At 58.4% G+C, this 140,205-nt stretch overlaps 2 protein-coding genes across 6 annotated transcripts; both read right to left on the bottom strand.

The window, feature by feature from the left end:
• Positions 1–19,058: 19,058 nt before the first annotated feature.
• On the bottom strand, positions 19,059–96,471 carry NACC2 (NACC family member 2). Of its 3 annotated transcripts, none has more exons than XM_058524503.1 (6): positions 96,396–96,471; positions 53,693–54,648; positions 28,541–28,705; positions 26,207–26,312; positions 25,612–25,709; positions 19,059–24,108 (listed from the first exon to the last, which is right to left on the bottom strand). In XM_058524503.1, exons 2-6 carry the CDS (start codon positions 54,582–54,584, stop codon positions 23,609–23,611), a joined length of 1,761 nt encoding a protein of 586 aa, XP_058380486.1. In that variant the 5' UTR covers positions 54,585–54,648; positions 96,396–96,471; the 3' UTR covers positions 19,059–23,608. The 3 variants fall into 3 exon arrangements, with proteins under 3 accessions (XP_058380486.1, XP_058380487.1, XP_058380488.1); XM_058524504.1 differs by lacking the exon at positions 96,396–96,471 and adding an exon at positions 95,764–96,091; XM_058524505.1 differs by lacking the exon at positions 96,396–96,471 and adding an exon at positions 55,896–56,406.
• Positions 96,472–114,606: 18,135 nt separating this feature from the next.
• TMEM250 (transmembrane protein 250) lies at positions 114,607–118,858 on the bottom strand. 3 transcript variants are annotated; one of them, XR_009215938.1, is made up of 3 exons: positions 118,189–118,457; positions 116,478–117,071; positions 114,607–115,005 (listed from the first exon to the last, which is right to left on the bottom strand). XR_009215938.1 is itself a non-coding variant. In XM_058524502.1 (2 exons), the coding sequence occupies exon 2, from the start codon at positions 116,976–116,978 to the stop codon at positions 116,559–116,561; it is 420 nt and encodes a 139-aa protein (XP_058380485.1). In that variant the 5' UTR covers positions 116,979–117,071; positions 118,488–118,858; the 3' UTR covers positions 114,607–116,558. The 3 variants fall into 3 exon arrangements, 2 of the variants coding, with proteins under 2 accessions (XP_058380485.1, XP_058380484.1); XM_058524502.1 differs by lacking the exon at positions 118,189–118,457 and adding an exon at positions 118,488–118,858 and having other exon boundaries at positions 114,607–117,071; XM_058524501.1 differs by having other exon boundaries at positions 114,607–117,071.
• Between the last annotated feature and the right edge of the window lie 21,347 nt (positions 118,859–140,205).

Below are 140,205 nucleotides of genomic sequence, written 5' to 3'. Positions count from 1 at the left end.
GATGCCCCCACAAGTGCGTCGTCTTCTGCGTTGATGCGGCCAGCAGGGCCGCTTCCTTTAAAGCTGACCAAGAGATGCTCACTCATGCCCTCCTCCCCTGTCACCTTAGACCGCTCCTTGGGGACGGCTGGCACAGAGCCTGCAGAAGGGAACGACACTGGGGCGATGGCCAGGGCTGGGGAAAGTCAGGTGGGGCCCGACCTCCAGGGCCCTCTGAGCTGTGGTTGGAGCAGCGTTTCCAGCCCTAGCAGCAGGTAAGGGTGGGAGAGGACCCGAGAGATACCTGGCCCAGCCAGTTGCTCCCAAGTGGGGAGACCGGGGCCCACGGAGAGGCAGGAGTGGTGGCCTCAGGGTCAGACCGGACTGGAGCAAACGCTGGCCCTGCCCGCTGTGCCTTTGAGTCCAGCACAGCACCCTGACTTTCAAGTCCTGCCGTGGAAAGTGGGGCTGTTGGGAGGAAGCACTTGACCTGCCGTGCCCAGCGGACACAAGCTGAGCGGGGTCCCAGGGCCTGGAGCCGGGGCAGAGGGGCGGCCATCAGCCGCCAGCCCTCGAGCGCGCCCCATGCTGGCTTTGGGACAGCCAGGGCTCTCAGGGCTCCGGGTAATCGACCAGGCCTTGAAAGAGGCCCCAGCCCCATTTCTGACCTTTGACCCCAGCTCCAGACAGCCTTGACCTCTGACGCCACCCCAGACTTAGCCCCACATTCCACAGGACCCTCCCCAGCGTCTACCGAGCTGCTGGACAAGCAGTCGCCGGAGGGTCTGTGCAGCCCATGCTCACGCCGTCCCTTTCTGGGAGGACGCCGCCCTCCACCCCCCAGGGCTTGGGTACCACCCCTGCTGGGCTGGACGAGGGCGAGCCCCTCTGCCAGGCCATCCTGGGTGGGTCCCGAGAGTGTCGCAGCTGTGTTTGCCAAGCACATGAAGGTTAATGTCACCACCTTGTTAATGGCTCACTGGGTTGTAATGTGCAACATAAACTTAAAAATTAATTGCCTCACCTTCCGAAGTGTCTTTAACTGCTCCTGAAAGGAAATATGGCTAATAATCATAATTTTAAAGTCAATTCTTGTTAGAAGATTATGTTTGACCAAATTCTTTTGTTAGCTCATTATTTCACATTTTCTCCTCCCTCAAAAAAATCTCTTTTATGTATGTTTTGGCCTAATTTTTAAAATGCTCTAAGGAAAGTGGATTAGCCCTCTGCCCAGGGCTGCTTCTGCAGGTGTGGGAATCGGCCCCCCGCCCGGAACAGCTCCTGCCCGGGGTGGTGTGGGTGACCATGGGCCCCGAGCCGAGCCCCGGTGCGGCCCCGGCAGGCTCAGACCCTGCCGGCCTCAGGCAGCTCCATCCTCGTCCCACCCACTGCACCACCTCACCGCGTCCCTCTTACCCAGGAGACGGGGGGACCATCACCCACGGTCTGATGGTGGAGAGACTGAGGCACAAGTGGGGCTCCTAACGGAAGAGCCGAGACTAATCAGGCCCAAGGACCCCCAGCTAAGGCTCTTGCCCAGCCCTGGGGAGCCGCCATTGAGTCTAATACGCCACGTTCACATCTGTGCATGTGTGCATGCGTGCGTGTGTGTGTGCGCGCGCGTGTGCGTGCGAGCGCACTGGGACCCAGCACCCTGGGAGCCGTCCACTTTCTCTCCCTGAGCCCCCGAGCCCGAGGCCACCTGGGGTCCAGGCTGCCTGCAGCCTCCCCGCCCCCCAACTCTGCCTGGAAGACCCCAAATGCAGTGAGAAAGTCCAGGGCCACCTCCAAGCCCCCCGGGCTGTCTGAAGAGAAAGCCAAGGCTGAGGGTTGCCCAACCCAAGAGACCGGAGCCGGGCCCTTTCTTGGGGCTCCCGCTGCAGGAGGAGGGGTCTGAGCTGCTCCTGGGCCCTGCCTCCAGCAGCTTGGTTTTTCTTGCCCGGAGAACAACAAATCTCTCTCTGACAATAATCGGGATGAACAGACACTTAATTACGAGGCCACGAGACAGCATGATTACTGATTTTAAATCGTGCCATCCAGTCCTGAAGGCTCAGCCTGGAGAGCTATGTGGGGGCTCCAGGGGGGCCTGGGGGACTTCCGGGTGGCCCCAGACCCCTCCCTCCCATCAGCAGAGGGCCCTGGGAGAGGGGTCTGCAGAGCCTGGTGTGGTCTGGGCTGCAGGGGAGCCAGTGGGGCCGGGCTGGGTGTGTCTCACTGGGGTGTGACCGAGCCAGCCCTGCATGCCCACAGGGCCAATCCTCTGTGCCGACACCCTTCCCGAAGGGACAAGGGGCCTTCACCCAGGGACTGGTCGGCCTGGGTGGGGGGGGCTCAGGCTGAGAAGTGTCCTGGCCTGTGGCCCCTCCTCCAGCCAGAGCGGGTGTTGGTGCCAGCGTCTGCAGGAGGGAAGAGGACATCCAGAAACTGCAGGTACTTGTGACCTGATTAGCCACCAAGGGCCAGCAGAGGGGACCCCAAGGGCAGATCAGGTCAGGGCTCAGTGGAGGGACTCAAGCACTGGCACAGGGCTGACTTCAAGTGGTGGCCTGTCCCCAAGGCTCCGGGACACTTGCTCCCTCCTAGTGCTCCTCGACCCTTCCCAAATGTACCTCCTCCCCAGAGTTCTGTAATTCCTCCTAACGTGTGTCCGAGCCACAGGGGTTCTGGATTCCTCTGGGTGTGTGGGACTGTAGAGGCCACCGGGTCAGGGGACAAGGCTGGGGGACACCGCGGGGGCTGGAGCCCTGTCATGAGGCAGCGGGGGACAGCCCTCTCCAGCCCGCTCCCGAGGGAGGCTGGCGAGAAGGCCCGTGCCAGGCCGGGCAGCTTGCTCGAGCCTTGTGTGAGCCAAGCTGTCGGCGGGCGGCGCTTGGCAGGCGGCGCAGCGGAGCGGGAAGGGTGTTTGCAGACTGCCGCCGACAGTTTCCCAGCTGAAAGCACGCTGGTTAAACAGAACAAGTGAGCAGTGCCTGCAGGCGGATCCCAGCGAGGCAGAGATTCGGCAGAGAGATGCGGAGGGCCCAGCTCCCCTCCCGCCCAGCCCCTGCAGCGTGCCCTGGGCCCTGGGGCCAGGCGGGCGTCCAGACCCCCTCCGGGCTTTCCCTCTTCCCGTCTCTGGGGAGGGTCAGCATGGCTGCCCTCAGGCTGCATCCTGGGAGAGTCTGGGTGGGGGCCATGGATCCCTCTGATAGGGACCCTTCTCTCCCTGTCCTCCTGGTGGGCTGCCAGGCTGGGCTGGGCTGGGCTGACCGACCTCGCTGGGGAAGGCGTTGAGAGCAAATCTGTCTTGGCCTCCCAGCACCGCTCTCTATGGAAGCCCCCCAACACACTGAGCATGGGTAGGTGCCCGCTGCCCACCTGTCTCCTGCAGAGGGGAGGGCCTGGGGGCCTCAGTCTCTAGGAGTGTTCGAGCTGACATTTGTGTGTGTATCCAGCCATGCAGTGGATCTGTCACTCCCAGCCTGTCTGAGACCCAGGGAGCCCGTCTGGGCACAGGCCTTAGCGTGCATCAGGGCTCTCTATGTGTGGGAAGGATGGGGGGCATCTCAGGGACAACCCTGTGACACTTGCGGCAGGACTCGTGGGGGTTGGAGTGGGGCAGAGGAGGAGGGGGAGAAAGACAGGAAAGGGTGGGGGCCCTGGCTTCCCCTCCCGGCCTCAGTCCCCTAATCCGTAAGCTGGGTCAGCACAGCCCCTCCCAGACAGGTTTCCCCTGTGACCCAAAGTCCCCATTCTTGTAAGGGACAGTCCACAGGTTTGCAGTTCTTAAAGGGCTGTGTTGTCCCCCACCTCGCCAGACCTTACCATGCCCTGCCCCAGATCCCTATACACCTGGAGGAAACCTGAACCCCCAGAGTTCGGAGACACCAGGGAACTGTCACCTCAGGAGGACGTGCAGAGCTCCGGGGAGGTGGCCACTTCGGGAGAGCTGAGGAGCCCTGGGGGGCGGGAGCCCCTACAAGCAAAGACAGGTGCTATGGGTTCCCAGGAGGATTTATGAGTTTGAGCACCTGCTCCCCTCCAGGCACACAGCAAGCGCTCAAGAAATGACCACTGTTATTGTTAGTTGTCGTTATTATGATTGTGTTCCCTTTTTTTTTTTAATTTTTATTTATTTATTTATTTTTCCCCCCAAAGCCCCAGTAGATAGTCGTATGTCATAGTTGTACATCCTTCTAGTTGCTGTATGTGGGACGCGGCCTCAGCATGGCCGGAGAAGCGGTGCGTCAGTGCGCACCCGGGATCCGAACCCGGGCCGCCAGCAGCAGAGCGCGCGCACTTAACCATCAAGCCACGGGGCCGGGCCTGATTGTGTTCTAATTTAGGAAAAACACAATAAAATCAAAGACACAGGAGCTGCTTTGTAGAGTAAATAGCATCACCTTGTACACACATCTTGGCCTTGGAGGAGGGCCTTCTCTGATGCAGGCAGGCAGCCTTGGCAGAGGACTGGCCTGGGCAAAGGCCCTGTGGCAGACATGGAGGGACGGGCAGGAGGCCAGAGTGCAGGGAGTGAGGGACCGGAGCAGGGAACAGACGGGGCGGGGGGGGGGCTCTGCACAGTGGGAGGGAGGGCTTCCACATAAAACACAGACCTCCAGTTTAGCTTGAATTTCAAATAAACAATGATTTTTAAAGTATAAGTACGTCCCCAAATTGCATGGATATACTTATACTAAAAATTCCTTCTTGTTCCAGATTTAATCAGGCATCATGTATTTTTAGTTGAGAAATCCAGCCGCCTTAGCTGGGGATGACAGACTCTTGGGGGCGCCCACCTGGCTGCAGGGTGGACCCCGCCCACATTTTGCCCCTGCCCGGGGGTCCTGCTTGGTAGACACCAAGGGCAGCAGCCCCCCGCGGACTCTCGGGCTCCTTCACACTGAGGCCCCTCCTTGGAGGTGACAAAGAGGGCGGGAGGCAAGTGCTTTCACAGGGGAAACTCTTGCCCCCACTGTGTCCCCGGAGGCCTGGCTCCAGGTATCAGGTGGGTGGCCCCGCCAGATGCGTCACAGCCCGCGTAGATCTGCGGCCCCGGCCCCGGCCCAGCCTTGCTGGGCGCCTGCAGGACTGCGGCCACACATGGACCCACAGCCCCCACCCGGCCAGGTCGCCCACAGAGGTCCCTCTGCTCCCCCTGAGGCGGGTGATAAATGTCCGCTTTTAGGGCCAAATGGATTGATTATTAATAGCACGGCCGCCAGTTACAGGAACTACAGCGAGGGGCGCTGATCCGCGGAGGCTGGGAGAGCTAGTTTCTTCTTCCCAGGCTGGAGACCGGAGGGCCCTCCCCTGCTGTCTCGGGAGGGACAGAGTGACCAGATTTATTGCGGCCACAAGAGGTCATCGTGCCCTCAGTAGCTTCCAGCCCCTGGTTTGAGGGGAAGTGGGGGGCGCTGGGGGCTGAGGTGGGCTGGCCTGGGGGGGCCTTGGGGGCGGGCCTGCTCCAGGAATCGCCCCTTCCCAGAGCTCCTCTAGCCCCCACCGGGTGGGTAGCTCCGTGGGGGAGGGGAGAGGCGGAGGGGAGAGCTGGGGAGGCCGGTGCCGGGAGGGAGGGGCCGAGGCTGGGAAGCACTGCCTGCCCCCCCCCAGCCCTCCGCCCCCTCCCCCCAGCTCAGTACAGCTTTTATCACCAGGTCGGATGTCCAGGGGCAGTCCCACCCCAGCAGCTCCCCCCAGGCCCGGCCTCCTCCCTGCCACTGCATCTCTCTCACTCCTCTTCTCTGCCCCTCCCCAAGCCCCAGCCATCTACACCACGCAACTCCCAGAGTGGTCCTGTGAGTCCCTTCTCCTCCTGAGCCTCAGTGTCCTTTCCTGCAAAATGGACAAAGCAAGAGAGGCTTCTGGAGGATTCCATGACATCCGCAGGGCCAGCCCTAGGAGGCACCTGGCCTGTGTTGGGCTCAAACAGGGGAGCTGCGGTGGGCCCTGCAGTGAGGCTCAGAGGGACGGGGCTTTGGAAACTGAATGTCCCTGCAAGGTGGGCAGCCCTTGAGCTGGGATGGAGAAGCAGCCGCCCCCCACACCCACGCACGCTCATGCGTAGTCCGGGCGATTAATGCGATAAGGGATTAGACCTCAATATTCAGAGAATAATCAATGGGTCTTTAATTTCCGTACAATAATTGTCTTATTAAATCTAAATTTAATGTGCTTTTGCAATCCTACTGTGAGGTGTTACTGCGCCCACCACCTGCTCTGCTCTCTAAACACAAATGCGGGAGCACACGGCTCGGCGGCCTCGGGAAGCCAAAGTACTGGGATTAACACGCACGACTGCCACTCCCGGGGCCGGCCCCTCTGCCCAACCAGGCTGGCTCTCCCTGAGCAGCACAACCACAGAGCCAGCAGGGAGCCTGACAGGACAGAGGGACATAGTAGGTCTGGCGTTCAGGGCCGCAGGAGCTCCCCGTCTCCAGGGCTGAGCCCTCTGGCCGCGGCCCCAGCTCACAGCAGCGTTGTCTCCACGCACCCCATCCTTCAGAGCCCGTTGTGGGCACCTCCAGCAGGAAGCCTTTCCAGACCCCTGAGTGTCCACAGATCCTTTGCCGCCTCCCTCTGTTGACACGTGCCAGGGTGTTCCCGTGAACTCATCTTGGGTCCCTGTGTGCCCTCGGCCTCCGCTGGTGACCCCACAGCGCTCCCACCCCAGACCCGGGACTCAGAGCCCTGGGTCAGCATTCGTGGGGCTTGGGGCCGCTCACGGACCTCTCTGTAAAGGGGCCAAGACACTCACCTCTGGGTGGTCAGGGGCTTGTGGGGGATGGGAGCACCATCCTCTCACAGTCTGGAGGGGTTGGGGTCCACGAGTGGACGACTGACCCTGGGGGATGAGGAGGCTCGTGGGGACATCAGGATGGGGCGTCTGCTGGCTCTGTGGTTTCTTCTTCCCCTTCACCTGCTGGCTGGCTGCCTTGCCCTCCTCTTCTGTGGCTTTGCCCCCCCACCCCCACAGTTTTCTAGAAGTTGTCGCGGAAGCCCCCTCCTGGCCCCCGTCACCTCCGGTCTGGAACAGGGGGGTCAGGCAGCCCCTCCTGGGACCGGAGTGCCCTGGGCTGGCTCCGTGCTCCACCACTGTCTCCTTCCGTCTCCCTGGTCCACCTGGCTCCTCCCTGTGACTAACGACGTCCCTTGTCCCCCGCGTGGGCCGGGCTTACCCCTCCCGGCCGCCTGCTGGATGAAAAGGCCAGTCACCTTCAGCGGTTGGTTTCGATGCTGGAGCTCCGGCTGGGTGGACTTCACACCCCGGACCCTCCACACGGCCTCGGGCTCGATCAGTGCATACCCACGTCTCACTCTGCGGGGGGCCCATCCGCCTGTCCCCCTGCTCACGGTGCACAGACCCCACCTACAAGCCCGCAACAGCCAGGGCACCCCGCCTGCGAGGTGGGCCCCTCCAGCACCAAGCCACTGTTCGGGACAGTGTCGGACGGAGGGCAACGCCTGGGCGGGCCCAACTCAGTTTCCCACCTTATCTCTACCACCCACTGCCCATGAGGCTTGTCTTCTTAATTGTGGTAAAACACGCAAAACATCAAAGTTACCATTGTAACCACTGTGAACTGCACAATTCAGTAGCGTTAAGTACAACCTTTATGATCTTGAGCAACCAACACCACTATCTAGTTTCAGAACTTTTCCCCCCAAAAGCAGACCCTGTACCCATCAGTACTCACTCCCCACTCCTCCCCCTACACCCAGCCCCTGGCAACCACTGATGTGCTTTCTGTCTCTGTAGATCTGCCTCTTACGGACACTTCATATAAAGGGAATCGTACAATATGTATCCTCTCATGTCTGGCTTCTTTCACTCAGCATCACGTCCTGCAGGTTCATCCACATTGCGGTGTGTGTCAGGGCTTCCTTCCTTTCTATGGCTGAGTAATATTCCACTGTGTGGATGGACCACGTGTTGTTTACCCATCACCTGCTGATGGACACTGGGCTGTTTCTACCTTTCGGTGATTGTGAATATGTTGCTATGAACGTGGGCACACAAGTTTTTGTGTAAACATCTGTCTTCCACTCTTCGGGTGCATGCCTGGGAGGGGAATGGCTGGGTCATAGGGTAATTCTGTGTCTGGCTTTTTGAGGACCTGCCAGACTGCTTTCCTCGCGACTGCATCACTTCCCATTCTCACCAGCAGGGAGATTTGAGCAAGCTTCTCACAGCCTCGGATGTTCCCGTCTGTTAAACGGAAAACATCACCTCTCTCGCACGCACGCACGCACGCACATGAGGAAGAGGGAGGGCGGGGATGGCATCGGCACCATGGCGCACCTGCCACACACCAGCCTGTGCCGGGCCTCACATCTTCCCCTTCTTGCAGGGCGGGGCCGGGCTGGGGATCCTGGTGACGCTGCGTTCTCGGGTCGGCCAATGAAACCAGGAAAGTCAGAGGTCCTGTTTGGGGCACACGCTGTGCACTGTCCCTTGAGCTTGGTGCACGTGGTGGGCGCTCTATAAATACTGACAGCCCAGCAAGGGGGAAAGTGTTATCTCTGTTTTACAAAATCTCGCACAGGTTAAGTGACTCTGAAAGTCCCCAGCCAGGGGTGGAGCTGGGACCCTGTCACAGGTCGGTCTGGCTCCTGAGGGCAGGGCTGCAGTGCACAGGCTTGCAGGTTGTTCACTGCACAAGGGTGCCCGGCTGAGGGGATGAAAGGGGCGAATCTCCAGTCCCCATCCTGTCCTCCCCCGCTGTGTGCTGGGCACCGCCTCTGCCGGGGACGCCTGGTTGTGATCAGCACACAGGCACTGAGCCTTCTGGTGGAGGCCTGAGCAAGTCCTGCTGGGGGCCCACACAGTTCCAGGCCCACCCAGGGAGCTCTGGGACCACCCCCCACTTATTGGTAATAAGGGCACAGCTTGCCTCTGTTACAGGAGTAGGGCCAGGCCTGCCTCCCTGACCAGGGCCCGTGGGGCCTGGACCCTGTCAGAGTGATCCAGCCCCAGCCCCTGCTGGATGGATCTCCAGGCAGTGCAGAGTGGCACCAGCCTCCGTATGGGGGTGAAGGCTGAGGGTCCAGACCCTGCACATTCCCCCGCTCAGCAGAAGAGGACCAGCGGGGAGGCCTCTGCGACCAGGCTCCCGCAACATGCCACACACCTGACACACATCATCCCTCCTCCCTTGACAGCCATGAGGTGGGAGTTACCGCTCCATTTATAGAGGAGGAGACTGAGGTTCAGAGTAGCCAGGCCAAGGCTCACAGGACATAAGCCCAGGGCCCTTCCCTTCACAGGGCTTGTCTCCACTGGACCTCCCTCGTTTCTCGGGTAACGGGTTGCAGCTGCTGGACCCGGCTTTCCCTAGATTCTTGGTACAGAATCATCTCCTAAAATCCTTCTGGGGTCCAGTGTGTGTGTGCTGGGGAGCCTGCCCAAGCCGAACCCCCTGGCCAGCATTCACTGAGCGTATACTGTGCACCATGCACCAACGTGTACTTCGTAGACACGGCCTCATGGAGGCCCCCACACTCCGAGGGGTGGCGTCAGCATGATCCCATTCTACAGAGGAGAAACTGAGGCCCAGGGGCGCTAAGCACCAAGGCCAAGTGGGGAGTAGGCAGCAGCGACCGGGCGCTGTGGGCTGGGGGATCTCTGGGATCCGCAGCCCCTCCCTCGTGGAGCCTCCTCCACCGTAGGCGTCTCCTAGGAAAGTTCCACGTGCTCTGCGGAGCTGGCTTCCGCCTGGATCGCAGCCTCGGTGCTCACGGTAATTGACTGCTCTCTAATCAAATTGATTTCCATTCCAACGAGTCCTGCCGGCCGCCTCCATTCCAGGAACGTATTTTGAGCACAGATGTATAATCCAGCAGCAAAAACCAGAGGGCACGTCAGGCCTCCCTGCCAATCGAATAAAAGCTTAACGGCCAGGGCTCTTAGGCCGACTCACTTATGCATTCCCACTTGGGTAGGTCTCCAGCAAGGCTGTCTGATCATGCGCCCAGCTGATCCGTGCGTTTGGGCACTGGGTGGGAGTGACCACCTTTCCCTCGCAGCCAGGCCGCCCTGCCGAGGCCAATCCCACTCTGCTCTGCTCGGCCAGTCATCCCCTTCCACACCCACATCCAGCTTCTCCTCCAGGAGGGGGCTCTGCCACTCTGGGCCCAGCACGGTACAGTCCACGTCCCTCCACATGCCCCCTGGGACCCGGGTAGAGGCAAACCTGGAGCCCCCACGGGGCTGAGTCCGCTCAGGCTGCTCCAGGTCTGTGCAGAGCCCCAGCCTGGGGTAGCTCTGCCAGGGGCAGGGTGGGGGGGCCTGGTGGAGAGACAGACCCCCCCCAGTGCCTAGCCCCATTCCCATCTGCAGCACCCAGGACCCCTGCAGCCGGTCCCTGAGCCCAGAGGGACTCTTATCAGCCCCCGAAGTGCCTCTGGGGCGGGAGGCCCAGCTTCACACTCCTCCTCTGCCCTCCACTCGCCTCTTCCCCCATCCGCTCCCTCCCCCACATCCTATGTCCCTCTGGGTGGAGAGCGGCTGTCATTTTCACCCCCACTTAGGTGGGCAAGCAGAGAGGCAGCCAATCCAAGGCCTGGAGCCCCCCACAGGGGCAGAGTCCATCCTGGCCCAGAGGCCACCCCTCCTGCCCAGCCCCCCGCCTGGGCCCCTCACCTCCCGTCAGCTCCCCACCTGGCACCCGGTCCTTGTTGTGCTGGTGCCCTGCAGGCAGAGAGAGCTAGCGCATTGGCCCCTCTCGACAGCTTGCCCACCCTGCCCAGCAGCCTTCGGGGCTGGACACCTGCTTACGGCGGGCAGGGGTTGGTGGGCTTCTATGAGGGCAGGCAGGCATCAAGGGTGTGGGCCTCCCTCCCAGTCCTTCTGTATGCTGACTGGCTGTGTGGCGGCCACGCCCCTCCGTAGGCCTGGGCTCCGCATCTACATGGTGTAATGAGAGTGACCACAGGTGATCACTTCCTCCTGAGGGACCCGGGAGACTTGAGGAGTTCCAGACCCCTGGAACTGATGAGGGGCCTTGGGGTTGAATGGCAGGGGTCTCTGGCCTCCTCGTGCCCCTGCCCACCAGAGGTAGCCCTTGGGGTCCCTGTAGTTTTGTAATGGATGCTGTGTCCCCCTCAAAGCATCACTGCTGACCCCACTATCCCCGGCTAAGCCTCGGCTGAGCCCCCAGGCTCCACTCTGGGCACGTCCCTTTGGCCCTCAGCCCTGACCCGGCTTGTCTCATCTGGCCTGTCCTGGGGTATGCAGATGGCTCATGCCCCCCAAGAGCTCTGCAGCGCTCCCCTGGTGACTCGGCCTGCGGTGACACTTCCATGGGTCTGGACCCGCTGGCCCTCCCCTCTCGGGCAGGCAGCTCGGGGTCTATCGCAAACAGCTCCAGGGCGGAGCTGCGGCTCCAGCGCCACAGAAAATCCTGCTCCCAAGTCAGCAGCTGGGTGGGGAGACCCTTCCCCAGAGGAGGGGCCTGGGCTGCCTGGTCTTCCCTCCCATCCGAAGGGGTCCGCAGCTCAGCAGACGGAGACGGCTGGAGTCTGAATCCAAACGACACAGTGGGCAGGGGGCAGGCCAGCAGGCCTTTGCACAGAGGGCTCCTCGGTGAGTAAGGACGGGACAACACTCGTCAGAGAGCGGCGAAGACGCATCCCTAGAGAAGAGGACCAAGGCCGCAGACGTGAAGGGTGGCAGCAGCCAGTGATTTTTAAAACACGGATCAGAATGTGTCTTTTGGCCTACCAACTTGCGGACAGTTGAGACCATTCCTACACCCCCGCATTGGTAAAAGGGGTGGGCACCTCCGCCGGGTCCTCCCAGGAGCCCAGCTGAGAGGAGCGGGGGGGCGGAGACCTGTGGCCTGAAGCAAGTCTGCACGAGGCCCCCGACCATCGCTGGGGACACACGAGTGATGGTGCACCATGCTGGGCTGCTACCCACGGGGGTGTGGACGTGTGGGCTGGTGCAGAGAGGTGTCTGGGACACGTCGAAAATGCACGTGGCATTCATGCAGGCTGCCGTCGGTGTGTCTAGACCCATGTGTTCTCTGACAAGAAGTCTGAGTCTCCACCGGACAACACGGCTGTACTCTCAGGGCTGGACGTCATTCAAAGTGAGATCCGATGGCAGGGGAGTCGGTGCCCTGGGGCAGTGTTAGAATGCAGAGTCTCAGGCCAGCCCCGACCTGCAGAGCCAGAGCCTGCATGTTATCCAGATGCCCAGGGGATCTGAGGCCCAGCAGAGTCTGAGAAGCATGATCTAGTCCGCCTCACCTTGCTGAATAAGTGGGGAAACCGAGGCACAAAAGGGTGGCATGGGACAGGTGCTCCAGTGCTCGGTTTGGGGTGCCTCCCACTGCGCCGGGCTGTCTCTCACAGAGGAAGGGGGGCTGCAGGGGGAGCGAAGCTGCGGTGAGGGGGGCACTGGAGAAGGGTACCAGGGAGGCCCAGCGGGGAGGGCAGGACTCCAGGGAGCCAACTGGGCAGGGCTGGCGTGTGGTCCTGCTAGGAAAATGCCTAGGCCTCCGGGCTGTGGGGCTCGTGGCCTGGGGTGGGGCACGGGGGTTGCCCTCCTCCCAGTCTCACCCACCCAGCCTGCCTGGAAGGACCCCAGCAGAGAGGCCTCCAGAAAGGGAGGAGCCACCGCCTACAGCAAGGAGCCTCCCTGCCCTCAGGCACCTGACGGACACCAGGTTGGTGGCTCGGCCTGGTCGTGCCAGGCCCAGCCAGGCTGCCCTGCCCACCCAGCCCACCCAGCAGGAATCATGGTCTGCTTCTAAAACAGTGTTCAAGGCCAACCGACTTGGCCTGTTTGGGTGGACGCCCCATCCCAGCCGCCCGTATGGGTGTGAGTCTCTCTTCGCTGTTTCTCTGGAATTGTGGGTTGTGGGTTGTGGTCAGGTGGGCTCAGCTGAGAGTGCCTCTGTTTAACACCCTCCCATCCCGCCTCCGTGTAGACCCTGAGTGAATCCGACTCACTGTTGAAAAACACAGGAAACAGTGGGGCCGCCTCCTTGGTGCCTTGGGGAGCACAGTGCTCAACAAGCCCCAATCATCCAATCCCCTAGGTGGCCCTGCAGGGTGGTCTCTACCCCCAGTCACAGGTGAGTGAGGAGCCCCAGCCAGGGCCTGACTCCTGAGCCCCTCTTTCACACATACATTTTCTTTTTTTTTTTCTATTTTTTTTGTGAGGAAGATCAGCTCTGAGCTAACATCCCATGCCAATCCCCCTTTTTTTTTTGCTGAGGAAGACTGGCCCTAAGCTAACATCCATGCCCATCTTCCTCTACTTTATATGGGACGCCACCACAGCATGGCTCGACAAGCGGTGTGTCGGTGTGCGCCCGGGATCCGAATCCGCGAACCCCAGGCCCCCGCAGCGGAGCGCGGGCACTTAACTGCTTGTGCCACCGGGCCAGCCCCGACACACACATTTTCTTATAGTAAAAACACATGATATAAAATCCACCGTTTTAACCATTTTTAAGTGCACAGCTCAGCGGCATTCAGCACATTCTCATCGTTGTGCAGCCATCCCCACCATCCGTCTCCGGGACTCTCATCTTCCCAAACTGAAGCTCTGTCCCCATTAAACACTCACTCCCACCCCCCCCGCCCAGCCCGACACCACCGTCCACTTCCTGTCTCTGTGTTGACTCCTCTCGTCCCTCACAGGAGGGAGTCCCACAGGGTCTGTCCTTTGGTGTCTGGCTTATTCCACCGAGCACACCGTCCTCCAGGTTCATCCAGGTTGTATCGAGGGTCAGGATTTCCTTCCCTTTAGGGCCGAATATTCCACGGTGAGTACCGAGCACATCTTGTTCATCCCTTCATCTGTCGATGGACACTAGGGTCGTGTCCACTCTTTGGTTGCCGGGAATGTGCTGCCGTGACGTGGGCACGATCCTGGCTCTGCGGGGCCACACCTGCCTTCTCTCTGGGGATTCCGACCAGGAAAAACTCTGCTGCCCTGTTGGGGCTGGTTTGTCTGAAAGAGCCCCTGCATGGCCCTTGTCACCAGCACCCAGCCTCGGGATGCTTGGAGCCCTTCGGGGTGAGGGCTAGGCTGAGCCAGGCTACCTGATTCCCCCCCGCCAACCCTAGGTGGGCGCCCAGGGCAGGTGACTTCAGCTCGGGGCCCCTCATTCTCCTCACAGGTGTCCCGAGGTGAGACTGCCCGTGAGCTGGCTCTCATCTCTGCTGCTCTCCCTTTCTCAAAGAGCCCCTTGGGTCACCCTGCGGGACCAACCAGGCGCCTCATTCTTTCCCTCTGCAGACGGAGGGCCGATGACACCCCTTGTGGTGGGGCGAGGCGCGGGCAGTCCACGCCCTGGTCCGACCAACGAGGCAGGTGGACAGGTGGCTCCTGGCGGGATGAGGAGCCGGACCACTCCTCTGCTGCACCTGGCTGAGCCCATCCAACCTGCCAACCTGGGGATGCTCATTTCCCGGAGCCGGGGCGCTGCCCAGGGCTGGGGTCGGTGAGGTCAGTGCTGAGCAGGGACCCAGCTCAAATCTTGGCTCTGTCACATTCTAACTGTGACCGGGACACTTCTGAAATTCCTCTGAGCCTCAGTTTCCCAATCTGAAAAATGGGGCTACAATCGGTTCCCCTCGCAGGGTTGTGGTGGACTTCAGTGAGGCCCTCCCTAGACAGTAGGCCAGAGAGGTCAGCCGGGGTCGAGCTCACCCCAACCCTGTGAGGCCCCAGGTAATGCCGCCTCCAGCACAGGGACCAGGAGGCCCATGGACAGGGGGTCAAAGGCAGGGCCATCCTTAAATGCTCTCCTGTCCCCACCCTCCCCGGGTCCCTGATGTGGGCTCCTGGCGGTCTCTGCGTTCCATGATTCTGTCGGTGTCATTGTTAGTGTGATTCCCACGTGGCCAGAGCAGTTCCCCACCAGAGGCCTGAGCCCAGCGGCCTTCACCTTTCAGGCAAATGATGAGGGCCGGGGGTCTCAGGGTTCAAAGGCTCAAGACACTGCAGTCGGAGGGGGAAGCCGAGGTCCAGGGACGGGCAGGTGCCTGCCTCTCTCTCCCAGCTCACAGCACCAAGTCAGACCTCAAACCCGGGTCTCGTCCAGTCTGCAGCCCCTTCAATGCCACGTCAGCGGGGGTCGAGGACCTGGGCTCCGGGGAGGGGCCTGGATGGATGAAGGAAGGAGGCAGTTGAGCCACCAGGTCCCAGTCTGCCAAGATGGCCGTGAGTGTGAACTCCTGGGTGTTTCGGGGTCCGCCGGCTGCTCGACCCGGCAGGTCAGGAAGTGCTCTCCCAGCCCCAAGCTGCACCCTGGCCTCCGTGCGCCGAGGGGAAGGAGCAGGCTCCGGATAGAGACAGCTCAGGATGGAGACCCAGACTTCCAGGCCTCTGCAGGCCAAGTTCTCCATCCTCCCCCATGGACTGTCCCCAGGGGGGTGCCCAGCGATCCTGCCCAGCAGCCTGTTTCGAGCATCTTGTGCTAGGAGTGACCTCCCTGTCCTCCCTCCTGAGTGCAGGCCCCAAGCTGGGGGCCACACTGCTTCTCCGAGGGGGAACCTCTGCCCTCTGCCCCCACTCCCGGATAAAGGCTGGCCAAGGGCCCAAGCAGGTGAGGCCACAGAGCTGGATGCCCAGATGGGTGGCTTGTAGCCTGGTGTGGCCCATCTAGGGCACCAGTGTGGGGCATCCTGGAAATTCCTCTGCCAAGGAGAGTTGCCTCCTGGTGTCCATGGAGCCCAGCGCCTTCCAGAACCTGCCCAACCACAGGAGGCCAGAGGGACAAATGTGGCTGGCTCCTCCCCAGGGTCACTCTGTCCTTACCTGACGGAACCAGGATAGAGCCACATGCCCGGGCCAGCCCCTCCCTCATGCATGAGGGAAAACTGAGGCCCGAAGTCAGCTCGGGGCACATGGGCTCTGCCCCAGCCTGGCTGGCCCTGGTCAAGGCCTCACTCCTCCCTGTACCTCATGGGCAGCCCTGGAGAACCAGCCTGCCTTTCCTGGAAACTGGGGCCTCCGCAACCCTCCCCACGAGGCAGCGCCATCCATCTCCCAGCCCTGCGCGTCTGTCTGGAGCTGTTAGTCAATTACCGGTCCCAGGAGGCTGGGACCAGCTTCCCCTGAGGCCAAGGCCACTTCTCTCCTCAGCGAGGCCTGCGTCCCATCCGAGGTGGGGTGGGGGTAAGGTGTGGACTAGACCCCCAGAGCCTTTGCTGCCTGGGCCAGAGTGTTGCTTACTGTGAGTCCCCCACCTCACCCACACTCCTCTCTCTCTCTAGGCCCCAAATCCCAACCCTGCAGCTGAGCCCCGCCCAGGCAAGGGGGCCTGGGCAGGCCGTGTGGGACCTGGGATCACAGGGAGCCTCCCTCTCCCTGGCCCACCCAGAACGGCCTCCCTCAGACTGTCGGAGGCCCCCTCCATGGTGGCTCTATCTCTCCCTCTAGGCCGGCCCAGGGGATGGACAGACCTGGGTTGGATGTCTCTGTCCAGTCCCGCTCTTGGGGCCGCATTTCCACCAGGGCCACCTGGAGGGTTCCCCGCCCTGACCCCGACAGGCTCCTCGGCCCCCTCCTGCCTCCAGCCCTCGCTGCTGGCCACAGACACCCCAGGGGAGCCTGAGAAGCTGGGCCCAATGGGGGAGATGGCTTTATGCTCCCCCGTGGGTGGAAGGATGGAGCCCCGGCTGGACCTCTGATGCCTCCACTCTGTCACAGCAGGAGTCCTGTTGACACACTGTCACCAAATCTACCTCCTGCCTGTCCCCGCCCCAACCTGGTATGCCCAGACCTGGGTGGGGGCCTGGAGCTGGGTGCCTCCAGCAGCGCAGATGGGTGGACCCATCTGGCCTCCCACACCTCCCTTCCTGACCCAGGGCCCTAACCTGCTGCCCCCTGCCAGCCACTCTCCTTCCTTTCGCTGATGAAGACCCCCCAGCGGTGCCTTGACAAGTGCCTGTGTCCACTTCCGAGTGGACACCCCGGCCTGGCCCTCCTGAGGCCACCTGACGGATGGACGGATGTAACGCAGAGCCGTGACTGACCTGTCCCAAGCCTCCTTGGCAACAGCGGACAGGCTAGGACCGCCTTCTGGCCAGGCTGTTGCCGGCATGGCACAGGGTGCTCAGCGTGGGCCAGGGGACAGCTGGCGATTCCCTTCCCCGCAGAGCCTCAGTCTCCCCCCTGGGGAGCGGGGGTGCCTGTCCAATGCGGGTCATGAAGAACACTCGACTCAGAGCTTGTCAATCGTGGGCTGCTGGGAATGTGGCCAGTGCGCCCCCAGCCCCCGACCCCCCGCCTCCCGCTCACCCCAGTGCTGGCCAGGCCCTCACCCGGCCTTCACACGGGGGACCACAGGCTCCCTTCCCCCGCAGGCTCTGGGCCCACCCCCACCCCCACCCCAGGGTCTCCGACCCTTTGTGCCGGACGACAAAGGGCTCCCGGCAGAGCCTCCGGGTCCTGCTGACGCTGCACCATCCTCCCAGAGCAGGACAAAGCGGGAGAGGAGGCCACGGGCTCAGAACGAACGGCTGATGCAGAGGTTCTGATGCCTCCGCCGGTTTCTGTCGGAGGCCACAAGGGCAGGGAGCCAGCTGAAGGACAGAGGCCGGAGGGGCAGAGCACAGGCCGGCAGGTGCCCGGCTCCCCCTCCTCCTGGAGAGCCGGAAGGGGGCTGGGCTGGGCCGCCATCCCAGAGGAACTGGCAGGACCTTCCTCCCAGTCATGTCCTCCCCATGGGCCCCAGCTGTCCCGGCTGCAGGGGGTGCTTGGGGCCCTCGGGGGGGGGGGCATTTGGAGGCTGTGATGGGGCTTTGGGGCCTTCAGGTGTGCGGCCCATGGCCCGGAGGTTGGATGTCTCCACCGGCCCGGGAGAGTGACATGGGAATACATCCCGTCCAGCAGCCTTGAGGCCCTGGGGGGAAGGGGCTCGCACAGGGTGGAGGTCACTGGTGAGCTGGGCTGGGGGCGGCAGGGAACAGCTCTGAAAACAAGACCCGAAGCAGGAAGCTGACCCATGCACTCACCCTGGTGGCTGGAGCTGGGCTTGGTAGTGGGAAGGGGACAGGCATGCCCAGGGCTCCTAGCCGTGTCCAGGGCCAGGCTCCTTGGGCATTACTGGGCGGAGAGTGTGAAGTGGGCCCTGCAGGAGAGGACAGCTCAGGCGACCCTAAACCAGGTACCCACTGCTGCGGGGGTCCCCAGTGCAGAGGGCCCCTTTAGAAACCATGTCTACCCATTTTAGACTTGGCGCCTGCTCCGTGCTGGCCGTGGCTGCAGGGGACCCCTTCTGGGGATGTCCCACAAAGTATACCTACAGACCCTGCCCTGGAGCGGAGGTGCCATAAACAGTGAGCAAATAAACCCATCTCCCAGCTTGAGCAGAGGGGAGAGACCAGGGATGGGGCGCTTTTAGAAGCAGGTCAGAGGTGGCCCCTCTAGATGAGAACCTAGCAGGAAGTGAGGAGCCCACGACGCAGGCGGCTGGCTGTGGGAAACGCATATGAGGGCCCAAGACCTGACCCACATCCGAGGGACACATGGATGCAAAGCCTTGCCTACCCACCAGGGTCCAGGGGGAGCTCAGAAAGGTCCTTGTGGATACAGCAGAGGAGCAAAGCAGGGAGATGGCTGCCAGGTCTGCATCCGAGAACCCCAGTCCGAGGCTGGCCTGGCGGTCGGCTCCAGAGATGGTTGGGAGATGGAAGAGATAGGCCTGGTCCCCAGGGGCTCTCAGTCTGCCCTGGTGACCTGCCCCACCCATTGCAATTCCCCCTCCGTCCACCTGGGGGCGGACCTGGCCCAGGAGGAGGTTGGTGGGGGAGGCAGCCGCACACCTGGCAGGTGGCAGGCAGGTGAACCAGGCGAGGCATCTCCCAGTTTACAGACAATATAAAGAACCCTCCCCCCACTCAGGTAGCCCAGAACTCAGGGCAGTGCCCCCCCCACCCAGGCATGTGAACCCCAGGATGTCCTGCCCACCAGCCCCTTCCCTTGTGAGGCCCTGGGGGGAGGGGGAGGAAAGTGGGCCAGGAACCTGGGGATGGACCCTTCTCCCACCTGGGGCTCCTGGGTCCTGAGGGTGTCCCTGGACAAATACCACCCCCTGACCCAGCTTCTCAATGTCCTCCCCCGACTCCACCAGCCCAGCAAAGTGCAGGCAACTTGGGTTTGAACTGACTTTATTATTCTGTAAATGTGAATTTTACAAAGCGCTTTACAATTAACGATCACATCCTTTTGTTTGTGTATAACGGATTTCCACCTTATAAGTCGGCTCTGAGCACGCTAGAAGCCCTCGGTTTCCCGGTTGCTGGCGGATGTTTCTGTTGTTGGAGTTATTGATGCGGTGTCAGCCGTGGCTGAAAAGCAACAGTCTTGACTCTGCCACGTAGCAGCATGAAGGAGCGTGAGGAGGCAGGAAGAACAAAGCTTTCCTCCTTCTCTAAAAAAAAAAAAAAAAGCGAGCATCTTCTGTGGCTGAAATGGAACTCAGTGGTATGTGAGACAAATCTCCTTTATACAGCACAGGAACAATTTGTTTATTTTTTAACAGTCGTGAGTTACAGTACTACCGAACCGCTCAGCAGACTTTTACAACAACCGTCTCCTTTTAAAAAGTCTCTTTTCCCCAAACATTCCGTCCAAAGGATGAATGGTCTGTTTGCACCCAGTGCCATCCAAATGTTCAAGTCAAAAATATTTATACATTTTATACTCAGTTCTTTTTTTTGTCTGCTAAAAATAGTATTGCAAGTTTGGCTTCTTTTGACATAAAAATTACAATCATGTGCAAAACGCTACAATGAAGCGATTGATCAGAATTCAAGCAGGTTGTCCAATCTGAATGTGTTAGATTCTGCATAATTTTCCTTTTCTTTTTTTTTTTTTTTTCCAAAGAAACAAAACAAACAAACAAAAACCAAAAACCTTTGCTGTGTTGAAACATCTTGTGCCTCCGGCGGGTGAGACCCTAGGAGCGGCTGGCTGACACAAGACGGATGGGCGCAGCAGCCGCGTTCTCAAACAGTAGTTACAGCTCAAGACAGCTATGAACCCTCACTATATAGGATTTACTGCTGCAGAGGCAGACAGAGGTTTTCTCTGAGTTTTCAGGTGGTTAATGGGCCATAGGCCTTTTTCCACTTGCAGCAAGGTATTTCCATAAAAATAACCCATCTGAGGGGAATTGAAGCAGTAAGCGGCTGGGGCCGGCCGTGAATATGGGGAGCGGTCAGGCTCCATGGCCTCCCTGCCCTCCCAGGCCCCACCCCTGCCTGCCTCCCAGCTCTAAACACAGCCGCCGGAGAACGAGTTTTCACGGGGGAGAGATGAACCCAGGCTCCTGGAGCCCCCACCCGCTGTCATCCAGCACCAGGACAGCCAGGCGGGGGCTGCAGGCTGTGCCCCCGGAGGTCTCTCCCCTCGGCCTCTCGTCCACAGCTGCGTCCACATTCGGGGCAAGGTAAGACAATCAAATCAGATGCAAAGTGAAGCGACCACAGAGAACTCTGGGTGACACCAGACACAGTGCAGAACACAAGACAGAATTCAAGTACCGAGGCACGCCGGCCGGGCGGGCGGGGCCGCCCCAGCTCACAGTATCTGTCACATCTCCCGGTCCCTTCTCCTGGACCTTTCACACTCCGTCCCAGCTGCCTCCTGTGGCACATCCCGTCCCGCTAGGGAGGGCAGGAGAGGGCAGAGCGGCGGCCGGATGCCAAGCCAGCCACCCGCCACATCAGCTCCGACGTGGTCCAGTCCCTTCTCTCCTCCTGGAAAAGGCGCTGCTATAACTTAGCTCTCTAACAGACTCTATGTAGTATATGCGTATTGCTAATAGTCAAGCTTAGGAATAAAGGTGCAGACATCTCATAAATACTGAGTGGCTCGTCTCTCGGTCTACGGGGTCTGGGTGAGTCGGGATCACGCACATGGGACAGGAATTAGTCGTCTTGTAAACAGAGGAGGGGGAGGGTCCGGTTTTCTTAATTGGTTTTCCTTGGGAAAAATGATCAAAAGATGCTAAGGCACTCTGGAAGGCCCCTCCGAGCCCAGGCCTGCCGCCGCCCGCCCCGCGGAACATTCTGGACGCGGAGGGAGCGCCCCGGCAGATACAATCATCAGCCATGCCCGTCTGCAAACGCTCCAACCACGTCCACCGCGGGACATTAGTGCAAAACACTCGGCCCAGCCCGCCCGGGGTGCAGGCAGAGCTCAGAACCCATTCACATTGAATTATTATTAAAGTTTCACCTACAGCTCTTGCCTTCCTTACCCAGGACAACGAAACAGACGGCGATTATAAACAATCAAGGGACAGAGGTCACGGGACATTGTGCTAGCCTGAGCGGTGGTCAGGCGTTCGCTGTGCAGCCACCGCCTCCTCCACAGGGCAAGCAGCACCCCTGGTCCTGGCCAAGGGTGGGGGCGCCGTGCCCACTTTGGAGTGGAGGAGACAGAGGGAGAGAGAGCCAGCCCTTCTGTCCAAACCCAGGACGGGCAGCCGTCTCTCGAAGGTCCCCAGGGATGGTCAAATTAAAGTGCAAATTTGGGGGTGTGGTAGATGAAGGGAAACTCCAGAGGAGATGGGTGGGGTCAGCCTCCCCACCAGCACCTCCCCCACCCCGTGGCCTCCTCCCAATTCCAGGAGGACTTGGTCCTGGTCCCTAGTGGGCTGTGGGCCCCAGCCTGTGTAAGCTCCAACCCCACCTAGGCGGAGACGGGGAGGAGGAAGTGGGGAGAGAGGCCAGCCTCGGGCCAGGTGGTGGGTTGGAGCCCCAGCAGGAGCTGCAGCCCTTCAGGCCCACGACCCCAGGGCTTGGCCCTCCCACTGGGGCAGGGAGGGGCCGGTACAGGGGCCAAGATTAGCTCCTGCAGGCCCACCTAGGGTCCCCCCACCCCTTCCCAGAAGCCATCAGATCTTTCTAGAGGGCAGGCACAGGCCTGGCCTGCCTGGAGGAGGCCCAGGAGGCTGAGTGTAATCTGGGAAGGAGCCCCCACCCCACCCGAGGTCTCCCGGGCACAGGGAGGGGCGGCGGTCAGCAGGAATGGGGAGCCCGAGTGGGAAGGCGCCTAAGCCTCCTGGCCCAGGTTGCCCCACATGGGGACCCTGCAGGAGGCCCTGCAGCCAGGGAAGGCTCAGCTCTGTGGGATCTGGGCAGGGCTGAGCCACACCTGTCCAGTCCTGTGTGCACCCACAGGTGGAGGGGCTTGCTCCGCACCCGGGATGAGACGAAGGGAAGCAGCAAGAGCCCCCTCCACGTCTAGGGGTGAGGGAGTGTCCCTGGCCATGCGTGGGGCTGCCTGGGACTCGAGAGGAAGGTGGCCCCTGGACAAGCGGCCACATGAGTACTTTGGACAATCTGTGCCCCACCCCACAAGAACAAGCAATGAAACTTCAAAGTGAGCATTTCAGCCTCAAACAAACCATCAACCCTGTGGGCCCTTCCTTCCCGCCCCTCCAGTGCATTCCAGAGCCTCGGAACCTGCTGCAGCTCCAGGGTGCCCGCCCCGCCCCGCCCGCAAGCTGCCCTAGCTCAGGCCTGCACCCACTGCCCAGCCACCCACAGCCTCAGAGGTGCACCCCGAAGGCTTGGAGCACAGTACGGGGTAGCCCGCACCGAGGGGACCCCGCTCCAGCCCCAGCCTGGGCCCCTGCCTCCTGTGCGGCCTCTGCCTCCTCCGTCAGACACCCTGCTGCACTCCCCTGGGACCCTCGCCCCCAATGGGAGGTGAGTGGGACCTGGTGGGGGTGGGGGGCTTGGTATACAGATGACTCACGCCCAAGCCACAGTGGGTTGGGGGAGTGACACCCCATCCTCCCTAATTTTTTGCTCTTTTGGGTCTGAAAGTTTCCAAACCATATATGAAATAGATCTGAATTAAGACAAAAACATAGACAGAATCCCAGCATGGCTGAGGGCTCCACTGGGGCGGCCCCACCCCACAGATGGCCAGCCGCCAGGCAGAGCCAGCAGGTGCTCAGAGCCAGTGGCCCAAGGGGCCATGGAGCTGTGGGCAGTGGGCAGACCCCGAGAGTGCGGGGTGGAGATAGAACAGATACAGCCAAGAACAGTTCTGCAGCCACAGTGACCAGCAAGGCCCCTCGCTGGGCCCTCACACTGTTCCCAGCACACACATGCACTCACACACTCCCCACACACACCCACACCCCACACGATGGTGGACCCGGCAGGTCTGACCCCCGAGTCTCAGGAAGAAGGAAAAACAAGAGAAGTTTGGCCCCTGGGGGCCCAGCCCTAGCCTGTGGCCCCACAGGGGCAGGCGGGGTCCCTCTGGGTAAGGAACGGGTGTCTGGGACCCATGCCCCCACTCTGCCGGCCTCTGGCTTTGTCCCCGGGGCAGAGGGAACAGGAAGGGGGGGAAGTGGGCAGAGGGGGCACCGGGGCCTCTTGCCCTCCCTCCCCCCCAAGAAGGGGCAGGGGGCTAACCTCGAGAGTATCAAAAGGAGCCCTGGGACCTCTCTCGCCACAGGGTCGCAGGGGCCTAACCGTTTACAGTATAATAAATGCATTTGTTTCCTTCATAAACTTTAAATACAAGCAGAATAAAAATCACATTTTTTTCAGGCAACAGTAGCAGTTCAGTAGGTAAGTGGCTTGATCACATTGTCGTATTAGTAACGCATGCAAGCAGCTTTAGTACCCGGTCCCTCGCGCGTCTCCCCATCCTCTACAAGGTCCCCGTGTAGGAGCCCTCCTGTCTCCTTGCCGCCGGCGTCGGGGGCCGGCTGGAGCTGGCGCTGCCCTGCTCGAAGGGCTGCCCGGGGCTCTGGCCATCGGCGGGCAGCGGCTCGGGTGCAGCCACCTCCTGGATGACCGAGCCGGCCCCGTCCGCCACTTCACTGGCCTCAAAGGCGGGGTTGGCGGCGCCCAGGTCGACATTCACGGCGTCAGTTCTCAGAGCCACGATGGTGGCGGCGTCGCCGCGCCGCTCGGCGTAGATGCGCTGCTCGAACACCTGCGCCGCGGCGGGCGGGAACTCGGGGTCGAGGGGCACACCGGCGGCCGAGGAGCCCATGACCGTGCGGTACATCTCCACACCCTCGGGCAGCATGGACTTGATCTTGGGCAGCCAGCGCTTCCGGACCCGGCGGGCATTGGTGCACATGTCCGCGGCAATCACGTTCATCTCGCTCTCCTTGAAGCTGGGCGCGAAGTTCTGACAGTACACTGCAAGGACAGGGCGCGCGGAGGCGGGCGTGAGGGTGGCCGCCCCCGCCCCCCCGGGAATTCCACCACTGCTGACCCTGCACCTCCTGAGGGGCCACAGAACCCAGACGCCCCGGACGAGCCTGCGGTCAGAGCGCTATGAGCCAGAGCAGCCACTCCCAGGCCAGTGGGGACGGCCTCCGTCCTGCTCCCCACTGGCACGGGAGACCACGCGGCCACCCAGGCCTCTCCCGGCCTCAGCTTGAAGACCAGCGGCCACCCTCTCACCACTTGGGCGTGGAGGCACTGCCACACTCCTCTGGGACAGTCCCTGGCTGGAGCGTTCAGGGCAGGGGGACATCAGCGCGAAGGGCGCCAGGCTGTGGCTCCAGTGTGAGCACAGGACCAGGGACTTGGCCTCCTCCCTGAGAACTGGCTGGCTGTGTGGTCTTGGGCAGGCCCTTTAGCATCTCTGGGCCTCACTTTCCCCCTCTGTCCCACCCACCCTGGATCTGAGGGCCTGGTCAGACAAGCCTGATAGCTACCCCCACCCTGGCCAGAAGGGGTGTCAGGCCAGGGCTCTGAGGTCAAGCAGCCCTGGACAGCTGCCCACTGTGAGGCTTGGGCCTCTCTAGGCCTGACAAAGGTTCCTCCTCACAGGCTGGACAAGGAGAGAGAAGGGAGCCAGTCGACACCTGTCCTCGGCCCCGTCCCCAGCCCCAAGAAAGTGAGCAGCAATGAGCATCAGCATCACCATCATTAATAATAAAAACTCTCTCCTTTCTCCACCGGGAGCCACAAGACCCAGCTCTCCGAGCAGCAGGGAACCTGGAGGCAGGTCCCCCAGGGCGAGCCCTCGGTACCACGAGCCCTGCTATGGGGCAGCATCAGCCACCTCCCTCCCAGCATCTTCCCAGAGCCCCTGCCAGCATCCCAGGCTTTGGGACTGTAATTACCCACTGCAGAAGCCCCTCTTTGCTCTAAAACACAATCAGCCTCACAAGAAATGTTTCTTAAGAAAGGAAATAAGAGAGAGTTCCGTGTGCTGATGGCTACACAAGGACGTGCTCTTGGGCAATCTGGCCCATGCTGGGCACTAGCCGGCTTCTTCCGAGTCTGGGGGTGCGAGGATGGGGGTGGCGGTCTGCCACGAAGATGGACCGGGCTCCACCCCCACGCGCCCAGGAGCGGGAGGCAGAAGCCAGTGGAGCAGATGGCAAAGGCTCAAAATAACCTCAAAATGTAAATAAGGGGTTTTGTTCAAAAAGGAAAATTAGATCTATTTCACATATTAAAATAGTTTCACAGCTGAATTCATCATGCTTGGAAACCTACCAAGAACGTTAGCACCTCGAGACCTGGCTTCTGAGAGCTGCTCTTTTCTCTCTGCCCCTCGGCCCCGAGGGCCCAGCTTGGCGCCAGGGGGAGAAGCCGGCTTTCTCAGGCCAAGATCTGGAGGGGCAGGTTCTGGAGCTCCTCGAGACACCCCGCGCCCCCCGCCCTGGAGACCCCAGGCCCTCTTACATTTCACAGCGTTCAGGACTCGGCTGTCCAGCGGCTTGCGGCTGGGGTCACTGGTGGATGAACGGATGCCCGTGCCACAGCTGTTGGCCAGTGTGTTCCTGGCGGAGGGATGGGAAGGAGGCAGAGTGAGACTGCCGGCTGGAGGTGACCCTCGGGAGTAGGCCCTCCCCGCCCGCAGACCGGGACAGAGGAGCCGAAAGCCCGCTGGGTGGGGATGTCACCTGGCTTCACCCTTGGACCAGTGTTTACTTCCCAGGAGTCGGGGTGCAGTGGTGGGCAGCAGGCCCCACCGCCCTCTGAGCGGCCGGAGGAAGGAAAGCCTGGGTGGCCTGGGTGGGGTGCCTCCCCCCCGGGGAAGGGGCTCCTCTGATCCACCCACAGAGTGGAGCAAGTGCGCGTCTTCATTCCACGGGGGGTGGTCCACAAGCCCTCCCCAGACCCAGCTCCTGTCCAGGTGGACTTGCTCCTTCCCGGAGCCTGGAAGGTCCTCGGGCCGACACAGTGGTGTGAAGTCAGGAAGGTGTGGGGCCTTACGACCAAAGGGCTCGCCGCTGAAGGAGACTCTAGAAGCTTCTGTGCCCGCTGAGGGACGTACCTGTCAAAGAAGGTGGCGAGGAGCCGCCGCAGCAGGACCTTGTGCTTCACCCCTGCACACAGGTGGCAGTTCATCAGCTGGCCGCGTGTGATGCAGACCCCGGAGCCTGCAGCCGCCAGACATGACAGAGTGTGGCCCTTCGCCTCGCCCCCCAAAACCCAGGGCCATGACCTTCCCGGGGGCTGTAGGGCCAGAACGGGCGTACGGTGGGGTGAGGGGGGCCAGAAAGGGCGGGGAGCAGTGGAAGGCCTTCCTGACTTAGAGCAGGACCCGGGACATGCCACGGCCGTCCCCGAGGCCCCCATCCAGGCCAGGGACCCTGCAGGGCCGGGGACTGTCACTCTAGGGGGCCCCATCACCAGGAGGAGGCAGCCTCGGTCACACGCTTCAAAGGGCTGTCCCCAAACTACCCTTCCAGCCTCAAGGGAATTCCCTGGCGCGGTCTTGGAAACACTCCTTCTTGCCTCTTGGTCCCGTCCCCAAATACCAAGGGATGGGGAGCTGGAATTACGGAGGTCCAGCTGGGGCTTCACTTGGCCAGCACGCACCTCCTCCGGGTGCACTGCAGGGTAAGAGCCAGCCCAGGGCAGAGGTGTGACCAGCGAGCCCACCAGAAGCAAGGCCCGGGTGCTCCACCAGGCCCGGGTGAACAAGGACTGAGCCGGCAGCAGGATCAGACCCGCCAGGAGCAGGGGAGGCCTCCTTACACTGAAGGTTGCCTGTGGAAAAGGAGCTTACGCAAGAGTCAGACGGTGCCCTGACTTTGGAGAAAAACCGGTGTGAAAGCCACTGATGGGCACACGCCAACACCCCGGGGCCCCAAGGGCTCTCGGCAACTTCCACGGCTCATCTGGGCCTTGCTCCGAGATCTGTTTCTACAGAGTGTGCACTGTACCTTCTCATCGGAAAATAGACAAGGGCGGGGCCAGGCTCCTTTCCTGGGGGCAGGGCTCCTGTCTGAGGGGCCCCTGGCTCGGCGGCCTTGGGGGCCTCCCTGCTGGCAGCTTTGGTTAAACAAGTGCATGGCCCATGCTGGATGGAGACCGCCGTCTCGACCCAAGAGCAGAGCAGGCCGCCCTGAGCCACATGGCTGGACAGCCCCTCATTGTGGGGAGATCTGTAAAGGGGTGCTGGGGCCCTGTGGGGCCCGGCAACCTGACGTCCAGCTGTGGGCCAGGCCAGGGAGGGCGGCTTAGCCCTCGCTCCCTCTCAAGCCCAAACACTAACAGGCCGCCCCTGAAAGGCGCGGCCCTTCCTCTGAGGTCTCCCCTGGGACCGAGGCCATCTGGTGAGCCCCTTGGACCGGGAACCCACCCCCAGGGCCCGGGCCTGGCTCTCACAATCCAACACAGGCCAACAGTGACCCTCCCTGAACAGAGCTGCCCAGAACAACGACGGCCGGCAAGGGTCTCAGGGCATGGCCTGGAGTGCCCCGACCCCACTCGCCCTGGCCAGACCGGCCACCACCGCCCAGCTGTTGTCCTGTCAGCTGAAAGGCGAAGCCACCTGTCTGCACCTGGTTCTGAAGCCGCCCTTTGCGGCAGGGGTTCCCAACAGAGGGGACAGCTCGGGCTGAACCCGAGATGCTGCCCAAGGTATGGTCGTCGGGGGTACCAGACAGGAGGGGGGCACCCAGCAGCTCACAGAGAAATCACTCGGAGCGCTGGGGGGGCGGGAGGGGGGGCGGGGGCCCTGGCCAGCCCGTGTTTGGGACTCCCTTGGTGAACCAAGGAAGAGGTTCCCAGAAAATGGCTCGAGGTCCACCCGCCAGGTTGACGGCACTGTCACTTTTCATCTTCCCGATGAACAGCCTTACAAATCAGACCCACAAGGAGCCGTGAGGCCAAATGAACCCCAACACCGAGAAGATCAGTATTTCTGACAAAGGCACCCAGCCCTAATGGGCTTTGGGACTCAATCATGCCGTTTATTTTCACAGAAAAATTCCATTTCTGACTGTGAGCTGCCGTTTGGAACCTCTGGTCATTACCCCGAAGACGCTGCAACTGGAGACTCTGGGAGCTGGGGTGGGCTAAGGGAGACTAGTAAACTATATTCAACTTGGTTTTATCCGCGACTTAAATTAAAACACAATCATGCTCACAGCCCCTGCCAATCAGGAGCGCGGCCAGCCCAGGGGATTCAATTAAAATGCTAAATTAATTCAATTGAATAACTCCTCTTAATGACACATTCTTCTAAAAGGAAATTAGAGGAAATTTAAGATGTTCTATCTTTTTTTTGACTGATTGGTGATGAGTACATTGTTCACAGCTCTAAAGAAAAAATAAACGCCAGGCATCTGCATACAATAGATGGGGTGGGGGGGCTCACCTGCCACCAGCTCCAGCTTCTCACCCGGGTCCCCCTCCGAGTACAGCTTGGGGTGGCAGCGGTACCCGATCTGGCTGATGAGGCTGGCGGGCAGGGCCACCAGGTCGCGGCGGATGAGGACGCAGGAGCGGCTCTCCAGCGGCACTGGTTCCGGCTTCTCTTGCACTGCGGGCACAGAACCCAGCAGTTAGGGGCGTCCTCTGGGAGCCCGGGGCAAGGATGGAGAAGGACATCCTTCCTGCCCAGCCAGGCCAGGGTCAGACCCGCTGCGCCTGCCCTCCGTGTCTTCCCTACCCACCTGGTCCTGCCCTCTGCAGGGAGGACAGAGTGAACGAGTGAGCGGAGGGAGGCAGACAAAGGGACACCCACCCGGGCCTAGAACAGGTCGCTCAGGGCTGAGGGGTGGGCAGGAAAGAGGGCAGGCTGGCGGGGGGCCGGGGGAGCGGCCCCCTCTGCCGATGGAGTGGAGGCTGGGAGCAGAAAGGGCCCCAGACTGTCCCCCCAGCCTGCTTCCTCATGGCACCACCTCTGCAGGTGGGGGGACACAACCCCTCCACGAGTGGACACCTCCCCAGAGGCCGCACCATGTACGCCCGGCCGAGTGGCAGCTCCATAAATATTTGCCGGCAGTGAAGCCAGGCGGTAGCAGAGCCGGGCAGGGCAGACGCGGCGTCGCCGGGGGCTGGCTCCAGCCCTCCGGGCCGTCTGGGAATGTTCCTGACACACCATCGCTGAGGGGACGGTCAGGGACCCCTGAGCATGCCAGACCTGCAGCTACAATGGGGACGGGGGTGGAGGGGGAAGGTGAGGCCCCCTCTGATGTCCCCAACTTGCACCGCAGGCCAGACATCAAGCAGACGACCGCCCTGCCCTCCCAACCACCCACCCTGGCCTGGCCTGGCCACAGGCCCTCGGGCGGGTCTCTTGCAGCCGGGATGGGGTTCCCCTCCAGGGCTCACCGAGGCCCCAAGTCTGTGGGGCACTTGCTGGGCACCCACCATGCCCACATGCTGAGCCAGGTGTCTGGAGGCTGAGGCGGAGCCGTGGGCCTGCCCGTTGCCGTCGGGAGTGCCCTGTCCAGGGACAGGCAAGCAGGGGTGGGGGCAGATGCCACGCGGAGGCTCCCACGGTGGAGAGCACCCAGCCACACCAGGCTGTGCACCCCAAGACCCCTCAAGCAGGTGCCCCCAAGTCCTGCCCCACCCCCTCCTCCATTTCCCCACCACCCTCTCCTCATTCCCTCACAGCCCCCTCCTCATCTTCCTGCCAGTGCATCAACAGCTCCTGCCCCTGAAGCCTCACGCCCCGCCTATCCCAGGGTCAGGATGAGGCCTGCGCAGAGGCAGAGCCGAGCTTCAGGGCGCAGCCGGCTCCCCTACCAGCCTCCCCATTCAGGGCACACATGGCCACCAGTCTAGCACTCTTTGCCCTGCCCAGACAGAGGGCAGAGGCCCTGCCTCCCCGATCCCTGTGCCCCTGGGCAATTCCGGGTCACTTCCCGGAGGGCCCTCTGCTCCCAGCCAGCTGTCGTCATTGAGAAATCACAGATGCTCCGGGCGGGCTCCCCCTGCACACCTGGCTGAGCTGCAGGTAAAGACCCGAGGGCCCGTCCCTCCCTCACCCACCCACCCGGTCAAACGGGCAGGGTCTGCCTGTCGGAAAGGCCCTCGGGCTGCGCAGATGGCCACTCAGGGTTGGGTCTTCCTGGCCAAGGAGAGTAGTTTCCCTCAGCAGCCTTAGTGGACACTGCGGGAGCGGCAGCTCATAGAACCTTCAGGATTCAGATGCCCAGAGGGCAGGGCTGGGCTGGAACCTACTCCTCCACCTGGCTAGCGCCCCTGTCCCCTCTGCACTGTGACACCCCTCAGGGGTCACAGGAAAAGTCAGCAGAGGCACTTGAGCCTGAGGAAGACCAGGATGGGCCAGGAGAAGGAGCCGGGGAAGCCACGTGGGGTGGGGCTGCTGTAAAGGAACTTCAGCAGGGAGGGGGGCAAAGAAGGGTCCCGGGCGGACATCCCCTCACTCCCGCCCAGACCCCCAGAACCTGTAGTGTGAGCATGAAGTAACCCCAAGTTATCTTTGCACCAAGCTCCCGTGGGGGAGGGAGAGGGGCCGTCCAGTCCCTGGAGGACCAGCATCCGAAAACCACAGGCGAGTCCTTCGGGAAAAGGCAAGACGGTGGGTCCCAGTCCTGAGGTCAGGGTGGGGGGGTCTCAGCACCCAGCTACTCTGGACCTCCCCCCTACCAGGTCTGGAATCACGGGCTCTGGAGTCACCCAAATCCCCATCAAGGACCCCCAGTCCACCCCTCTACCCTGTCCCCTTGGTGCTCAGTCCCTTCCCAAGGAGGCACCACCAGTGTGCACAGGACGAGGACCAGCACACTGTGCCTTCAGTCCAGCTGCTGCCGAATTCCAGGGTGAGGGAGGGAGTTTTCCCAAATTGGCAGACCCCCGGTGGAGGCTGCAGCACAGACCAGGCAGAAGTCAGGGGGCGGCCACTGCGGGGGGCATTTCCCAGCAGGCGTGTTTGGGGAACGTGGGCAGGGCCAGATCAGCAGAGAGTAAGGAGAATCTTCCAAACCTGGAATACCCAGGGGCTCGGGAGCACAGGAAAAACAAGCCGGATGATATTTTAAAACATAATTACCCGCCCCCGCCCCCCAGCCTGCTGTGATTACACACGCAGACTCGGGGAGCGCCAACGCTGGCGCCGTGGCATTTACATAAAGAGTGCTCATCCCCATCCACAACTCCTCGTCCCGCAATGTTTCTCCAAACAGCAGAAGTTGTTTGCTCTCTGCACACCGCCCCCCCCACCCCAGCCCGGCTCCCCAAGAGCCAGAAACTGTCAGATCCAGAGCAACCAGAGGAGCCTCTTCTATTTCTGCTTTGCCATGTGCCGGATACTGCGCCAGCTAAAAATACCCTAACCCGAGTGGTGGCTCATCTGGAAAGGTGCCCCAAATTTCTTCACGCACCCCTACCCCTTCCCTGGGCCCCAAGTCACCCACCATGGCCTGGAGCTGAGCTTCAGGGGCTCCTCCTTCCAGGGGGGAGGAGGGGGCCGAGGTACAACTAGGCTCTGGAAACCCAGAAGAGCTTGTGCACAGGGGCACAGAGTGGGGCTGCCTGCGTGTCCCTGGTGGCCCTCTGGATGGGTCATTCCAGCGCCTGATCTAAAGGGTGGTGGGAGGCCCCTTGCGGGCTGTGGGCAGGGGCGTGCAACCTGCAGAGACCCCTCAGGTCACACCTAGGTCCCCTGAGCACCAGGGACGCAGTGGCCTCCTGTCACCCCAGGACCGGCCGCCGTGACGGCGCTGCCACCTTCACCATCAACAGCACGCTTGTAACCTGCAGCAACTGTGGTTTCCAGGATTGCGGGCTCCGTGAAATTTGCGGAGAAGCACGTGCAAGAGCAATTAGCTGTTGTTTCAGGAGGTGCGTAATCGCCCTCCCTGTAGGTGAGGTGAGTCACGGTCATAAAGGTCACGATGGAAAGATCCGGAACAGGAACTAATCTGGGCATGGGGCCGCAGCAACCAAAGGCAGGCAAGGTTTCCCTCAGGTCACACCGGCCTAAGAAAACCCAGCGGTGGACAGTCCAGGGGCTCCGAATGGGGGTCCAGAAGGGCCCCTTGTGCCTTCAAGGCCCTGCTGCTCCCTGCCTGGGTCGCCCAGCACGAATCCAACCAATGAAGAAGGAACAGGACCCGGAGGACGCCATGCTGAGTGAGATGAGCCAGACACAGAGCCACAAATCCTGTGGGACTCCACTCATGTGAGGGACGAGAGGAGTCAGCCCACAGAGACAGGAAGTGGATGGTGGTGTCGGGCTGGGGGAGGGGGTGGGGGTGAGTGTTTAATGGGGATGGAGCTTCAGTTTGGGAAGATGGAAAGTTCTGGAGATGGATGGTATCTAACACCACCAAACTATGCACTTAAACATGGTTATAAAGGTAAATCTTATATTATGTACATTCTACCACAATAAAGAAATTTTTTTAAAAGAATGAAGGGAAGGAGGAGCGGGTGATGCGGGTCTGGAGGGAAAGGGGGAGGGTGGCACTGGCCTCAGCCCCTGAACTTTTCTCCCCCTCCCGGGTTCACTGACTCAGAATCTGGATCCTCTCCCCCAGCAGAACACACCAAGCCCCCAGCCCACAGGACGCACGCAGCCAGGGGCCCCAAACCACAAACCCTGTTGCCGGCCCCAGATGTACGGTCTCCCTGGGGAATCACCCAGGTGAGACCTCGAGCAGTCCCCGCCCCCGGGAGCCCCCCCAATGTGAGGGGCCGCCGGCAGGCAATGGAGCCACCCTCGTCAAGCCACAGCGGAGCCCTGCTGAGGTTGGGCAGGGAGGGGTGGGGGACAGAGAAAGTGATATCCACGCCACAAAAGTGTGTGCCATTTGTTAAACGGCAGAACAAGAAAACAAACCCTGGTTCTTAATTATATAGAAGAAGACAACTTAAAACCAAATGGAGGGGCTGGCCTGGTGGCGTATCGGTTAGGTGCACGTGCTCCGCTGCGGCAGCCCGGGGTTCACGGGTTCGGATCCCAGGCGCGCATTGACGCATCGCTTGTCAAGCCATGCTGTGGCAGCGTCCCATATAAAGTGGAGGAGGATGGGCACGGATGTTAGCCCAGGGCCAATCCTTCTTAGCAAAAAGAGGAGGATTGGCAACAGATGTTAGCTCAGGACTGATCTTCCTCACAAAAAAAAAAACAACAAACAACAAATGGCAAGAAAAATGCTGAAATCACACTGACTGAAGATGTCTCTAAGTTGTAGTAACAAGCCTGCATGCACTGGCGACAGAGACACGGCCCCGGAACGGACCCACACAAACACGCCCAGTTGATCTGGGACAAAGCAGCACACACCACACAGAGGAGGAAGAAATGGTGCCGAGTCACCAGCCACACACGGGCAGAACCCAAACCCAGACACCCTAGATCTAAACCACACACCTCACACAAAAATGAACGAAAATGGATCGTAGACCTAAATATAAAACACAAAACTTAAAACTTGGAGAAAATCGTTGTGATCTTGGGTTCAGCTAAAAGCTTACACGTGACCCCAAAAGCAGAACCCATAACAGGATTAATTGATAACTGATTTCATCAAAATGGAAAACTCTCGTCTTCGAGGGATGCACAGACAAGCGAGCTGCAGATGGGAGAGAGGTCTGCAAACACGCATCTGACAGGGACTTGTACTGAAAATCTACAGAGCACCCTCAAAACTCAACAGTAAGAAAACGAACAACCCAATTTTAAAAATGGGCAAAAGATCTGGAAAGACACTTCACCAGAGAATATACAGATGGCAAATTAGCACATGAAAAGATGCTCAACATCATTAGCCGTTAGAAAAATGCAAATTAAATCCACGATGAGATACCACGTCACGTTTATTGGAACGGCTAAGCCGGCAAACCCTGCACACACCAAGTGCTGCCGAGGAGGCAGAGCAACTGGAACTCTCGTCCACGGCTGGTGAGGATGGAAAATGGCGTGGGCGCTCCAGAGAACCGCTCAGCAGCCTCTTATACCTTATACCCTCAGCACACGACCCAGCAATTCCACTTCTAGGAATTTTTCCCCGGGAGAAATGAGCGATGAACACTACGTCCACACAGAACCCTAGACCAGAATGTTGACATCAGCTCTGTTCACAAATGCCCCAAAAATGTCCCTCAACAGGTGAGCAAACTGTGAACCACCCACATGACAGACCACTACTCGGCAGTAACAAGGGACAACTTATTGACGCACAACTTGGATGAATGTCAGATTCATTCTGCCGAATGAAGGAGCCAGTCTCAAGAGGCTGTATCCTGGATGAGTCCATTTGTATGACATTCTCCAAAAGACAAAACTATGGGGACAGAGGGGCCAGCCCAGTGGCATAGTGGTTAAGTTCATGTGCTCCACTTCAGTGGCCCAGGGTTCTCGGGTTCAGATCCCAGGCACGGACCTACACCACTCGTCAACCACACTATGGAGGCGTCCCACATACAAAATGGAAGAAGACTGGCATAGATGTTAGCTCAGCAATACTCCTCCTCAAGCAAAAAGAGGAGGATTGGCAACAGATGTTAGCTCAGGGCCAATCTTCCTCACCAAAAAAAAAAAAGAAAAAAAATGCTTTGGGGACAGAAAACAGATCAGTGGCTGCCAGGGGTTGGGGTGGGGGTGGGCGACTGTCGGGGGCAGCAAGGGGTTGTCTTGGGGGGTGATGGTTTCGTATTGTGAATATTCAGGCCACACAACCCCTGTGCCCAGGGTGGCTGCCCAGCCCTTCCTGGGCCCCTTCTGCTCAGCCCCAGGTGGCCTCCACTCATGCACAAACATGCCACAGGTGGGAGACGGCACCCATCTCTGCAGCTGCCAGCTCAGTGCCAACCTAACTGGCAGTTTTAAAAGGACCACACTCATGAAGGACCTCCGTCCATTCGAACACAACACAACGTACCAGCATCCTGGGAACAGAGCAGGTGGCGGCTCCTGCAGGTGCGCTCGGGCCCAGGTGGGAGGGGCGGGATGGGGGAGGCCCCAGAGGCTGGGGGGTCTCCACCGTCATCATTCTGTCTTTTATGTGCCAACTTAATCGTGACACACCATGGATTGTAAGACACGTCCGATTCGAAGGATGCTGAAACACGGGGACAAAATGCATTTAGATCCAGTGGAATACGGTATGTCGGGTACAAAATAACACAAGTCTGGCAGCGGAAGCCAGGAAGAAAGAATAAAGGTGGAAACAGAAACACTAGGCCAAGAGTGGGGAGGCCTGCCCTGGCCTCCTGGGAGCCAGGACAGAAGGGGACTGGGAGGGCCCCTTGGGTCCTCACGCTCAGGAAGGTACAGGCGCAACTGCTGGGGAGACGCAGGGCTGCGGGAGAGCCTACCCTAGACACACCCCCAGGGGACTCGCCCACAGGACAATCCGGCCCCCAGCCGTGCCCTGGCCGTTCCAGGTCAGGGCTCAGAGCACCTGAAACGCCCTCTGGGCATCTCCCCATCTGACTGCACCTGCTCCAATCACACCTGGCACAGCAGCCGCCACACCCACTCCCCTGGCCACTGCCCTCCCAGACCCAGAGGGCTCTGCTGCTTTTGTTTCCTGAGCCCCAGACTGGCCCTGGGGGACCCCAGCAGTCCCGACTGGTCTCCCAACCCTCCCACAGCGATCCCACCAGCTGTTCTATTGCCAGTCTGACAGCATCCCTTTTCTGCTCTCCGTCCTTCCGTCAACTCCTTGGACCCGTGCAGTGCTGTCCTCGAGACACCGCAGCCTCCCTACCCTCCCGTGGACGGGCTACAGATCACGGCCACCAAAACAAGTGACACTAACGGCTATGAAAACACCAGCTGGGCTCTGTGTGCACACTGGGAGTATCTTGACATAAAACACGCATGCTCACGCTCTGGATGTGGACGAGACACCCAGGCCGTGAGGCCGGTGGTGAACGCCTCGGGGGGCCGAGGGTGGAGGGACCGTGTGGGAGAACGACTTTTCACTGTGTGATCATTTCATATTCTTTAAGAAAATGAGCAAACATTAGCTACACAAAAATAAATGCATTTAACTTGTAAAAGACCCCAGAGATGCCCACTGTGGCCAGGAGGGAGCAGCAGCAATATCGGACCAGCCCCCTCATCGAGAACAACTCTAGAAGCTGCATTAAAAGACAAGTTGCCCAGACTTGCGGGGCCAGGTGCCCGGGGAGAGGGAACGGCGCCGTGGGCCTGAGCGGAGGTAGTGCCAGGGCTGGAGCGTGCAGATCCGAGGGGCCCGACCTGGGAACTGGCATTCTGGGTGCAATTGCCCAAGCTTCCTTCGATCTGCCAACCACTAAGCAGCATGCGTGCAGGACCAGATTCAAAAAGACAACTGCCAACAAACTAAAAACAATTAAGTCTAGAATTTGGTGTCTCACGTATGGACTGGACAAACATTGGATTTCGGGGCCCGTTAAGGAGGAGAAGAGTTTCAGCTGAAGCACGAAACAGCCACAGCCCAGGAGCAGGGAACCCAGGAACACCCAGCCTCACTCCCACCTGGAAGTCAGGGCACTGCAAGACAAAACCCGACTCCCCCTCACGCGGCCTCTCCAACAGTTCCCAGACCCTCTTCGGAGTTACACTGCTCAGAGCTTCCAAATGTCTTCACACAGCGTCCAGCATTCAATAAAAAATTGCCAGGAATATGAGAAAACGGAACCAAATGATAACAACCTGTAAATTGACAAAAAGACATTAGATCAGACGCGTAGGTGATCCATAACAGACAACAGGCAGACACCGCCTTCCAACTAACTACTCTTCGTATGTGCAAGAAATATAGGTAACAAGATGGAGAATTTCACCACAAAACTAGAATCGATGAAAAGGGTCAAATCCTAGAAATAGGACTGGTTTAACAGGAAATTAGAGCAGATGAGAAGATCTGTGAACTGGAAAATAACTCAATACAAAATACCCAGATGGAAGCAGAAAAAGAAAAAAGAAACCGAAAAGTCAGCAAACAGAAGTCACACGGAACCCGTGGGCCACGGGGAAGCACAGCACGTGTAACGGGAGCCGGGGAGAGGAGGGCGCACACGGGAAGCTACGGTGACCGAGACTTTCCCACACGGACCGAAGACGTGAGGCCTCGTGAAGAAAGTGAGCCCGGATCAGAGGGGGAGGGTGAGCAGGAAGAAGTGAAGAGCGGAGGAAAAAATAAACGTGCGGATAAATATAAACACGACTATTTAAGACAACAACAACAAAGGGTGGTGGAGAGGAAAATGCACACAGAGCTACAGTACCCACGGCAGATGAAGGAGGGCACACGGGCCAAGGGGATGAAGACTTGCGTGTTGGGGGAAGCACCCAGTCAACGAAAACCACGGGCTGGACGGCTGCTGACACCCCCAACCCTTCAGAGACCAGCACACTTATAACAGGCGGAGAAGGGAAATAAGCAGAGTAAAATGCTTGATGGACCTGGAAGAAGGGGGGAAACAGAGACACAACAGAAGATCAGCGGGGACAAATGCAAAATTGCCTGTGCGATGGTAGATGCAACCCAGAGATATCAGTAATTACACGTAATGGAAGTGGACTAAACACTCCAATTAAAAATTAATGTTTGGGGCCAGCCCGGTGGCACAAGCGGTTAAGTGCGCGAGGTCCGCTGCGGCGGCCCGGGGTTCGCCGGTTCAGATCCCGGGCGCGCACTGACACACTGCTTGGCAAGCCATGCTGTGGCGGCATCCCATATAAAGTGGAGGAGGATGGGCACGGATGTTAGCTCAGGGCCAGTCTTCCTCAGCAAAAAGAGGAGGATTGGCAGATGTTAGCACAGGGCTGATCTTCCTCACAAAAATAAATAAATAAATAAATAAATAAATAAAGTGCTCTGCTTAAAAAAAAAAAAACAAAATTAACGTTTGTTGGGCCGGCCCTGTGGCTTAGCGGTTAAGTGCGCGTGCGCCGCTACTGGCAGCCTGGGTTGGGATCCCGGGTGCGCACCGATGCACCGCTTGTCCCGCCATGCTGAGGCCGCGTCCCACATACAGCAACTAGAAGGATGTGCAGCTATGACATACAGCTATCTACTGGGGCTTTGGGGGGAAAATAAATAAATAAATAAAATTCTAAAAAAAAAAATTAACATTTGTTAAGACTGGACAACAAACAAAACCTGAGACAGCCTTAAACAAGAGGACAAAGAGAGGTCGATGGTAAAAGATGGCAAAGCTGTGCCACGGCAACACCCAACAGAAGAAAGCGGGACAGCCACGCCGCTGTAAGACACGCAGACCCTGAAGCAAGGGATGTTCCCAGCATCCAGGCGAGTATGTCATAACGATCGGGGGCCGACGCCACCGGAAGAGAGAACAAGCCTGAAATGAACACGCACCCAAATCGAAACCCCGTCATGACGGGCAGAACTAACAAGAGGAAAGGGCACATCCACCAGCAGGCGTGGAGACTGCCACGCACCATCTCTTCATGTCACCAACCGGACTCTCTCCCCACCCGGGCAGACCCGGGGAAGGGTCTCCTGCCCTTCTTCCTGGGATGCTGCCTCTCTTCAGTGTCCCAACTGTGAAACGAGACCGAAGCTAAGCGTTCAACAGCACAAGCTTTATTCAATGGCCAAAGAAGGGAGACGTGGTTTCCTGTAAGCCGAAGAGAACGTGTTTGGCTTGTTCTGAGCAGGGCTGTGGGTAACATCTTATGGGGTCAGCGGGCCAGGTAACATTTAGTCAACATAAGAAGACGAAGACACACCTGAACCAGCAGGCAAGATCACACTTAATTATCAGTGCAGTGTATTAGGCTGAACGATGCAATTGTTTTTCGGTGCATATGGAACATACGCTGGGGCATGAAGCAAGTCTCAGCAAATCTCAGAGCAACGAAGCGGTCTGAGTATATTCTATGACCACAGGGAATTTCATTTAGAAATGGTAACAAAAAGATGACCAGAAAATCCAAAACATGCTTGGAAATTAAGCAACATACCATACGTGACCCCAAGGGTCAAGGGAAAAAAAATCACAACGCATTAGAAAATATTTTAACTGAATGACGATGAAAATAAGACATATCAAAATGTGTTGTTGGAGAGAATTATGCAGAACTGACCAGGAAACGGACAGCCCTAAGTGCATATATTTTAAAAGGCTGAGAAATCAATGATCTAAAGATTTCTCTCGAAAACTAGGAAAAGAACAGCAAATTAAACTCAAAGGAAGTAGAAGTAAATTGAAATTAAAACACGTTAAGTAAAGAGAAAAAAATCCAAAAGTTGGTTCTTTGAAAAGACTAATATGATGGAAAATATCTGGTAAGTCTGAATGAAGAAATATGAGGAACAGATTCATGCCAATAAATCTGAAAATTAGACGAAGCCGAGAAACCTCTAGAGAAACACAACTTACCAACATGGTCACAAGAAGAAACAGACATCTGAACCTGTCCTATAGCTAGTAAAGACAATGAATCTAAATTAACATCTTCCTGCAAAGAACACCCAACCAAAATGGCTTCACCTGTGAATTCTTTCAAACATTTCAGAAATACCACAACCTTATACAAACTCTTTCAGATTATTTAAAAAAAGAAAAAGGGAAATAATTCTCAAGTCACTTTATTTGATAGCAAAATGTGAGACGTGACCTCCCAGGAAAACAGAGGGCACTCTCATGTCTCTTGGACATGGTGGCAAAAATCCTAAAGAGAACGTTAGCTGATAAGGAAAAAGCCCGGCTGTTCCTCGGCTGGTGGCCTCCCACTAGGCTGACCTCACCCGCTCGGCTTTACCCGCCGACTCCAGCCCTGGTTCTGAACTCTCGCCTCCCTGACGGGGATTTAGGGTACTTGCACCAGCGCCCACACTGCATGCACTGTATGTGGGACACTTAACAGGTGTCCCAGTGTTTAGACCTGGAGCTCAGGACAGCTGGGGCTGGGTGGTACCTCTGCAGAGCCCCTGCTGTCCGTGCTCAGGGCCTGGCCAGAGAGGGGTGGGCGCCCCTCAATTTAGCAACTGCGGGACGCCGGGCCTTCCACGTGCCTTTTCTAGGAGATGAACATAGAGGAAGTCTTCACATCTCAGGAGAGTCACCCAGAAAAGGGCAAAAAAAAAAAATTAGGAAGTTGAATCTAGGGGTCTGTAAAACGGATACTACACCACAGCTAGGTTGAACTTACGCCAGGAATGCAAGGTTTTTTTAATATTTGAAAAAGCAACCAATGTAATTTAGAACATTAACAGAGTACAAGAGGAAAACTTTACACCCATTTCAACACTTAGAGGAAAAGCTTTGGTTAAAATTCAACACTTATTTATGAAAAAAAAAAAAAACCCAAAAAACTCTTAAACTAGTGAAAGGAATTTCCTTAATCTGACAAAATGTATCACAAAAAGCCTGAAGCAAATATCCTACTTAAAGATGACACATTGAAAGCCTTTCCTGAGTCTGGAAACAAGTCAGGGATGAACAGGAAGCTCTGGCCAGTACAGTCAGGCAAGAAAGGAAATAAAAAGGTTAAGAACAGAAATAAATAAGATCGTCATTGTTAGCAGAGGACAGGATTGTATACAGAGAACATCCAAAAGAATCCGCAGGTAAACTATTACAATAAACGAGTTTAGTGAGGTGGCCAGATTTTTAAAAATAATCCAATTTGTGTCTATGGACTGGCAACACAATAAAAAAAAAAGAAAGAAACTTAAATATCATGTAGATTAAAACAAAAAATGAATTTCTAGGGAATTTAACAAAAAACATGCTGAGAACTACAAAAATATTTCCAAGAAAAATTGAAAAGATGTAAATAAAAGGAGGGAATAGACCCAATATTGTACAGATGTCAGCTCACTCCAGGCTGATCAGCAGAGTCACTGAAATCCCAACCAAATGCCGGAAGGTGTTTTTGTGTGACACTTGACAAACTGATTGTGAAAGGCATAGAAAAATGCAAAAACCAGCCAAGGCAAAGCAACTGTAAGGAACAAAAACCTGAAAGATTTACACGAAAGAGAAATGAAGAGGATATGCACCGGCACGGGGTAAACAGAGATGGATAGGGCAGAACAGAGTTCAGAGAGAATGTGTACCTTTCACAGATGCCTGTGCACAACAGAGGGGACACTGCCGTGCAGCGGTGGCAACAAGGGTCTTCGCAATAGAAGTGGTAGTTCAGTGGGAAAGTTATATGGGAAAAAAGTCAACCTTGAGCCCTATATCACACCACATTAAAAAATCCATTCCAGGGGCCGGCCTGGTGGCATAGTGGTTAAGTTTGCACACACCACTTCAGTGGCCCAGGGTTTGCAGGTTCAGATCCCAGTCGCGGACCTATGCACCGCTTATCAAGACATGCTGTGGCAGGCGTCCCACATATAAAGTAGAGGAACATGGGCACAGATGTTAACCCAGGGTCAATCTTCCTCAGCAAAAAGAGAAAGATTGGCATCTGATCTTAGCTCAGGGCTGATCTTCCTCACACACACACAAAAATCCATTACAGATGCACTACAGATGTTAAAGCCTTTAATAAGAGAACAAGAGAGCCAGAATCTTGACTGCTGGAGAAGAAAAATAGACATAGGAAGAGAGGGAGGTAGGAGAACTGCAGGGTGTTAAATTCGACTTGGGGACGTCAGTATGAACCCGTGATTTTTAATTTTATTTATTTATTTATTTTCTTCCCCCAAAGCCCCAGTAGATAGTTGTATGTCACGGTTGCACATCCTCCTAGTTGCTGCATGTGGAACACGGCCCCAGCATGGCCGGAGAAGCGGTGCGTCAGTGCGCGCCCGGGATCCGAACCCGGGCCGCAAGCAGCAGAGTGCACGCACTTAACCGCTAAGCCACAGGGCCGGCCCAAACCCGTGATTTTTAAATACTTAAATTCCTAGCTCTGACTGCCAAAAGGGTATAAAAACAAGGACACCCCAGTAGCAATAAGCCAACCTGGCACAGAGATGTTGGTTTCTAAATACCACTCCCCACTAAAAGGAAAACAGCTGACTCCAGGGCCGGGAACAGAAAGTGTAAGATGAACCTGGAATATTCTGCTGAACAAGACAATATGAAAAACGCTTAAATAAAAACTCTATACTAACACTAAGTAAATAATAGCAGTAAATGAAGGAATAAAATAATTCAGTGGAAGATCTGGGGAAGCTCTTCCCTACAAAAGACTGCCAACTAATAAATGTGGGAGTTATGGAGTTAGAATTCACCATTTTGCAACCATGGGAGTAGTAATCAATCCAGGCAAGAATTATCAATAAACACTAAAACTGACGAGGCACAGAGTCTCTTCACCTGGCAGAGCACCCCCCACCCCGGCACCTAATGATCAGAGGTAACATTACCAACACTGAGCCAGCCTGGCACCGTGTGCCTCCTGATACAACACAGCGAGAAGGACACGGCATCGCCTCCACGGCATCTGGCTGGAATGCACAACGTGAATCTGATCATGAGAGAAAACCTGACAAAACCAAACAGAGGGACATTCTCGAAAATAACTGAACCGTGCTCTTCAAGAAGGAAAGTGTCATGAAGGATAAAGGCTGAGAAACTATTCTAGAATAAAGGGTCGAAAGAAAATAACCACAAATGCCATGTGTGCCTCTGACTTGAACACAATACTGCTATAAAGGATAATATTGAGACACTGGAGAAATAGAAACATGGACTGCGGATCATGTAATGGCACAGAGTTGAAAATGAATTTCCACAGTTTTCAACACCGTGTTGTGTTTATGTAAGAGAATGTCCTTGTTTGTAAGAAATGCTCAGTAGTTGGGGGCAAAGGGACATTACGTCTGCAACCTGCTCTCAAATGGTTCAGAAAAGACCCATACATTTAAAGAGAAAAAGAATGATAAAGCAAATGTGGCAAATTCTTACCACGTAGTGAGTGAAGGGTATACAGGAGTTCTCTGTACTTATCTTGAAACATTTCTGTAAATTTAAAATGATTTCAGACCACAGTGTTTGTTTTTTTTAAAGAACACAGAGGAACATCGCAATGATCTTGAGGTGAAGGAAGATTTCTTTAAACGACGCATAAAAGCTGCTATTGATAAAGAGAAAAAGTTAATAAACTCTACTACATTAAAATTATATTCAGAAAATGAAAAAGCAAGTTGCAGAGGGGGAGAAGTGATTTCTGGCACATATATCTGACTGAAGAGGTCTATTCAGAGCACAGAGAGTTCATGAGAAGTTTTAAGAACAGGACAGACAAGTCCTTCCACACACACGTGGGACAGCAGATTTACACAGGCTTCACGGAAGAGGCTGTCCACACGGCTAAGGCTGTGGAAAGGTCTCAACACCATTACTCATTACGGAATTCAACTTAACTCCATCCCGAGAGACCCAGGACAACAAGCTTCAGGTGCTCAACAATGTCACAACGTCCCATCATCCAGTGAAAAACTAATACAGGAAGAACCAAAAAAGGTGATCCTAAGGAAGAAAAAAACCAGTCAGTAGAAAAAGATCAAGAAATGACAAAGAGGGGGGCTGGCCCAGTGGCGTAGTGGTCGAGTTTGCCCACTCCGCTTCGGCGGCCCGGGATTCACAGGTTTGGATCCTGGGCGCGGACATACACACCGCTCATCAAGCCATGCTGAGGGAGGCGTCGCACATATAAAATAGAGGAGCTCGGGCACGGATGTTAGCCCAGGGCCAATCTCCCTCAGCAAAAAGAGGAGGATTGGCAACGGATGTTAGCTCAGGGCTGATCTTCCTCACCAAAAAAAAAAAGAAATGGCAAAGAGGAAGGCATCAGCAAAGGCTTTAAACCAGCTGTAAAACATGATCAGAACTTAACAAAAAAGTACAAACAGGAACCCAATGAGAGGAAAAATGGGAAGAGTAAACAGGGACAAAATGGAACAGCAGAGATCAGTGGACATGAAGAAATAGCTAAGTAGCAACAGAAACTATTCAGTCTAAAGCCTAGACAGGAAAAAGGCTAAAAATTAATAAACCAACAAGCCTTGGCAACCTCAGGGACAAAAACACGGTTAAGTGGAGCTCTGGGGGGAGGGACGCGAAGATATTTGAAGAGATAACAGTATAAGCACACGTGTCAAGAAGTTCAACAAGCCCTGAGCAGAATAAACACAAAGAAACCCACAGGAAGGCACCTCATAACGGGATCACTGAAAAACGGAGAGAGACGCAGCCTGAAAAGAAAAGACCAGCACACACAGGGGAACACAGAGGAGAGTGACTGCCATTTCCCATGAGAGAAAGTGCAGGTCAGGAGACAGGGGAATGACACCCACGGAGCAAAATGTAATCGTCGACCCAGAACTCTACACCCAGCCCAAGTCTCCGTCAAAAATGACGGTGACAACTGTACAATGAAAACGGATCCATTTTACTGCACATAAATTACTTCAATAGGGCAGATTTTTTAAAAAGGTGATATAAAGACCTCTTCATAATTCACTAGGATGAAGACATGTTAAGGGAAATTCAAGCAGAAGGAAAATGACACGAGGTGGGAACTCCAATCTGTACAAAGTGTGAAGAACCGGACAGAGCACGTATGTGGGCAAATATGAACTTTTTTTCGTGTTTTAAATTTCTTCAGAAGAAAATTGGACATCCACATGAAAAACAAGTTAGACTCTCAACCTCTACCTCACACCTTATACAAAAATGAACTCTAAATGGGTCAGGGACTAAATGTAAAACCCACAGACATAACAGATCTAGAAGAAAACAGGAAAAAATCCTTGTCATCTTGTTAGGTGAAGACTTAAATACTGTACCAAAAGCATGATCTATAAGGAAATAACTGATCATTTAACTTCATCAAAATTAAAAAACGTCTATGAAAGACACTATAAGGACTGGAGTCTGAGAGAAATGGTTTACGAATCGCATACCCAACGTGGGACTCGCACCTAGAATGTATAGGGAACGCACGACACGCAACAACACTCAATAGTCTCAATAGTCAAAGAGCCCAATAAGAAAAGGGCAAAGGACTCAAAGAGGCACTTGACCAGAGCAGATAAACGGATGGCAAATAAATACACGAAGACGCCCAACATCATTAGGCATCAGAGATACAAATAAAAACCACAATGAAATACCAGTACAGACCTATGAGAATGGCTTAAAAAAAAAGACAAAACCAAGTGCTGACGAGAAGACAGAAGAACTGGAACTCGTGCACGGTTGGCTGCAATGTGAAATGATACAACCGCTTTAGACAGGAGTTTGGGCAATTTCTTAGTTAAAAATACACTTCCCATGTGACTCACAATCTTACTCCCAGATTAATTTAGCCAACAGAATTGAAAACTGAAGTGTGTGCAAAAACCTGTACACAAAAGTTTGTAGCAGCTTAATTCATAATTAGTAAAAACTAGAAACAAGCTAAATGTCCTTTAACTGGCAAATGGATAAACAAACTGTGGTATAGCTGTGGTATACAACTCAGCAATAAAAAAGAATGAACTACGAATTCAGACAACATGAATGAACCTCAAAGACTTTCTGACTCAAAGGCCACAGGCTGCATGATTCCATTTATGACAGAAAACAGACCAGTTGGTTGCTGGGACTCAGCAGGAGGGGGAAGAAATGATTACAAAGGGGCCACATGAGGGCGTTTTTAGAGGGATGCGACTGTTCTGTATCTTGATTACGGAGGTGATTGTGTGACTACAGGCATCTGTTTAAACTCAGAGAAGTGCACACCAAAAGAGTAAATTTTACTGTGTTTAAATTTTTTTTTTTTAGGGGCCAGCCCCGTGGCTTAGCGGTTAAGTGCGTGCGCTCCACTGCTGGCGGCCCGGGTTCGGATCCCGGGCGCGCACCGACGCACCACTTCTCCGGCCATGCTGAGGCCGCATCCCACATACAGCAACTAGAAGGATGTGCAGCTATGACATACAACTATCTACTGGGGCTTTGGGGGGAAAAAAATAAATAAATAAAAATTATAAATTTTTTTTTTTTATTTTTATTTATTTATTTATTTTTTGTGTGTGTGTGTGTGAGGAAGATCAGCCCTGAGCTAACATCCATGCCAATCTTCCTCATTTTGCTGAGGAAGACTGGCCCTGGGCTAACATCCATGCCCATCTTCCTCCACTTTATATGGGACGCCGCCACAGCATGGCCAGACAAGCAGTGCGTCAGTGGGCACCTGGGATCCGAACCCGGGCTGCCAGCAGTGGAGCACGCGCACTTAACCGCTATGCCACGGGGCCGGCCCCTACTGTGTTTAAATTTTAAAAGTGACTAAGAGTGGAAAAAAGATAACTGGCTGTTTCAAGCAAAAATAATACCATATTACAAGGCTTATAGCCTAGGAAGAAGTGAAATATATGACAAGTGTACAAAGGACTGGGGGGGGGAAACAAAGACGCTGCTTTAAGAGTTGTAAGTCACATGAGGGCATCATTTAATTGGGAAAGTACCTGGGGGCAAGTTAAAGATGTGGTGTAAACTCTGAACAACCGAAGCATAAAGGAGATATAACCACCAAGTCAACAGTGGAGCTGAAGAGGAACACCAGAAAAAACCCAGTTAAAAAACGTGCTGGAAGGGCTGGCCCTGTGGTGTGGTGGTTAAGTTCAGTGTGCTCTGCTTAGGTGGCCCAGGGTTAGTGGGTTCAGATCCCGGGTGCAGACCTACACCACTCATCAGCCATGATGTGGCAGCAACCCACATATAAAGTGGAGGAAGACTGGCACAGATGTTAGCTCAGGGCTAATCTTCCTCAAGTGAAAAAAAAAAGTCCTAGAAAATAGGGAAAATGAAAACAAGGGCAAATAAAAAGCAAATAGGGAGATGATAGACTGGAACCTAACTCCATCAAAAAGTACATTAAATGTAAATGATCTAAAGACTCCAGACAGGGCCGGCCCCTTGGCTTAGCAGTTAAGTGCGCACGCTCTGCTGCTGGCGGCCCGGGTTTTGATCCCGGGCGTGCACCAACGCACCGCTTCTCCGGCCATGCTGAGGCTGTGTCCCACATACAGCAACTAGAAGGATGTGCAACTATGACATACAACTATCTACTGGGCCTTTGGGGGAAAAAATAAATAAAATTATAAAGACTCCAGACAAAAGACTGCCAGATTGGATGAAATTGTGGAACTCAACTACACACACTATACGTAGTGCACTCGAAGACACAGGTGGGTCAACAGGAAAGATGGAAAGAACCAACACGCGCAAATACTAAATGTAAGAAAGTTGGAATGACTGCATTGACACCAAAGTAGACCAGAAATGGATAAACTCCATGAAAGACACAAATTACCATGGCTGGAACAAGAAGAAAGAGAACTCTGAATAGTTTACATCAAAGTAATAGAATTTGTAATTAAAAACCTTCCCACAATTAACGACGGCAAAAACACTAGAGGCCCAAGTGGCTCTGTCAGCAAACGAATTCTATCCAACACCTAAGAAAGAAGCAACATCAAACCGACACAGGCTCTTTCAGAAAACAAGAGAGAAGAGAACATAAGATCAGCATTATCCTGATACCAAAACCGGACAAAGACATTTAAGAAAACTGCAGATAATTAACTTTCATGAACACAGATGCAAAATTCCTTAAGAAAATATCAGCAAATTGAATCCAGCAATATATAAAACTGAAATACATAATGACCAAGTGGGGTTTATTCCAGGAATGCAAGGGTGGTTCAATATTTGGAAATTAACTGATGGATACACCACATTTGTAAAATTAAGGAGAAAACTCACATACTCATTTCAATAGATGAAGAAAAATATTTGATAAAACTGAAACCTCATTCATGATTTAAATAAAAACCTCGCAGGAAACCAGTGAACCGCTGGCAGGTGGAGGTTAAACATGCGCCTCGAGTATGACGCAGCAGGCCCACTGGTACACGGATGTTCACAGCAGCGTGACAACAACAGCCCCACACAGGAGCCACTCACACGCTGCCACTGGCGCACGTCCACAGCAACCAAGAGGACCAAGGACCAACGCCTATGACCACATGGATCAATCTCAAGATGTGGAAAAAGTCAAAGATCAAAGACTCTGTTCTGTGTGATCCCATTTACAGAGATTCTAGAAAATGCAAAACTACAGGGACAGAAAGCAGATGGGTGGTTGCCAGAGGCTGGGGTGGGGGGACTCAGCGAAACATTTTAGGGGAGTAAATGGTTCTGCATCTTGACTGTGACCGTGGTACCTGCCCGATTACAATTACCAAACTCGTCACCTGTACACTTGAAATTGGTACATTCTATTGTGTATAAACACGTTCATAAACAAAAAGGAGGGAGAGAAAAAGGCAGGGCGGACGCACGCAGCACAGATGGGTCTCGAGTGTAGTCTGCCGACGAGAGGAGCCAGACCAGAGCATGCACCGTAGGACTCTGTTTACGTGACGTCCTAGAGCAGGCAAAGCATCCAGAGGGACAGGACACAGAGCAGAGGCTGCCTGGGGTGGGGCATGGCACGCCAGGGAGGGCTCGAGGGCCTCGGGGGGACGGAAACGTTCTCCACCAGACTGTGCCAACGGTGCCACAGCCCAGCCTCAAACAGGCACGTTTTACACCCATTTCACGGAGGTATGTAAGTTATACCTTAATAATTCGGTTTAGGAAGAAGGAATCTCAGGGTGTCTGGGCGTTTGAGGGTTAAAGGTGACATTGCACGGAGGCGCTCTGCCCTGCACCTGCCCTGGCAGAGGCCGAGGCCCAGGGAGCCAAGGAGGCAGGGAGGCCAGCCCTGGGGGCTCTCAGGGACGAGCTGCAGTTGGCACCTGGAGCACCCAGCCCTCAGGGCAGCCTGGGGCCAACCTCCTGGGTGCTCAGTGGCAGACACACACCAGGCTGGCACCTCCCTCGCCTGGCCCGAGCTGCCGGGGAGTTGCCCTAAAAGGGAGGGAATGCCCCTACCTCTGCTTGGGCCCCACCCTGGCCAGGCCAGGGACAAAAGCTCCGCCCGCTCCCCAGGCCCCCTGGTTTGGGCTGGCTCTAACAGTGCGGACACCCCAGCACCAGCCAGGAGGCAGTGTGGGGTGATGAGAAGCAGGATTTGCAAAACGAATCCAGCCTCCTCTCCCTTCTCTGTGCCCCCAAGCCACAGTCCTTGTGTTCTGAGCTGCGGACAGGCTCGGAGCGGCCTCCGACAGGCGTCCCCACTGGCTGACCAGCCAGGAGATCATGCTGGAAGGGCGCCGTGCCGTGGTGGAGAGGGGCGGACAGCTGCAGGCCGGGCCCCCATCCGCAAGATGGGACGGCAGCAGCGGTGACCCTGTATGTCATGCTGAAAAGGGCCCGGCCAGGGGCAAGGCTTGCACACGCTCCTCTCCTTCCGCTCCACAGGAGCCATCTGCAGCCTCTGCTGGGAGCGGGCGGAGCTGGGAACAGATGTGCTGCCGCCTGTCAGGACCACTCCCGAGCACTACCAGTGCCTGTCCCACGTCCGGGCATGGGGACAGTGGGCAGGTCCCGGGAGAGCCGGCTGGCCCCCGGCGGGGAAGGCAGAGCAAGACCGCAGAGGGCCACCACTCGTGCTGGGCCACCAGCTCACAGGCCACCAGTCATGCCCTGGCACACGAGCACAGCACCCCAGGGGTGAGCCTCTCCTGAGAAAGGATTAACTCAGAGGCGCGCGCGGCTGGTGTATAAATACTGAGGCGTGCCTGTCTCAGACACCCGCAGGGGGCAACATCTGCCGGCTACAACTAAACATCTGCCGGCTGAGGGGCGGCCGGGGCTGGTGCGGGAACGCTGGCCCAGGGCACAGCGATGGTGGCTCGGAAGGTGGTCAGACACAGCAGGTGGGCCCCGTGCTCCCCACAGAGAACAGGGGAGGAGCCCAGGCTGGCGCCCGGCACCTGTCCCACCACACGCTCTGTCCACTCATTCTCCCCACCCTCAGCCTCACTCCCCGGGCCAGGGGCGGCCTGCCCTGCCTCGCTGTCACCTCAGCCATGATTAAATACTTGTTCAGGGTCCTGTTTGCTGTCTGTCTGTCTCCCCCGATGGCAGGTCAGGGGCCACGCCCAGCTCGGCCACCACTGCTCGCAGCTTGTGGGTCCACGTGTGTCCAAGGAGCGTGAAGAAGTGGAGACCACGTGAGCAGACCCCTTACCATGCTGGGGTGCTCTCTGTGCCCTGCCCACCCCAGAACCAATACCAACCCCCACAGACCCCCCTGCCTTGACCACCCCAGGGGTGGCCCCTCGCTACCAGCACAGCAGCTGACACGCGGACACTACCAGCTCTCGAGCCCTCGGGAGCTGGAGCCAGGGCTGTCCTGAGCTCCAGAAGGGGACCTGGGGGGGGTGAACCCCACAGCGAGGAGGGGCGGGAGCATGACGACCCCGTCCACGCGCCCCGCACAGTCAAGGCCTTCTCAGTGGCATCACTCCTAACAGCAACAAATCAGAAACAAGGCCAATGTCCTTCGACGGGGGACTGGAAAAACCAACCCCAGGGGCTCCACCCGATGGACAATGACACAGGACTTGGAAGGAATGAGAAAACGCACAGGACGGAAAGAGGCAGAAAACACGGCAGGGGCTGCAGGCAGTGGTCCACAGGCTATGAACTTCATCTCTAATATTTAATTCCTTTGTTTCCGAAGCAAGAGCTCGCCACGTAGGAGCTGCTAGTGGTTCTTCTTGAGGGCAGGGTGGAGACGGGGTCGCCAGTGTGGTGCTCCACGCTTTCCTGCACAGACGATGCTGGTCAAAAGACCCTTGACGGTCACTCAGGCCAACCACTCCCTTGGCAGGTGGGGAAACTGAGGCCAGAAAGGAGAAGGGACTCCTGAGTGTCCTTATGCCATAGGGGTGCACCTTAGAACATTCCAGATTTCACCAGCTCAAAGAGAGCTCTGCCCAACCCTTGTCCAGGCCGAAGGCTGGGGCAGCAGGCCATTTGGCCACCTGAGGGGGTATGAGAAGGTCCTCTGAACAGGCCAGGCCAGTGCAGAGAGAGCCCTGGGTACCGGGCACCAGCACCTGAGGGGCAGCCAGCCTTTGGGGACAGGCCTGTCTGCTTGCCCCCAAGGCCCCCACCCCCACAAATCTCTTCCCAGCACGCCCGGCGCCCGGTGATGCCAGCGACGTCACTGCCAATAACCTAGATTCTAACCAAGAAATCACACACCCCCTCCCTGCCCCACTTATGGGCTCACGGAGGAGAAAACCCAGACTGTAGATCCTGGGTCAGCAGGAGGGGGCCGGCCACACCCTGCGCCCCACCCACTGCCCCTCCAGTCTCCCAGCTTCCCACCACCCAGTCCTACCTCCCACATGCCCAGGGGAGACGGGGTCAAGGGGCCGTGATGGCCGCAGGACTCCTTCCTGTCACCCAAGGCGGGGTGGCCCCTTCAAGCCCACAGCCTTGGGCCGGGTCTGCACCCCTGGCCTCAGCAGGACTCAGCATCTCATCTGAGTTCTGGGGCCAGGGAGCTGGTGAGCTCAGTCACGGTCCCAGCAGTGGGGCAGCTTGCCTCCCAGCCCCAACTCTGGCCTTTCCATGGCCACTGTCCCACTGGCTCCTTGGAAAACCCAGGGATACAAGTGGGCCCCACTGTCCAGGCGAGAAGAGGGCGCCAGGCTCATCCAGCGGGAGGGGCAGGTGCATTCAGATGGGCTACCGTGTGCCACCAGCACTCAGCACTCCCAACACCTGTCCGGTTTCTCACCATCCTGAACACGCCAAGGCTCGAGGCCACCCTGGCTGGGCGGGGCTGCGCAGGGAGGACCCTAAGGAGACGACCGGCAGCCGGAGTCCTCTCCTGGCTCTGCAGTGCCCTGCCATGGGCCACTGGTGGGCAGCCCCCACCCCTGGGCCCTTGGCAGATTCTGCCCTGACTCCTCCAGAGCCCGGTCCAGCTGCTGGCATGAGGGTAGTCCTCAAGGACTGTGGGGGTCTGCCCTAAGCCCACGTGCCCTGCGGTCCTGGGGAAGGGGTTTGGGAGCCGCCCCAGCTCCCTCTGGCCCGGTCTGGGGCTCCACGTAGCACTTCCCCCAACTCCCTGGTGGCTGTCACCAGGGGGCAGAGGAACATGTACATGGGCAGGGTTCCTGAAGGTCCCCGCATGCCAGGAGCCCCGTAGGCCCTCTGGAGGGCTGGGCCACAGCTTGCAGGTTTCTTCCTATGGGGAACACCCCGCCCTACCCTCTACCACTGAAAGGAGAAACCAAATCTAGATCCAGGTGGTCTGCACTAGCATCTCGTGGAATTCATGCAAACACGACAATAGGTATTTAAATGAAGTAATGAGTTCTAGGGAAAAACCATCACCCACAGCCCCTAGGGGTGGGGGCACCCAGGGCAGTCCTCCCCCGCAGCTCTGAGAGGGAACCGAGTTGGCCAGACCAGAGGCCGAGACCCAGCTTTCCAGTCCTCGGCCGCTCCGGGGCCTGGCTGTCCAGGGCCTGAGCTGGTGGGCATTCTTGGCCCCCTCTGCTCCTGCCCCCTGCTCCGACGGACGAGCACCTGCCTGGAGGTCGAGGAGCAGACCGAGGGGGGAGAGGTGGGGCGGAGCGTCTATCCCATCAGAGCACAAGGACACGGGGTGGGGGGACAGAGGAGAGGACAGAGTCCCCACACTGCCCCTCGGGGCCCCAGCCCTGGGACGTCACTGCCTGCTGGCACAGCACTGTCTGTGGCTGTCCACTGGACACGGGCCCTGCATGCAAATCAGGGCAGGCAGCGGGCCCAGGCACACAGCCAGTTTTCGGGGAACACGGAACACAGGGGGATACCTGATCCAGGCCCCAACTACGGGACCCTCTGCCCAGCAAATCCTGACCTGTCTCTGGGGACTGTAATGCAGTCTCCAACGCCAGGCATCTCAAATGAGGGCATCTCAGGTTTACAGGTCCCAAAGAGGGGAGCCCCACTCCCAAAACTAACTTGGGGGGGGCAGCTCATTCAGTTCAACAGGCACTTCCTGCCTGTCCCTTGGGGCTGGGCTAGGGAGGTGGTGGCAAAAGGGACGGGTACAGGGGAATCTCTGGCCTCACGGAGAGGCAAGACCACATGGGTGGAGAAAGGGCTGAGGTCAATGGTCATGGAGACGGGCCTGCCGGGGCGCTCATGGTACCAGACAAGGTCACTGAGGTCTCGAGCAGGTGAGTAACCAGCCTGGGTCACACAGTACCCTCTAAGCCCTCTGGCAGGTCCTTAGTCCACTGAGGCCCTCAGTCTCTTCACTTGCCCAGGGGAGCATGGAACCTTGTCCCACATGCAATACTGCAGCTTCCAGCCGTTTTCACTCAGCTGAATACTCGCCTGTGGCCTCTCATCTCATCCAGGATGAAGTTGCAAGTCCTTAGCTGAGGCCTGCAGGGCTGACCTAAGTCCTGCTCCTGTCCCAGGTCTCAGCTCCTGCCAGCTCAGCCCGTCTGGGTGAGGACTCTTCCCTGCTGGGCCCGCACATCTCTAGCACAGCGGCCTCCCCGAGCGAGCTGGCCTGGCCCCCAGGTGTGCCGTCTTCCCAGCCAGGCTGTGAGCGCCACAGGGCAGACGTCAGCTCTGCTCCGGTGCCCACATAGGACCTAGCAGCCCACCCATGCCCGCCGGCAGGTGGCCACTGCAGCAGCACAGGGTGGGCCCCCACGCACGTTACCTGCATAGCTGCCTGTGGCCTTGATGTACATCTGGCCGTACGGCTCCTCCACCATCGTGTCGTAGGCCTCGTCGTCCTCCTCGTCCTCCTCATTGTGGTAGGAGGTGGGGCTGTCGGTGGTGGGCAGGCTGCTGGCCCCTGGACTGGTCCTCTCCCCCTGGGAGTAGGGCACCTGCTGGATGCTGGGGATGAGGGTGGCCAGGCTGGGCACCCCATAGTAGGAGACCCGGGGCAGCTTGAGAGGGGCCACGCCTGCCGCCACAGCAGCACCCGCTGCCACTGTCGCACCATCCCGGGGCCCCGTCTCCAGCGGGCGCTTAGACGCCAGGCCCGGGCCGGCGGCCGGCGGCAGCTCCATGGCTTCATGCTTCACGCGGGTCAGTAGCGGGATGGGCACGGAGGGGGACACGACGTAGGGGGGAGCGGCCGTGGCAGTGGCCGGCTGCAGCTGGTTGCAGGGGCTCTGGGGCTCGGAGCTGGCGTCCTCGATCATAGCGGTCTGCGAGTCGCAGTGGGGCGAGCTCACCTTGAACATGAGGTCTGTGCCGCGCTCCACGATGTGCTGGATCTGCAGGAAGCCGGCCGTGTACATGACCACGAGCTGCTCGCTGGCCGCCATGGTCAGCCTGCCCGTGTAGCAGAAGGACAGGATCTGCTGGAAGCAGGCGGGGGGCACCGTGCCCGGCAGCTCAAAGGCGCTCTTGCTGTTGCCGCTGAACAGGTCTCGGAAGTAGAGGCTGCTGGCGGCCAGGACGGCCCGGTGGGCCTTGAAGGCCTGGCCCTTGACCACAATGGACACATCGCAGTAGAGGCCCAGCAGGCGTTGCTCGTTGAGGCAGCCGAGCACGGTGTTCCCGAAGTTGGGGATCTCGATGTGCAGCATCTGCGACATGGTGGGCAGGCGCCGGCGGGCACGCCTCAGACTCTCAGCGCGGGAGTGGCCCGAGCGGGCACATCTGTGGGAGAGAGGGCATGGGGGACACAGTCAGGTTCCCGGACGTCCAGCCGCCCACCCCCACAAAAGGCTAAGGAAACGCGCCCCCCAAGCACCCCATGCCCTCCTCTACCCAGTTACGAGAAGCCCCAGTTGCATGCCCAGCCAGCAGGATGCCCCTCACCACCCCGGGGTACTCCCAGAGCCCCCCCAGCCAAGAGCTTGAGCCTACGGGGGCCGGGAGACACCCCGTCCTAAGAAGACAAGAAAGAGGCCTGCACGGCAGCGCGACGGGACCGGGCAGCTCAGCCCCGCGGCGCTGGGGAGGGGCGAGGGCGCAGGTAGACTCTTCTCCCAGGAAAAAGTTAGCAGCAAAGGAGCCCCTGGCAGCCTTTCCCCTGGGAGGGGCCAGAGCCCCGGGAGAGGGGGCAGGGCGCCCAGGGGGTCTTCGGGGGGTCTCCGGAGGCTTTAGCTTTCTGGTTTTTCCTCTTTGCCCTCAGAGCAACCACGCAGAGGGCCCGCAGGGGGGACTTCTGCCCCACTGGCTGGGGAGCCAGCCCCCTCATCCCCTCGTCCAGGGTAAGGGGTGGGGGCACCCCGGGAAGTGAGTTGAAGCTGGGAGAACTCAGGCGGGCTCTGAAAGTGCTCCGCCATCTCTGCTCCCTCTCCTGCAAAGATCTCCAGGGCTCGAGGGGCTCTGAGCTGCACAGGGTGCCCCGCCTGCAGCCCGGCTCCCCAGGTCCCTGAGCCGCCGTCAGGCACCCAGCGGCCAGACCAGTAGTTGGGAGCCTGTCGCAGCCCCACTTGCACGCCCTCCTGGTCCCCCAGCTTCCAACGCTGGCCAATCCCTGCTGGCTCGGTCCCAGCCCAGGTGACTAAAGGGGTCATGGGGACACTGGGGGGAGGGACCAGCAAGGGCGCCCCAGGGGCTGGGGCCGGGGCTCCAGCGCTGTTGATCTGCTGCCCCAATCAGAGAAGGGGGGCTGGGGACGGACGGGTCGGAGAAGGCGCCGACCCAACTCCGCGCAGCCGGCGCCCGCACAAAGGGCCGCTCTGTCCCACGGGAGGAAAGTGCAGGCGGCCGCAGAGGCGCCGTGCCGGCTGGCCTGGCGGAGGGAGGACAGAGGGCGGAGTGCCTGGGACCCCAACCCCGGCTGGCCGACAGGAGTTGGGCAGGTGGGCGGCCGCTCCGGAGAGGGCCCGCAGTGCCCCCACTGCGGAGAAGTTGCTGGCCCGGCCGGGTGGCGCCGGCCAGCAGGGGAGACCTACCTTTGGCCGCTGCCGCCGGTGGCCCCGGCACTGCCCGCTCAGCCTGGCAGGGGCAGGCTTGCCCGCACGCCGGCCGCCCGCAGCCGCCAGCTGCTCCGGGAATGCAGCAAACGGAGAGGGAGCCCTTGGGGTGGGGAGGGCGCAAGGAGCCGGGAGAGGAGGAGGAGGAGGAGGAGGAGGAGGAGGAGGAGGAGGAGGAGGAGGAGGAGGAGGAGGGCAGAGAGGCTCCGCGCCGGGCTCAGCGGCCGCAGCTCAGCTGCACCCAGCCTGGCTCTCCGGGGCAGCGCACAGCATCTCAATGAAGAGGCCGGATGCAGACGGACATTCAGGCAGCTCTCGGGAATGAATAGCCGCCTTTGATTTGGGAGCCGAAGTAAATGCCAGCTCCCAGCCCCGGCTTTAAAAACAGTGGAGTGTTGGTGCCAGAGGAATGCACGCTCCGGGTGTCGGTACAAGACAGACTTTTGATGACTCACTGCAATGCAAACAAAGATGGCAGAAATACTGTACTGTACGTGGAGAAATGCTTCGTGGTGCCACGGCAACTGAGACAGCCAGGAAATTTATAGTGCAGTTTTGCATATGAATTACCCAGTAAACTGCCGCCCTGCCATCCAGTACAGCCGAGTGTCAAAGCATTTAAACTATTCCAAACAGTCTGCAGGGCTGGCAGAGCCGCCCAACTCCTCCAGGGTGGGCGGGGCAGGGGAAGGGGGGGGCAAGGGGGTCGGGCAACCGTGGATGAGGGAGGGGAGAGGGGAGACGAGAACATGAGGCAGAAGAGGAGAGAGCAAGTGGCTGGGGAGGAAGAGGCCCAGAGATGGACGGCAGGGCAGGGCCCACGGTGACCCGTCCTCTCTCCTTGGGGTCCCAAAGCAGCCGGCCCAGCGAGTCCAGCCCCAACATCCCATATCCCACTCGCCCAGGACAGTCATCCAGGTCAGCTCTTTTAAAAAAGAGTAACTTTGTGAGCACAACTGGGGCCTGTCCCACGGTAGCCGGCAACTAGGAGCTCCCAATGGACGTCCCCTGGATGGACCTGCCCCAGCAGAGGTGGCAGCAAAGGTACCATCCCCCAGGTAACAAAATGCGGCCGGCCTGCCCGTGCGGGGCGCACAGCCTCCGACCTCTATTGAGCCTCTCCTGGGGATGGGCCACAGCACCGTGCACACTGCATGTCCCGCTACAGAGGATGGGCACCTCGGTCCAGGCTCACACCACTACCTGCTGGATTGTGGGGGCCTTAGGGCAAACCACTGGCCTGCCCAGCCTCAGTTCCCCCACCTGCCACCAACTGTGGCCCTGGGAAGTGCATAGGCAGCCCGCAAGAAGGGAGAGAGTCGAGATTGGAGATGGCCGAGGTCTGGTCCCCTGCAACGCCCAGCATGGCTGCCGTCACCAGTGAACTAACCCTGGTGGCTGAAGCAGGGAAGAGGCAGGGGTGCCAGGCAGCACGCCCCTCTGTCCCCTCCAAGGCGTCTGGAGAGAAAGAAAGAGCCATCTGGCGCCTCCCGATTCACACACGTGGGCTCAGCTTCCGACACCAGATAAAAAGCCACTGAATGGGGAGCAGGAAGAAGTCCAGGTGTGGGAGCCGCCCGGTGAGCAGTGGCCGGCAGAGGATCCTCTGGAGGCGGCTTTGTGCCTCCTACGCGGGGCTGGTGACAACTTGTGGGGTGACAGCAAGACAAGGACAGCGATAGGGATGTTGACAGAAATGGTCCCACTCGGCCACTCTGAGGCTCGGGGCCCTGCGGGCGACAGCAGGAAGCGGCCGGGCTCCTTCCGCTCGAGGCCCCAGGGCACTGCGGCCACCATCTCAGCACCAGCCAGGCTTCCATCTGGCTTGGTGATCGAGCGAGTCCAGACCTCGGCCCTCCCTTGCCTCTACCTGCTCGAGCTGAAAGCAGCGCGAAGCCACTGCGGCCACAGCGCCCAAGCCCAGAGGTCAATAGCGTGACCCAACACCCGGCACACTCGCGCCACAGCCCCCTCGTGGTGTCCTGTCTTCACCGCCCTCAGGAAGCTGCCTCCGGCCATGGACAGCCTTTGCCGTTGCTAGGGCACTGCCACACCTCAGCCGCCCAGGGGCCGCAGCGGGCATCCACATGGATGCCTGTCTCCATGCCTCCCACCCCGGGCGGCCTCGCCAACTGGTCTTTATCCAGACCCAGGAGGCCCAGCCCTGGGAAGCTCCTACCAAACCCCCTGTCAGGCCCCCAGACTGCGCTGTGTCATCCTGGTGGTCCCCCTTTCCTAAGGCCTAGGAGGAGCCCAATGGCCCCAAGACGAGGGGGCTGCAGCCTCAGGGTGGGGGTGGGGGCACAGCCCCATGTGCCTACCCAGCCACAAAGGAAGGCAGACAGGGGCACAGGCAGAACCAACGTGGATAAACAGAGGGACACCCAGAGGCCGAAAGATGTCGGGACCCGTGATGAGGAGGGGACAGGAGGGCAGGGGCCAACCCTGGCCTGGGTGAGGACTCGGGCCCCAGGGCCCCAGGCACACAGCCTTCCACTGTGCGCACCCTGGCCCTCCCAGGAATAGAGCCTGCCAGGTGGCCCTCATGAGCTCAGAGAGGGCGGGACAGGTCTGCCCAATGCCTGGCAGGCATTTAACCGAATGCTGGGCATGGCTGCGGAGAACAGCAAGAGAGGGGCTGTGCTGCCCAGCGACATACAGTGCAGTGGACAGCGGTCCCCAAAACATCCCCCTTCACAGACCCATAGCATCCACTGCCAGGAGCCTCCTAGAGAGCAAGGTGGGGTCACCTGGCCCGATGGAGGCTCTTGTGCCCTGAGAGGGGGTGACCCAGCCTCGCCAGGTAGAGGCCAGCAAAGGTGCACTGTGCACCTGCCCCCAGAGAGTCCCAACTGCCCAGGGCTGGGGGGGTAGTGGTCAGATCCTAAACTGAGAGCACGGGACAAACCAAGGCCTGTAGGGCCTGGGCCCTCTCAGCACCACCTCCATGTGCCAGGCCCTGCCCCAGCCACTTCGCATCCACATCCTGTGGCCTCAAGCAAATGCCACCACACCTGGGACATTCATCTGTCAACAGGGTCAGGTTTACCCTCAGGCGGTTACCGTAGGGTCAATGGAGACGATATCAGTAAAGCCCTGGGTGTGAGCCTGGCACACAATGCTCCGGTAAGCTGCAACGCGATGACTCACCTGCCGAGACCTGGGGGAGAGGGCGATGGCCCGGGGGGGGGGGGGGGGCCTCTCCCTCAGCCACCAGCCTGCCTAGGCCCCCGTCCAGTTTCAGGGGCCTGCACCCCAGGGCTGAGGGCCAGATCGCTTGCCCAGAGAAGGGACCATGATTCCCCTGGAAGGTGACGAGCCTGCCTGGGTCCCCGGGGACCGAGGACGACTGGCACTGTGCCGCCGTGTCCTGAAGCCACCTGTGCAGGTGAGGCTGCGGCCCTGTGGCCCGGCCTGTGAGATCCCGACGAAGGCTGGTTTTAGGTTGCTTTCTTAGAAGCCTCGCCGGGGCAAGAACAAAGCTGAACTTGAGGAGGAAAGAATAAAATAAAGGCTTAGTTTACGTACCGGGGCCATGAAAGCAGGACAAGCCTCAGGCCGACCCTTGTGCAGCGGCCAGAGAGAAGAGGGCCAGGGCCAGAGCGGGCCGAGGGGTGGCCATCTGCCGAGGAAGGGAGGCACCTCCTCGCCTTTCCCTGTGCAGTGGGGCCCAGCCTGCCGTGACCACCCTCTCCTCTCTGTGCCTCAGTTTCCCCACCTCCTGCTTCCCAGGCAGTGCCACCTATTCCATTTCCCCTCCACAGCGAGATTCGTGTGCCCATTCACTTATGGAAGGTTCTGAAGAGCCAGGCAGAATATCAGAGATCTCTAACTTTGTTCACCCCAGCCATCTTCAAAGCCACTGCACCACGGAACCCTCCCCCTCATAAAGCCCTTCAGAATGGAACCCCCTTTGGGAAGCCCCTGCTGACTCCACAAAGCCAGAGTCCAGCCCCTGTAGCTGTGCCAGCCTCGGAGGGGGAGGTCCCCCATCCACACAGACTCTGAGATCTCCCCCGGAATGAGAAAATGTGAGCAGCCAGGGGGTCTCTTCTCTGTGGACCCTCCCTCGGGGATGGCCAAAACCAGACCCTGGGGTTACAGGTTGTCAACCAGAGGCCTCCCAGCCCCCGTGCCCGCAGGCAGCGCAGCCTGCAAGTAGACAGAAGGAGCCCAACGGGAAGGGGGCGGAGTACCTGCCCCAAGAGCTGCAGATGCGCACGCACAGGGGCTGAGGGATCAGCAGGGGGTCAGAGTCCCATAGAAGCCCAGCTAGGACCTGCCCACTGCTCCCCACCCTTCCACACCCACCCCAGATCCTGAACGTCTTCCTGTGACAAGAGCATGGCTGGGAGGAGGAATGCGAATCTGATTTCTGCAGGATCACCACCAGCAAGGGAAAGAAGGTGAGATCAATGAAATTAAATAAAATTATTGTGCAGGATTTAATTTAACCAACCTAATAAGAGGCCTGGACCTCGGCAAACGCACGACCATTAAACACATGCACGGTAGGGGAAGGAGGGAGGCAGGTGCACCAGGAAACATTCTGGCAGGAAGAAAAGGAACCCCTCTTGCCACCCCACCACCCCTGCCCACAGTCGGAGGCCGTCTCCGCGGCAGCCCCACTGCCCAGCTGCCAAGCCCTGCCGTCTCGGGGGAAGCCAGCCTGGCAACAAGGACCCCTCCTAAAAGTCAAGGCGCTCCAGAGTTTGGGGCACAGCCCCCGGCCACATCCCCCAGGATGGTGTCTCACAGGCAGGAGGAGGTTCCTCTGTGAGTCAGCACAAACACACGTGAGCACACTGGGCATCGAGAATACCACCCGGCGGCTGCATGGAGGTGGCTATGGGAGGCTGTTAGGAGAGCGAGGGGGAGGGGCCTGCAGGAGGGAAGCTCACTCCCATGCTGTCCCCTGATGCTCTGGCGTGGCCGTGGAGCTCTGCTCCTATGAGGGGGCAGCCCGGAGGTTGACCCTTCAGGGCTCCAGGTGCCTGCTGGAAGCAAGGCTGCCCAGCTAGGAAAGGCCAGGTCCCCTGAGAGCTGGGGGAAGCACCACCCAGTTTGCGCCTCGGGTTTGCATTAAACTTTTAATACATCATAAAGCAGCCACAGGGCCTCGCTGCTAATGGAAGGGCCGGCCGCCGCGAGGACCCGGCAGGCAGAAGCAGGGCTCCACAGTAGGGTCTCAGCTGCCAGTAGCAGTTCCCAACAATCACTGCTGCACCGACTATGTGCTCGCCTCCCAGCCCTCAGCCCCTCCACTCGGTGCAGACGAGGACACTGAGGCACTGCAAGGGCCGGGACCTGTACCCCACGCGCCCGGTCACCACCCTCCCCGGCTTCTCGCTTTCAATACCCACCGTCGCGGGCTACGGTCATCAAGACAGCGAGGACTGACCCCACTAGACTGAGGCCCAGACTCACCCCACGCCCCCAGGACTCTGCTGCAGAGACAGGAAGGGGGCACACAGGCCTCTGAAACTTCTGGGTCACGGGGGTCCCCGCGGGGGTGGTCCCACCTCTGAGACCCCCGTCTGGCTCACCATGCCCCAGCCTGAGAGGAAGAGACAAGAGGCCTCCTGTGTCCAGCCAGGCACCTGGGCAGCCTCCACCCCAGACACAGCCTGGACCAGCTTCAAGCATGAAAGCCGGTTTTAACTGCACTAACAAATGTTTGCCTGGAAGCTTTTTTCTCCCAAACAGAGAAGGGCAGCATGCCAGCATCTGCGAATTCAAAAATGTGCTTATCAATCCTTCCTCTGGCTGCCCCAAGGAGAGAGCCACAATACAGAGCTGGTCCTCAGACAGACACAAGCACACACGTGGGCTCCTTACCACCCAGCACTGGGGCCTCCAGACACACCCCCACTCCAGGCCCTGAGGGCCCAGGGCACCAGGCAAGCCCCCAGCAGCCAGGCCCCATCAGACCCTCCAGCCACAGGACCATGGGGGGGGGCGGCTGGATGGACACCCCATCAGATGGGACAGCGGGTCCTGTGTCCCACAGCACGTGGTTATGCAGTGGGCTCGGACCAAGGGTCCAGTCTAAGGGTGTGTGTGACCCAGCCCCACATCCAGGGGGACGATGCAGCCTGTGGCTCCTGACACACCACCACTCACTAGGTATGACCGCCTGCCCCCAACCTGCCAGCCTCGGACCCTCCACTCTCAAAGTGTGGGTGGGGGGTCCGGGGTCAAACACACACGGCATGAGCCCGAAGAGGCAGCAGCAGCAGTCACTCAGAGGAGCAGGCGCTCACTTGGTGGGAGGGGAATAGACCCCACGAGCCACCTCCCACCTGCGGCCCCCGCCCGCCACCCCGCCGAAGACCCACCAAGTCCACGAGTAACCACCAACCAGTTCTAGAAAGCTTGCAAAGAATTAAGCAGTGTTTTGAACAGAGCCGACAATCTCTCACCCGTATTTGTAATTTAAATAACGTAAGCTTGAAGAGTGTCTCCCTCGGGCATAGTTTAATAACTTAAAAAGCCAGCCCGCTCAGCTCCACGTACAGACGGTGCCCTTCTCCCCTCGTGGCTGAAGCAGGGTCTCTGCGCCCAGGCGGGGGCACCAGGGGCAGTGCGGGGAGCAGGGGCTGCCCGGCGAACTCCCAGGCCCTGACCCCCTGAAAGGCAGCCGCAGCCTCGCTCTCCCCTCTCCCCGGCCCGTGGGGGTCCCAGAGTAGCTGGGGGAGGGTGGGGAAGGGGTCCTGGAAGCGGCCAGGTCCTGGGCCAGAGGGCAGAGGGGGCGCCAGGCCCTGTGCGGTCACCCAACTCATTAAAGACAGCAAGACTCTGCACACACTGCCATCTTTAATATTCATAGCTCTCTTCATCTGCATATCGTGCCATAAATAGTTGAGGTAAGACACAGAGCTCCCTGCATTTCTAATTATGCTTAAAAATCTAATGTAAATCAGACCGACACAGAAACACTAAATCAGCCGCTGGGGGGGGGGAGGGCAATTACCCTGAGATGGGGCCACAGTGCACCGGCCCCCACCTCCCTGCTCCCTGCACAGTGGCTGCTGAGATGGCCCAGAGCCACTCCCTGGCCAACCTCGCCCACGTGGGCCCTGCGGTAAGAGGCAATTGTGGGGCGGGGGAGACGGCTGCAGCACCTCAGGGACCCCGCCACCCCCTCACCCCAGGCTGCCTGCCTATTCCATCTTCTCCCAGGGGCTCCTGGGACCGCACTCCTCTCCCATCTGGGGACACCCAGCCACCCGCTGCGCACAGGTGCCTGGCTCTGAGGTGTCAGGTGGAAGCAGCAGGCACCTGTGCCCTGGGGCTAGGCTCCCGGTTCCCGGGCTCCCCAGTGCCCTGGCTGCCTGCAGTCAAGCCCCGGGGCGGGGACTCCCTCGTCTTCCTGTCTCCACATTTAACCCTCTGGACACTGCCCCTCCCACTGGCTTGCTCCGCCCTCAGAAGATCTGACTCACACGCAGCGACTACCACCATGGGTGTGTCCCCACGTCCTAGGGCAATGGCCCACTCTGGGGAATGGAATTCTGCAGGAATCCAGGCAGGGAAGGAACCCTAAGCCACTGAAGGGCTTCGGGACCAGACAGGGGGTCTCCTGAGCCTCGAGTGGGGCTCCAGCCCTGGACAGGCAGGAGAGGCCTGGGTGGGCCTTGGCTCTGCCCTCTGGGCCCAGGCCTCCTGTCTGCAGGGAGACACAGTGCAGAGGCCCACAGCATTTAAGTTTCTGGGACAGGGAGAGGGGTGCAGAGGCCATGCCAGCCATTTAGAGCACAATACAGCACCAACCATGGGTGGGCACCAGAGGGCATCGGGACCCCCACAGATGGTACTGACACTCAGATCTCAGGGTCACTGTGGGCCAAGGGGCAGCTGGGACACCAGGGGAACCCAGGGGCAAAGCCGGCACCCAGTGAGCCCAGGAGAGCACAAACCAACAGCAGGTGACTGCCCTCTGCTCAGCCTGGCCTCCATCAGAGCCCCACAGCGTGCACCCACCTCCTTCCCCTCAAACAGACCCCAAACACCCCTGGACCCCCGCCTTCCTGGGCGGCAGAGCAGCAGCGATCAGCACACACCCCAGGCCCAACCCTGACTGCAGCCGAGACTCAGCCCGACTTCCTGCTGGGGACTCGGAGCCCTTGCCCTGGTGCTCCCTGCTCCTCCTGCGGGGCAGTGGCGGGGCCACCGCGGGGGACCCAGGGGAGGGGCAGGCCCAAGTCACACCGGGGTTATCCCACTCTGCCTTCAGAGAGATGCAGAGGCCTGCTGCCCGCATCTGCCTGGCATTACGCCCAGATCTATTTTTAAGCCCATTTACTAGAAATCCCACAAATTAAAGGAAATACAGATAATGCAGCAAGAATCCTGGGGGCCAAATAAAAGCTACACATAATCGTCCTCGTGCTCCAGTGTGAGAATCTTAACCACAAACCCAGACCTCCCCGAAGCCCGTGTGGAACAAGGAGGCGCCTCGTGTAGAGGAGGAGAGAGGGGTTGGGGAGAAGGGAAGTCCTGAGCTGGGCCCTGCGATCAGAGGCACGGGCTGCGGGGCCATAAAAGGTAATTACCGATATGAAAAATAAACACCGCAAACACAGACACCCAACTTTATGGCCTGGGAATGCCGTGCAGGCAGGCGGCGCGTTCTTTCTGGAAGGTGGGTCCAGGCAGCAGGCAGGACCTGTCTGCTCTCCCCATGGTGGCCCCTGTGCAGGGCAGGGTGGGGGACGCCAGGCTGGGACCGGGATCCCTCTCGCCAGTGCCTGGCTGCGGTCAGTCGCAGCTCCCATCCCTTTGAGCCCCACCCGCGCCATTTCATGTGGCTACCGCCACAGGCCAGGAGGTGGGCTACGGAGACCCAGGCTTTCCAGAAACTGAGGACACAGAGAGGACCAGCCAGCCAGGTTTGCCCGGGACCGAGGGGGCTCAGTGCTCACACCAGAAGGACCAGGACACACTGGCCAGCTGAGGTGAGGGGTGAAGGGCCTACCTGCGGTCCCGGAAGATCAGGCCGAGACCTGCTGGCCTCCAAGGCTGAGGGCCCGTCGCGCAGGCTCACAGGCTGGCCGGCCTCAAAGGTGCAGTCAGCACAGAGCGCAAAACGGCCAGAATGCTCCTGGGCCAAAGGCATCCGAGACGCAGCTAGGTGGGCAGCACGTCCCCTGAAGACCCTCAGAAGCCCTGGGGCCTGTCCCCGCCAGCCCTCGGGCCTTGGGGCCCCAGCCCTCCCCGCCCATTACCATCTGCCAGGAATTGGGTATCCGGCCAGCCTCTTCACCAGAAGCTCCCCCTCTGCATCCTGGAAGCCAGCTCAGACCCAGCCAGCCCCAGAATCACAGGGCCCCCCGAGAGACTCTGTGTGGGGGGGATGGGCACAGGTGGAAGGGGAGTCAGGAGGGGAAGGGGTGAGGGTGGGTGTGTGTGGGTGGGTGACATCCCTGGATCTCTTGGCCTGAGGTCTCACTGTTCATCCTGGACTGTCACAGGGTAGGGACAAGGCCCATCGGTACCACATTCTAGGATGGAAGAGACACCCCCCTCGGGGGCTAGGAGAGAGCGAGAAATGCCAGGTGGGCAGCTCCTCCCCAGGCCTGGTCCTCGATCGCCCTGGAACCCCACGGAGGTCAAGGAAGCCGCAGCTTCGAGTTCCCATCCTGCCCGATGTCAGGTGGTCTCCTGGCACCTGGTTGGGGTGAGTGGGGTGGGGGTGAGCGCTCCTGTACCTCAGGCACACTGGAGTGGGTCGCGTGCTGCCTCCGGCCGCTCAGACCCCCAGCTCCCACGTACCAGCACTTGCTTTGCTCAGATGCTTCCCCTCGCCCTCCAGCGCCAGCCCTTCCCACCGGGGGGTCCTGGCCATTGAGGGGTCACCTGGGAACACAGCCTGCAGGAGAGGCTGGAGGCAGAGAGAAGGGCGAAGCCCCCCGTGAAGGCAGCAGAGGAGAAAGGAGCCAAGGCAGGCAGGGCAGGGAACGGTGGATGGACAGACATGCTGATAGTGCTGAAGAGGGGCTGGGGACCAGGCCGTGCAGCACCTGGACCCAGCAGGTCCCCCCCAGCCCCAGCCCCACAACGTCAGGTCAGACAAAGGCTGGCCGGAGAGGCCCTACGAGCAACAAGCAGGACGGCTGGGTGTGGGAGCAAGCTTCTGAGATAGACGCACATCCATTCCAGAGGGACGGCAGACTGGTCAGAGAATTATCAAACACTTGGAAATAAAGCAAATGTTGACTGCTCAGCCCCTCCCCAACACAGGGACTCTCCGAGGACGACCGCCGTCTGGGAGGACTGCCCTCTGACTCACGTTCTACCCAGCCCCCGTCAAGTTACGTGCAAACTCGCTCATTTCTGTCAGGATAGACGCAAGATTTCTCTCTGTAGAAAAGACGGCCCCAGAGAGTACAGGCTTCTGCCCTGCAGGACAGCTGCCAGCGTTGGGTCTCGTCCGGCCAGTCCAGATCGCCTGGTCTTCCTTCAGTCCCTCGGTGTCGCCTGGCCAGCCAGCTTCCCAGCCTACCAGCTCCTTCCCCACGGGTTCAATACCTCCCCGACATGCACTCATCTCCTATTTGTACAGGGTCTTGTTTATAACTGGTATAAAACTACACTCTGATGGGGACCCCAACAGACTCACCTGCAGAAGCACCTCAGGCTGGCGGTCTGAGCTCAGCCCCACACCGAGTCGCCCATCTCCCTGAGTGAACCCAAGAGGAGCAGCTCTCAGCCTCCACTTTTTCTGTTTTTATTGTTTATTCCACCCCCACCCACCCCAGACTGTTTTTGTTTCTGGTTGTTGGCCAAGTTTGTCAGTCCATCTGTATCCTATCTAACTTGTGGTTTGGGCCACACCCCTTTTCCGTGGCTTAGACCCAGGATGAGCAGTGCCCAGGACCACTAGGCTGGTTTCGGCCACACTGTCCAGAGCACCCTGAGACCTGTGAGACCATGAGTGGGGGCAGCAATGGCTGGGGGCTGGCTCTCCAGCCTGACCACATGGAGACTCCGCAGGGTAGATGAGGGGATCCTGTCTGTCCCTATCGGTCATCTGTTCATCAATCAAGGAAATAGCTCCTGTCCCCTGCAAAGGAAAACACCTGTGAGACGTGGAGAGGTGAGCTGTTTTCCGCGTTTACTTCCGACCTGTGGCTGACGTTGCAGGTGCGCTGTGTGCCATTCCTCACCTTGAGGGTGGAATTTTTTCCCACCTCTGAAGGGTATTCATGCCTTATAAAATCTCTTCAAGAGCTGTGTCCTCATGGGCTAATAGATAATAAGGAATTTCATAACTCAACATTTTCAGAATCCCCAGAACATAAAGAAACTGAACTTCTTTCTTTTTTTTTTTTTTTTTTGAGGAAGATCGTCCCTGAGCTAACATCTGCCAATCCTCCTCTTTTTGCTGAGGATGACTGGCCCTGGGCTAACATCCACGCCCGTCTTCCTCCACTTCATATGGGATGCCGCCACAGCATGGCTTGCCAAGTGGTGCGTCGGTGTGCGCCCAGGATCTGAACCGGCGAACCCCGGGCCGCCGCAGCGCAGTGCGTGCACTTAACCACTTGCACCACTGGGCCGGCCCCATGAACTTCTAATTATTTTCAATGAGCTAGCATTCAAGGGAGAGGGGACCCTTTTCAGAGAAACTCCTAGCTCAAAAAGCACTTCCATATAATATCCCAAATTCCTGTAATCGAGGGGAATTCTGGACAAATCAGGCTGCTTCAACAACTTGAGTTGAAAAAACAACTCGATGTCTCTTCCCTGATTTATATCAAGCACATATTTTACTTTCAAGATCTAGATGTGTTTTCTCACAAGGAAATAGTTAATCTGAATTTCCTAAACTCCACATACTGTTTCATCAATCAGAGAATCTAGCATTACTTTTACATGATGCTGAAGATTATGAAAAAAATATAAAATTATATAGTCAACTATATTGAAGAATTCTGACAAACTGATACCAAAATTAATTGTGTTAGACTTCTGCTTCTGGGAATACGGAATACTGGAGTGTTGCTTTAAAATGTCTGTCAGATAATTCTAACATCTATCATCTAAAAAGGCCCAACACACACAAACGACACATAAAAACACTCAGCACATAAGAAACACTCAACAGGAGCCGGCCCCGTGGTGTAGTGGTTAAGCGCACGCGCTCCACTGCTGGGGGCCCGGGTTCGGATCCCGGGTGCGCACCGACGCACCACTTGTCAGGCCATGCTGAGGCGGCGTCCCACATAAAGTGGAGGAAGATGGGCACGGATGTTAGCTCAGGGCCAGTCTTCCTCAGCAAAAAGAGGAGGATTGGCACGGATGTTAGGTCAGGGCTGATCTTCCTCACAAAAAAAAAAAAAAGAGAAAGAAACACTCAACAAACTAGGAAAGAGGGGAACTTCCTCAACCTGATAAAGGGCACAAGTGAAAAACCCACAACTAACATCATACTCTATGGTGCAAGACTGGATGCTTTCCCCCTAAGATCAGGAACAATGCTAGAAGGTCGACATTGTACCAGAAGTTCTAGTGAGGGCAACTCGGCAAGAAAATGAAATAAAAGATGTAGCATTGGAAAAGAAAAAGTAAAACTATCTCTATTCATAGATAACATGATCTTGCACAAAGAAAATCCTAAGGAATTGACCAAAAAACTATAAGTACTAGTTCAGCAAGGTTGCAGGATATAAGATCAATATACGAAAATCAAATGTATTTCTATACATTTACAATGAACAATCTGAAAATGAAATTTAGTAAACAATTCCATTTATAATGACATCAAAAAGCATAAAATACTCAGGAATAAATTTAACAAAAGTATCGTAAAACTTATGCTGTGAAAACTGCAAAACTTTATTGAAAGAAACTAAAGATCTAAATAAATGGAAAGACATCCACGTTCATGGATTAGATCTAACATTGTTAAGACAGGAATATTCCCCAAATTGACCTACAGATTCAATGCAATTCTAATCAAAATCCCAGCTGACATTTTTGCAGAATTGACAAGCCAATCCTAAAATTCATACAGAAATGCAAGGGACCCAGAATAGCCAAAACTGAAAAGAAAGAACAAAGTTGGAGGATTCATATGTCCTGATTTCAAAACTTACTACAAACCTACAGTAATCAAGACAGTGTGGTACTGGTAGAAGGACAGACATATAGATCAATAGATAGAAGGGAGAGTCTAGAAATAAGCCCATGTGTCTACGGTCAACTCATTTTCCCACAAGAGTGCCAAGATCATTCAATGGGAAAAGAACAATCTTTTCAAAATGTGGTGCTGGGACAACTGGGTATCCACACGTAAAAGCATGAAGTTGGACTCTTATCTGACACCATATACAAAACTTAACTGAAAAATGCATCAAACACCTAAATGTAAGAGTTAAAACTATAAAAATCCTAGAAGAAAATACAGGAGAAAATCTTTGTGGCCTTGGATTAGGCAATGGATTCTTAGATAAAAAAAGATAAATCAGACTTCATCAAAACTAAAAACTTTTGTGCTTCAAAGGACACTATCAAGAAAGTGAAAAGACAAACAAAGAATGGGAAGGAATATCTGCAAATCATATTTCTGATCACAGACTTATCCAGAATATATAAAGAATTCTACCAACTCAACAATAAAAAGACAAATAACCCAATTTTAAAACGGGCAAACCATCTAAAGAGACATTTCTTCAAAGAAGATACGCAAACGTCTAACATGGACGTGAAAAGATGCTCAACATCATTACCCATTAGGGAAATGCAAATCAAAACTACAATGAAATAGCACTTCACATTCACTAGGATGGCTATAATAAAAAAGACAGATTAAAAATGCTGGTGAAGGTGTGATGAGAATGTAAAATGGTCCAGCTACGTTTGGAAAACAGTCTGGAAGTTCCTCAACAGGGTAAACATAGAGTTACAGTACGACCCAGCAACTCCACTCCTAGCCATATACCCAAGAGAAATGAATACATATGTCCACGCAAACACTTGTGCATGAATGTTCATAAAAGCATTATTCATAATAGCCAAAAGTGGAAACAACCCAAATGTCCATCAATGGATGAATGGATAAACAAAATCTGGTCTATCCATACAATGGAGTATTATTCAGCCATAAAAAGGAATGAAGTACTGATTCATGCTACAACACGGATGAACCTCAAAAACATTATGCTAAGTGAAAAAAGCCAGATACAAAAGGCCACACGTTGTATGATTCCATTTATATGAAATGTCCAAACAGGCAATTTACAGAGACATAAAACAGACCAGTGGTTGCCTAGAGCTGAGAGTGGAGGGGCTTAGGGAGGGACGGAGGGAACGGGAGTGACTGTTAAAGGGTACAGGGTTTCTTTCTGGAGTGACGAAAATGTTCTAAGATTGATTGTGGCGATGGCTGCACAACTCTGAATGGACTAAAAACCACTGAATTGTACACTGTATGGGTGAATTGTATGGTATGTGAATTATATCTCAATAAAGCTGTTATTTCAAAAAGAACAAAAAAAACTACAGATACATCAAAATGAAATTTAAAAATGTTCAAGTGACCCACAGGAAGCGAGGTTTGATTGATTTTTTTTTAATTTATTTTTTTTTGTGAGGAAGATCAGCCCTGATCTAACATCCGTGCTAATCCTCCTCTTTTTGCTGAGGAAGACCGGCTCTGAGCTAACATCTATTGCCAATCCTCCTCCTCTTTTTTTTCCCCAAAGCCCCAGTAGATAGTTGTATGTCATAGCTGCACATCCTTCTAGTTGCTATACGTGGACGTGGCCTCAGCATGGCTGGAGAAGCGGTGCGCCAGTGCGTGCCCAGGATCCGAACCCGAGCTGCCAGTAGCGAGTGCAAGCACTTAACCGCTAAGCCACAGGGCCAGCCCAGGTTTGATTGATTGATTGACTGATTGATTGATTGATTTTTGTGAGAGGAAGATCAGCCCTGAGCTAACATCCGATGCCAATCCTCCTTTATCCTCCTCTTTTTTGCCAAGGAAGATTGGCCCTGGGCTAACATCTGTGCCCATCCTCCTCCACTTTATATGGGAGGCCACCACAGCATGGCTTGACAAGCGGTGCATTAGTGCACGCTGGGGACCCAAACCTGTGAACCCTCGGGCCACAGAAGCGGAGCATGCGCACTTAACCACTGTGCCACTGTGCCGGCCCCAAGGTTTGATTTATTTTATCAAAAAAAATAAAATGGTATACTTAAGCCCTGACACATCAATAATTCCATTAAATATAAATGGCCTAAACAGACCAATTAACAGACAGAGATTGGCAAAGTAGATTTTTAAAAAATTACCCAGGGGGGCCAGCCCCGGTGGCCTAGTGGTTAAGCTGGGCATGCTCTGCTTCAGCAGCCCAGGTTTGGTTCCTGGGTGCAGACCTACACCACTCATCTGTCAATGGCCATGCTGTGGCGGTGGCTCACATACAAAATAGAGGAAGAGTGGCAACAGATGTTAGCTCAGGGCAAATCTTCTTCAGGAAAAAAAAAAAATTATATGCTGTATACAAGAAACTGACTTCAAAATAATGATATAGGCAAGTTGAAAGAAAAGGACAGAAAAGATAAATCATGCAAACATAATCAAAAGAAAGCAGGGGTTGCTATATTAATATCAAATAAAGCAGACTTCAGAGCAAAGAAAATTATGAGACAGAGGGGGACATTTCACAATGATGAAAGGGTCAATCACCCAGAGGACACGGCAATCTTGTGTGTGTACCAGTCAACAGAACAGCAAATATATGAAGCATAAACAGACAGAATTAAAAAGAGAAAGACAAATCCAAAATTATAGTTGGAGACTTCAACAACCCTCTCTCAACAACTGACAGAACTAGACAGTAAATCAGCAAAGATATGGAGAACTAAACAACATCAACCAACAGCACCTAATTGCCATTTACAGAACCATCCACCCAACAACAGCAGAATACTCATTCTTTTCAAGTGCCCATGGAACGTACACCAAGACAGGCAATGTCCTGGGCCATGAAACAAACCTCAAGAAATTTAAAAGATGGGGCCAGCCCCATGGCGTAGCGGTTAAGTTTGTGTGCTCCACTTCGGCAGCCCAGGATTCGCAGGTTTGGATCCAAGGCACAGACCTATGCACCACTTATCGAGCCATGCTGTGGTGGCATCCCATATAAAGTAGAGGAAGATGGGCACGGATGTTAGCCCAGGGCCAATCTTCCTCAGCAAAAAAGAGGAGGATTGGCAATAGATGTTAGCTCAGGGCTAATCTTCCTCACACACAAAAAAAGAAATTTAAAAGAACTGAAATCATACAAAGTGTGTTCTCCAACCACAATGGGATCAAACTAGAAATTAATAACAGAAAAGTAAATCTGGAAATAAACAATATACCTCTAAGCCATCCATATGTCAGAGAGGAAGTCTCAAGGAAATTGAATTGAAGGAAAAGGAAAATACAACATATCAAAACTTGTGGGACTCACTTAAGAGTGAGAGGAAACTCTATAGCCCTAAGTGCATGTACTAGGAAAAAAAGAAAAGTTTCAAATCTAAGTTCTCATCTCAAGAACCAAGACGCAGAAAATAAACTCAAAGCAAGCAGAAGAAACGAAATAATGATAGGAGCAGAAATCAAGGAAATTGAAAACAGAAAAACAATAGAGGAGGGCCGGCCCCGTGGCTTAGCAGTTAGGTGCGCGCGCTCCGCTGCTGGCGGCCCAGGTTCGGATCCCGGGCGCGCACCGACGCACCGCTTCTCCAACCATGCTGAGGCCGCGTCCCACATACAGCAACTAGAAGGATGTGCAACTATGACATACAACTATCTACTGGGGCTTTGGGGGAAAAATAAATAAATAAAATTATTAAAAAAAAAAAAAAGAAAAACAATAGAGGAAAAAAAAATCAATGAAACAAAGAACTGGTTCTTTGAAAAGATCAATAAAATAGACAAACTTCTAGCAAGACTGACAAGAAAAAAAGAAAGAGAAGAAAAATTAATTATCAATATCAGTAATGAAACAGGGGCTATCACTACAGACCCCACAGATGTTGAAAGAATAATAAGGTAATAATACAGACAAATTATACAGACAAATTCACACACACAAACCTGACAGCTAAATTAAATGAACTAATTCCTAGGGGGGAAAAAACTACCACAATCCACCCAATATGAAGCAGAGCTTTCTAATAGCCTTATAACTATTAATGAAATGGAATCTGTAATTTAAAATTTCTCAAAAAAAAAATCTCTAAGCCCAGATGGTTTCCCTGGAGAACTCTACCAAACATTTAAAGAAGACTTAATACCACTTATATACAGAAAATAGAAGAAGAACACTTTCCAATTCATTTTATGAAGCTAGTATTCCTAGTCCCTCATGATATAAATGCAAAAATCCTTAACAAAATATTAACAAACAGAATTCAGCAATATATAAAAAGGATTATACACCATGACCAAGTGGGATTTATTCCAGGGATGCAAGGCTGGTTCAACATTTGATAATCAATCCACGTAACCCAACATATCATCAGACAATAAAGAAAAGAAAAATCAGACGAACACACCATTCAATGCAGAAGAAGCATTTGATAATAGTCAACATCCATTCATGATAAAACCTCTCAGAGAACTTCCTCAAGTTGACGTAGAGCATCTACAAAAATCTTACAGTTAATGCTCTCTCCCCGAGACGGGGAACATGCCACTCTTACTCAACTCAGTGCGATAAGGCAAGAAAATGCGTTGAGATTGGAAGGGAAGAGATAAAGCTGTCCCTGTTTGCAGATGACAGGACTGTCGATGTAGAAAATCCCAGGGAATCTACAAAAAAACCTCCTACAACAAATAAGTGAATTTCTCAAAGTCACAGGATACAAGATAAGTTGTATTTCTATATACTAGCAATTACCAAAATTAAAAATACAATACCATCTACGATCACTCAAAAAATATATCAACATGTCAATCTAAGAAAACATGTACAGGACATGTGTGCTGAAAACTACAACTTGCTGATGAAAGAAATCTAGATTTAAATAAACACAGAGGCATATCGTATTCATAGATTGAAAGACTCCACACAGTTAAGATGTCAAGTCTCCCCAAACCAATACACATGTTTAACACAATTCATTTCAAAATTCCAGCAAGATTTCTTGCAGATAAAGGCAAGATTACTCTAAAATTTATGTAAAAAGGCAAATAGAATAGCTAAGGCAATTTTGAAAAAGAATTAAGCGGGAGGAATCAGTCTACCTCATTTCAAGGCTTACGATACAGTTACAGTAACCAAGACTGCATAGGGCTAGACGTACAGATCAACGGAACAGAACAGAGAATCTCAAACAGACCCACAACACATCCAACCGACATCTTACAAAGACGCAAGAGCGATTCAGGGGAGAAAGGACAGCCTCCTCAGCACGCGGTCCTGGAGCAACTGCTCCTCCCGAGGCAAAAAAACATGAATCTCCACCCTAACCTGACACCGTACACCAAAATCAGTCCAAATGGATCCAGAGCCTCAATGTGTAACTTCAAACTAGAAAAAAGCAAAGGAAGATATCTTCGGGATCCAGGGTAAGGCAAAGAGTTCTTCCATAAGGAAAAACTGCTAGACTTCACTTTATCAAAACTTAAAACTTCTGCTCAGCAAAAAGAGCCTGTTAGGAGGATGAAGAGACAAGCTGCAGAGTGAGAGAAAACACTCACAAACCACATATCTGACAAAGGACAATATCGAGACTATAGCAAGAAGCCCCAGATCTCAACAGCAAAAAACCATCCAGTCAGAAAACTGGCAGAAGACGTGGAGAGGCACCTCATCAAGGGGACGCAGAGATGGCAACGAAGCACACGAAAGATGTCCACTACCATCAGCCAGCCGGGAAACGCAAACTAAACCACCGCGAGATGCATACATCCCCATCCGAACAGCTAAAACCAAAAAGAGCAGCACCAAAGGCTGGGGAGGCTGGGGAGATGGGTCACTTACAGAAACGGAGACCAGATCAAAGAAGCTGGTATGGGAGGGACGTGGGGGCGGCCCTAAAAGGGCAGCCCAAGGGGTTCCCAGGAAGGGTGCCCTGGGTCTCAGCATTACCTTTAATAACAGCTTTATTGAGATATAGTTCATACACCATAACATTCACCCCTTCCTTTTCATGGTCAAATAATATCCCACCACCTGGATATACCACTTTTTATTTATCCATTCATTCCGTACTGTTCACATCTGCACGTGAATCCATTAATTTTCTCAAAATAAAGAGTTAAAAACAGTAGCTGTATCAACTTAAAATATCCCAAATCCTTGTTCAGTATAACATCCTACACTGATATTAAATTAATAAACAATGTTTAGACACAGGCTAATTCTTTTTTTTTTTTTTTAAAGATTTCACTTATTTATTTATTTCCCCCCAAAGCCCCAGTAGATAGTTGTATGTCATAGCTGCACATCCCTCTAGTTGCTGTATGTGGGACGTGGCCTCAGCATGGCCGGAGAAGCGGTGCGTCGGTGCACGCCCGGGATCTGAACCTGGGCCGCCAGCAGCGGAGCGCGCACACTTAACCGCTAAGCCACGGGGCTGGCCCGATACGGGCTAATTCTAAGTGTAGGATCAAAACACTGATCAGTGAGCAGAGCTTTGAAACTTATGCTCTGGCTTCTTATTTGCATCCATCACAGATTAGATGAACACACTCTCGGCCACTTTAACAAGGTGTGAAAGGCACGTGTGTGCGTGCATGGACACGCGTGCACGCGTGCTCGTGTGTTGGAGGCATCCTGTCAGGCGTGCCCTGGGTTTGCCCGAAGTGCTAGGACGCTGTGTAACACAAGCAGGTCTCCATCATCTTCCTCTCGTCACCTGCAGGTCTTTACTAAAAGGCCTTAATAAAATGGGGACACCAGCAGGTGCTCCAGTGGCCAAGAAGTGTGACTACAGATCAAAGGATAGCCAAGGGGGTGTTGGTCATCACGGGAAAAAGAGGCATTTTGTCTTAAAGTGAAATGTCTGGCTGTCCCTGAAGGTGACAGGATACAGAAAGATGCAACACTCAAACGGACTCAGGGAAAATTGGAGGAGGTGTGCAGAAGTGATCTTTACTTCTCTTGGTTTATAACACCTGTAAATGTCTCTGCAAAGAAGCCACAAACTGTGAAAATTCTGGCACAATTCGCTCAGTTTTTATGGGTTTATTACATAAGATAATCTTTTAAAAGGTGCTTATGAATCTTTTACTGCCAAGCGTTGTATTCTTGCAAAACTAGAGTCTGGTGCTCTGTTACGACGCGCCTGGTGCTGGAGTGTGGACTGTGCCCGGAAGATGAGGCGGCCAAAGGCTCTTCACCTTCTGCCCTGACAGCGGATCCCGAATCTCCCCAGAATAATCCGGCGCTTTACGTGGACGACATCACATCCTTGATTTTTTTCTTTTTAAATTTCTTCACTTCGGGCTGGCCCCGTGGCTTAGCGTTTAAGTGCATGCGCTCCGCTACTGGCGGTCCGGGTTCGGATCCCAGATGTGCACTGATGCACCGCTTCTCCGGCCACACTGAGGCTGCGTCCCACATACAGCAACTAGAAGGATGTGCAGCTATGACATACAACTATCTACTGGGGCTTTGAGGGGAAAAAAAAAAGGAGGAGGATTGGCAGTAGATGTTAGCTCAGAGCCGGTCTTCCTCAGCAAAAAGAGGAGGATTAGCACGGATGTTAGCTCAGGGCTGATCTTCCTCACAAAAAAAAAAAAAATTTCTTCACTCCCTAAGCAGTTAAGGTTCTTACAAAGGTGTTACTGATTCCTAAGATTACTTAATACACTGTATTGTCCCTCAAGTAATAGACAGCCAGGCTAAAACCATTCACTGTTCTACCTAATCAAGAGTCCACATTTCTGATAATAAGACTGACTTTGCCTTCTCCATATCAGACTCTAAAATAAATGAATTGGGACTTTACATCTGACCCTTCTCTATAGTGTCCTGGAGGGCCCACAGTCAACCACAAACATCTGTTTTCAGCGTCTGAATGCTGAAGTTCAGGGAACGCTGGCTTTATTTGATTGCCCCGTATCTCTCGACTCCACAGCAAGACCTCCCCAGGAAGAGGCGCCGAATCCAGAGCCGCCTTCCGGGGTTGACCTTGACCCCCCTCATCAGATGTGACTCTCGCACACTCCCTTCCTGGGGCTCCAGACTGGTCTCCGTGCTCACCATCCATTTATGCTCTGACTCTGGGGGAAACAGCGATCACATCCCCATGCAACAGTCCCCTGCGATGCCCCATACAGGATTTGACTTCCTCCAGGCTGGCACTGCTCGCTTCCCTGTGAGATGAGCAGATTCCGTCTGGTCATCAACCAGTGGCTTCTGCTCCCTGGAAGCCGCAGGCCAGGAACAGGGCTGTTCACAAAGAGGCACATCCTCGCCCTCTTACGTCTCCGAGGGGGCGCCCTGCACAGGCTCGCCCCTTAGACAGTGTCACCCCACCAGGGACAGGGACCAGGTCTCCAGACCCCTTCAGGTCCACACCGTCCGAGACGGGGAGAGAACCGATGAGCGAGACCTAACTGTGGGTGTTCGTCTTGGACCAGGGGAGGAAAACCCTTCCTCTTCCTTCTCGACCCACCTCTAGCCCCCACGTAGCAGACTCGCTTCTGTAAACCACAAGAAACATTCTGTACGTGGTGCGTCTTCTCCCCAAGGCCTCAGAACAGAGAAAAACACTTTTCTGGAGTCTCTCTACCTTTCCAGGCAACGTAACTATCTGCAGCGGTTCCCTAGGAATCTGGCCTCCTTTGTGTCCTGCTGGAGCTGGACAAGCTGACTGCGCGGCCGAGACGGAACCCGGGGCGCGCCGCTGACCGATCCCACGGACAGGAACTGGGCTCCGGAGGGAAGGTCGAGAAGAGCAAACAAGTCCCCTCTGCAGGAATGGAGCTACCGAGGACTGGATCCTTAGGAAACGCCCAGAGGGGGGCTGCCAGCCTCACAGCCGCACAGCTGCCTCGGGCTCCCTTCACTGTGGTGTGTGACAAATCACACAGAGCACAACGAACCCGCTTTCTAAAACTACATGTGGAGATCACTGATGATCACAAAGGGATGCTAAACGATTATCAAAAACTTGGAAACAGGGCCGAGGCCGAGTGTGTGCCCTTCCAGGTGAGGGGAGGGACTGGACCGCCCAGGATTGCGGCCTTCCGAGGATTACCTCACACCTCTGTCTCATTTGCTATTTGATATTGATTACATCCCAGACTCGGTGACGTGTTAACTCTTACATCCGTGCCCAAAGGAGATGCAACGATATTTCTGTCCCATAGCAGAGAGAACCCCAAAGGGTCTGGTTTTCTTGCCCTGTGGGACGTTAAGCAGTTTTGCAACTAACTGAACAATCTGAGTCCAACATTCTTTCTTCAATGACCACAAATACTCGGTTCCTCAAATCCTCTTTAAGCCAGCTTTTCAGCTCATACCATGGAATATTATTCAGCCTTAAAAAGAAGGAAATTCTGCAATATGCTGCAAGCTGGATGAACCTGGAGGACACTGTGTTCAGTGAAAGAAGCCAGTCACAAAAGGACAAATACTGTGTGGTTCCACTTATCTGAGATCCCTCGAGGAGTCAACCCACAGAGACAGGAAGTGGATGGTGGTGTCGGGCTGGGGGAGGAGGTGGGGGTGAGTGTTTCATGGGGACAGAGCTTCAGTTCGGGAAGATGAGAGAGTCCTGGAGACGGATGGTGGGGATGGTTGCAGAATCATGAAAATGTACTTACCACCACTGAACTGTGCACTTAAAAGTGGTTAAGATGGTCAATTTATGTTACTTGTAATTTACCACAATTTAAAAAAATATCAGGTTGTACTTGATCAGAACTACACGTGAGAGGCACAAGCGTCAAGCTTCGAGAACAGAAAAGAAACGTGACCTTTGGCAAAAAGGTCCCAAATGAGACGAAAACAGCACCAACCACTAGGGAACTGTTGACAAGCTGTATTTCGTTAAAATTGAGAATTCAGAAGCCCGACGTTAAGAGTGCAGAGGCAAAGAGAAGGGAATCTGCGGAGCAAAGGTCCTGTGGCAGGGTATCTGAAGAATTCTCTGCCTCAGTCAAGAAAGGGCAACTCAGAGAGGTGGGAGGGAGGGAGGCAGAAGCGGTAACAGGGCTCACAAGAGTGTCCCAAAGGCAGCACACCTGGGAAAGGCGGCAGGGCATAGCCACAGGGAATGAGAGGACCCCCGCCCAGGCGCTCACCCAACACACACCCAGAACCTTCTAGCAGGGGGGCTTCAGAATAGCCCCAAAGCAGAAACGACCCAAGAACCCACAACAGATGAGATACGGAAAATGTGGACATGGGACAGCAACACCACCCACCCAGAACCTTCTACAACCACACTTGCCACCTGGACACACTTGAAAGTCACAGCACTGAGAGGAGGCAGGACCCCACTCCACGCTCCAGATTCGAGGACAGTAAACTCACCCAGGGGCTGCAAGTTCAGCTGGGGGGAGGGGAGAGGGTCTGGGGGCCGCACTGTCACCATCACTGTCACCCTGGTCACAAAGGTGTGCTGGGTGCATAAAAATAGACCCACTGGTCCCTTAGGATCTGCGCATTTTCTGTCGGCTGCACGGCCAAGTGTGCTTCAAACATCCACTTCTACAGTAATAAACGGTGAGCGAAAAGCAGCCTGAGAACAGAATGATGAATTTAAATGTTGGTTTGTACTTCCCTACACAAAAGTGTGCTTTAAAGGTCAAAATCAGGTAAATAATATCATTCTATTCATAGTCTTTTGACCATAAAATTTTCAGTATTGTATCCAAACAACCCGTGTGCAAGTTTTAAAAAAACAATGTTGGGGAGGCAATGCCCACCACAGATGCTGTGTCACAGGCCCAGGGCCCAGGCACACCCCCACCCCGCAGTGCAGCAGACCAGGTCTGCCTGGACCCTCACTCCCCTCAGCCCAGAATCCCCAAGACCTCAGCCCCCTTGACGTCAGCATCCAGTTTCCATGAGAAGGCAGGACACACCTGGAGGGGCCCTAAAGGATCCCACGTCTCGTTTCAGTGGCTTACATTTCCAGGTCCTGCCCACCGTTCTTAATGTAAGCTCAGGAGAAATATCATTTTCCCTTTTTCCAAACAGGGAAACGAAGGCTCAGAGGGGGAAGGAACCTGCTCACTGGCCTGGGAACTAGAACCTGGATCCTGAGAGTGGACGTGAGGCCTCTTCATCCACAGACAGGACTCGAGGAAAAAGTGCGCCTGGACCAAAAGCCAATGAGGGCACACAGGCCAGAGGGACCCACTCCAGCGCCAGAGAAGCAGGGACAAGGCCCAGGCTCAGGGCCCTTGGCATTGGCCACATCGGGGCGCAGCAGAGCCCACGGGTGACGGCCGCCAAGGTGGGTGGGACCGTGAGTCCCATCCCAGCAACCTGGGGACCAGAGCACAGCCCACGGCCCAGTGTCCACCTCCTCCCGGAAGGAGGATGCACAGGGCCCTAGGTGGCAGGGAAGCTGCAGGGAAGGCTGGGGGCTGCACGCCTGAGGATCACTTGCCCACGAAGCCCCGAGCGCCAGGTGCCACCGTCGCCACCAACCGGCACTGTCACGGGCGCTGCAGCCGCCGTCGCACCTCTCGGTTCGCTAACGGTTCCCCTGGGAGCACTGAAGGTAAATACGTTAATTCGACTTCAATCATGGCTTTTTAAAGATTTTATTTATTTTATTTTTTCCCCCCAAGGCCCCAGTGGATAGTTGTGTGTCGTAGCTGCACATCCTTCTAGTTGCTGTATGTGGGACTCGGCCTCAGGATGAACGGAGAAGCGGTGCCTCGATGCGCACCCGGGATCCGAACCCCGGGCCACCAGCATCGCAGCGCACGCACTCAACCACCAAGCCACAGGGCCGGCCCAATCATGGCTTTTTAAAACAAAGTGCACACCACATTAGTTCAGGGCACAGACCTGAAAACCACTCACGTGTGTCTGAGCGTCCCGTCCGGGGCGAGCGAAACCAAGAACATGAGGGGCCAAGGGGGGCACAGAGGGAGGAACAGGGGGCTGTGGGGCCAAGACTGGGGGGACTGAGCCCAGGGGGCCAGAGAGGGGCACAAGGTGGGGCCCCACCCACTGGGTCCGCAGACACAAGCTGCTGCACCCACCTGAACCCCAGGAGGCCAAGCCCCGGGGGACCAGCCACCATCTGGCTTCCAGGCAGGGGACGCTTCCCACAGCACGAGGCTGGCCCGCAGGGGCCGGGCAGGTGCAGCAGAGCCTGCAGACCCCAGGCTGCCCAGGACCCCTCGGGAGGGCCCGGCTCCCTGTCCCTCAGCCCGTGACCATGTCGAGGTTCTGCCTGGCAGTAGGACCCAACCCAGGACCCCACCCCTCCTCCCCTCCAAGTGGAGAAAGCCTCAGACCACTGGGAGCTGTGGGACCCTCCTCCCTCTAGGGCCAGGGGGCTCTGTAGGGGACCCGTGTGGCCAGCACTCGCGGGACGTCAGGCCATGGCGGGGGGGACTAAACCGTCAACTCTACAGCCAGTGGGTGGACCGCCCCCAGCCCAGACTGCACAGAATTAGCCAACAAAGGACACGTCGCTGCTCATCTTATTTTGGGGATGGATCAAGTGTGCGGGGGGCGGATCTCCTCTCCAGACACACAGGGGGTGCACCCCATACCACAAGCAGAAGGGGCCCGGGGAGAGGACACCAGCCAGACTCCAGAACAGGGCGGCCTGCGGGGGCACAAACACAGGCCAGCCCCGCTCAGGGCCAGGCAAAGCCGCCCCCACACACCAGGCAGGTACCACAGCCCTCCAGAGGGCACACTTTGGGGGGCGGGGCCGAAAGTGAGAGAGAGGCAAAAAGACCACGTTTCTGACACTAGTGTTAAGCTGACTTTTAAAATTTAAGTAAGTAACCACCCTGCTGCATTGTTAATCACCCAAGGACAGCACTTCTGGGCCCCAGGCGGGCACTGGGAGGTCCCCCGGGTCCCTCCCTCTGGCACAAGCAGCCGTGACCCCGGTCCCAGGCAGGCCCAGTCTCCACGCCAGCTTGGGCGGGAGCCAGCTTGTGGGGCTCTTCTCAGCTGCCCGCAAGCAGCAGACAAGCCTGAGGACGGCCTAGGACAGCGGCCAGCCCCTCCCTGTGCCCTCCAGGAGGCAGGGGATGCTGCTGCTGCTCGGATGAATGGAGGTGATGGAGGAGCGACGATCTGGAACACCACGGGGTAAAGCATCTCAAACAGTCTCAGGGAAAAGAAACAGGTTCATATGTATTCATATGTTCTAAGACCGATGAGGGATGCGGGAAAGAGTTTCCAAGGAAATCAAACCAAACTCGGAACTGAGACGGCCACCTTGGACCTGCCAGGCCCCCAGGCTGCTGGAAACCCACAGGGCAAGAGCCAGCCGGTCGACACAGGCAGCCAGCCCCCCAGGGACTCTGAGCAGGTGGGGAGACGGCGGGTCGGGGGTCAGCCCGTGAACTTGGCCCACTGAGTTAACCAATGACCCACAGACATCAGTCCCCAGACAATCCAAGCTTCCAAGGGCAGACAGGACAGGACAGCCGCCCGAGGCTGGGGATTGCACCTCCTCCCAGCCAGGAACCCGGCGAGCGCCACTCTCTCTGTGCGGCGGGCGGTGCCCTGGGAGGCGGCAGCGGGCGCGCACCGTGGGGCATCCGCGCACGGGCGGGTGCACAGGGCATCCGCTTCCACCACGGGCTCTAACGAATTCCCTCATGAGGTTTCCTGGAAATCAGTGACTGCAATGTAATCACAGCTGCTGGGGCTCCGAACAAGCCCGCTCAGTGGCTCTGTTCGGTTATAATTATTACGAAAGCGCAGTTAGGAAACAGTGAGGAGGAACCGAAACCTTTAGGAATACACACGGGCCGGTGGACGGGCGGCCCCACCTCTCGGCCATGCCCTCACCCACCACCCCGCCCAGGACAAGGACACACTGCCCCTTCCTGCTGGCCCCTAGTGGAGCCATCTCGACCCAGGGTGGCGGCCCCAAGTCCGCCCTGACTGAGCTCCGTCTCCCTGGAGGCACCTGGCCCAGGTAACCAGACAGCACCAGGAGGGCAGGGCTAGGCAGCTGGTAACCACCACTGCCCACGGGCTCCTGCTGTCTCTGCCCTGCCCTGCCCACCTGGGGCCACACCCTGGAACCCCAGGAAAACCATCACTGGGCACAGCTACCACTACACCCTGCTCTGCTCTGCACCCCAACTCCTCTGGGCCTTGTTTCCCCTCCATGAAATAAGGGGGCTACCAGACATTTCCCAAGACCCTCGGCCCTGGCATGACCTGCCAGCGGGTCTGGGCCAGCTCGTCACCAAAGCAAGACAATGACTGCCCAGGAGCCACAGGGGCCTGATGAAGGGTGAGTGCCAGCGCTGCCACCTCAAGACTGTGCCCGTGGCCTTGAGCCAGTGGCTGGACCTCCCAGACACCCAGTTCACCCACCTCTTCCTGGTGCCTGTGAGGTGCCCACGGGGGTACAGCGGCCTGACTCCCTGGGGAACGCTGACTGATGCTCCGCCCCCACTGTAAAGCGCCGGGCTCAGCCCTGGAGTTAGCCGAACAAAACAAAAGAGGAGCCCAGGCGAGGCCCCGTCTCCCCTCAGGCAGCCTCCCCTGCAGGCACCCGGCCCCACTCCTGGGGGCCCCAGGGGGAAGGCCCCGCAGGCCCGACCCCCAGAGACAGGCCAGCGGGACCAGCTGCCCGGCCCCTGCACCTGACACCCCTCGGGGCCAGCAGGCCACTGCAGAGCCCCAGCCCCCATCACGTGTGCCCACCATTGCACCCACGGGACAACAGTCCCACCCACCATCCCCAGTCCTGGGCCTTTGCTTACTTCCCTCTTCCCACAAGGAAGACTCGACGTTTGCCATAAGCGGTCGATGTTATTTTGCTAATTTCACATCATGTGTGGCCACTTGATGACTCGGATTTCATGCTGATGCCTCAGTCCTGTCAAGTTTCGGACCGAGAAGAACAATCCTGCGTGTTTTATGGCTGCAATAACTTCTACTCCATCAGACACGCGTGCTGAGATGGACGTGATCAGATGGATTTCCTCCTGTTCCGGTGGAGGATGCGCGGGCAAACAGCCTCGCTGGCACCGGGCTGACACCACACAACCCTCATCCTTGGCTCCAGGAATGGAGTCATCTCCCCCCTCCCCATCCCCCCAACGGAGAGGAGCCCAAAGGCCAGGCAGCCGGGCTGGGGGTTCAGAGGAGCCTGGAAGGAGGTCAGAGGGCCGGGGGCCCACCCCGAGGTCCGGAGACACAGGACCCCCTGCTGCTCAGGGAGACAGCGTTATTGCTCCTTCCAAGACTGGGGGTGTGAGGGGAGGAGGAGGCGGTCACCGAGCACAGGGAACAGGGCAGGTGGACAATTTGGGTGTCACCCCTGTACTGGGTTGAATAGGGTCCCCCCAAAATTCATGTCCACCTGAAACCCCCAAATGTGACCTTATGTGAAACAGGATCTTTGCAGATGTAATTAGTCAAGATAAGATGAGGTCTTACGGGTGTCCTCAGAAGAGGGAAACCTGGACACAGAGGAGAAAGCCATGTGACGACAGAGCCGAGACGGGAGCCGTGTGGCCAGGAGCCAAGCAGTGCCCGTAACCGCCAGCAGCTAGAGGAGGCAGGAGGGATCCTCCCAGAGCCTCCGGAGCAAGCGCGGCCCTGCAACACCTCGACTCGGGGCTTCTGGCCTCCAGAACAGGAGAGCATCAATTCCTGCTGTTTGAGACCATCTGGGAAATTCACAGGACCCCTACCCCACCAACACTGACCTCAACCCCTGCTCTGAGGGATGGGAGACCTGCTGGTTTTGGACAGATCTGCTCAGACTCAGACAACATCTGCCAAGAACCCGGATGCCCTGGTGCAGCTCCGGGTCAGGGGGGATGGAGGGGACGCAATAAATGGGCTAAGGAAGCCACTTCTTCCCGACCCCGCCTCTCTTCTCGCTCATCATTGGCAGGAAGGGGACACCAGACTTGGGCACACTCCTCACCTATTTCATCCTCTGCACAGAGCCTCAGAGCCCAGAGGAGAGTGGGCCAGGGGCCAGGGCCAGGGCTGGGGCAGTGACAGCACCAGCCCAGTGCCCAGCTCAGAGCTTCTCGACACGGGACACCAGAGGGACATGGTGGCTTACGGCCAGGACAAGACCCCCCCTTTCTGGGGGCAGTTCGTTCTGATGTGACCCCAATATCACTGGTTCAGGTCCCTCGTCACGCAACAGCTTCCCTGCTCCTGGCCCGAGACCCAAATCCTTCCACACACACAAGGTCCTGTGCAGCTCACCACCCACCCCGACCCCTCCTGTATCCTGCCCCAGCCCCACGCACACCCCTTGCCCTGCCCACAGGCCGGGCTGCTGGGGTGGGGTGGGGGGAGCTAGAAACACACGCATCAGACAGAAACTTCTCCAAAGGACTAGACGCAAAATCTGACAGGTGCCACCTCCAGCCGACAAGACAGTCGCTGCCCAAGACACACTGCCGTGTATCACAAGCTGGCCTCAGACAAACCCAGACCGGGGGCCTTCTGCAAAACTGGCCCAGACTCCAGAGTCAACGTCACGAGCGCCGAGGAAAGACCATAGAATGTTCCAGACTGAAGAGGCCTAAGAGACACGACGAGACTCAAGCAGATATGAGCAACCACATTCACAGTGGCACTATTCACAACAGCCAAAAAGTGGACACAACCCAAGTGTCCACCAGTGGATGAGTGAATAAACAAGATGCAGTCTATCCACACAATGGAATATCATGCAGCCTTGAAAAGGAAGGAAGTCCTGACATGTGCTACAGCATGGATGAACCTGGAGGACATTATGTTCAGTGAAATAAGCCTGACACAGAAGGACAATCTTGTAGGACTCCACTCATACGAGGGCCCTAGAGGAGTCAAACCCATAGAGAAAGAAAATAGGATGGTGGTGCCGGGGGCTGGGAGAGAGGATGGGGGTGAGTGTTTAACGGGGACAGAGTTTCAGTTTGGGAAGATGAGAGTCCTGGAGATGCTGGTGGTGATGGTTGTACAACAATGAGAATGTGCTTGATGCCACTGAACTGTGCACTTGAAATTGGTTAAGATGGTAAATTTTATGTATAAGTAACTAGAATTTTTTTTTAATTAACAGACTCGGCAAGCACCTAGGACGTGGACTCCACTCCAACCCTCCAGCTGTAAAGGACGTCCTGGGGGTGAGACCTGGCCGGGGTGTTCCGAGGTTAGCAGGGCCATCACGGTAACCGTTGGGGCTGGGGGGGGGTGGGCAGCAGGCAGACCTTGTCGCAGGGAGACACGCTGAAGTCTGCAGGGGTAACTCACTCTCAAAAGGTTCAGGAAAAAGCTCTTCGTTTGGGACGTGCAGTTTCTCTGTGAGTTTAATATTTTCATCTTTTACCTTTTCCTTAAACATCAGAACCCAGGTCCCCAGCTGCCAGTGCCGTGCAGTGGGGGAGGGGGCTCCTCAACCCCACCTGCTGCTGGGCACGTTGCCTGTGACAAGTAGGCCCCGGGACCCCAGGAGGCTGCCTCTAGGACCTCGGGCTGAGGAAAACCACGTCACCGTGCCCCCACCCCCAGAGGGGGGTGTCGGATCCTGGGGAACCCCCTGCCCCCTGGGGTCCGTCTCAAGCCCTGGCCAGACACTCTAAAAACCTTCAACATGAGTCTCTGAATGTGGCTGGGACCCTCCCCAGGCCTTCTGAACTTGAGCAGCAAAAGCACACCGTCCACCTTCCCGAGAGAGCAGCCCCACACTGGGCCCTGGGGAGGGGGCACGGAGGAGCATCCCAAGCACCTCAGAGGCCTCCCAGGCAGAGCTGGGGTCCGACTCCCCAGGATGCTTGGTGGGGGGACTTTCCATTTTCCTGGGTTATTAGGAATCTGACAAGAGGCTCAGAGCAAAACCATAGGGCTGCCCCCCACGACCTCGGGAGCCCTCCCTTCTGTCGTCCAGCCTGGCCCAGCCGGGCAGTCATCTGCACCAGTGCCCAAGCCTGGTCTGCTCAGCTTGGAGAGCTGGGCAGGAAGAGGAGTGGGGAACACCTGGGGGGGACCCCGCTCCACCACCAGGAGAGGCGCCAAGGGCCACGTCACGACCCAACAGAGCCGGCCCCCTGCTGACACACCCATGCTCAAGCCCAGACAGCCTCTTGCTTCATGGTCCCAGGGCTGGGATGGGGGCCCCCAAGGTCCCGGCTTGTCTGGACCCCAAGGATGGTACAACCCCTCGGCTCCCCCCACATACTGCCTGGACATTGTGGCCCACCAAGACCTGTCCTGGGGACCCACCTCCTCCCGCTATATCTCTTCTCCTCTCATTTTCTCTTTGCCTTGGTGTCTTCGTTATTTCCCCTGTATCTCACGATCTTACTTTTCCTCTTGGGAGATGGAAGAGACACAAGGAAGGAAGGAACCAGAGGCCTTGGTGGCCTGAGTCTGTGCTACAGTGTGGGGCACAGCCCAGCCCTAAGGACTCCACTGTGAGCAACACGCCTTCCAGGCCCCGTCGCATGACACGGACGCGTTGACTAAACTGGGTTACGATTAACACAAATTCTACCTCCTGTCCCAAAACTTACGTAACTGCAGACACTGTCTCAGGAAAATCTCCTCGTCAGTGGCCCCGTTTCCCACCCTCGACCCCAGCTTTGCTCCTAAAAACAAAGCTCCTGCTAGCCTTCCAGACTTCCCAACTCTGCCGGCCCTTCACACCCCTCTGGGCAAGCACAGGGCTGAGCCAGATGGCCTGTCTCAGCGAGGCCCACCTTCACTTTCGAGACAGCCCCCTGCCAGGCACTAAAGAGTTTCTGTGCCTTCCCCCGCCGCAGCAGGTCAGATAGTGTCCCCCAAAATTCAAGTCCACCTGGAACTCTGAATGTGACCTTATTTGGAAATAGGGTCTTGGCAAATGTAATTGGCTAAGGATCTGAGATGAGGTCAGACTGGATTCAGGGTGGGCCCTACGTCTGATGACTGGTGTCCTGAGAAGAGGAGGGAAATCTGGAAGCAGACACACAGAGGGAAGACGGCCCTGTGACAACAGAGGCAGAGACGGGAGCGAGCGTCTACCAGCCAAAGAACGCCAGGGACTGCGGGCACCACCAGAAGCTGGAACAGCAGGACTCCCTCCCGGAGCCTCCAGAAGGGCTCACCCCGACCACACCTTGCTTCTGGGCCTCTGGCCTCCAGAACCATGGAGGGAGCACACTTCTGTTGTTTTCAGCCACCAGCTCTATGGTCATCTGTTCCTCAGCCCCAGGACACTGACACCTCCCCCCAGCTTCTCCCCTCGACAGGCTCCAGGGCACTCACGTCCTTCCCCCGCCTGTCATCTCCACGGCAGGCGGACACCCCCGCCCTCCTGGAGCTACAGACCCCACAGGAACCCCCAGAGCGGCATTCACACAACGGGGGGAGGCAGCAATGGGAGGGATGAGCCTGGCGGGAAAAGGAGCAGGAGCACCAGCTCGTGGCGGGCAAGGCTGACGGGACCCCTCCCAGGCACGGAGTGTGCGAGGCGGCTTTCTGGGGCCGCCCCGTCAACGAGAAAGTGGGATGCGCCCCCACTTCCGCTTCTCCTTTAACGTTCACCGTCTGCTTCCTCCACTTCACATGCGGGGAAACTGAGGCCCAGGGTCCCACAGCAGCACAGTGAGGAACGGGGTTCAAGGCCCACAGCAACGTTTGCTCTAAACCCTGGCTCTGCAGGCAGTGGCCGCGTGGCTGAGGACGGCCCTGGACGCCCTGACAGGGGTCCCAGTAACTGTGAAGGCCCCGTCCAGTCCCAGCTGCCCCCAGAGCCCTGCCTCCTCCTGCCCGAGCTGCCCTGAGAGACACAGAGCCAGGTGCCCTGCTCCATGACCTTGCCCATTTACGATGACCTTCACGGGAAGTGTAGGTGGTCACATGGAGGACAGATGACGGCCGGCACTAGGCCGCTACAGTAGGCTTCTACGGTTGCCAGGTGGATGCTATTTCTGAGAACCCACAAATGGGTCCTCTTGCTATGTGGGGTCAGGGATCTTTACCCCAAACTTGCTCTGTCCATCTTCCTTGTTACTGCGGGACAGAGAGGGCATTTGGAAAGAATCTTAAAGCCAGAAGACTACAGCACCCCCCCCATCAGGACCAGCTGGGGGGCTGCAGGGGTGGGGGGACTCACTACCCTTGGTAACAGAGGGAGCCATCTTCAGAGTCCACTCTGTCTCTCTCCCCAAGGGCATGGGTGGGAGCGGGCAGTCCAGCCACAACATCAGATCCAACCACGGCCCACCACTTTCCCTCTCAGGGGCTGCCCGGAGCCCCTGGAAGCAGCAAAGCCACGATGTTAAGTCAGTCAATAGGATCACCTGCTGTACCAGGAATGGGGCAATCTGCAACCTCAGTCCCTTCCTCAGGGACTGACAAGGGCTCGGGGCTTGTAAATCCCCAGGTCCAGTTACCGCCAGAGGCTGTCACAATTGGCCATAACCACCAGGTTAACTGCCATGATCACAGCGGCCTCAGATAAGGTCCACGTGCCCCGCCAGGCCTCCTCATGGAGGCAACGCTCACTCAACAAACACCATGGAGCCCGGTGGCAGGCTCGGAGGACGCGAGTGTCCAGCTCTCATCCTGCTCCGAAGCCTGCACTGGGTCCGTCCTGTCCCTCTGCTCCCCATGTCCCTCCAGAGACCCCCTGCCACAGACAAGGGGCAAGGGCCCAGTGTGGAGGAAGAGGACAGACTCAGCCCAGTGTCCTGAGATGCAGCCCAGGGACCGATGCTGGTGGGCCCAGGACACAGAGGTGTCGCCCCCCAAGGGACCCGCCCCGTGCCCCACGCGCATCCTGGGAGAAGGTTTCCCAGCGAAGCCAGCGGGCAATTTGCATAATATTCTTTGCAAGTTAATATCAGCCTCTGATAATGATCCTGGCATAGCACGGAGCGCTGAGGCGGCTGTTACAACACTAAGTAATCATATTTTAAATTATGTTTCCCTTTATAGAAAGGTGTTGCAAAAACACACAGACACGAAATCTGTCTGCCGCAGCCCCACTGCCAACCACCTGACCTGCTTCACAGCGCAACGGTTGTGGTTACAGCACTGGGCCCACTGAAGACGGCCCGGCCAGCCAGACCCAGAGGCCACAGGCCACTCCAGGACCCCCCCAACCCTAGCGTCTCCCAGGCCAGGGGACCCTTCCAAACAGGGGCGCCACGCAGGTCTGAACCACCACTGGCTCCGGCCACAGTCAAGGGCAAGTCTGTGCAGAGAAGTTCACGGGCACCCACTGCCCACTCTTGCCAGGAGTCCCAACTGCCCTGGGAGTAGGTAGGAGGGGCTCCCCCTTCCCACACCAGCCTCATGCTGGAGACCCCAGCGCCCACGAGGCCCAACTTCCATGCAACATGTGGGGGACTCAGAATCCAGAGAACTCAAAGCTCTTTAGGCTTCGGAGCCACGGGAACTTTCATGCTGCACGCAGGCCGGGCCTGGGGCGCTCCTGTCTCCCCCTCACCCAGCGAGCGCCTGGGCTCGGCGCCCTCTCCCCAGGAAGGTGAGCTCAGCCTCGACTCTCGCACATCCACCCCGACTGCGGGCCCCACGCACACCCGACAGGTCGGGAGGCTGTGCTGTCGCAGGTGACCGGGTCCCGGTGCCCACGGCGGTGGGGCTTACACAGACTCGGGCACCCAGCACCACCCACTCTCGGTGTCCCCCGGGGAGACAGCGAGGGCAGGGCCCCAGTGGATGGGCCCCCACAGGGAAGCGAGGAGGAGCAAGGCTGAGAGCTCAGAGGGGGGCTCCGACAGAGGAGGCCACGGACCCCCTTCTCTCCTCTCCTTTCTCTCCATTTAGGAGCCAGGGCCACCACCAACCTCTATTTTCTTAAAAGCCTTTTTTTTTCTTTTTTATTAAAAAAAAAGTCCAATTATAGCACAAATCTCTCAGCAGGGGTCAGTGTGGAATAAGAATAGCCAGAGTTAATGGACATGACACAGGCAAGATTAATGCCTAAAGGGTTTCAAAAGTTGTATGATGCAGATTTCATTAACATTTTAATTGTAATGTATCTTTTTAATCTTCTCTCACCCTAATGGCTTTACATCCAAAAAAAAAGGAAGGAAAAAAAAACTGCTGACAACAACAAAAAGTATCAATATACAAAATTTAACAAAGGCGCTTAGCAGTGCAATGGAAACTAAATTAAATGAGCAAAACTATGTTAACATTGTGATTTTTTAACAGCACAGAAGTCGGGAATGCAGCAAAGGCGGTTACTTCCCCCTTCTCGGCAGAGACAGGGAGCGAGGAAGGGAGCCGGCAGGGCACACACTGGGGTGGGGAACTGCAGCCACAGGGGACGCCCCAGGGAGACCCCAAAGCGGGGAAAGACCCAGGACAACTTCCTCTGCTCCTGACCCCGAGGGACAGGGGAGCAGCCTTCCTCCAAAGACCACCCCAGGAGCACCAGGCAGGCCCCGCCCCCTCCCCACTGGCCCCACTCCAGGCAGCGTCCAGGAGATGGAGGGAGGGAGGCACTCTTCTAGAAAACACCAGCCATCAGGCTCTGGTACTGTCGAGGTGGGGAGGGGACATCTAGGAGTGTCACCTTAATTAGAGTGGCATTTTGTGGAGGGCTGGGGCTGCAGACAGACAGCCCGCCCCCACTGTCCACAAGGGAAGGAGGGAGGGACACTGGTGGCTCCGGCTGACGGGGCAGCCACATATTACTGCCTCGAACTTTCAAAGATGGTGTCTCAGGAAATACACTTGGCCCTGACTACCGAGGGCCCAGGAGATTTTTATTTTCAATCAACAAACACCTGTAGAGCACCAAGCCTGTGCCTGTTGCTGTATCTGATGCTTTGCCCCAAAGCCGGATGCCCTGAGCACCACCCCCCCAGGTCCAAGCCACCCTCAGGGACCTGGTGCTGAGCCTGGGGGCCAGCCAGCCCTGGGCCTGGGATGCAGCCCCGCAGCTGGGCTCACTGCTCACCCCAGTGACTATATATGGGCACTTTCAGGCCCCTGCCGTCCCCGCCCCCGGCCCTGCTTCCCAGGCTCACGGCAGGCGCTGGGCGGGCCCAGGAGCTCCCAGCCCATCCATGGCCATGTGCCCTCCTGGATGCCAGGGCCCAGGGCTGAGGGGGAGGGGCAAGATTCCTTCAGAGAGACCCAGAGCCAGCCTCTCCTCCCCGTGGGACCAAGAACAACCTCGCCTCGGAGAAAAGCATGCCTCCATCGTCCACAGAGAGCGAGAAACTGCCTCCCCTTCAAGGGGCGTGCGCCCCTCATTGGCTACAGCCCACTCCCAGGGAGAGGGCGTCTCAAAAGGCCCCCCAGGCCCAGCCCAGCCAGCATGGAGGCCCCAGGCCCGGCCTGCTCACCATTAGCCTCGCAGCACCTAATAAGGAAGCTACTATGTAGCACTGCAACACACAGGCCAGGGTGGGGCTCAGAGAGGGTGAGTTTCCCATCCAAGGTCACACAGCCTTGGGCTGGATGTGACCCGGGAGAGACCCTGGAGCTCCTGCTCCAAACTGCCTCCCTGCCTGGACCCAGGTCCAGCCAGCAGAAGCCAGGGGTGGGGCAGGGCCAGAGAGCCCAGGGCCACAGTTGGATTCCCTCCCCGTTCCTTCTCCTGCTCAGACACACTCGCAGGCCCGGGCAGGGGTGACACCCCAGCCATCCTTGTCCTCACGGGGGCTGCCCCCACTCTGAGGATGCCAACCACAAAGGCGGCCCCCAGGGAGCCTGTCAGCTGCAGGCAGCCCTGCTCCAACGTTCACGTCCCAAACGTCTAGGACCATCACTCCACACCCCTCCATGTCCACCCGCCGGAGGCCTGCCGAGACCCTCACCCACAGGGCGCCCGCCTCCAAAACCTGAACTTTAAACGACAAAGGCCAGAGGCCACGGCAGAGGAAGCCCAGCTCCCAGCCAGCGAGCAGCTGCAGGTGACACAATGAGGGAGCCCCGGCCAGCCGGGAAGCATATTTTGCAAATGATCTCATCGAGAGCCAGGCCTGGTGAGAGCAGGGATTTGCTAAAAGAGAAACAGAGGTCGCCAGGATCCCTGCCTGGCTCAGGAGGGCTCGGGAGGCGAGGGCAGACGGGAGCTTAAGCGGAATGCTTTCCCCAGCCAGCAGCTGGACCCCCGGAGCCCAGATCCCGCGGGGGCGGGGGGTATACTCCAGTTACACCCGCCGTGGCTCTGGACACACAGAAAGGGAAAGTAAACCGGGGGGGGGGGGGGGGGGCGGCGGCAGAGGAGGCCACACAGGCCTCGCCCAGGGGTCACACTGTGGGGGCCGCACACATCTCCGAATTGGGGTGCAGACAGGAGTAGAGACTCTAGCTGTAACCCTAAGTTCCAGCCCCACCTGCAAGCACCTGAGGCCAGACTGCTCACCTCCGGGAGGACCAAGGGGATGCCAGAAAAGCCAGACAGGCTGAGTGCTCAGAGATGGGGCGTGGGGGTGGGGGAGGGACGGGACCACAACAGAGGGCTGGGCTGTGCTCTCTGCGGACCCCGCAGGCAGGTGGGCCCGGCTGGGGCCGGTGAGAGGCCCAAGTGAGCCAGCCCTGAACAGGCCCTGACACCTCTCACTAGCCCCTAGTCAGACTCTAGACCCAGCCAGACTTGACAAGCTCCCAAAGTGGGGCCAGCTCTGTGCAGCGGCCACCCCCACCAGGAGCAGCTTGAGGTCCAGCCAGGGGCTGGTGGCCCCTGTCCCTGCCTTGGGAAAAACCCTCGAAGGGCACCACACCACAGGGATTCGCTCCCCTTCAAAACATCAGCCTGGAAGGCCAGCCCCAGGGTCCTCAGCCCAGGGACCCCTTGGAGACACTGGCCATGGGAATGAGCCAGGCCCAGGCCAGCTAACACTACCTGGAATTGGAAGGCAGCTTGTCCTGTCCCAAGAACCCAGCCGTGGTCAAACTTCCCAGTGTGTCCACCACCCTGGGGTCTCTAGAAGGCCCTGGTTCTCGGGAGAAACACGCTGGAGAGTTCAGGGGTGAGGGGCCCGGGCTAAGGTTCAGCAGACATTCAGCACACTGCCCCCAGCCAGGGCAGCTCAGCCCACCCCCACAGCCCAACAGGACAACAGACCCCAGGGAGGAGCCCAGGCAAGAGGACAGGGTGAGCTGGAACGGGCAGATGGGCGCGGACCGCAGAGGAGGGCCGGACAGCACTTGCTGAGCTACGGTGGAGGGAATGAGGCCTTGGGTGGCTGAGGCTCTGACATGCTTGATGGCAGGTGCCGAGGACCGTGACAGGAGGCCGTGTCCTGTGCAGCCCGTCCCCAGCCCTGATTCCTGGGAGCACAGACCTCAGGGGAAGGGGTGCAGGTGGCACCCTGGGAACACTCTTGAAAAGGTCAACGCCACAGTTCTTACCTTCCTTTCCACAAGGGGTACCTGCCCAGCCCATGACGCAAGCCAGGCACAGGACCCTAGAGGGAGAGGTGCAAGAGAAACCCAGGCCACACTTGCCATCGTCATTGCCCCCTTACATGAATAATGCATGCTCATGTTAGTTGGAAAACAGGGAGAAGTTCCTGTTTTCCAACGAGCCCACCTCCCACAGAGGGTCCCTCCAGGCGTGCCGGCACACCCTCCAGCACGTCTGCCATAAAGAACCTGGAGACATTCCCGCGCAGCCTAGCGGGGCCTGGAGCCCCCATGTTTAGTTACGGCACGAGCATTGTCACCTCTCCAAACGTTCTTCGGGGGACTAAACGGCTCTGGAGTAGAGGATGCACCAAGCCAGCTCACAGAATCAGCATGGTATCAGACACCTCGCCCAGCACCGTCCCCACCCTGGGTGTGACCACTGAGAACAGATCCCTGGCCGCTAAGAGGTGACAAGTGATATCTTGTTCTACTTCTGTGCTCCTTCTAGATAGCTCACGGAAGAGCGGGAGGCCAACTACCTTGGGTCTTGCCCGCAGGCCCCCTGGGAGGGACGGGCCGGGCCGCACAGAGGGCCAGGGGAAAAGGCAGAGGGCAGTGCCGGCGGCCTGACCCTTCACCTAACTCCTTCCTGCCAAGCCTCATCTGTGAAATGGAACCAATAATCGAAGCTCCCTCTTCTGGAGGCCTCGTGAGGCTTAAACAACACCCGGCACAGGGTGCTGAGAACCACCTGCGCTGAGAACCACCGGGCAGTCCTACTGCCATCATCTGGGCAAACCCGAGGGAGGGAGGGGCGGGGAGGCAAGGGGGGAGGGGGAAGGGGAGACCTGAAGGGAAACCCAGACCAGATGCAGAGGAAGCAGGCGGGGGCCTGCTGGGGGGCACAACAGTGAGCACCCAGGATGCTCAGAAAGACCAGAAGGATGGCTGCCTCCTGCCTCCCCAGGCCCAGCCCCCTAGGGCACACAGGAGGGCTCGGCTAGAACGTGCAGCCAGGGGACACACAGCTGGGTGCCCAACAGGTCCCGAGAAATACTGCTAGAAAGAAGGAGCCCAAGTGCCCATGTGGGCAAAACATCTTGGTCCCCAGACCCCAAAGAGGAGGAAGAAGAGGAGGAGGAGGATGGGGGCAGAGGAACGGCCTCTGAGGCCAGCGCCAGGGGTTGGACCGACGGCAAATCCACAGGTTTAAAGGGCACCAGAAAAGAGCTGGCAGTCACCAGTCCCAAGACCGAACTTCTGAGGAGTCGGGAAGAGGGGATCTAGAGGTGACCTCTGACCTCATGACCCCCACACACACCATCCCAGAGTGGTAAGAGGTTAGGTCCCCGCCTTGGCCACAGGGGGTGCGCAGCAGGCTCGGAGCTCACCTCTGAGCTTCCTGGAGAAGGGGCTTGGGCCCCGAGACCTCCGCTCCGCAGGAACACAGCAGCGGACGACAGGTGGGCGCCCCCTCCCAGGGCAGTCGCCCCCGGTTCTCCCAGATCTGACCTTACACGAAGGAGGAACGGGGGGCAGTGGCGCCCCCGAAGGGGGCCCACCGGGGCCAGGAGGGAGAGGCGCAGGGCCCGGCAGATGCGCAGCCGCGCGGCCGGCCTCGGACCCCGGCCCGGGCGGGAGGGGTGTGTCCCCTCGGCCCTGGCCCGCGGCCGAACACGCGCGGACTTCCCCACCCGCAGGGCCGGGCTCGGTGCGGCCGGTCGGGGGAGGCCGAGCGTCCCGAGAGGCCCGGGGGAGGGAGACGCCCAGGGCCGGGGTCGGCGGAGCGCGCTGCCCGGCCCCGCTGGGTGGGGCAGGTGCGGCCGGCTCGCGTCGGGTCGGCTCGGGGCGCCTCCCCGGGCCCGGGCCCGGGCCCGCCGGCCCCTCCGCCCGGCCGGGCGCGGCGCGAACTTGGGCTGCGGGCGCGGCGGGCACTGCGGCAGGCGGGCGCGGCGCGGGGCAGGGCGCGCGGAGTTCGCGGGAAGTGCGGCGGCGGCCCGGCCGCGGCGCGAAGTTGGCGTACCTGCGGGCGCCCGGCCCGGTCCGGCCTGCGGCAGCGGCGCCGCGGCGGCAGGAAGTGCTCGGCGGCCCCGCTCGGCTCACATGGACTTTCTCCGGCCTCGCCCAGCACCGGGCGGCCGGGGGGCGGGGCGCGGGGAGGCGCCGCGGGCCGGTTAAAGGGACAGCGCGCCGGCCGCGCGCGCGCGCACTCGCCGCCAGGTGGGCGCCCCGGGGGGGGCATCCGGGGAGGGCGCCCCGGGGGCGGGGGAGGCGGGGCGGAGCGGGCGGGGGGGAACCCAGGGAGGCGTAGGGGGCGGCAGCTGTGCCCTTCCGAGCTCCCGGCGTCCGACCCTGCGCCGGGCACTGGCGAGCGGGGCTCCGACCCGCACCCTCCCCGGCCCTCCCGTCCCCGCGCGGACCCGCTAAGCCCCGGAGCCCCGGCCCTGGGGCGCACCCTCTCCGCGGCAGCAGCGCTTGCACCGAACAGCCTCCGGGATGCGGCGCCCAGTCGGGCTGTCGGCGGTGCGGGGGTGCGCGGCCTCCACCGCCAGAGACGCTCTGGCCGGCCAGGGGAAACCGGGATGCCGGAGCGCCCTTGGGCGAACCACGAAGCCCCGGCGCCTCCTGCTCGGGGCCCGGGAACTGCGAGCTGCGTAGACGCGGCCGGGGTCTGCTTTCAGGCCCGGCGTGATCCGGGCGCACTGGCGCGTTAGTCACTCCACCATCCGCCCCGCGCGTCTCCCGGTTTGCCGAGGCCACCCTCCTGTAGACAGAGGTGCGGTTTGAAAATAAGTGCGCAGAAATAAAACTGGCCACACTCCCAAAGGGACCCATAAATGCCCCAGTCAGTCACCCCCTAAACTGGGGCCTGGGATCAGGACAGGCTGCAGTGGTCCTCCCAGGCCAGAGGCAGCCTGGCTCCCTCCCTGCCACGAGGGTCCTGGCAGGAAAATGGGGGTAGCACCAGGACCCTGATCCTGAGCATGGGGTCAAGGGAGGAGGGGGTTAATTGAAGAACAGAGTGCCACCCCCTCCTGGAGCATATTCTGGGTCCCTTAGGAGTCAGAGGCTGGGGCTAAAGCCCTGCAGGACAGTTAGCCAAGGTCATTCCTAAGACAAAGATCAGAAGCTTGGTCCAAGAACTCCTGTCCTCAGCCTCAAGCTAGGTCCTTGACCTGATCAGCCTGACCCCTGACCCCAACAAGAGGGTCTGCACAGAAAAGGTCCCCCCACCAGCTCACTCCTGCCCTGCTTTCTTGGGGGGGGGTGGACCTTCAAGGACTCTCTGCACGGCCCCAGAATCCCACTTAGACCTAAACACGTCCCAGGTCCCACACACCCTCAGCCCAGCCCACTGCCACTTCCGAGCCAACAGGACAGGCTGACATGTCCTGGGGGGCTCCACCGGCTGGAGACACCATTGCGTGGCTTGGCACGTGGTCCTGGCCCAGGAGGTGCCAGGCCAGAGAAGCAGGTAAATTGCCAACACAGTAGTGCCCCTGCTCAGCACAGGGACCAGCAGAGGCTCTGGTGCCCCGTGGGGGAAGGGGGCCACGCCTTGACCCAGGGCAGCTGAGCTGCCCCAGGATTCCTGGTGACTCCTAAGCGTCATTTAGGATCTCAGCAATGCAAGCTCTCCTGGGCTCCTGGGAAACTGTGACTTCTACACAGGACACATGTGAGCAGAGACAGATGTCTCTAGCAGTTTCCAGCCCTGGGGTCGGGCCTCAAGAAGCTGTCCACTAGGCCCCGAGGTCTGCCTGTCGCCAGGGCTGGGGTCACTGTGTGGATGGGCCCCACGGAGGGTTTAGAGGTGGGAGCACCTCACTAGCACTGGGTGAAGACGGGCCAGGGTGGAGGCTGTTCTGCACACTCCTGGGGGAGCCTGCAGCCTTGTGGAGCTGGCTCACAGAGCAGCAAGTTCTGATTGTTTTCATCACTTTTATTTTCTAAATATTAAAGAAATTCTTCCTTCTTTAATGAAGGACATTTGGAAAAACTGAAAAGTTTTTGAAAGACAACAGATAACCAGAAATGTGCTCCCCAGGGACGCTGGGGTCTGGTGCGGCTTCTGTGTGTGTGCGCGGTTTCTAAATACTAACGCTGAGCACCCACCAGACTCCAGGCCTGCGCTACGTGTTCCGTGCACATTATCCGACAGTTGTCACAGGAAGCTTGTGGAGTGAGCTCCCAAAACCCAGCTTAGGAAGAAGATGGCAGCTAGCTTGGGGCTCAGTCACCCAGGGTTCCCAGCAGGCAGGGCAGGGGGTGGGCAACCCACTCAAGGTGGGGTCCTGCACGGCTCCTTCACCCCATTTGATCGTTACGACGATTCAGATGTTGTGGACGATCAGCCTGCTGCTGGCTGATTGCAGGCCGGGGGCCACAGTCCCTCCTGAGAGATCTGATTAGCACACGAGCCCCTCTGAGATGCCAGCGAGGGTCTTCTCAGCTCAGGGCAGCCCAGCCTGGCGTCTGGTCCTGGGCTTTTGTGGCGGTAGCTTGATTCTTTCCCGTTTTATCCAAAGAACATCAGACTTAGGGAAGAGGGAAATCTCAACAGACAAATCTGCAGATCGAGCAGCCACCAAGGTGGGGTCTCGGGGTGCACTTGGGAGCAAGGTGAGGGTCACCACTGCTTTGGCCTAGTCACCTGTCTGTCCTCCCCTGGATGGCGGAGGCCTTTGGTAGCCCACTGGGTGCTGCTGCTGCGGTCCTGCAGGTGGCGAGTGCTCCCTGGAGACCTGATGGAGAAGGAACTGGGTGGGGCCCGGCTCCCGTCGAGGAGGGGTCTGGGGGAGCCTTTCTCCTCCCCGGCTCCGTGTCCACACGTCCATACCAGTCATCTGGGACCATTGCGGCCTTGCACTCAACCTCTGCTCGGTGGACAGTTGTTCCCTGGGTTCCATATGGTTCAGGGTGCCCACCCTGAGGCTGTGGTCCCCCAGGGCTCTGTGTGTGGATTTCAGGGGTGCATGGGCCCCCAGATTGAATGCAAATGGGCAAGTCTGGGCCCACAGCTGCATCAGCTCTGGGAAGAGGCTTCTTCCTCCATCTGAGGCTCGTCCCGAGGAAGGATTGGGTGCATCAGACACTCGAAACCAAGCCACAGCCAGCTGCGTCCTCGACCGGTCCCCTAGGGTGGCTGATGGCCGTCTCAAACGAGACGTTGCCAAGCAGAGCCCCAAACCGCGCCCCAGAACTGCACCTCCACCTCAGCAAATGGCAGCTTATCCTTCTGGAAGCCCCATTCTTCCGGCAGCTCAGGCCAACCCCCTTGGAGTCTCCTTGTCACCTTTCTCCCCCCGGGTCCCGTCTGTACCCCAGTCCTGACAGCTTGGCCTCAAAGCTGTGTCGGGAATCCCCCAGGTCTCACCCCTCCGCTGCTAGCCTCCTGGTTCCCCCCAGGTGACCGCAGCAGTCCCGTAACTGGTCTCCCCATCTCCCCCTCTTGCCCCTGCCCTGGTGGGTCTTTCACTGCACAGCAGCACAGAGACACTTCTGAACATGTCAGACCATAACCCTTCCCTGCTCAGATCCTCAGTGGCCCCCATCTCACTTCTCACTCAGAACACAAGCCCAGGTCTTTGCAGTGGGCAGGACCTGGCTCTCACCCAACACTCCCCCTCCTTGGTCCCTCTGCAGCTCCAGCCACACCGGTTTCTGCATGGCTCTTCCGACTGCTGGCATCTTTCTGCCCCAGGGCCTTTGCACCTGCTGTTCCCACTGCCTGTACCTTCTTCCTTCAATGTCTTCAAGGCTGCTCTATCACTTCCTCTGGGTCTCTGCTCAGATGTCCCTAAATCGTTGGCTTTCCCAACCCTCCCATATAACAGAGCCAGGTGGGCCACTGCCAGCCTGCTCTCTCTGACCCAACCCCAGCACTAACCTACTCTGACATTCACAGCCTCCGTCTGCCCAGCAGGTACAGGCCCCACATCTTGTCCACTGCCCGATTCCCCAGCCCAGCGGGTGCCTGACACGGAGCGGGTGCCTGCCGAGTGAGGGAGCCTGAGGAGGGGCCAGAACACCCGTCTCCTGCTGGAGATCTAGTGCCTCTTTCCTGTCCTCAGAGGGTCCGGGTGCCTGTCAGCAGAAAGGGAAGCAGCAGGCGGGGGACAGACTCCAGCCCCGTGAACAGCTGGGCAGCACTTCCCCAGGAGGCCTCCACCGGGCCCTGCCGGCCTGTCCCGTGTGAGGGCCGGGAGCCCACAGCACGCCCTTCTCCCAGGCCCGGGGCTGGTCTGTCCCGGGAGAGCGGAGGGAGCTTGCCCGCCCCCACTTTCTTCTCTCCTGTCAGTACAGACTCGAGGACACAGAAAAGCCTCTGGTGACAGGGCCGGCGTTTACGTTCTCTCAGGAGGAAGCCTCTTTGAACGTCTGAAGAGCAGTTACTGGGTCAAAGGAACCGTCTGACTGCAGGTCCCAACCCTGCACAGAAGCTGCCCCTGGTGGGGGCTCCCTGGGCCTTCTGGGGAGAGGCTGTGAGGGAGTTCCTGCACGTCAGAAGCCCCCAACCCCGAGCCCGGGGGCTGTCAGGACAGGGATGAGGCTCCATTTCTGTCCCCCAGAGTGGGGCTCCAGGAGAGGCCCCGGCTGCCCTGTTTGCAGCCACCCGCCAGCAGCCCACAAAGTGCCCTTTGTTAGGACTGTCTCTGTGCCAGCCGGGCGGGGCAGGGGGGCTGGGCAGCCCAGGCCATCCCCTTGCAGTTGGGGTCTGAGTGGGCCTCTAGCCTTACCCTGGACTCTTGGAGGAGCCGGCTCAGGCCCAGGCCCCGACCCCCAGGCTCGCAGCGGGAATCAGGCGCTGAGTTTTAGTGGTGGGGGTTGGCCCACCCGTCTCCAGCCTGGGGATCAGATTGAGGCCACTGCCTCTTTAATACTCAGACAGTGCCGATCTGATCCTACAGCCTGCCCGAGGTGGGCGGTGCCCCCCTCCAGGAGGTCTGCCAGGGTGGGCCTGTGGAGCCTTTGAGGGGAGCAGGGGGCCCACGCGGCCCAGGGAGCGAGAGCTGCCCACGCCCCACGGCCGCTCTGGACAGCAATAGCCCAGGACACCGGGCAGGGACCTCAGCGGCCATCGCCCAGGACCCAGGCCACCCTCTAACCAAAGCCCACAGAGAACGGCAGGCCCGGGCACCCCTCCGGGTGGCAGTAGGCCAACCTTGAACACCATCCTGTGGGCCCAGCCCCCAGCCTGTCCCTCCCAGGGAAACTATCTTTTCTTTGTTCAGGGTGAGCGCCTGGAGATCCGGTATTTGCATGACCCAGCCAGGCGGCCTGGCCTTGGGCGGCATTGTGTGCGGATTCCGGCATGGGGAGGGACAATGGGAAGGTGCTGGCACGCCGTGGGGGTCTGAAGGTCCCCGCCCTCCCGCAGATCCTCCAACAAAGGGGCCGGCAGCCCAGCTTCCCCAGAGGCAGGCCCTCTGGCCGCTCGGGGACCCTCCAGGTCCGCTGCTGCCCCTGCCACTGACGTTTCTATTCTTTTTTTTTTTTTTTTTTTTAATTTTATTTATTTATTTTTCCCCCAAAGACCCAGTAGATAGTTGTATGTCACAGTTGCACGTCCTTCTAGTTGCTGCATGTGGGACGCGGCCTCAGCATGGCGGGAGAAGCGGTGCGTCGGTGCCCACCCAGGATCCGAACCCGGGCCGCCAGCAGCGGAGCGCGCACTCAACCGCTAAGCCACGGGGCCGGCCCTGCCGTTTCCATTCTTATTGCAGGTTCCGCTGGAGAATCAGGGAGAACCCCCCGGCAGGGTGACGGCAGCCCCTTCACCCCGTGGGGGATCCGTGCACTCCCCTCTGGGGACATGCCGGGTCTCAGGGCACTTCCATGGGCCTGGGATGTGAGGGCACCTGCGGTCACCGGCAGCTTTTTTCGGGGGTCAGTGCTCTGCTCACCCTGAAGCCTAGTGTGGTGTGCGGGCCCGGCCCTCCTGCCTCTGCCTGCAGGGCACCCGTCACCCCTTCGAGGTCTGCAGTGGGGCATTGGCTCATGCTGGAACAGGGACCAAGCTTGTCCTGCAGTGCATCTGGACACAGACTCTAGGGGTTCCAGCCCCCGCTGCCCAGACCATGGTCCCCTGTGGTGGTGAAGTGGGCGACTGGACCCCACATGAGAGGGGGGCTCTTAAACTCCTGGGAGAGCCTGGTTTTCCAGCAGACACGGAAGCCAGGAGCCAGAGATTGGGGTGGTGTCCAAGGACAAGGAGCAGGGAGGGAGAGCGGGAGGGGCTGCCGAAATGGAGAGAAGGATGGGTGGGGTCTCACATTGTCCCTTCTGTGCTCATGACTTCCCACTAGGCCTGAGCTGCTGGCCTCTGTCTGCTCCCCAGCCTTGGTCCTCCCCCGACCACTCACACTCTCCTTGCAGGACACAGGCCACCTGTCTGCTGGTGTCTCGCTCCTCCTGTGCCTGCTGCCACAGGGCCTTTGCACCTGCTGTTCCCCTGCCCGGGACACCTTCTTTCCCTGTATTGGCAGGTGAACACTTGTTGGTTCATCCTTCAGGCCCAGGGGCTGACCCCCAGGGGGTTCTCACAGCACTGGACCCTCTCTTTGCAGCCCTAGGGACAGTGAACTTCTACACCTGTGAGCAGATGGTTTAATCAACCCCCTAGGACGAGGAGCCACAGCTTGCTGAAAGAGGGCATAGCAGAGGGTCCGACAGCCTGGGAGGGCTGCGGGCCCGGCCCTCTTCCCCTGGTGCGGGGGGCAGTGAACAGACCAGCCACCTGCCCGCAGAGAGAGCAGAAAGGCAGCCCGTCCTCCTCCAGCACAGCTGTGTGCAGGCCCGGGACTCCGCCCTGGGATGTGATGGAGAAGGCAGGCCGGGGCTGCTCTCCTGGGGCTTCTGTCCTAGTCTAGGAGATGGACAGTTAAAACAAACCCCCAAAATGTCACGACTGAAAAGTGCTGTGCGCGCCATGAGATCCCACTTCCCCCATTATGGGGGCCAGAGTCAGACAGACAGAAACGGCCAGCGTGGGGGATGTGGAGAAGCGGACCCTCGTGCACTGCTGTGGACACAGGATGGCGGCTCTTCAAAGAGTGACAGGTGGAATGACCCAGCAAGGCCCCTTCTGGGTAGAAACCAAAAGGATTGAAAGCAGGGTCTCCTGGAGATATTTGCACACCCGTGTTCATAGAAGGATCATTCACAATCGCCAAAAGTAAGAGTAGCCCAAGTGTCCATCGACGGATGGACCAAACATGGCCTATCCATACAAGGGAACAGGCTTCAGATTCCGCTTATGTGAAATATCTAGAATAGGCAAATTCACAGGAGTGGGAAGTGGGGTGGTGGTGCCAGGGGCTGGGGGAGGGGATGGGGGTGAGTGTTTTATGGGGACAGAGCTTCAGTTTGGAAAGATGAGAGTCCCGGAGACGGATGGTGGGGATGGTTGCACAACGATGAGAATGTGCTTAATGCCACCGAGCTGTGCACTTAAAATTGGCTAAGATGGTGAATCTTACGTGTATTTTCCACAAGAACGAAGTTCTGTGCGTCGCCCCAAGAGGAGGAGGCCGCCCGCCTGCCACGGGGCCATCTGAGAGGTGAGTAGGAGGCAGGGGGCTGCCGAGGGGTCAGCTCTCGGGTTGTCTGAGGGAAGGGGCTGCCTGCAGGCTGGTCACCGGGGCCAGCCCTCGGCTTTGTTCCCAGCTCGAGACGCCACTTCTGACCCGTGTGCGTGGTGAAGAGGTCTGCTGGCTGTGGTGGAGAAGAATGTTCTGTTAGACCCACTGGGGCTCCCCTGGGGGCCCAGGAGGGTGGAGGGGGCAGGAACTGGATGTGGAGGTAGAGCCAGGAGGACGAGGGGAGCACTCAGACTGCTGGCCAGAAGGTGGCCTGTGATGGCCATTTCCTCAGACAGGGAAGGAGAACAGTCTGGGGGAATCAGGCCTTCCGAGTGGGCAGTTACTGCCCAAGGCTTGAGGCCTGGGGAGTCAGACCAGACCTGGCTGGGTGTCAGTAGTGTGGGGCTGGAGGGCCCCGCCGTCACCAGGGGTCACCCTGCCCCGGTCCTGTCTTAACCTCTCGGCTTCTGGCTGCACAGCCGACCCAACCTCCCCATCCAGAGCCACGCTGCCGCCCTGGGTCCCCCAACTCGTTGCCCCCCACCCCCACCTCTGCCCAGCCCCAGGCCCTAGACAGGAATCGCAGAGTGCCAGGCCCCAGGCCTGCTGAACTGGAATCTACATTGTGACAGGACCCCCAGGTGACCGGCATGCACATCAGGGTCCAAGGTGGGGAGCACCCTCAGGCCCGGCCTGGCTTGCCCTCCACGCTGAGAGCTGCTGGCCCTGCTGGCCGCTGGCTGTGGGCCCGTGTATGTGTGGGATGGACGGTGGGATGCTCTGGCAGCTCAGACCCCAGGGTCCGAGGACCGCAGTCACCAGGCAGGGGCACCAAGTCTCGGGTCTGCACCTGCAGCTCACCAGGAGAGAGCTGGGCCTGCAGATTTGGGTCTGGGTCTGGTGCTGTGAGGAGAATGTGCCACTTGGTGGTCTGAAGGCACCGCAGGACTGAAAACCACCCATTTTCAAGGGGCGGCCAGAGGCGGTGGGGTCTGCACAGTGAACCGAGGTGCAGCCCTTCGAAGAGGCCTCCCCTCCGGGAGGGGCTGGGCTCACCCCCAGACTGGCTTAGAGGTCTCAGCCCAGGGTCAGCCCCCACTCGGCCCACTCCCCCAGGTGGCACCTGCGGGGCTGAGGGCCGCCCCCACACCAGGTAAATCAGGCCTCCTGAGAAGCAGGAGGTAATGTGGCTGCTCTGGCCTCTCGGCCTCCGGCCCTGCTGGACCCTCATTCCTGCGCCCCTGCCGGCTGCTCCTGTCTGCCAGGTGGGCCCGGTGCCCCTGGGGCCTCTCCAAAGGCAGCTTCCCCTTCTCCGTAGGGGTCGTGAGTGAGGTAACAAAGAAAGGCCAAGTGGCTGTCCCCGCCCGGGAAGGCTCCTCTCTGCAGCTTCTCCCAACACCTCACATCTCACCAAAGCTAGGGCCATCCTCGCCTTGGGGCCCCCACTGCACCCTGCTTCTCTGGGAAGCGAGTGCCCAGCAGCTGTGCCCCCTTGACGGGCAAGTCCCCCTCCAAGCTCTGTCTGCCAGGATGGCCCGGCTCTGTCCCCGCTCCTGGGTCCACTGCAGGTGTGGCCTGACCCTGGAGGAGGGCTTGGAGGGGCTGTGCTGCCCGAGTCTGGCCCTGGGGGTCTCTGGGGATGTATAGCACATGGTGGGTGGCACCAGGGGCCGGGTGGGCGGTTGGGGGTTCCACAGGACACCCCAGCCGTGGCGCCTACTCCTCCTCCCCTCCACCCCTGCTCCTGCTCAGGGGAGAGCCGAGTCCTCCTGCCTGGTTTCCCAGGCTCCGCAGAGGGTCTGGGACCCACTGTCTGCTCACAGGGGGGCACAGAGAGGGGAGGTCACAGGGCTCTCTACTCTCCCAGCCCTGACTCCAGTGAGACCCCTGCCCCCCGAAGAATCTGCGGGGCTCAGAGCAGCAGAGAGGGGGAGCCATGGCCAAGTCTCATAGCAGGTCACCCACAAGGCTGGCCCTGAGGCAGCAGGAGGGCCGACTGGGGCTCATGAGGTCCCTCCACGTGGCCGTCCAGAGAGGTCCTCCCGCTCAAGATCCCACTTCCCTGGCCTGTGTGTGGTCATGGGGTCATGCCTCCCAGAACGGCCCCGTGGCCCATGGGGCCCCCTCAGCTGGCACAGTCTGGGCTCCCCCAGGGTGGGAAGCCGAGAGTGACAGACAGAAGTGCAGCCCCTGCCCCTTGAGGCCCCGACTATCCCCTCTGAGCAATGTTTGGGCTGCAGGGATGACTGAATCCAGCCCCGCCCTGGGGGCACCACGGCCCGGGTCCATGCTGGCCACTGCCATTATCCCTGTCATCCTTGTTTGTCCTGGAAAACTCTGGGCGAGGACCTGGTGGCTCAGATTCAGGCTGCCCAAATGAGGCGCTCAGCCTGGTGGAAGGGGTGGAGCCGGCCTTTAGGTGACCAGATGCAGCCCTAGCTCAGGCCCTTCATCCCTGGTCCCATCACGGAAGGATCCCAAGCCCCGCCAGGGCTCTCCCACCTCACAGGGGTGCATCTGCCGGGGTCCAGCACACAAACCCTGCAGGTACTTGTTTGCAGGAAGAGCTAGCCCAGGGAACTGGGGGCTACAAAACCATTGGAAGGGCCAGAGGGAGGCGGGGCTTCTAGGAATGCATCCCAGAACAATCCAGAACATCTTGCAAAGGAGTTGGTGCTCTATGCAATGGGAGGGAGGAAGGGGCATCACCAGGACTGTTGGTTTCAGTTCCACAGGCTGCAGCGCAGGGTCAGGGAGCCAGTGCTCCAGACCCCTGCCTGGATGAGGGACCTCCTCCCGGGCTAGAACAGCCCGACACTGCTCATCGCTGATCCCTGACCTTGATTGCCAGGAGCCCAGGGACACATCTCAGGAGCACACCCAACGAGGACTTGTGTCCTGCTCTGCACTCAGGACTGCACACCTGGGAGGCAGGAGCCGGCTCAGAGTGGAGGCCAAGTCCGCAGAAAGAGCGAGGATGCTGAGGGTGCAGGGCCACGGCCGCCACACCTGTGTTGATGAGGAACCTGCCTTGCTCTCTCTCCTGGCCTGAGCAAGCCCAGGGCTTCTCCTGGGGCCAGAAGCTCACCTGGCCCTGGGCAGGTGTGCAGCAAGGGCACACACCTGGAGATAGGCACCTCCAGGCCTAAGAAGCTGGCCCCCTGTCATCTCCCTGGGGGCGTTTCACTCCCAGCTGAAGGATTGAGCAGGCAGCTGGGTTGAACACTTTATTACATAATCTACCTCATTTCCAAAACCCTGGGCAGAGCACGTTCGTTTTCATTATGTTAATTCATTTTCCAGACCAGGCCAGGAATGCCCAGCGTTTCCATTCCTACTTGTCGTAGGTCTGTAATTGAGGCACAAATTGGCTTCAGAGAACTGGAGATTCCTAAATCCCCGGAAAGGTCAGCAACTGTGTCTGCCTGCAGCTGCGGCCAGCCCGCGAGAGACTCGGTCTCCTCAGTTTTTCCGGCACCGACAGCGTCAGCACACAGACCTGGCTCCCCACTGGAGGCTGAGTCAGGGCCCAGTGCGGTGGCCGCAGCCCCTCTACTGCAGGGGTGCGAGGGGAGCCTGCAGCTCAGAGCCGGGCATGGTGGGGAGAGGGGGTCGGAGACCCACTCACTGCCTCTTCCCACTCACTGCCTCTTGCTCCCTTAAGGAAGGACAGCCCAGTCATTTAGCTGCTGGAAGGGGCGGAAGGCTGCTCTGGAAATTAAGCCTTGCGCACCTGGCTTGCAGACTCCTCCCGAAAAGCCCTTCTCTGAGGGCATCCTCCACTTCCACTGGACCACCTTCTCCAGGAAGCAGCACCAGCCAGTTTTGTGCTGACGGACAAGTCTCCATCCAGGCTGTGGTCCCAGCTCAGCTGGAGCCCAAGCCCCATGAGGGAGCTCCCACCTTCATGGTCATGTGTCTGCTGGGGTCCAGGAAATGAACCCCCAGGAACACTGCAGAGCTGAGCCGCCAGCTAAGCCTAGTCCAAGAGCATACTGCCGGCTAGGGAGCATCGGGGCCAGAAGGCTGGGGTTAGGGTCTGCCTCCCAGGCCCTGCATGGCAGGGAGAGCAGGGCTGGAGCGGGCGTGGGGTTCCTGTCCGCCCAGGTGCTTCATGCCACTGCCCTGTGCGGCCAGGTCGGGCTCCTTCCCATCCACTCTGGCCTCAATTTGGCCTGGGGGCCAGGCGCATTGGCCAGAGTGAGTGCTGCTTCTGACCCTGTGGCCCTGGGCCCACTGAGGCCGGTCCCTGCAGGGGCCAGCAGACAGCTGCAGGCTCCTCGTCAGGCGAGTTTGGATTTCTTTCAAGAGAGGAAACTGGGTGGGTATTTTGGTTTCTCGTCAGCGGCTGCAGAACCCGTGGCGCGCTCTGCGCGTGAATGAGGCTTCGGAGTGCCTCCCCTCAGTTTAAATAGGAAGCTCCAATCTTCTTCCTCTTTTGTCCTCAATTTCCCTCTAACTTCTCGTGCAGCTGTTGAGCAGCTGCCGCCTCCTGCTCCCGAGAAGCCTCAGGGTCGGGTGGCTGCAGGGGCTCACCTCCTCCCAGGAGGGATGGCAGAGCCTGGCCGAGTCATGCCAGGATGGGCATGGCAGCGTGTGGACAGCCAGGGCCTCTGCAGGACACAGGCAAGAGCTGGGCACACACTCCCTGGATAGGAGGCCAGGCAGGACTCGGGAAAGGCTTTAGCAGCTAGAGACACCCAGGTGGGACAAGAGGAATGACTTCCAGGGCCAGGTCCTGAACCTGGGTGGTGGGGCCCAGGTGGGGCCACGTTTCTATTCCCGTGGACACCTCTGGAGGGAGATGTCCCACCTATGAGACCTGGCTTACAGGGGCCTCAAGTGACCCTGGACATAATCATTCAGAAAGTGAGCATGGAGGGCCCACTGTGTGCCAGGTCCTAGGGACACAGGGACATGCTGTGGTCTGAATGCTCGTGTCCCCTAAATTAATATGTCAAATCCTACCCCCGAGGTGATGGTAGGAGGTGGGGCCTTTGGAGGTGACTAAGTCATGAGGGCGGAGCCCTCCTGGACAGTACCCGTGCCCTTGTAAGAAGAGACACTGGAGAGCTCCCTCGTCCCTTCCATCACGTGGGGACACAGCGAGAGGACGCCATCTGTGAACCAGGAGGGGCCCCCACCAGACACGGAATCTGCTGGCGCCATGATCTTGGACTTGAGCCTCCAGAACTGTGAGGCACAGACGTCTGTTGTTTATAAGCCGCCCTGTCTGTGGTTCTGTTACCGCTGCCTGAACGGACTGAGACAGGACAGCCCCATTCACTCATTCATTCACTCATTCATTCATTTGACAACACGGTGCTCCATGAGAAGGTCTGGCCTTCTGCTACAGGCTGACCCCACGGGGAGTGTCAAGGCCAGGGAATGGGCCTTGGGTTTGGGCCACTGAGGGCCTTGCTGCTCTGGCCCGGGGCCATCTGCTCTGTCCTCAGGCAGGGCCTGCCGCCTTGGCCCCTGGCTTCCGGAACCATCCCTTGAGAAGAGGGCTGCCGGGAGCTCTGGCCCACTGGGGCAGTGTGGCCACCCCCCACACCACCCTCCTCTCTGCAGAGGGAAATGCTGGCCTTGGGCTGCACCCCCAGAGCCCTCTCCCCGCCCGTTCTGGGAAGAGCTTGTCCAGCAGCCCTGTCCACTCCGGGGAGGATGACCGTGCTCATCAGGGGCTTTATGCACTAAGGGAGCCGAGGAGACAGACAGAGTTATCACAGCGCAATTTGAAAAACACACAAATAATCCGTGTTACTGTTATGTCACAGAGTTGTAAATGATGAATTCACACTTAGAACCCAGATTTATACCATTGGAGGGCTGCCCCCACCCTGGGCAGGCAGGCAGGGGCAGAGGCCCCCTTGGTTCTGAAAAGCCAACTCTGTGGGTCAGCAGCTGGGCAGCAGCCTAGGCCCTGGACAAGTGAGAACTGAGCTGTGGGAGCAGAGCCCGTCCCCGGGCCTCATGGGAGAGAACGGGAACAGGGGCGCATTGGCTGGGTCCCCAGGGGCCAGAGGGAGGCCCAGTGCAGTCACCCAGGGCAGTCATGCGGCACAGGGAGAGGGCACCCACGCCTGCTAGTGCTCGCTGGGAAGAACTGGGAATCTACGCTCTCTGGGCACATGAATCCCTTCTCGAGAGCAGCTGGTGGTCAGAGTGCGCAGAGACATTCCTACCAGTGGGTGAGTGGGGGTCAGGGATGGGCCCAGGCTGTGCGTGGGGGCTCCCCAGGAGGACCAGTCTTGGCTGCCCAGCACATCTGGCTGTGCCTGGCCCTGGGTCCTGGACCATCTGTGTCCCTGTCTCCTGACCCCAGTGAGGGCAGGAAGGTCACTGCTCGCTGCCTCTCTGAGGAGGTGACTTGAGGTCCACTGCAAAAGGAGAGCGACCTCTTCTGGGTCTACCTGCAAGGGAAGGGCCTCTGGCCTCCCCCCGGCCTCCTGCGCTCCCAGGTGAGGTCACTCCTAGCAGCCCGTCCGGGGCCTGGCCCCTCAAGGCACAGGGGACACACCTCCTCTGAGGGCCACCTGGCTGCTCACTGCTCCTCTCTCACGACACCACACCAGCCTGGACAGATTGATTTCTGTGTGAATATTCATGCAGCATTTCAGCCAGGACTGGTTATTAATATTCTAAGAAAGCCGAATGGAGCAGCCGTCCTCCTGGAATGAATGGCGGTCAACACGAGGCTAACGGGAACGTGGCTGTGGACGGTTCAAACACGAGCATTTTCCTCCTGGCCATGGCGGGTGGGGGAGGCGGGACTGCCACCTCCAGGGAAATGAGCACTGTGGGGGGGCGTGCTCCAGGCCACTCACCACCCCGTGACCTTGCCGAGCGCCTCCTCCTGACCCCCATCTTCCTGGGCTTCTCCCCGGCTCCTCCCAGACTCCCCCAGGCTCCAGGCCTGCACTGCTCCCCACCCTTCCCTGGGTGTTGCCCCACGCCCATGGCCCTCTCTGTAACGGGGACACTGAGGAAGGACCCTGCATCTCCCACTCACGCCCGTTTACAGGACCCACATGGCAAACAGTGCTGGCAACTTCCTGCCCTGTGCTGGGGCCTGCCCCCGGTGTCCGCCCAGACCGCCTGTCATTCTGGGCATCCCACCACAGTTAGAAGCAAATCAAACCCACGCTGGGAGTTCTGGCTCCTGTCCTACCCTCCTCCGGCCCGGGCTAGTCTCGAGCCAAGGATGGGCCGGCAGTGTAGCCCGTCCTCGCCCCAGGGCTCCGGGTCAGTCTCCAGCCTGGGTCTGGGGGGCAGTTGACCATGGTTGGATCAGCCGGAGGTGGAGGAACCCTGCCCGAGACCTGGGCTCCTGGGAGACTGCCTGTAGCCCCGGGGTGGCGTATCTGCCATCTCTTGGCTCAGGACACGCTTCCTTCCTGGGGGCCCACGGTAGCCTCACTCACTATGCACCCTCCTGTGGGGCCTCTTCCGCAGCACCATGCGACTGCATGGGAGGGCAATGGCAGCCTGCCCGCCACAGGCCCTCCCCCAGCATCAGTCTGCCAGCCCCCCAGGCGCAGTGCGGGCCACACACCGAGAGCCACAGCCACTCTGCCAGAGGCCCCGTGGGACACAGCTGCCAGCAGGCCTGGGCATGCTGCCCGGCTGGGGCTGGGGGAGGGGCGCGGCCCAGGAGCCGCTGAATCAGCGGCACCCGTATGTCCCTGTCCCCTCCCAGGCAAGGATGCTTGTGAGGCGGGGGCGCTCCCTCTTTTGGGAGCTGTCAGGGAGGCGTGCCAGACTGCTGGGGATTTTCTGGAAAGTGGCTCCTGCACAGAGCTGGGTGCCGAGCAGAGGGCTGGGCCTCCTAGGGGGTGAGAGGAAGGGCCTTCCTGGAGGGGTGAGTGCAGGGAGGGCCCTGTCCAAACAACACCAAAAAGGGAGAGACAGAACCGCACTGGCCTCTGCGGAGGGAAGGAAGCACGTTCCCTCCCCAGAAAGCGCTGAATCAGCACCAAGCCCCTGCCATCCACTGGCTCCCTCATCCAATCACGCCGGGAGGGACAGGGACCGCTCAAGGTCGGGGAACATCAATATCCGAGCAGGCGAGCCCCAGTGGACGGCCCCGTCTTCTGCAGCAGCACTGGGGGTCACGCTCTGGTCCAGAGCTGGGGGCGCCTGCCCCAGCATCCTCCGGGGTAGGGACTGTGTCCCTCCCAGCCGGCTGCCACCACCCAGGGGGGAAGTGAGGTGGAGGGACACAGGGGTCTGACTGCCCCTGGGGGCGTGATCGCTGCCAGAGCGGCTGCAGGGACAAAGAGGGCATCTTCCGAGGCCACCTTGTCCACCCCTGCTCAGTGTCTGGACACCATCTAGACTTTCTCAAATAACCATGTGATTTCTAGAAATTCCCAAAGCACCACCCCCTTCTCCTTGCCGTTGCCCCCTCCTCACCGACAGCCCCTCACCCTCCGGGCTGGCCCTGGGGGCTGCTCGGCAGAGGGACAGGCTGGAAATCAAGCCTGACCACAGCGCGTGGCTGCTGAACGGTGGCGGGGCTGGTTCTCCCACAGGCGCCCCAACACCTGGCCCTAGGAAGCCCCAACTCCTCTGTTCTTTGCTCCAGGGAAGCGCTCCCCCTCCTCCCGCCCTCCCTCGGTCTGTCCCGGCCCACCTCCTCTCCTCCTGCCCAGGGAGGGCCCCCCGCCCCCCGTGCCCCCCCAAGGCTCCCACGCCCGCCTGCTGAGGGCTGCGGCCTGGGCCCGGCCCCACCCGGCTCTCCCTCAGGCGCTGCTCCGCCGCCCTTGGCCCGCTGCCTTCTCTCTGGTCACTGCTCAGAGTTTGGCCCAGGCCTACCCACCCATCCCGACTCCCAAACCAACGGCCCACTGCCACCACCGCCCATAACCGTCACCGTGGGGCAGCACTACCAGCTGCAGAACCTTCTGGGCACTCTCCTTCCTCTTCCAATTGCACTCGCCGGGCCGTCGGCCCCCATCTTCACCAACCTTCATGTCCTGCTCCGCCCGGGCAGCAGGTGGCCCTCCTCACCCCCTCCCAGGTCACTCGGGTCTAGTCACTTCTCTACCCTGCTGGCAGCTTGGGCCATTTGGGGGGTGGCGGGGCAGCAGAGGACTCCTCACAGCCCCTGGGAGCCTGCAGGCCGTTCCCATTTTTTCCGGGAAACCTGGAGCCCACAATGAGCAAATGAATCTGCTCTGAATAAGGTACTTCAGCAGAACACTCACATCTCCCCTCCCGGCAGAGGCACAGCTCAACCGTGCTGCTGCGGATGGCCCCAGAGACCCTCTCCAGGAGGCACCGTAACTGGGAACTGGAGCACCAACTAGGCGGACTGAGGCTCTGCCCACAAACCCCAAGCAGCCCCTGCCTTCTGGTGGCCGCTGGCCCAGTCTGCGTGTCGTCTTTGATGGTGACTATCACCTGGGGACATCGGGTTAACAGCCCAGAGGACGGGAGGCCGGCAGGAAACTCTACCCGACAGCACCTCAGCCCTGCGGCTTGCAGCACACCCAACACTGCTGTCACTTAGCCTGCGCATCCACTGTCCAGCAAGGTGACTGCGAGCCACACGTGGCTGAGTCCGACCAGACTTGGGCCACAACAGCCCACGCTCCTGTTCTCGGGGCGCTGGGGGCCGCAGCTCCCGCACTGGACTGCGCAGGACGTTCTGGTGGAGAGCGCTGGTCTAGACAGAGACCACTGAGGGGACACTCCGGCCCACTTACAAGGGAAGATGGGTGGGCAGGCCTGTGGGAGCCCCTTGGGGAAGGTGGGCGTCCTCGAGGCTCAGGTGGGGTCACCACCCCCCTCCCCACGGAGCCAGAGCGGCCGAGCTACCCCGGCAGGTTCACTCGAGGGGCTGGATCTGGGTTCCCCCTGGAGTCTGTGGGGAAGGAGTCCTCGGGCCACCCCAGGTCCAGGGATGAAGTGCCCCAGCCTCAGCCCAGCTGTCCAACACCTCCACTTCCTGAGGCTTCCCTGCGGCTTCTCAGGGACGAAGGCTTTTGTGAGGATTGTGCCAACTCTGCCATCCAGAGCTCAACCCCAAGATGACTCGATTGTTCTCCTCCGAAACATCGGGTTCCACCAAGCTCCAGAACTGGCAGACAGGCGGCTCCGGAACGGAGCCCGTTTCCCTTCAACGGCACTTTCTGCCCATCGTGGCTGCTTGCAGAACAGACACACTCCGTAATAACGTGTCTCATTTTTCAAACTGCTTTTTGTTAAACCAGAACTTTGGTCTCCTGCTGTTTTTTTTCCCCCAGGGCACGTGTACCATCCCCCGAAATCAAGCACAGACTGGACATATGGGTCCGAATCATATCTGCCTTCACCAGTATGAGGGCATCTCCTCATCTCATTAGGACTCGACACGCTTGTCTGTTGGTTGAAATCAGCCACCTCAGCTCGTGTCAGCCAGCGCGGACCAATTCTCACTGCCATCTGGCCAAATCCTGGGGACAGGCTCCCTTGGTGGAACCTGGGGCGTCCAGGTCAAGGTGGGCCCCCCCAGCACCCACATCTGTTCCTTCCCCAGCATCACAGATGACCGCTTTAAAACCCTATTTTAACTTGCGAGAAACAGTATCTGTGGTGTCTTTGGTGGGTTACACCCTTACAAAAAGAAATAAACTTTTTGAGCTTTAAGCAATCACTCAATCAACATGTTAAAAAAATAAGTTTAATGCAGGTGGCTCATTTCATAAAGAATTTAACAGGCACTCGAGACACCAAGCAGCTTCACGGTCAGCTTGTCAACTCCTTGCACTGCCGTTTACATTCAAGGTGGCATGGCCAGACCCCTCCTGCCATCCCGACCACGTGGACACGCACCCACCTCAGCGAGGGGGGCTTCAGAGGATCTGAGGAACGTGAGTTAATTAACACAAAACAAAGGTTTTAGGAAACAGCATGATTTAGTGCAAAAGATTTTCTGCAGCGCTGTGAAGTGGGGTCCACGCAGGCCAGCTCCTCGACTGCCGTCCGGGCAACTCAGACAACTCATAACTTCGGTCAAGGAGCCTTCCCACTCACCTCAAGTCGCCGGTCGTCAGAAGCTGGCTACAAATCAAAGAGCACGGTTTATAGCCAATTGTTTTTTGCTTTCTCTACCTGATTTGGGTTTTTCTTCCAACGGCACACAACTCTCGAAACAGCTCCCCCTGGCCACTGTCCATGCCCGGGGGTATGGAGACTACTTGGGGTGAAGGGGCGTCGGCTGACCTGTCACCGTCACTATGGGGCCCTGACTGTTGTCTCAGCATAATCATTCTGAGTGCCTTCTCACTTGCCAATGAGGCCCTCAGTGGCCACTAAGCCACACGCCCACCCCGTCCCCCTCGGATGGAGGCCAGAGCAGGGATCCAGGCAAAACGCTGGCCCCTGGTGGTGGTCTTCCCTCTGTGACCAGAAGCCCCCACACTGGCCCTTTGTCCTTTCCTGACCCACATTCATTTTTGCTTTTCACTCCCCAGCAGCTCTAACAGATGCCAAGGCAGGAGCAGAAGAGCAGAGAGGCAGAGGGGCATCCTGGCAGCCAGGCCCCTCACTCAGAGGTCCAGCCCTAGGGCACACCCCGGGCTCTAAGAGGCGCTTTTTAAACACAGAGTTTGCTCACGTTTCCGGGATGCACACTCAGAGGCCTTGGTGCACCTCCTGAAGACCCCTGACATCTGTTCCAGACACAGAAGACTCAGTTCTGGGCATTCCCTCAAAGGAAGAGACCAAAGGCCCCCCAGAGCCAGAAAAGAACTGAGCTGCCTCCCCAGAAACCCACATTTGAGGAGATTACAGCATCCACCTTGACATTCTCAACAGATCTGCCCAGGAGGAAGACCCACCTGCCCTGGACCCGACGCCCGACAATCCCGTGGGCTGGACCCTGACCTAGGAACCTGCCAAGACCACCGGTGACTCCTCGCGAGACTATGTCCAAGCAAACCAAGGTGACCTTGAGGCGTGGCCTGGGACCAGGACCCCCAACACCTCTCAGGGTGAGAGATGGAGGCGGGTCCGCGGGCTGTGCCCAAACTCAGGCGGCCCGGGGCGGAGTGGACAGCCTTGTGGCAGTGCGCTGTTAGCTAGTGGAGGCTGATGCTGCCCTAAGGCTGGGGCCGGGGCCCGGGGTGCACAGAAGGGGCTGTGTGGCCAAGAGGACCCCCTCCAGATCTGCTCCTGGGCAGCACACCCCTCCCAGGGGTCTCCCACAACACTGGTGACGCCAGTGTCCTGGAGAGGGGACAGGGACACAGAGGCTCTCCAAGTGCAGAATGGACCGGCAGGCCCCACCCCACAGCACAGCCTGGAAAAGTGCAGGCTGGAACCACACGCAGGCGGCCAGGGGGATGCTGCACCTGAATGTGCGCACAGGGAGGGCCAGAGCAGAGAAGCAGCAGGGGGAGGGCGTCAGGTCCCCTTCACAGAAGTCGCAGCCCTTTCCTCTCCTGTGCCAGAGACCGGGGCGGGGACGGGGACCAGCCGTGCCTGCAACCCCGCCTGTGGGACGGGCTCAAGACGACAGGGCCCGGACCTACCCCGTCAAGAAAAGAGGCTGCAAACGCACCGACTGGCCCAGGTCACAGTAAACACAGCACAGGGCCAGGCCACTGGCACCCTCACATGTCCACGAAGACCATGAAGCACCAGCCCAGGCCCCCGACCAGCAGCATGGTCACGTGGATGCCGTAGATGAGCAGCTCATTCAGGAGTCGGAAGTCCACGCGCCGGCGGCCCAGCAGCAGCAGCAGCACGGACAGCTTGAGCTGGAAGCGCAGCAGGACGCGCACACCCAGGTACTGCAGGCAGAAGAGGGCGGCCAGCGCGCCCCAGAGCGCCGCCGTGAAGAGGCTGCAGCTAAAGTAGAGCAGGAAGCGGATGAAGCCGTACAGCCAGCGCGCCCGCACGTACACGTCGAAGTTGTTGTACTTGGTGCGCGCCAGGCGGGAGGCGCGCGCCGGCCCGCAGGCCGCGTGCAGGCAGGTGGTGTGCGGGCCGTGGAAGGAGCGCACCCGCCGCGGGATGGGCATGACCGGCATTGGCGCTGCGGCGGCGTCCAGGCGGCAGTCAGGACAGGCGTCATGGGCACCTAGGCCCGGGAGCCCGCCGCTGAGCCCGGGGAAGGCGAGCGCCTGCAGGAGAACAAGGAGGGGGCGGGTCAGCCCAAGGACGCGGCGAGCGAGCGTGTCCCTGCCGGGGACATCAGCCCGCCCTGGGTTGCAGAGAAACTGAGTCCAGGACATGAGATCTGCGCACACCCCCTGGGGTTGCTCTTTCCACCACAGCTACTAAGGACACTCCAAAGGGAACCACGTGACAACGAGAAGTGCCAATCCACCAGCGCCACTGGAAAGGAGGGCCAGGCTAGTGGCGGCGACCCCCCCCTGGAGGCAGTCACTGCCGAAACCAATGAGGAAGCGTCAGTGGAAACCCTGAGTGACCTCGCCCTTCCACAGGCTTCCTACAAGTCCCAGGCAACAGACTCAGCCTCCGGCTTGTACCTGGGCTGCCCGTTCCTGCCTGGACTTCTGTGGCCCCTTCACACAGGGCGGATGGGAGTCCCTGCATGTCACCGCACAACAGGACCAGTGTGAGGGAGAGGGGCATCCACAGGGCATAGACGGCGCAGTTCACTCCAGCAACTCGACAAGCCAGGAGCTGGGAGCCAGACAGCTAGGTTGGGGGCTAGACAGTGGGGTACGGGGGCTCTGGGGCCACCTGCTGGGCCTGAACCCTGGCGCTGTCACTCACTAGGAGGGACCTCCGGCAGGCTACCTCACCCCCTCCCACCCAGACCATCCCTGCCCTGCACAAGGGGGACGCTGTGGGAAGCTGGTGCTACAGGGAAAGGGTCAACTATGCCTGACAGGGTGGACGACAGCTGAAGGCTGGTGGTGTCATCGCAGCGCACGGGGTCCTACAGACTGGGCCGGAAGGAAAAGACAAATATCCAGCGACTCTCGGCTTTACCCCGTAACTGCCATTGAGGCCTAAACAATCTGCGCGTGGAGACACAGAGCTGGAAGCACGGGATGTGTAAAATCGCAACAGGCGACGGGGAGACGCTGCGGGGGCCTCTGCCTCCCACCCGCTGGGCTTAAGCCCGGTGCCCTGCACAGGGAACTTCTGCCAGCTCCTCTCCGCCGCTGGTCAGAGCAAATGGCTGCCCCAGCGCTGCTCAGGCCAGAGGCAGAGAAGGGGGAGGCCGGCACGTCCACCCGCCCCCGAACCACAGGCTTTGGCCACAACCTGGTCTAGGAGCAGCTCCCGCACCCTGAGCCGCTCCATCCCGGCTTCTCCTCGGTCTCGGCCCGCCGCCTCCAGGACAGCCGGTGCCCTCGTCTGGAGGGTCACTGAACGGCCGCCGCTCGCCATCCTCCACCAGCGCGGGGCCCGCGGGCAGGTCCCGACGGCTCGCAAAGACGTCGGCCCGCGGGCCTGCAGGCCGGGACGCGCGGGGCCCCGACGGGGAGCGGCTCCTCCCGCCGGGCGCCCCGGGCGCAGGACCGCCCCGCCCGCCGCCCTGGAGACGCCCGCGCCCCGCTCACCGGGTGCCCTCGCCGCGCCGGCGTCCCGAGACGCGGGGGAGGCGGGCGGTGCCGGCGGCCGGGCCTGCGGGCCCCCCTGTTCCTTGGGGCTCCGGGAGCAGGGCGGCCGCATGGTGCCGACGGCGCGGCGGCTGCGGGTCCGGGCTGTCACGCGTCCCCGCCCGGGGCCACCCCGAAGGACCTGGGGCTCCCGCGCGCGGCGGCCGGCGGCGTTTGGCCCGGCGTGGGAGCCGTAGCGCCGTCCCTCTGCGGCCACCGTAGGACTTCCCTCACGCCCCTCCGCCCGCGCCGACACCGAGAGCGCCTCCCTGCCTCCGGCCGCGGGCCGACTCTCAGACCCGGAACTCGACGCTTCCGCAGGGCGTGCGTGCGTGCGTGCGTGCGGCCCGTGGCGCTGCCGCCCGGCGTCACCGCCCCCGTACGGGGGTCGTCGCCTCGGCTTGTCCTGCGCAGGCGCAGATAGTGGGCCTGCGCGCGCGGGGGGTGGGGGTGGTCCCCGGGTACCTCTTCCGCGCACGCGCCGCTGCCTGAGGCTGTTGGCAGTGCGCAGGCGCGCGCCTCTGTGGGCGGGGCTGCGAGCTGGGCAGTTGCTCTGGTGCTTGGAGTGGGTTTTCCCCGTAGCGCTGGACCGCCCGCTGACCTGCTAGTCTGCGACCCGGGCTCTGCCACTGGGGGTTGGGGTGGCGCAGGGGGCCGGAACCCGAGGGGGCCGGCAGGGGTGGGCGTGGCGAGATCGAGCTGGGGCGGGCTGGCCGAACCATCCAGGGACACGTGTCCCCAGATGCAGGGAGTCGGGGCGGGCTGGCTGGACATCCGCAGGGCCCTGGGGTTGTCCTTTCCCAGGAGAATGAGGATTTCAATGCAGACGTATTTTAATGTTTTAATCCAGCAGGGGTGTCAGGATAGGGGAAACACCTGGTGTTCCTGGGATGCAGCTGGCGAGTTCCATCTGCCTGAGTTCGATGCATTTCAGAGAATCAGCAAGTTCGTGCACGTGCAAGTGGCTGGCTGTCCCCCGGGTGGCTGAGGGGTTCTGGTCTTGGTTGTCGTTTTTGTTACTGGACACTCTAATTGAGGCCAGCTCTCCAGGCACCCTTCACAGAAGACAGCAGGGCGTCACCCTCCTCCTGACTGACCACCAGGACCGCCGGCGTCTCGACCCAGGCGGGGGAGCTCCTAACTGCCCCCACGTCACCTCGCCCCACAAGCCCTAACCCCAGCCGCCCCGCACCCAATCCCTGTCGTGTAGGAAGGGCCCAGTGCTTGGTGGCCCGCCTGCTCCTGGCCCTCCTGCCGTTGCCCTGCTGGTGAGGAGGGCCTGGCAGGGTCAGGATGGAGAGGGGAGGGGCGGGCGGGAAGACCTGAGGACCAGAGAGTTTGAAAAGTTTCCAGAGCAGCTGTGGAGCTGCAGCAGGAGAAGATGGGAGAGAAGGGGGATGTTTTAAGAAGTGTTTCTTTAAATGCATCTCCTCTGGGCTGGTCTCTGGCCCTCTGCTCTGCACCCTGCCCCAGGGTGGAGGTTTTCTTCTTCAGCCCCTGTCCAGCCCTCTCCCTTTGAGATGCCCCATGCAGCCCCCCTCCTTGGCTCTGTGAGGAGGCCCCATTGTTCTCCTTCTCGACTGACTTGTCCCTTCACATTTGCTTTTTCTGTCCCTCTGCCCCTCCTCCATACGCCAAGCTCCTGCTCACCCTTCAAGACCCCAATCAAATATTCCTTCCTCTGGGAAGCCGCCTCCAACCATGTGCCACCCCTTCCCTGGTGCCCACTATCCCTCTCAAGTGGGGGGGTTCTGACTGCCTGACCACCGCCAGGCCAGGAGCCCAGAGGACCAGGACGGGGCTGTGTCCTCGCAGCCAGCTCAGGGGCAGGGCCGGGGGGAGGCCCCTTGCACGTGCTGTGTTTGTTCGCAGGCTTGCCCTGGTGTGGGGGTCCAGCAGGGGTGCCCATCTCAGTCTCCAGCCTCTCGGGCCTTCCCCTCCGGGGTCAGCCCCAGGCCTCCCCCAGGACGTCCGAGCTGCGGCAGTGACCTGGCGCCACCTGCTGGGATGGTGCACGTGGTGCCGCAGAGCTGGCTGCCTGGATGCTGCATGAGGGACCTGAGGGGGGCTCTCAGTCCATCTGAGGCTTCAGGGTAGGGCCGCAGACTGGGGCACCCCCCCCCCCCCCGCCAAATCCAGCCCACTCCCTGCTTGGCTGTGGCTGCTTCTGAGCCACCGCGGCTGAGCTGGGTAGCCCGGTGACAGAGACCCAATGGCTTGCAAACCGGAAAACCTCTCCTCTCTGGCCTGTACAGGAAGTTCGTGGACCCCCGCTTTAAACAAACATTTATCCTCATGCATCTGGCACAGGGAGAGGCTAGGCGAATTCTGCTGAGTGAATTGAAAGAGCTGAGGCAGCACAGCGGACGGCCCACCGGGTTGGGGATGGTTTCAGCCCCCAACCCCCCTCCACTTAGGGGGAGGATCCCGTCACTTTAGGGGGCGACTCCAGGACAGTAGAGGATGAGTGAGCAGGGTCCTGACCTCTGACATCAGGCCACCCTGCAGGCTTGGCCCTACAGCGACCCGCAGTCCTCATAAACGGCCCTGCGCCAGCAAGAGATGGACTCAAGTGCCCCCTCGGCTCTGGGCTGCCTTAGGAACTGGCCTCAGGCCCAAGGGCTGCCATGAGATCTGGGGCAGGGTCAGAAGAAGCTGTGCAGTTTCTGCCTCGGCCTCCTGGACGCTCCCTCGAAGCACTCAGCCGCCACGCTGCGAGTCTCTGGGCCATGTGGCGGGCACATGGGAGAGGCCATGGCGGGGGCTCTAGTGCATGGCCCAGCGGTGCCCAGCCTTCGGGTGCATGGTGCAAGCGTCCCACCTGTGGGTGTAGAAGCCTCTGGGCGATTTTGGCCACAGCCCTCTGGGTCACCCCCCAATTTGTCTTCCCAGCTGAGCCCCAGACAGCACAGAGCAGAGAGGGCCTGTCTGGTCCCTGTCCAGATCCCTGCCCCACAGACTCTGAGCATAACAAAATGGCTGCTGTTTTACGGAGGTTGGGGTTCGTTCTTTACATGCCCAAATGGTTTGAGTGGAACAACATGTCATTTCAAATCCTTATAACGACCTTCAAGGTAAAGAGTCTTGCCTCCACTTTACAGATGAGGAAAGAGATTTTTGATCAAGTCAGGCCTGACTCCAAAACCCAGGATGAATCCGCCACCCACAGATGGCTAATAAGTGGCACTCGTCCTGAGCCGCCTCCCTCAGACTCCCTGCAGACATCACTCATGGATTTGGCAATCTGGGACAGACATCACTAGTTAATCCAGCACTCTGGTGGTCTCACCAATGGCCGTTTCCCTGCTGGTCCTTGGTTACAGAATTCCAGCCTACTTGGGGTGGCAGTGTGCCCTGAGAACAGATCACAGCATCTTCCTTCCCCATTGTGATTCCTCCTTTACCTCCGTAAACCCGGAGAGGATGCCTTTCTCCTCAGGGCAGACCCTGGCCAGGGTCCTGGGGCCGCCTGCTGGTGTGTCACAGGGCCAGCCGGGCCCGCAGAGGTCACTGCAGAAGCAATGGACGGCATTTATGGAGGGCAGGACAGTGGAGCGGCCGAGAGCCTGTGCTGCAGCTCTAGCTGTCTGGTTTCTCTCTGGCCCCACAACTTTCTAGCTGTGCAAAGGTCCCTGTTCTCTCTTGCACTTTCAAGGTGGCTGGGGAGGGGCAGTGGCCCCCATCTGCCTCCTTGCTGTCCCTCCAGGCGGCTGGCTCTCCCCCACCTCTCCAAGTCCAAGGCCGGCCTGAGCTGGTCCCTCAGTCTCAGCGCGGTCGTTTCCGGGCAGGGAGGCCTCCCTGCCGCCCGCTCCCCATCCCACCCTCTGGAGCTGGAGCTCCTGTTTGCTGCTGTATGCCGAGTGCCAGCACAGCAGGGCTCAGGATGTGCCTGACTGGTTGGTTGGTTGGTTGGTTGACTAAAGTGTCTGGCTTGCGCTGGGCATTCAAAACTGGAGGCCCGGGCTTTGAAGGACAATGGGCATCCACCTAGCATCGCCCGATGACATCCATGGGCATTTAACTCGCCAGCTTCAGTCCCAGCCCCCTGTGGCGCAGGGCAGGAGTAAAGGGGACTAGAGGGAAATCGGACTGCACTGGACGGTGGGGAAGCACGTGGATCTCCAGGTAAGAGCTTTGTGAGTGACGCCAGGGACAGTCCAGGGCAGCTGGAGTATGGTTTGTAGATTACAGGTTTCCTCTGATTTCAGAAGTGTGTCCTCCCTCTGCCCCCAAGCTAGAAGAGGTGGCTCCGTGGTTGGGTAAACTACTTAAGCTTCCGAAGTGTCCAGCCTCCGTCTGTGAGCTGTGAGCACATCCCCAGTGGCCATTGACGAGGATTTAATGAGGCAAAGGCTTTAACCGAGGCCAGGCCAGAGTAAGTGCTCAATAAACCCGGCGGAGCAAAGTGGAGAAGTCCTCACTGGAGACAACGGACTCAGCTCTCAGACTGGGACCTGCCTCTCACCTTGCGAAGGAGGAGGCTACACAGCCCAGCTTCCTGGTGGTCCTGGCCTCCTTCCCGGCGCAGGCCCTTGGCCACTGCAAGGGATATGTCCTCCTAAAACCCAGACCCAGGCCTCGAAGGGGGCCTGGAAGGCTGGTACTCAAGGTTAGTGCTCCCACCGGGTCAGCCACTTCCTGCCAGCCCCGTCCCCCGTCCCAAGCCCTGGTTGTGTTTTCTCTTGTGCTAATTTCACAAAAGACACAACTCATCCTCCTGTTGATTGAACAGTTTTGTGCTGACAGGAGTGAAGATTTGTGGCCGAGCTCATCATTACCCCAGATCGTGGGCGATTTGTCTGGCTCCAAGGAGCCGGGCGAGGTGGATATATTTTATGGCACGCTCAGAAGACAAACATACGCATTTATATGTCACTTGTTGCAAATATAAATGCTAACTTGTACTTCTTTCAAAACTTTTAATGAATTGTATACATTCCGGAAGATTTATAGGGTGAACAGAATGGCTCAAAATGTTACTTTTAACATATTTGTCACTTTGGCAACAGCACCAAAAAAATCTGGAAGATACTGCATTCAGAAATAAATCATAAATAGATGCATCTTAAAAGAGGTTTATTTTGGTCGTTAATGGTTGATGGGCCCCCCAGTGCAGGATTTAAAGTTAAATTATGCAAAATCAAAAACAAACCTTATAATACTTAATCAAACATGCATAAAACTGTCAGGCCCAAATAAATTCTCTCAATTAACTTGCTTCAGCTTGTGATTGCATTCGCTAATTTAATCAGCCCCGGAATAATCTGGAGGCCGAGAAATGATGAATGACTGAGCACGCGCCACGGGGAGCCGGGGCGGAGTACCGGCCAGAGCGTGGCGGGACCCTGGGGGTTGGGGACCACGTTGTCCCTGTGGGCAGCTGTTCCCTCTTCCCCCTCACGGAGGTAGGGTCCATCAGCCAGGCACTCAGCTCAGATCCACATCAGCCTGCTGTCCTGGTAACACGGCTGCCTTTGCGGTGTTCTGGATGAGCTCTGGATGAGCCACACTTGGAACCACCATCTGGAATGAATTCCACTTTGGTTTTGGCTCCAGAGGCCCCAGCGCTCACATCAGCTGCGGACGCCGGCTCTCTCCCGGTCTTTTCCAGAACAATGGGAACTGAAATGTGCTAGGAATGGTTCCGTTCCCACCATCTCCCCTCAGAGCCTGCCCATTCCTACCGCTGATTCTTGATCAAGTGAGGGTTTTGACATGAATGCATTTTGTCTTTCGGGAGGGCAATGACAGGAGGGCAGTGACAGGCAGACAGTCGGGCCAGGATGAACCTGGGCCCTGCACCTGGGCATGCGGGGAGAGGAGGTCGGCTCTCGGCTTAAGGCCTGGCCCCCGAGGTGGGCCCAGAGCTGAACTCACCCAGGGCACCCTGAGGTCAGGACCCAGTCATTTTTCTTCCGTCTGATTGAGGCTGTGCACCAGGTTTTGCTCAGCGCCTGTTGAAGACCGCCTCGTCCAGCAGGACCACCCAGACCCAATCAAGTCACCGATGGCCCAGACCTGCACAGGGTTTGTGCTTTAAGAGGGGAACTGAAGCTTTGTGGAGTATTTCGTTTCTTTTTGTAAAATTTGGTGACTCTATTTCAACCAGAACCAAATCTACTTATTGTGTAATTACAGCAGACAAGAAGGAAAGTCACAGAGAGAAAGAGAAACAGAGGGAGAGAGCGACAGGAGGAGAAAGAGAGACAGAGGGAGAAGGAGAGAGAGAGAGGGAGGGAGGGAGGGGGAGGGGGAGAGGGGGAGAGGGGGCGGGGAAGAGAGAGAGAGAGAGAGAGAGGAGCCAGCTGCACCTAGTCTGAGCTGACGGTGGGCGGGTGGGATGGCTCTTTGTTCAGTCTGAGCTCCTGATGTCGCCTGTGTCTCAGGACCCCACCTCGGGGCCGTCACCTCCCCTCCCCTAAGGGCCCCCCTTTACCTGTCTCCCCACATTGTGGTGGACGTCTCTGTCAAGCCATCAGCACACACTGCCTCACCTGCTTCCCCGGTCGCCCCTCGGGGTCACCTGCGTGGACGAGGCCCCCGCTCAGCCCTGGGATCCGGGGTGGTGAGATGGCGAGCAGCCTACATTTCTTGGCGCCGGCTCTCTGCTGTATCTCTGGTGCTTTATATTATTTAATTATCAAAACAGGGATTACATTGCATGCCTGGGTTTGCATTCTGCCTTTCCCACTTGACCTTACACGATGAATGTTTTTCGACACGAGTAGCACTCTCCATCAGTCTGGCGTTTAAGGCCGTGCGCATGCCGGTGCACGATGTCCTGTCACTTACCTCATCCTTTCTCTCCGACGGGACACATGCGTCGGCGCGTCTTTTTGTGATTATAAATAACGCTGTGACGAACATCCTGGTCCATCAATCTGAGTGCAGGCACATTTCATGTTCCCTCTGGATGGATCGCCGACGTGGGCTGACTTTTTAAGGCTCTGGATACTTGGCAAGCCCCCCACTGCCCCTGCTGCAGCAGACGACGGAAGGACAAGGTTCCGGGCTGGGGGGCTCCCTGCCTGAGGTCGCCACCCTCACCGGCTCTCCCCAGGACAGGCACAGTGTCCGGAGAACCAGCCAGCCTGTTTCCTGCCAATGGAATTCTGTGTCCTGTCATTTCCAAACAAGCCACAAAGAGCACCCGTGCCTTGAAGAAAGAGAGCCGCCTCCCCTCATCACTGGCAAGAGGTGGGCTCCATGGACATCCACGTGGATGCCTGTGGTGTTGTCACGCCCGTCCTGGGGGCTCAGAAGGAAGGAAAGGCCTGAGGCCGCCTGAGTGGATGCAGAGCAGCGCCCTTCCACAGAAGCAGAGAGACTGATGGTCCAGGACACACCTCAGGGGGCAACTTATTCGGAACCCCAAGTCCAGGCGCGGGAGGGCCCCAGCCAGCAAATGCAGTGGCACCTCAGCCCACCCAGTCGGAAGAACAGCTGCCACCTGGAGCGTTAGCCCAGAGAGGCACCAGGTTAATGGAAACAAAATAAGAGACGGCGAGCCCCGAGAGCATCGTGCTCAACGAGATGAGCCAGACAGAAGAGGACAAATGCTGGACGGTTCCACTCCTGTGAAGGCCCTCGAGGAGTCAGATCGCAGAGACAGGAAGTGGGGTGGTGGTGCCAGGGGCTGGCGGAGGGTGGAGGTGAGTGTTTAACGGGGACAGAGCTTCAGTTCGGGAAGATGAGAGTCCTGGAGACGGATGGTGGTGACGGCTGCACAACAGTGAGAACGTGCTTAATGCCACCGAGCTGTGCAGTTAAAAACCCGTGAGCAGCCTGAGGCCACTTCTGGAAACGGTTCGCTGTTTACTTGACCCAGAAACTCCAAAAGAGCCTACAAACCGAAAGGTTCAGGTCTTCGTGTTCACTTTAAGGACGCTCGTGAAGCTGCCCAGGCCGCCGAGCACCTGAAAGATGTCACTTTACAGAAGCGATGCTGCCACTCCGTGGTTACGATGGCAGAGCTGGTAGGTGTGCCCCAGCCAGCAGTGGGTGGGACACAGGGCCGGGGGCCCAAAAAGAGAGCTGAATTTTTGCTGCACGTGCTTAGAAAGGAGGAGAGTAATGCTGACCTGAGGGGTTCAGAGCAGACTCCGGTCACGGAGCACGTCCGGGTGAGTGACCTTGCAGAGCTCACAGTTCACGTTGAGATGGTCCGCACTGAAAAAGAGCAGATGGTTCCTAAACCAGAGGAGGAGGGTGCACAGAACAAGATATCCAGGAAGAAATCGAAGGAACAAAAGCTTAGGGCCCCGGGAATAAATTCGGCATAAAATAAGTGCAAATACAAGTAAAACAAAACAAAAATGGTTAAAATGATAACTCTTACCCCAATAAAAAGAAAAAAGAGGGAAGATAAAAACATACATTCCTAACCACTTGAATTTGCATAAAAAGCACCAAAGAGTGAAAAGGGTGGGGGGCCCTGGTGGGAGTGGATGGACCATGCTGTGTCCACACTTCAGATCTTACACATGCATGGTGGATGGTGTATGGCCGACCGTTACACGAGTGCACGCGTACCTGCCTTCCAAACCGTGACCTGTCCCCTCCCTCCTTCACACGCTGCCGCCCTTCCAGATGCTTCCTTCCTTCCAGATGTGTCCAATCCTTCCAGATGCTGCTTCCTTCCTTCCAGACGTGTCCAATCCTTCTAGATGCTTCCTTCTTTCCAGACATGTCCAATCCTTCCTTCCTTCCAGATGCTTCCTTCCTTCCAGATGCATCTAGTCCTTCCAGATGCTTCCACAATGGTCCTCCTGCAGCTGCCTCCACTGCGGAGGGAATTTTCTCAAAGACACACCTGACTCACAGCCCCTAGAGGCTCTCCAGCCCGAAGGCCATCGCCCGGGTCACCCCATTGACAGGAAACCCAGCTGCCTGTGACTCCCAACATGGGCCATGTGCCTAAGACCTCTGCCCTTCAAGTCCTCCTCTTCTGGGGTACCTCCTCTGGCAAACTTGTCTTTTCTCATCCTTCAAGAGTCAGCTCGAGGCCCCCTCTTCTAGGAAGACTTCCTGACCCCCAGGGCTGGACCAAGCCCACCCCCCAGACCCCCCTGCTGTCCTAGGACCTATCCTGGTGGGACTGTGCGTCTGCGGCCTGCTGGGCTGATATCTTTCGGGCACAGCCTGAATCTGAATCTGGTAGAGCCGTGTGACCCTGCGCCGGGCAGAGGGCTTGCCTGGTTGGAATGAACTGAAATGACCCTACGAGAGTACCTAGAAGTGGCATCCTTGACAGTGGTGCTAGTCTCGACTGTCCCAGGGGTGTGCCCTGCTCACCAGACCCCTCGGTCCTCCATGCCAACTGGGCTCCTGGATGCCAAGACGAGGCTGGCCCTGCCTCTGGGGCGGGGGTGGGGGCGGGTGTCGATGCAGTAGCCAACCCCACAGCCCAGGGCCAGGGGAGCAGAGGCAGGCCCAGGGAAGGAGCAACCCCACAGCCCAGGGCCGGGGGAGCAGAGGCAGGCCCAGGGAAAGAGCAACCCCACAGCCCAGGGCCGGGGGAGCAGAGGCAGGCCCAGGGAAGGAGCAACCCCACAGCCCAGGGCCGGGGGAGCAGAGGCAGGCCCAGGGAAGGAGCAACCCCACAGCCCAGGGCCGGGGGAGCAGAGGCAGGCCCAGGGAAGGAGCAACCCCACAGCCCAGGGCCGGGGGAGCAGAGGCAGGCCCAGGGAAGGAGCGACCCCACAGCCCAGGGCCGGGGGAGCAGAGGCAGGCCCAGGGAAGGAGCAAGCTCTGGGCAGGCTGGAGGGTGAGCGGGGCTCAGCCAGGGCCGGAGGGGAGGGAGGGTCTTCCAGGCAGGGCGTGTAGGAGCCTTACTCTTGACGTGCTGGGGAAGAGAGCACAGAGGCCGGGTGGCGGACTTGTGGGGCTGACACGCAGCCACGATGTCTGCACCGTTCTGACTTCCTGCCGAATGCCGCCTGCCCGTGTCTCCTCAGCATCAACCTCGGACCTAGAAGAGAGTGGCAGTGTCCCAGGGTCCTAGGCCTTCCTGCCCTTCTGGGATTTGAGGGTTTAGTGGAAGGAAATAAATGGCCTAGAGAGGGACAGAGGCATTGGTGAGCACGTCCCTGTGGAGGGGGCCGGTGCTGGAGCCCCCTGGCCCCGTCCAGGTTCCTGGCTGGCGGAGGCAGCAGTGGGGCCTGGGTGGCAGTCACCTGGTCAGTGTCCTCGTGGGGCCCTCGGCTCCTGTGCTGGAAAGCCCCCGGGACTGGGAAGTTCCAGGGTGGAGGCATAATGAGCAAGGAAGGGGCCCTGGAGGCGGTCTGTTGACCCTCCAAGGACGGCGGGAGCCGTGTGCCCTGGACGGAGAAACAGCTCCTGTCCAGCAGCTGCAGTGTCCCCTGAGGAGGCAGGCTCCAGACCCCGCCCACCAAACACTGACCGGTTCAGGCAGGGGCGCTGGGCCAGGCCCACTTCGGGGCCCCCATGTGCTGGCTGCACCTCCCAGGTTTTGTCCCCCCCGGAGGCCCAGCTTCCTCCTCTGTGAGGGGAGTGGGGACAGTGCGCACAGACATGCCCTCGACATCACGGGAGGTGGGGGAGTCGCTTCCCTGAATGCAGTCATGAAGACTAGGCATTCTTGGCACTGGACAAAGGTCAGAGGTCAAAGAGCGTTAACCCCCCTCAATGCTGGGTTGACATTAGGGGAGACCAAGGCCCCTCCCTTCCATCACCTCCCACCCATGTTCTTGGGACCCGAGAGCCCCTGCTGCTGGCTCCAGGGAGCGCTGAGTCTGCAGGCCCAGGACTTGGGTGCTGGATGGAGCCTGCCCTGAAGGTGGCCCAGAACCAGCTCTTCTGTACCAACCTTCTGTGTTGCTGCTGCCCTGCACAGCTCAGGGGTTCCCCTCTCCCGCCTGCAGGCCCTGGCCCTGTGGTCTGGGTCTGGAGGAATGGTCTTCCCTTCCCGCAGCCTCCCTGCCCACTCCCGGGAGTGGTTAATGGCGAGAGTCCTGCCCCTTAGGGCTGGTGCGTCCGGGGGTAGGTTCCCTTCATAAATGGAGATAACCACGGCATTCAGGGCTCACTACGGGGCCGGCCCACTCCACGCGTGCACTGCAGGTCCACTATCGTTTTGTATCCAAACATGTCCCCGACCTCGTGGACTATAGGTGTCCCGCCTCAGAGGCGACAGAGCGGACAGGTGTGCCTCCCAAAGGAGCAGATGCAGCTCAGCGCCTGCACAGTGAGCAGCAGGCGACCTTCCACCGCTGTGCGCGCGACGGAGCCGCAGCACGGGAGCACCATGCTGAGGGCGGAGGTGGGTGCCGAGAGCCCCGCTCCACGCGGGAAGGCCGAGGGTCTGTGCGGGCACCCCGCTCCCCTCCGAGGCCCCGGTTCGGCTGGGCTGGTGCGCCCGGCGGCCGGCAGGGGGCGCCCCAGGCCCGGGATGCGCGCTCACGCCGCGGTCTCCCCGGGAATGGGCCGGTAGTGTCCCCCGAGACTGCGCGGACGCGGGGCGGCTCGAGCATCCCGACGCACCCCTACACGCCCCAACACACCCCGGGACACCCCTGCTCATCCCTGCTCCCTGCTCACGTCGGGGCACCCCAGCTCACCTTGGGGGAGCCCCGCTCACCTCGGCTCATCCTGGGGTACCCCTGCGCACCCCCACCCCCACCAGCGCTGCGCGGCTCATCCCTGCTGCGGGCTCACCCTGGCGCACGCCTGGCGCACCCCGGCTCCCCTCTCTCGCGGGCTCCAGGGCAGGTCGCTCGGCTCTCTGTGCCTCACTTCATCTTGCGGTCAGCCCTGGCTCAAGGACTTCAGCAAGATGGGGGGATGGAGCTGCGGGTCGGGGTGCAGCCACTCCGGGAGCCCAGCTTCCTTGGAGCACCTCAGGTGCCCCATTTTTAGTGATGAGCAGAGCGCTGAGCCCAGAAGGGACTTGCACCCCTCGTACATGAGGACCCCCGGAGCAGAGCATGGGGGTGGGGCACATGGATATGGGGGGCGTGGGCAGCGCCAAAGGGAGGGCTGTGTGTCCCCACCGGCCCACTTCCCGGGTCGCGGGCCTTGGTCCCCACCAGCCCAACTGACCGGGTCCCGCGCGACCTCACCGGCAGGCCCTGCTCCGTGGAGGGCCGTGTTCCCCTCCCGCTGCGGTCTCGGACACTGGGCAGGCAGGTCAGCGGGGGCCTCCATCCGCTCCATCCGCGGGCGCTAGGGGGCGGCCGTGCCCTTTCCGCCGGGATCCTGGGACCCCCTGTGGTAATGGAGGGGGTGGTGGTGGTGGCAGGACTACCTCTAAGGCCCTCGCTCCAGGCCTGGAGACCCCCGTGCCTGGCAGGGGGCCCCCTGGATGAGGGATGCGCTGTCATCAGGTGGGGTGTGGACAGGCCGAAGGTTGTCTTCCAGGAACACACCCGAGGCTGCGGCTTCGGGAATAAGCTTCATCCTTCAGTCAACAGCAGAGGCAGAGAGACAGAGACACAGAGAGAGACAGGCAGAGAGACAGAGAGAGACAGAGAGACAGAGAGAGACAGAGAGACAGAGACAGAGATGAGAGACAGAGAGAGACATGCACACCAGTGGGAGAGGTGGGAGACCCACTTCACAGGCAGAAAACGGAGGGTGCAGTGGTTGAGTAAGAAGCCGGACTGGGCAGGGGCTAGGATGGGCCAGGCTGGCACCAGACACCTACCAAGGACACAGGGTGGCTCAGGGGTCAGGGGTCCAGCAGGATGCTCACTGAGTGTCCGCCGCCCGGGGTGGGGGCACACCACGGAGATGGGGGTTAAATGACCTCCTGCTAGGGGAGGTGAGTGCGGCCCACACAGGCTTCTGGGTGCTGAACGAGCCCTCGGGCCGGCTGCTGGAGTGCTGCGGAGAAAGTCAGTGGTCCTAGTGACCAGCTGCCAGCCTCCCAGGAGTGCCCCCTACGTCCATCCTTGGCGATTTCCTGGCCTCTGTCCCTGCTGGCCCGAGTGTCTCCCCCATGAGTGGTCAGGGCTGCAGGGGCAGGTGTGGATGGGAGTCTCACAGCCCCTTCAAGTGGCTCTCTTGGGGATTTGGGGGCACTGCCTGGTCACCCCCCACCCCAGGCAGCCCCGCCTCAGCCCACCATGTACCTGGCTGTCCCGTCGGGTTTGAGACAAACATCTGTTGGGCGAATGAGTCTTCCAGGCACAAGGCGGGCTTGAAGACTGGCGATAGCCTGTGAAAATCAGTTCCGTCAGGTCTAGGGGGACCACTCAGTGAGCTCAGAAGGCCTCCTACAAGGAGACAGTCTGATAAAAGCATTTCAATAATAATGGCAAAGATTACACCTATGGGTTTCACTTTAAATACATGTACACACACATACACACAGTATTTTTTAGAGCAGTTTTAGGTTCACAGCAAAATTGAGAGGAAGGAACAGAGGGTTCCTGTATACCCTGCCCCCCCCATGCACAGCCTCCCCCAGTCTCAGTGTCCCCACCAGAGTGGTCCATTTGTTACAACTGATGAACCTACATGGACACATCATCATTACCTGAAGTCCGTAGTGTTCCTTAGGGTCCCTCTCGGTGTTGCACATCCTGTGGGTTTGGACAAATGCATGATGTCCTGCATCCTCCATCATCACATCACACAGGACAGGTCCACTGCCCTAAGAGTCCCCGTGCCCCACCTGCCCCCCCCCCACCCCTGGGTTTCCGTCTTTCCTGTGGGTTCTCTCTTGGGAAACTGGCCCAAGGATTCAGGGGCCAGGATTCACGCTCTTCAGACGAGGAGACGAGGGCTCAGGGCCGAAGGAACCCACACCCTCAGGACGGGCCAGCCAGGCTGAGGACTGACTGCCGGCCTCAACCCACAGCCCCCGTGGCAGTGCCCAGACTCCACGCAGAGGACACCCACCTGGGGAGCATGGCTTCTCCACGTCCCACAGGCAGCCCAAGGGGCAGTGCGGCGGCCCCTCGGGGCTCCTCACGCGCCCGGGCAGAATCACAGCCACGCTGAGTTGTTGTCGAATGCTAAATCGAAGAGCCAGGGCAGCAGACATAGTTGGCCACGGGGGAGGTGTGGTCCCTGCCTGGCTCACAGCAAGTGCTCAGGGAGAGTCTGCAGGGGGCTGTCACTCAGCACTGAGGTTGGCTATAGCGTGGCAGCAGCTCCCCAGGCACCCCTGCGTGGCCCGCCTCCCTCACTGCTGTATCCCACCATTCTTGGTGGCCTGTAGACATCTGTTGAATGAATGACTGCATGAATGAAGGCATGCCTTCTTACACGAATTGTCCTGCTGCCCTGGGAGGCAGGACCAGAGGCCCCACCAGCTGGCTGTCGGAGCTGTAGGGAGATAGTGTGGCTCTTGTGTCTACCCCTCCCACCCCCAGGGCCACTGACCTGCAGACCCAGGCCCCTCGGGGACAGAGCTTAGGAAAGACTCCCGTTTGACCAGCCACAGGACATTCACCTACCTCACGCCAGTTCCAGGTGACAGTTGGGGGTCTGTCACCCCTGGGAGGACATGCCATGGTGGCCCTGGCCTGGACACGGGTGCAGGGGCATGGATGCCGCATTAGCATTGTGGCAGGGTCCCGCGACAGCTGTTCTCAGCACTTCAGGGTTATTTATGAATTCATCTATTTGCCAGGACAAGCCTTTCTGCATTTGGTTCCCATGGTTGCCTGAAAGCCGGTATCTTATTAATTCTGCATGTTATGAAATAAATATAGATCAGACAATCGCAGGGAAGGTTCCTTTTTTTATTATGCAGTTCGGTTCTCTGCGCCAGGGGTAGGATGCTTCCAGCAGACAGCGTCACTTCAACACACATCCATCAGATTCCAGGCGCCTGGGCAGGGTGCGGGGAGGTGCTCATGAGCCCTGAGCCCGAGGACCAGGAGGGGGACAGCGAGACGGAGCTGCAGGAGGGGTGAGGCTTGAAGGACCCAAGTGGCCTCTGCAGCTTCTGAAGGGATCCCACGGCTGGGCTGGACAGTGCCATCGGGGAGGGAGGCCGCGTTCTGTCTGGACACTTCAGCCGGAGTTACCAGGCACAAGTGAGTTGGAATCGGCCTGACTGCTGGGTGGGACTGCGCGGTCTGCCAAGCCGAGGGGCCCAGGGTGTGGGCTGCTCTGCTGCCCTGGGGCTGCCCTAGGCCATCATTCCTGCTCAGTCTGCCCAAGCAGCAGGTGACAATTCATCAGAGACAGCGCGAGCCTCCTGACGCCCGTGGGTCTAGGCTGGCTTGGGAGGCTGTGCGGCAGGGTCCAGGAGAGCCCTACTGGGCCCTCTTTTGGTCAACCTGGCTGGCTGTGTTTGTTGATTTTAGCTTCTGTTCATTTTGCCATTATGGGCGCTTGCTTAGCGGGTCACGTGCCCGGGATGGCCCCGAATCCACCAGCGGCCCCGGGAAACCACATTCTTCACCTCCGACTCACAGGGGGACAGAGATGTGGAGTCACAAGCACATGGTTTCCTGACGACCAGGACTAGAACGCAGATCTGTTGACTGCCCACGGATGGCCCTCACTAGCCCCTCCCCAGCCTCTGAAGCAAAGCTTCCCTCACGCACCCCTGAGCCCTCTGTCCCCAGAAAAGCCTCCCCAGGCCTGTTCTCCTGGCCCACTGCAGACCACGCTGCTGCCCCATCCTGCTCGGCTACCAGGTCACCCCCATGGCGTTCAGTGCCTGGGGCTGTGGGGGGTTTGAGAGCAGGCGAGGGGCGGTACCCAGTGCCCGGGTCCCGGCACAGACGGCTTCTATGGAGACCAGCCAGGTCGCTGCCCCACAGCCACTGAGACCCTGAGCTCAGGGCCAGGGGAGCAGGGGGCCCAGGAGGGAGGCACGGCCCAGGGCTCAGCAGGGAGCCGCGGGCAGAGAGGACGGCTTGGAAGCAGAGACCGTGCTGAGCGCCCCCAAAGCCACCACTATGGCTAGGGCACCAATGAGACCCCTGGAGACACGGTCACCACAAGAAGAGGTGGCAGGAGCTCGGCTGAGGGTGCCTCAGGGCCAAGTAGAGGGGAGGCCCCAGGGCCAGCTTGCCATGTGACCTCAAGTGTGTGTCTGGCTCTTGGGGACCTTGGCCCGCTCCGTCAACTGGCTGGGCCATCTCCAGGGTCTTTCCAGCTGGGCCAGAAGTCGTTGACCCTCTGCAGGGCCTGGTGCTTTGGGGCAGGAACACGGCCCTCTGTCCCCGGTGTGGGCGCCCGGCTGCCCGGCAGCACTTACCACACTTGCCATCTCGCAGCCAGCCCACGTGAGCGTGCGGCCCATCGATCCCCTCCCGCCAGTGCCCGTGTGGTCTCCTCAGATGCTTGCAGGCCCCCAGGGCCTGATCAGGGCATCGACAGAGCCGCGCTTGCCATTTAATTAAGCTTAGTTTAATTAAAAACCTGGGGTTCTTTATCAGAGTCCGTAATTGATTTAATTTTCTGTAGAATTCAATTGCCAAATACCTCTATCACGTGATCTCCCAAATTCTGGGGAATGGAGATTGACGACAAAATGCAGAGGCTTCCTGAAGTGGGGAGGTTTGCTCCCAGAGCTCTGGTAGACAGGGTCCCCCCACTTCCCTCCTCCCCACATAACTTTAGGTTTTGTCAGTTAAAGATTCCCACCTGAGCTGGGGGCTCCCCTCAACCAAGTGTTTTCTGTAACAGGAAAGATGGGCACTCCTGGCAGGAATTAAGCACATTCACATCGTTGTGCAGCCATCACCACCATCCGTCTCCAGGACTCTCTCATCTTCCCAAACGGAAGCTCTATCCCTATTAAACACTCACCCCCACCCCCTCCCCCAGCCCCTGGCACCACCATCCACTTCCTGTCTCTGTGGGTTTGACTCCTCCAGGGCCCTCATGGCCAGTCCTGGTGGTCTCGCGGTGAAGATTTGGCTTCTCACTGCTGAGGCCTGGGCTTGTGTCCTGGTCGGGGAACCACACTGCCCACCTATCAGTTGTCACACTGTGGCAGCTGCGTGTTGCTGTGATGCTGAAAGCTATGTCACTGGTATTTCAAATACCAGCAGGGTCACGCGTGGTGGGCAGGTTTCAGTGGAGCTTCCAGACTAAGCAGACTAGGAAGAAGGACCTGGCCCCCCACTTCTGAACAAACTGGCCGTGAAACCCTGTGAATAGCGGTGGAGCACTGTCTGATGTAGCACCAGAGGGGAGAGGATGGTGTAAAAGGACCAGGCGGGCTCCACTCTGCTGTCCACAGGGTCGCTGGGAGTTGGAATGGACTGGACAGCCCTAGCAAGAAGGTCCCTCGGAGAAGTGGGGTCCTACAGGAACTGTCTTTCATGTATGGCTTTTTCACTCAGAACGGTGTCCGCAAGGTTCATCCACGTTGTAGCCTGTGTTGGGATTTCCCAGAGTTTCTTTTCAAGGTGATGAGAATGTTCTGAAGTCGGCCTTGGTGATGGTTGCACACACCGTGAATATACTGGAAACCACTGAGCCGTACACTCCCACTGGGTGAGCTGTGCAGAGTGCGAATCATAAACAGGGGTTGGGGCCAGAATGCCTGCCTGCCTTCCCTTTCCCTGTCCTGGGAGGGGCTGAACTTTAGAAACTAGAGATCTCGTGTTTTCCAGTCAGTTCCTGTTGGTGGAGACACACACGTGGCTCCCTGGTGACAAGAAGCTTCCGGAAACTCTTGGTGCTGAGGACCGAGCCAGCTTTCTTCCCTGCTGGGACCCTCTCTGCCCTGGCACAGCCCTGCCCAGCTCTGGCCTCCCCAGTAGCACAGGGAGCTCTCTGGGGCAGCGACTGCGTTGTCACAGCCGTTCTCTGAAACTTAATCCTGCCCTCGCCTGGGCCCAGTCAAGTGCTCCATGCAGCCATGCCCAGCGCCCACTTCATGGCGCTCAGAGTCCAGGGGGTCCCATCCCCTCAGGGGCGGGAGGGCAGGCCACAGAGTGGATCAAAGCCCTGGTGCATGGCTGGCGCCCAGCGGAAGGGCCTCCTCCTGCCACGTCCACGTCAGGCTGTCTGCCCGCCTCAGAGGCAGACGTGGGCTTGTGTGGTTGGCACCTCTGCAAACTCACCGCACTTCCCAGGAGCTGAGAGCCACATGGCTCTCTTTCCCCAACGAGCATCAGGCGTCCGATGAAAGAATCTTCAACCTTCATCTGCGCAGAGGGCTCCAGGGGCAGCGGGGAGGCCCAAGGGCACTGGGCTTTGAGGTTCGGCCCCACCACGCCCAGCCCGACCAGCTCTGCACCATCGTCGCCTTGGGCCCTCGGTTCCCCTTGCAGTCGATCGGGGGGACCCTCCAAGAGCCCATGGCCCTTCCCCCAGGCTGAATCCAGCCACAATTTATTCTCCTGTTTTACACTGTAATATGGCCTGGCTGTGCTGTGTCCTATAGGTATTGATTTTCCTCTATTTTACTGGTTTTAACTTAATGACTAGACACCCCAAACAAATAAAATTTCCTTTAAAAACTCAGGGAGATCAATGACTGAGGGCCGGAATCACTATTCTATGAGCCGAAGGGACCGTCCCCTGGGCCGCCCAGCATCATTGCTCATGGCCAGAGGCCCCCCAGGGACTCAGGAGGGAGTCCTGGGGTGGCGGCCGGGTAAGCGTGCTTGCATCAGACCGCTTCCCTCGTAAAGAGAGACCCCCGCCTCTGCCTGCTGAGGCTGTTTAAAAGCCTGTCTCCAGGTTGTAAAACTGGGAAATCTAAACGTGTTATTCATGGTTCCACGTGTCCTGGGTGGCCTCCACCCTCAGTGACCTCGGAGGCTGCCCAGGGCACCGAGGATAGAGATGTCCCCAGGGAGGAGAGGGCTCCTTCGGAGAACCTTTGGTTCACGCGGGTGCTGGTGGGCGGGGTCTGGGGTCTGGGCTGCCTGGGGCCAGGAGGAAGGGCCCTGGTGATGTTTCCCTCGGGAACAAGCAGGGGGACCAGGGGCCGCGCTGGGACGGAACTGTCTTTGCCACTGCTGGACCCCAGCACCTGTGTGTGGACGCAGGAGGCACCCTGGAAACACTCAGGCACCAAGGCCCCCAGCCTGAGTCACTGTGAGGGTCCCGGCTTCCCTCTCTGGTGGGCTGGGGGCGAGGCCCGTGGTGGCCCTGCAGCCAAGGCTGGAGCCCTTCCCACTGCTCCCCTCCCCTGTCCTGGAGGACGCCCCGTGCTCGCCCGGGGGCCGCCCTGTGGTCTCCCGGGTCGCAGGGCAGCAGGAGCGCCGGTCTGTTTAGGGAGAGGAAGCTGAGACAGGGCCCTGGACGGGGAGTCCCGGCTCTGCCCCTCCTGGGAGACCTGCAGCAGGGTCCCATCCCCTCAGGGCTCCAGGCTTGTGGGCGCCCGAGGGAAGGTGGAAGGTGCTCACCTCTGCAGATCTGTGTCCTCCAAGGGAATAGGCGGGTGGCCCAGCCACAAGGAAGGACACTGGGGGCAGGAGAGGAGAAGTGCTGGGGTGGGGAGTGACCCCGCCTCCCCTCTCCTCCCAGATCTGCCCCCAACCCTGTGGGAGGGGGAGGGACTGGCAGGACCCCCTCTGCACTGAGGTCCCAGGCCTGTCCCCTCCCAAGTCTGATGCTCAGGAGGGGGATCCTCCTCCTCCCTCCCCAGGGCCCAAATCAAGGGGTCCAGGCGGGAGCTGAGCAGGCTTTCCCTGGGGCAGGCTCCCACACGACTCATTAGCATCACTTGGCAAGGTTTTGCCCAGCCAGGACTGGCTACGGAAAAATCAGAATCCCTGAGCTGGTGAGGCCAGCTGGCAAGAGAATGTCCAAATGCCTCCTCAGAGGTGGGGTGGGACCCCTCCCCCAGAGCAGCCCCAGGTGTGCAGGCGAGGGGCCGTTGTCCGGATGGCCTGGGGTTGATGAGTTCAGACAAAACGTGTTTCATTTGGGGTCACGGACCATTTCTGAGTGCAGGTTCTTTCCCTGGCCTTGGAGGGGGTGCCGTGGCCCCCCAGCAGCTGGAACCCCTGCTCCATAGAAGTCTGCACATTTCTGAAGCCCACCCGTCCTCCTTCCTCCAGTGCAAGCAGCTCCCGGATGTGCCCTGGTCACCCCGTCCCTCCCGGGGCAGGCTCTCGGAGGGAGTTTCTGAACCAACAAGGATGGTGTTTGGAATGACCTGCCCTGCCCGGCCTCACACTCTAGGGTCCCACTTTGAGGGTGGTGGGGGCGGCGGGCCCACGTGGGCACAGAAGCCAGCTGTCCACCCTGGGAGGTGCTTGAAAGCGTACCCCACCCCACCCGACCTCCAAAACACCAGCATCGCTGCCGCGAGCACTTTCGTTGGGGTAAAGTGTTACAATCAGACACTGCATGATGTGAATGTGAGGATGTCCTGGGTGGCTCTTTAGCCTGCTGCTCCCCACGTGCAGTCTGCCTGGTGGGGGGCTGGGCCCACCCTTGGCTCAAGGAGGGACAGAGGAAGACCAGATCCACGGGCGAGTCGGCTGTATCACCTTAGCACATTATTCCCCTCCTGGGGCCTCAGTCTCCCCGTCACTGCAACAGGCTCACGCCTCTGGGCTGGATAAAATTTGCTGCTGGGACACTTGACCCAGGAGGGGCCAGGAAATGGCCACCTGGCTGGTTCGCCGGTGCACACACAGTCAGGCTCCGGGGCCATCGGTCTGGACCTGGAAGCGACTGGCAGGTGGCTGTCTCCTGGCAGGGCTCAGTGACCAGGCCTGCGTGTTCTCCTGACCCCGCAGGACAGCAGGGTGGCCTGGAGAGAGGCTGGAGGAGGGTGAAGTGGCCATGGAGAAGTGTGTGGCACGCACATGTCCACCTGTCTCCCGGGTGGCTCAGAGCCGTGGGGAGTGCCCACTCGGGGCTCTGTCTGGCCAGCTCGGCAGCCCAGCCTGCCATTCCAAACGGAGTAGGGTGGACAAGCGGCCTCAGCCCTCAGCCCTTGACTTCTCCATCTGCAGAACAGGCCTGGCCTTTGTAACAGAGTCCCGGGGTGGTGGTGAGGACTCAGCAAGGCAACACCCTCAAAGTCCCCAGCCCAGGGCGCACACTGGGCTCTTGGGACTAGGCAGCAAGCTGCAGAAACGGGAGTAAGGGAAGTCAGGAGGGGCTTTGCTTGGGGGATTACAGCCCCAATGGACAGATGGGAACACTGAGGCCTGAGGAGGAAGGTGGCTGGGCTCGGTGTCCAGCTGGGAAGTGGAGGATGCAGAGGCAAACCCCGGGTCTGACAAGAGCCTTGGGGGATCTTCTCGTCCCCCGGCTCCCCCAGGGGCTGGCATCCTCAGGACGTGGTGGTCTCGGCGCCCATTGGCTCCCCTGCTCGGACCTTTGGCCCAAGGTCAAGGTCAGCAGAGACCGACCAGGAGACGTCCTCGGAAGTCCAGTAACTTAGGCACAATTAAGGGAGGCCGTGGCGGCCTTTCCGTAATGAGGAAATCATTGACTCGGGGTTGGGGTGGGGGCAGGGTGCACTCGGGGAAGGGGCGCCCTTCAGAGGAGCTGGGGGGCCGCGGGCAGGGTCCCCGGGGGCCCAGAGTGTGAGGGATCCCCTGGGCGGGGCCGGCTCCCGGGCGGCGGGGAGGCAGGGGCGCGGTCTGAGCTGCCACTGCGCCTGTCCTGGGGGGAACTCTGGCCAAGACTGCAGGGGCTCCCGCTCGGCCTTGGCTGGTCAACCCCCGACCACCATCCAGGGCCCCCTGTGTGGGGGTGCAAGCCCTCTCCCTCCTCCTGCCTTTTGTTCCTCCTTCTCATGCCCAAAGCAGGGGTGCTGCCCAGCTTT

Source organism: Diceros bicornis, chromosome 28 (genome assembly GCF_020826845.1).
Source record: "Diceros bicornis minor isolate mBicDic1 chromosome 28, mDicBic1.mat.cur, whole genome shotgun sequence".
Classification (NCBI taxonomy): domain Eukaryota; kingdom Metazoa; phylum Chordata; class Mammalia; order Perissodactyla; family Rhinocerotidae; genus Diceros; species Diceros bicornis.
This window is presented reverse-complemented; position numbering and strand designations above follow the sequence as displayed.

What these genes read in the sequence shown, in the direction of transcription:
- NACC2 (XM_058524503.1), bottom strand. Translation starts at nt 54,584, where the DNA reads ATGTCGCAGATGCTGCACATCGAGATCCCCAACTTCGGGAACACCGTG. An exon ending in GGCCACAGGCAGCTATGCAG is followed by an intron (nt 28,706 to 53,692) that starts GTAACGTGCGTG and finishes CTGTGCCCGCAG; the next exon opens with TGCAAGAGAAGCCGGAACCA. An exon ending in GAAGCTGGAGCTGGTGGCAG is followed by an intron (nt 26,313 to 28,540) that starts GTGAGCCCCCCC and finishes TGGCGGCTGCAG; the next exon opens with GCTCCGGGGTCTGCATCACA.
- TMEM250 (XM_058524501.1), bottom strand. Translation starts at nt 118,314, where the DNA reads ATGGCGAGCGGCGGCCGTTCAGTGACCCTCCAGACGAGGGCACCGGCT. An exon ending in GGGAGCTGCTCCTAGACCAG is followed by an intron (nt 117,072 to 118,188) that starts GTTGTGGCCAAA and finishes GTTCTCCTGCAG; the next exon opens with GCGCTCGCCTTCCCCGGGCT.